This window comes from Perissodus microlepis, chromosome 3 (assembly GCF_051167445.1).
Source record: "Perissodus microlepis isolate ML-2025 ecotype Zambia chromosome 3, ASM5116744v1, whole genome shotgun sequence".
Taxonomy (NCBI): Eukaryota; Metazoa; Chordata; class Actinopteri; order Cichliformes; family Cichlidae; genus Perissodus; species Perissodus microlepis.
The window spans coordinates 4,835,025-4,977,120 of NC_140463.1; the positions used below are offsets into that span (position 1 = coordinate 4,835,025).

The 142,096-nt window shown below is 43.0% G+C and overlaps 8 protein-coding genes across 9 annotated transcripts in view; 4 read left to right on the top strand and 4 right to left on the bottom strand.

Moving 5' to 3' along the window:
• Positions 1-18,260: 18,260 nt before the first annotated feature.
• On the bottom strand, positions 18,261-62,252 carry LOC146389527 (uncharacterized). The gene is made up of 9 exons (XM_084910695.1): positions 61,717-62,252; positions 51,108-51,452; positions 38,778-39,113; positions 38,596-38,694; positions 37,063-37,377; positions 34,932-35,255; positions 26,611-26,937; positions 18,980-19,297; positions 18,261-18,875 (listed from the first exon to the last, which is right to left on the bottom strand). The coding sequence occupies exons 1-9, from the start codon at positions 61,751-61,753 to the stop codon at positions 18,784-18,786; spliced, it is 2,193 nt and encodes a 730-aa protein (XP_084766821.1). The 5' UTR covers positions 61,754-62,252; the 3' UTR covers positions 18,261-18,783.
• LOC146389528 (uncharacterized) lies at positions 57,570-61,155 on the top strand. Its single transcript, XM_084911830.1, has 9 exons — positions 57,570-59,139; positions 59,482-59,523; positions 59,611-59,682; positions 59,837-59,902; positions 60,033-60,121; positions 60,196-60,304; positions 60,383-60,491; positions 60,773-60,804; positions 60,926-61,155. Exons 4-9 carry the CDS (start codon positions 59,837-59,839, stop codon positions 61,025-61,027), a joined length of 507 nt encoding a protein of 168 aa, XP_084767956.1. The 5' UTR covers positions 57,570-59,139; positions 59,482-59,523; positions 59,611-59,682; the 3' UTR covers positions 61,028-61,155.
• Positions 62,253-67,231: 4,979 nt separating the features above from the next.
• LOC146389529 (NACHT, LRR and PYD domains-containing protein 3-like) lies at positions 67,232-85,079 on the top strand. Its single transcript, XM_084910056.1, has 12 exons — positions 67,232-67,358; positions 68,997-69,134; positions 69,219-69,302; positions 70,574-70,812; positions 71,758-73,513; positions 77,024-77,197; positions 77,441-77,527; positions 77,737-77,910; positions 78,071-78,244; positions 79,425-79,598; positions 83,040-83,086; positions 83,258-85,079. The coding sequence occupies exons 2-12, from the start codon at positions 69,046-69,048 to the stop codon at positions 83,785-83,787; spliced, it is 3,528 nt and encodes a 1,175-aa protein (XP_084766182.1). The 5' UTR covers positions 67,232-67,358; positions 68,997-69,045; the 3' UTR covers positions 83,788-85,079.
• Positions 85,080-92,398: 7,319 nt separating this feature from the next.
• On the bottom strand, positions 92,399-104,386 carry LOC146389530 (uncharacterized). Its single transcript, XM_084910749.1, has 8 exons — positions 104,194-104,386; positions 102,875-103,231; positions 102,676-102,771; positions 98,607-98,933; positions 96,675-97,007; positions 94,560-94,886; positions 94,090-94,425; positions 92,399-93,907 (listed from the first exon to the last, which is right to left on the bottom strand). The coding sequence occupies exons 1-8, from the start codon at positions 104,228-104,230 to the stop codon at positions 93,816-93,818; spliced, it is 1,905 nt and encodes a 634-aa protein (XP_084766875.1). The 5' UTR covers positions 104,231-104,386; the 3' UTR covers positions 92,399-93,815.
• A 4,386-nt stretch (positions 104,387-108,772) lies between these two features.
• On the top strand, positions 108,773-118,676 carry LOC146389531 (uncharacterized). The gene is made up of 8 exons (XM_084919143.1): positions 108,773-108,803; positions 110,782-110,910; positions 112,611-112,790; positions 112,931-112,972; positions 113,052-113,318; positions 113,399-113,638; positions 113,728-114,243; positions 116,446-118,676. The coding sequence occupies exons 1-7, from the start codon at positions 108,773-108,775 to the stop codon at positions 114,033-114,035; spliced, it is 1,197 nt and encodes a 398-aa protein (XP_084775269.1). The 3' UTR covers positions 114,036-114,243; positions 116,446-118,676.
• Positions 118,677-119,237: 561 nt separating this feature from the next.
• Positions 119,238-127,995, bottom strand: LOC146389532 (uncharacterized). Its single transcript, XM_084910727.1, has 8 exons — positions 127,827-127,995; positions 126,078-126,434; positions 125,887-125,979; positions 125,181-125,507; positions 124,120-124,452; positions 121,624-121,953; positions 121,120-121,455; positions 119,238-121,054 (listed from the first exon to the last, which is right to left on the bottom strand). Exons 1-8 carry the CDS (start codon positions 127,873-127,875, stop codon positions 120,963-120,965), a joined length of 1,917 nt encoding a protein of 638 aa, XP_084766853.1. The 5' UTR covers positions 127,876-127,995; the 3' UTR covers positions 119,238-120,962.
• Positions 127,996-132,806: 4,811 nt separating this feature from the next.
• On the top strand, positions 132,807-137,523 carry LOC146389533 (E3 ubiquitin-protein ligase TRIM21-like). The gene is made up of 2 exons (XM_084910954.1): positions 132,807-133,049; positions 135,599-137,523. The coding sequence occupies exon 2, from the start codon at positions 135,608-135,610 to the stop codon at positions 137,264-137,266; it is 1,659 nt and encodes a 552-aa protein (XP_084767080.1). The 5' UTR covers positions 132,807-133,049; positions 135,599-135,607; the 3' UTR covers positions 137,267-137,523.
• A 3,240-nt stretch (positions 137,524-140,763) lies between these two features.
• The window catches only part of LOC146389534 (CST complex subunit CTC1-like), a 1,773-nt gene continuing 440 nt past the window's right edge, over positions 140,764-142,096 (bottom strand). Inside the window, exons 3-7 of one of the 2 annotated variants that reach the window (XM_084911958.1) lie at positions 141,978-142,096; positions 141,610-141,697; positions 141,374-141,536; positions 141,142-141,197; positions 140,764-141,035 (exon numbers count right to left, since the gene is read on the bottom strand). The exon at positions 141,978-142,096 is cut by the window's right edge and continues 17 nt beyond it. In XM_084911958.1, coding sequence (XP_084768084.1) covers positions 140,834-141,035; positions 141,142-141,197; positions 141,374-141,505 — 390 coding nt within the window. In that variant the 5' untranslated portion in view covers positions 141,506-141,536; positions 141,610-141,697; positions 141,978-142,096 and the 3' untranslated portion in view covers positions 140,764-140,833. The remainder of the gene's footprint in view (positions 141,036-141,141; positions 141,198-141,373; positions 141,537-141,609; positions 141,698-141,977) is intronic. The other variant, XM_084911950.1, reaches the window with a different exon arrangement.

Below are 142,096 nucleotides of genomic sequence, written 5' to 3' on the forward strand. Positions count from 1 at the left end.
ACAAACTACAGGCCTGTCTCTTTACTACCTCAATTCTCAAAAATTCTTGAAAAACTGTTTAACAGCCGACTGGAAAAATTTATAGATAAACATAAACGACTCACCGAGAGTCAGATTCAGATCAAGCAGATCAACATCACTGACACTATTAGATTCAATAGAATACAACACAATTCCCATAGACAAAAAGCAACATGTGGCTGGGTTATTCCTTGAATTGAGAAAGGCATTTGAAACGATAAATTATTATATATTAATAAGAAACCTGGAACGCTATGGTGTTATGGGGTTTTTGTACTTCCAAAGCTGTGAATTTACGTACCACCAGAAAAAGCTTTTGTGTTTCTGTGTATGGAATGAAGCCGTGGAACAGTTTAAGTATGGAGTTCAAGCAACGTCCAAACATAAAACAGTTCAAAAAGACTTATAAAGATATGATTTTCATGAGTTACAAAGAAGGGGAAAATGTTGAAATTCATTTAAGGTCAATATTTAAGAAATTTTATGATGTGGTGTATATATTGTATCTGTCACGGGCCATGGGTCGATGACCCAGTGTTTTTGTATTATTGCCGTTATCCTATGATTTATTCTTTGTATTTAACTTCTAGTGTTCTGAGTTCTGTTTTGTATTCTAGTTTCGAGGTTTAGTTCTGTGCTCAGTTTGTTTCCTGTTTTGCTTTGAAAGTCTGTTTAATGTCAGTGTTTCTAGTTTTGCATCGTCTGTCTCGTTAGGTCTAATTTCTCCAGGCTGTGTTCCCACCTGTTGTGTTCTCCAGTGTTCAGGGTTGCGTCGTACTCTCATTTATGCCCGTATGTTCTGTTTTCATTATATTATATCAGTAAGGAAGCTGACTAAATATTGACTGTTAAATTATGGTAACGGGGTGGGATCAAATAAGTTGTACTTCTTGATATGTAACCAAATCAGAACAGTTGAAGAAATATTGAAATGTATTAACTTTATTTTTATAGCAGTTTTTTCTCTTTTTTTTCTTTGCTAAAGGGACTTTATATATTGTTTACATGATCAAAAAACAAAAACAAAAAAACCAGAAAGAATCAGCAAACTAATAATCACACAGAAAATATTTAATCATAAACACAAAGTCCGGAAACTCAAAGAGCCAGGACCATGACAGTTTCAGCCTACTGTATTTCCTGTGCTTGTTTCCATGGTGACTGGGGTGACCAGCTATTGGACATCATGTTTGTTCCTCTGATTTCCAAAAGTGAACGTGTGTCAGCAGAAACCTTTGGTTCACAAACACGTCTGCATTTATCTGTATGAAAGCCAAAGAAGAGGCCACGCCCACAAACACTGTGACAGAAGAGCATAAAAACACATTTGCCCACATCTGTGCTCCGACACAGCTGGGAGAATGACGTGTGGATAATAAAGTTTACTTGACTGTCACATGATTCATGCCAAACCTTTAACACTCATTAAAAAGCACATGTTGATATTCTGCTTCGCTGTGAGTAGAAAAGCTTCTCAAACTTGTCCATCTCTGTTTCTTCTTCTTTTTCTCTCACAGCTTGGTCTTCTTTCTTCTTCCATCTCCATCAGGCTGCTCTCTCCACCTCACACTGACTCCACCCACCCCTTCCTCCGTAAGCTGTCAGACAGCAGCAATTATTAGAAGATTGTGGAAATCCATATTGTCACTACAATGCTTTTCTTGTTATGTCAAATCCAGAAATGGATATTTATATTAAAGATGTGAGTGTGAAGGTGGAGTGTGGGAACTTGTCAGCAGGTCTGCTTTCACAACAGGGTCATTCAGATCCACAGAAGAGTCCTCCAGATTTCCTGCGATCTTCACTTCCTGCCTCTTTACTACAGACACACAAAGAGGTGTTGTGTCTGTTCTGATCAATGGTCATGAGAATTTGCAAATTAATGATCAAGGAACTGACCTCCCAGCCCATTGTTCCTTCAGTGGTGCTAGTTTCAGACTGAAGAAGTCACTTGGATGAGTGACGAAACATTTCTCTCACTGAAAACACAACGTCCGGATGAACAGAATCAACTTTTGGGGATTTACTTATCTGGATGATTGAGCATGCATCAAGACATTCCTGATGGAATTCACATGGTGGTGTTTGAGTCCATCCACAGGAGGAGACACCGAATTTAAAGAGCAGATTGATCTGCTCGTTAAATGTATTCCTATATACGTATTTTTATATGGGCAATTTCTGTCAAAATGACAAATGATCAATGTGGAAATATAAAATATTTAGGTATCAATGTCTCTCCTAAACTTTCAGAATTAACTAAATTAAACCACATCCCACTTTTAAAGACAGTAGAAGGCGACCTGGCTAGATGGAAATCTTTACCCATATCACTCATGGGAAGGGTCGCCGCTATAAAAATGATGATCTTGCCAAAAATAAACTATTTATTTTCAATGATCCCAAATAAGCCATCACAAGATTGGTTCAGATCTCTAGACTCGTACATTTCTAAATTCCTTTGGAAAGATAAACCCCCACGTATCAGCTTAAAAACACTACAAAGGACCAAGGATAAAGGAGGATTAGATCTGCCTAACTTTAATCACTATTTTTTAGCCAACAGGCTTCAGTTCATCTCTAGATGGTTTAAACACACCTTCTTAGATGAACCTTGGATAGATGTAGAACAGGCACTATGTAATAACCTAGAAATTTCAGACCTACCATTTATCAGCTCAAACATCAAACGACATGAATGCTTTAAAAGCATCAATATTAGCTCTTCTCTGACAGCATGGTGGGAGTTTCTAAAAATGACAGAGTCTTCATTAATCCCATGCAAACGTACACCTATCTGGAACAACCCGGACATATTACAAAACAATAATATGATAAACTTTTCAGATTGGAGTTGCAAAGGAATTAAATACTTGGAACATATATTGGAAGGAACAGACTTTATTTCGTTTGACAGACTAGTTATACAATATGGGATCAACAAGAAACGATTTTTGGAATATCAACAAATTAAATCCATAGTAAAAAAGAAATTTAATCCCAGTGAAGCTGAATTACAAACACCACCAAGTGTGGTACAATTTCTTAGTCTAAAACCCCCCAAATTATTGTCTAAAATATACAGAACACTTTCTAAAATAGATGAATCAATATCCCTTCCTATTGCAAAATGGGAAGCAGATTTATCAATCAACTTAGACCCAAACCTTTGGTCTCAGATATGCTTAAAAACCTTTCAATGGATCAGAAATCCCAGTTTGCAATTAATACAATACAAAATATTACACAGAGTGCACTATACTGGTCATAGGATGTTCAAGATGGGCTATACGCCTTCCAACAACTGCTCACACTGCACAGCAAATACACCGGACAATTACATCCACGCTCTTTGGTTCTGTCCACCAGTTCAGAAATTTTGGCGTGAGATATGTGAAGACTTATCAAAGTGTCTGAAATGTAACATTCCAGCCTCCCCTTTAGTATGCTTGCTGGGCAACTTGGATGAGGTCACTGCAGAAATAAACACAGCCCACGTTGTTTTTACGGCCCTATGCATTGCCAAGAAAATGGTCCTCATTAACTGGAAAAATAAAAATAATCTTAATTCTAACCAATATAAAAACCATCTAATAGATCACATTAGTCTTGATACAACCTCTGCCATCACATTTGATCAATCCCTTTGGGCTCCTTTGATCGGCTTCATCACCTAGTGGGGGTGGGGGGTCATGGTTTGGTCCTGCCTTCGCTATTGTGGTTGATGTGGGGGTAGGGACGGCCTTAGGGCGTCTGGGGAGTCCCTAGGGACGTTTCCCTGGAGGGCCTAACCTGGGGGCTGTGGCCATGACCTGGTTAGAAGCTCTGGGGCTCTTGGATGGTGTTTTCCTTGTGGCTGCGTACAGCGGAGATGGGGGAGGGTCTGTGCTGGCGGACGTTGGTTACTGGCCTGGTAGCCTGGCTGCCCCTGGGAGGGTCCGGGACGGGCGTGGAGGCTTGGGGGTCTGGGGGTGCTCCGCCCCCCGGTCTGGGGTGCTGGCCGGGCCTTGGGGGCTTGGGTCCTGGCTGTTGTGTCGCCGGAGCAGTGGGCGGGTGGGTGCGGGGGGGCTCAGCCCCAGTGCAGGGGACCTCTGGTGCATCGGCCCAACTAGGGGGCTCTCTAACTGGTGGGGAGGTTGTTACATCTTTGCAGGTGGTCTCCTCACTACAGGAGCTCACTCTGCAGGTGGGGGGAAAGATATAGGAGAGGGGGAGAATGAACTCAACCTGGGTGTCTATTGTCTTGTGTAGTTTGGGAGATGATTGGATGATGGGGTGGGTGCAGTTTTCTCTGGGGTGGAGTCGGGTGGGCTGCCCCGGACTCTGTGGGGCTGGGCAGTGCTGCTGCTGCGGGCCCCGGTCCGGATGGGCCTGGGCCTCCTTGCCCTGGTGTGTTCCAGAGCGTGGGGGTGCCTACTGGGGTCAGCGGGGGAGCTGGCCCCAGGGAGGGGCCGCTTGCCCCTCCCTTTCTTCCCTCCCCATCCTCAGCTGCCTCCCTATTCCCGCTCTACCACACCCACCCACACACGCAGGGCTTGGGGTGCAGGTATGTCACCAGGGTGCAGGGGAGGCACTCCCCCTCTGTCCCCTTCTGGCCGCCTGTGCCTCAATTTTATTCTGCAACCTAGACATCCACATTACTCACACTCTCACATAACACATACATATAGGGCCTTGGGGGTGGGCACGTTTTACAGCATCCAGAGGATGGTCGTTGTACTCCAACCCACCTCTGGCGCTGGTGCCCTACCCTCAATTTTAAATGCATTTAGACACTGAGGGTTTTCGGGAGGAGCCGTGCTGCTCTCTGAGAGGAAGCTAGTACCATGCTCTCCTGAGTTTTAAATGCACTTTAGAACAGCACACAACAACATTACATATGAGCGGGCGTAGGGAGGTTTGAGGTCTTCACTCACCCCGGTTCTGTTAGCCGTCAGGGCTGGGGGGCTGGGAGGAGGTGCTGGCCGTCAGACTGGGGTCTGGGATGCGGGGCCTCCCTGCTACTGCAGATAAGGAGGTGGTCCGCTTGCCTCCACCCCAGAGAGAAGGGTTACATCTCCTGGGTCTAGGTGCGGCTTGCCCCTCTGAGGGCGGGGGTACCTGGACCTGGGATATAGAGTATGTTTGGGGAGTGCGACTGTCTGTGCAGCGTCTATTTGTGTCTGTCTACACGTTGGGTGAGTGCCTAGTATTTGGTTGTGCATATGGGGGTGGGAATGCACGTCTGTGTCCGCGTGTGCCTGTTTGTCTGTGTCTATATGTCAGGTTGGGTCTTAGACTCAACCTCTCTGGGTACATCTCAGGCCCTCTAAAGTACGGAGGCCTATCTCCCCTCACCACACTCCCTGCCGGTGGCTGATGCCCTTAGACGTTGGTGTGTTGGTGGTCCTTGTCATCTGGGGCTGGGCGCTCATGCATGTACCGGCTCACTCCTGGTGGCCGATTGGCGGGGCCGGGCGCCTGTGGCCCGGCTGGGCTCCTTCCGGGGGGTGGGATGCCCTCAGGCCTCTGGCCTCTGGGCCTGAAGCTTGGTCCTCTCTGGCACAGCTGGCTGCCGGCGGAGCCCGCGGGCACGCCACTGCAACCCCCTCTGGCCTCTGCTCCGTAGCTGCGGGGTGACCTCTCGTTTGGGGCTCTACTCAGCTCTTCCCAGGAGGGTGGCACGGTTCCCCCCCCCTTTGGTGGTCCTCCTCGGGTCCTTGTACTCTGGGGCCTCTGGATATCTGGGGCCTGGATCTCCTCCATACCCGCTTCATACCCTGGTGGACGGGGCTATGGCTCCCCACACTCCCTAGCAGATCGTTACATGGAGAAACCTTTGGAATACAAGCATGCTGATCCACACAGGTATGCACACAGGTGTACACACGGGTGTTCACAGACGCGGACTACACCTTTCTTGGCTGCTGCCTCAAAGCACATTGTGCGCTGTCTATCTTGCGTGCTGCACAATATCGTTTATTATTTAGTATCTACTGTTATCTACTGCTAGCTAGTTTATTGTGATGGTGCTGTTTTTATTATGTTGCTCTTTGTTGTTTGCTTTCTCTTCTGTTTTTTTTCTCCATACAGGTGATCCAGGCGTTTGGTTTGTTTGTTTGTTTGTTTTTTCCTTTCTTCCCCCCCTTCTCACCATCTCTTCTCCCCTTTGGTTTTCTTTCTCTCCCTCTCTTTCTTTCATTCTTTCTCCCTGTCCTATCCCCCAGTCACGTCTGTCCCGTTTGTAGCAACCGAAAATAAAATAAATACATAATTATAATAAAGGTCAATCAAATGGACCAATATGGCAAGGCCATGATGATCCACTTGGTAAAATAAATCCGCTTGGCATCTTTCTTGGCCTTAAGACAACAATTCTGATGGCTAAAGATCCAAACGGGACACAAAAAAAAAAAAAAAAAAAAAAAAAAAAGACAAATGATGAAAAGCTGCAGCTTGGACAGACGGGAGGCTCAGCCAAACTGTTCCACAGAAGAAAAAAACCCAGATAATCTCCACTTTGTATATTAATAACAGTAAATATCAGACTCTCCTCTATCAGGCTGTGGGAAAAGGCATAGGTGACCCACTCTGGGGTCCTCGGGATGTCACCTATAGGTGATTTGTAGGTGATCGAAAACAGGGAACCAAGAAAAGGAACCAGGAGGATCAAGGATGTGTAAATCTTACACTAAAGTTTTGGAGGAGGAGGTACCAATTGGACTGTTTCCCCCACTACTGAACTCACAGGTGAGACACCTGCAGCTTTACTGACACCCAGTGGACGCAGCAGGAAACTGCAGCAGCTCAGTAAGTAATTCAAGTTTTTATTCAGGGCTGCTGTGGCTCACTAAAAACTCTGAAATTCAAATAAATGAAGGTCTTCAAATGTCTCATATTTACTCAAAATCATGAAATGAAAGTTTTTTAAGACTGAAAGAAAAAATGAAGCCAAGAAGAATTTTTTTCAGTCAGTTTTTAAAGTTTCACTCGCTCAGCGTCTCTCCTCTTATCACCGCTGATCAGACACATTTATTTATTTGAAGATGCAGTTAGCAGCTGACACGCTGATGATGCTCAGTAGATCTGATCTTTGTATCTGGATTTATTTGACAGGGACAGTGTTCATGTTCATGGACATCAGGATAAAAACAGAAGATGGAACCCTTGCTCGCCATCTACCTGTCTTACCTGTTTTGTTTGGTTTAATTTTGATAACACTGACTTTCTTCCTCTTTTTAGATGGTTCATGATTGTCTAACAGTCTTCAACTTCCAATCTTCTGTGGATAACCTTTCCTGAGGACCATCTCCAGCCTCGCCACGACTCGACTCGGACTGCTTTTCCATTACAATTTAGTATCTTCTGACATAGCAACATGTCCGAGTGTCCTGCAACATATTCGAGGCTGAGACTACTTGAACAGAAGAGAGAGACAGTGCAGAAGAGAGATGGTGGATATACTGGATAAATGAAACTGGGGCTACCAAACATTAAGTGCTTTTATAGAAAACATGAATCACCTTAGGAAATGTGTTCATCAATAATCAATTCTCCTCCATTCATCCCTGTTACAGTCATGGAGGCACTGAAACCTATCCCAGCTACCATGGGGCGAGAGGCAGGGTATAATCTGTACAGCATGCCAGTCTGTCACAGGTATGTGTGTCACATGTATGTCACACTGGAACTGAAGTGGCAACCCCTAACCCTAATCAAGTAAATTTAAGTAAATGTGTTTGGAAAAATGTACTTCTTAAAGTACTTTTATTGCACCATGTTCATTCACTCACTCATGAGCTGCTGTAACATGAATCAAAAGGCTGAATGGCCACCTCAGCATGCAGTCAAGTTCTATAGAGTCTTACTAATGGCCTACTAATTGTATTTAGGTGTGTTGCAAAAGGGACACATCGAAAATTTGCAGGACACCAACCCTCGAGGACTGGAGTTTGAGACCCCTGGGCTACGTCAAGGCTTGGGGCTGCTTTTGGCTGACAGAGCAGGGACCAGTGTTGGTCAAGTTACTTGAAAAAAGTAATCAGTTTACTAATTACTGATTACTTCCCCAAAAAAGTAATCCTGTTACTTTACTGATTACTTATTTTCAAAAGTAATTAATTACTTAGTTACTTAGTTACTTAGTTACTTTTTAAAAACACGATTTACAACCTGAATAGGTGATAAAGCGATAGATCTTTTAGCCCAATTCTACTTTTTCTACATAATCCATCATACAAAATGTAATCAAATGGAAAAGTCTCTTTTTAAAACTTGTTTTATTAGTTTTAATCTTTTAACTTTATGCATCAAGCAAAAATTTAATTATATGCAACATTCTCTGACTGGAAGAAATTTGTTTAATATTTAAACCTATTTTCTGCACATTCCAGCACATAATTTTTTTGTGTGTGTGTTTACACTCAGTCTTTCAAATAGATGCAAGTAAAACACAGCAGAAAATAAATAAAGTCAAAGACTAGCGGTCCTTTTGCTCTATTTTCACATGTAAAGCAGGTGAAAATAGAGCAAACTGGTGCAGGTGTGCCGCAGCGGTCAGTTGAAGAATCCGCGAGTTTCTCTGTGAGTTTCCCATTACGTCGTAGCTACTCGGTGCTTGCTTGGAAGTTTAGGGGTTTTTTCGCTGTAAAAAGAAGTTTTCTTCCCACGCACAACGGACGCTAATGTTTTTGTCACTTTTTATGGAATCAAACTCAAAGTAAGGTCAGTACTTCCACGCTTTAAACGCTGCACGCTCATACTCTCTCCCCACTCGATATATGATCCATTGTTGATCTGCACACAGCTGTTGTCACGCACGTCGCACTCGCTTACGTCACTGTCATGAGACATTCTCGCAAGAAAATCACGGTTTTACTAACGCAGTAACGCAGCGTTCCTACGGGAAAGTAACGGTAATCTAATTACCGTTTTTGCAATAGTAATCCCTTACTTTACTCGTTACTTGAAAAAAGTAATCGGATTACAGTAACGCGTTACAAGTAACGGGTTACTGCCCATCTCTGGCAGGGACACAGCAAAAGGCTGAGAGTTGCACAGACAATAGAGAGAAAGAGACTGCAGTAAGGCTCATGCTGTTGTAGGCGGGTAGAGAGCACAGAGACCATAATGAGGCTGAGAGTTGTCAGGGAGGGAGTAGGAAGGAAGACTTTGATAGCTATATGCTATATGCTGACTTTCCAGGAGTTTAGACTTAAAAACAGTAAGGCAGAACTACAGGTTAAGAAAACATGATTTGAGAATTGAAATAGAAGGAAGAAGAAAAGGTTTTAGATTTTTAGGTTTTAGATGCGTCCTTGATTGATCACAGCTGATTCAAATTGGTAAATTAACACCTCAACATGTCTCGTTGTTCTCCAGAGGCCTGGCAATAAACTAATCATTTGATTCAGGTGTCTTGACCCAGGGTGATGTCTAAAACCTGCAGGACACCGGTCCTGCAGGTGTGGAGTTGCCCACCCCTGCTGGAAGTTGTGTTAGCGCTACTTTAGCATCTAGCTAGCCCTGCTGAAGAGCAGCGAGCATAAAGGGAGGAACGTTTTTGAAGTGTCAGCTAATTTCAAATGCAGCGTTTCTATCAGCTCAACAAACATCAGCAAACACACAAACTGTTTGTGTGCAGTTTGTCTCACAGTGTGTTGCAGCTAAAGGTCCAGCTGCTGTATTTCACAGGGAGAGAAAAGAAAGAAAAGAAAAGCTGCTGTAGGAGAGGAACCCAAGCTTTGGCATCGCTCTGAAAACTATCGCTGATCCTTTTACTCGCTGGCTTTCAAATAAAAGCTGAAATGAAATTTGTGGCGTTTGCAGGATCGAATCAATCACACAGGATCAGGGGATAAGACAGCAGAGCAGCTGATTTTACACCTGAAGATAAAACTGTAATATTAGAAACATATGAAGATATTACACACACAATACAGACTGCAGCTCAGACAGCTGCTGGAGACAGATGTGTGTGTGTGTGTGTGTGTGTGTACTTTAACTCCTTTATTTCACACAGACAGCTTCAGCATTTGTTCTGCTTTCTCTGCTTTTATTTGAATGTAACAGAAAAACACGACTAGAATTTACACAAACGTGTTTACAGGCTGACTTTAATGTGTTTCTGCACATGCTTGTCCTCTGGTCATGTGATCATGTGGTTTGTAGGAACGCTCCTCTTCCTCAGAGGATCCACCTGTGCTTCCTCTCCTCTCTCCTCCACCTGTTACAGTGAGGGAACGTCCTCCATGATGGAGGAGCTGCTGGAAAGTGCTGAGAGTTTCCTCCAGAGTGAGACCTCTGTCACAGTTCAGAGGATCTACGGCAGCAGAGACCTTCATGGACACTAAAAGTCTCAAACACACAACAACAACATCACACTGACTCCACTCTGACATCACTGATCAATAATCAAAGAACACACAGATCAAACTGATTGATCAGCCGTCAGAGGAGTCGGATCAATGGAGCTGCTTCTGTTCCTGATGTCCCCTGTTTGATCCTGGACCTGAACTCTCTTTGCAGAGGAGACACAAGACAGTCAGAGACACACACAGTCCTGGCGTTCCATACAAACGTAGCACAAACGTTTGATACCACTTTTGTTGGATTTGAAGAAGGTGGGGGGACCAACTTCACTCACATGAATAAAAGGCTACGAGGAGGGCTGGTCTTTGAAGGAGTTGGGCTGGAGACAGGTGAGGAGCGTTAAGCTCCAGGAGCCTGGTTCCAACAAGCCTTCCCTCGCTAGCGAGTAAAAGATGTTCTGTCTTGTCTTCGTCCTTCACGAGAATAAGTTTCTAAACTAGTGGGGCCTGCGGAGGCACAGACTCAACAGTTGTGTTTTGCATATAAAGTATGTAACAGGAGTGCATACATTTGGAGGTATGTTTATGAGCTCCTAGTGAATATGTGTATTGTTTGTGTATTTATACACAAACACTCATATATATTTAAATAATTAAAAAACAAAAGTTAATTTACCTGTTACTACCACACACCAAATCCGGTCGTTGGTACTTGCTGGCTTGTGTAGCCACTAGGTAACAAAAGCTCAATACTGCGCCCTAGCATCCTGGAGCACTTCTGTTGTGTTTTGTACGTCCTTCTGAGTTTTTACGTGTTTTGAAGTTTGTACGTGCTTTGTCTGTAGGGGCCACCGTAAATATACTTTTATTTATTCACTCCACATAAAATGTAATAAATAAATCATATAATACAAAAGCCAACTAGTCACAGTTCAACTTTTAACTATTTAAATTTTCAGCTTTTTCCTTTTAAACAAATTTAAAATGAAACAACACAAAACACTGCAAACCACAACACAATTAAATATAAATGAAAATATGAAAACAAAAAGAAGATGCACATTCTCTGTCATATGGACCTGCATGAATAAACTTTCTGAATCTTTTATCATCCACAACTGAAAATCGTTGTGGATGATTACTATACCTTTCTAATGTGACGTTGTTGTCCCTGGCTCTCTTTCTCTCTCTCTCCCTCCCGCTCTGTTCCTGTGCTACTGCCAGTGTAACTACCGCCCCTCCCCCCTCTTCCCCGCGCAAAGCACAAGGCTCGCATGCGGAGTGAAGCAGAAAAAAAGTGCGAGAGAGAGAGAGAGAGAGGGTGAGAGAAGGGAAAAAAAAAACCCACGGCTCGCGATAAGGAGCCGGCTCGCATCGTTCACGTCAAAGATTAGGCTCTAAGAGCCATTTCGTTCGCGACCGACACATCACTACTATTTTCAGCAAAAAAGCTCTACAGGACAAACCGCAGACAGACAAAATAAGAAATTAGCTTGATGTGGAAGCTTACCTACAGAAGCTTACAGGAGGCAAGCTTACAGGAGGCAAGCTTACAGGAGGAAAGGCGGATCTCTTTTTACGAAAATGGGAAGCCGGTATCATTCCGAAACTCAAATCAGTAGCTGCCCTGGAAACAAGAATGTCCTCTTTGTTGAAGGATTTTGAAGAGAAGACTGAAGGTATCCCCCCCCCCCCCAGATGATAAAGGATACAGAAAGTTTATTCATGCAGGCCCATATGACAGAGGATGTGCATCTTCTTTTTGTTTTCATATTTTAATTTATATTTAATTGTGTTGTGGTTTGCAGTGTTTTGTTTCACTTTAAATTTGTTTAAAAGGAAAAAGCTGAAAATTTAAATAATTAAAAGTTGAAATGTAAATAGTTGTTTTTTGTATTATATGATATTTTTTATTACATTTTATGTGGAGTGAATAAATAAAAGTATATTTACGGTGGCCCCTAGAGACAAAGCACGTACAAACTTCAAAACAGTTACGAACCCTGAAGCACGTACAAACTCCAAAACGTGTAAAAACTCCATAGCATGTACAAAAGACAACAGAAGTGCTCCAGAATGCTAGGCCAAAACATCTCATAAAAAAAACAAATGACCAACAAATGGTGCTGTTTTTTTCCCTTCACTCTGTCAAACAATGGTGTATAAAACGTTTCTCGCTTTTTGAATCATGGTTGCTAGGCAACCTGAGCATCGCGACGAAGGCTAGACCGTCCCATTTCACAGCCTCGCACTTCCACCCTTCTCGCTCTTTGGAGTACCTGGCCCACATAGACCGTGAAGGCCTTGTACTCCAAAGTGTGCAGCCCATGAATTGGGACACAGCTTACGTGTGTATGTTGTCACATTCCCAGGTGTGTGTGAGGATGAGGGCAGTGACAGAGAGGAGCTGGTAAATATGAGGAGACATTTATTGCCCAAGTTTGGAATGAAACCATAAATCAGAATCAGAATCATCAGAATCAGAATACTTTATTGATCCCTGGGGGAAATTATTTTTTGTTAGTGCTCCATTATAAACAAACATTAACAAGACAGACAATACACTAACTAAGAATAGTACAATATATACAGGCATATATATACATAAAGTCACTTATTAATAAATAGCTGAAAAAGAAACGTGTAGCTGTAGCAGTAAACAGTGTGTTAAGTGGATGAGTGGATACAGAGAGAAGCCCACAGGCAGGAAAGATTTCCTGTGTCATTCAGTGGTGCTTTTCGGTAATCTCAGTCTTTCACTGAACGTGCTCCTGTGACTGACCAGCATGTCATGGAGTGGGTGGGAGGTGTTATCCAACATTGTCTTTATCTTGGACAACATCCGTCTCTCCGACACCACCTTGAGGGAGTCCAGCTCCATCCCCACAACATTACTGGCCTTACGGATCAGTTTATCGAGTCTGTTGGCATCTGCGACCCTCAGCCTGCTCCCCCAGCATGCAACAGCATAGAGGATCGCACTGGCCACAACAGACTCATAAAAAAAACCTGAGCATTTTCTGGCAGATGTTGAAGGACCTCAGTCGCCTCAAAAAATAGAGACGACTCTGGCCCTTTCTGTAAAGTGCTGTGGTGTTTTTAGCCCAGTCCAGTTTATTGTCAATGTATACTCCAAGGTATTTATAGTCCTCCACAATGTCAACACTGACCCCCTGGATTGAAACAGGGGTCAAGTGTTTCCTGGTCTTCCTGAAGTCCACTATCAATTCCTTGGTCTTTGCCACGTTGAGCTGCAGATGATTCTGCTCACACCACGTGATAAAGGAGTCGACCACAGCCCGGTAGTCTGTCTCATCATCCCTGTGGAGAGAAGATGGGGCGGCCACGTCCAGACGCCTTCCTGATCGCTCCGCTCCGACTATCCACTTTTCTTGTTTTTTACTTATTTTTTGCTCTGGTTTACATTCCAAAATCCTCTAGTCTTATAGTATACGACAGCAGATCACTTGTAAACATCGGTGACAAGGTTGCACATCTAATCTTGGACACTTTTAAACCCGACCCATCCTGGCCGCCAGAGATTCTACGCGGCGCAGAGAACAACAAAGGACGGGCCGCTCATCCGAGGCGCAGAACAAAGAAGCACCGGGGGAAACGCGCTGGCATTAGGAACAGACTGAGACAGCAGGCGCATCGCACACCACTGCCCAGTACCCTACTGGCCAACGTACAATCCATGGAGAACAAGCTCGATGACCTAAGAGCAAGAGTCACCTTCCAACGTGACATGAGGGACTGCAACATTCAGTGCTTCACGGAGACATGGCTGACCCCCACCGTGCTGGACCAGGCCGTAACTCCGTCGGATTCATTCTTTGTGCTCCGCGCGGACAGAATGGCAGAGTCGAACAAAACCAAAGTTGGAGGAGTGTGTTTCATGGTAAACAGAAAGTGGTGTGATGCCAGGAGCATTTCTACTCTTTCCAGCGGCTGCTCGCCACATCTGGAATTCCTGAGCATTAAGTGCCGCCCTTTCTATCTGCCCCGTGAGTTCACCTCGGTCATCGCCACGGTGGTCTACATCCCACCCCAAGCGGACACAGGTATGGCTTTGTCTGAATTACATGATGTGCTGAGTTCGCTTCAAAACAAGGACCCGGGAGCAGCACTCATTGTAGCAGGAGACTTTAATAAAGCGAACCTCAGACAAGTCATGCCAGACTTTTACCAGCATGTCTCGTGTCCAACGAGGGGGGATCGAATTTTGGATCACTGCTACACGCCATACAAGCAGGGCTACAAAGCTGTCTCACACCCGGCTTTTGGGAAGTCTGACCACAACGCCATCTTCCTCATTCCCCAGTATAAACAAAACATACGGAGGGAAGAAGTAACCACGAGGGAGGTAAAACGGTGGTCTGCCCAATCAGAAGCTACGCTACAGGACGCACTCAACGACGTCGACTCGGACATGTTCAGAGCATGCGCAGTCGACATCAACGAGTTTACAGAAGTAGCAGTATGCTTCGTCAATATGCTAGCGGAGGAGATTATCCCCACTGCGAGAGTCACCACATTCCCAAACCAGAAACCGTGGATGGACAGATCGATCCGCACTGCAGTAAACGCCAGGACCAGGACCGCCACCTACAATGCGGGTCTGGCCACTGGTGATATGAGCGCCTACAAAGCGGCCTCATACGGCGTGCGGCGCGCGGTGAGAGATGACAAACGCCGGTACCGGGAGTGTGTGGAGTCCCGCTTCCACCAGGGCGACACACGGAGTATGTGGCACGGACTACGCACCATTACGGACTACAAAGCCAGGGACACTGCGCTGATCAACGCCGACTCTGCATTCACCAACGAGCTGAATCAGTTCTACGCCCATTTCGAGGTTAGCCAGGCGGCTAATGCTATCTACCGCCTGACTACCGAAGACAGTGACGTCATCAGCGAGAGACCGGTGACCTGCATCGCGGAGCATGACGTCCGAGCGGCATTGAGGAGAGTGAACACAAGGAAAGCGGCGGGGCCAGACGGCATCACCGGCCGTCTGCTGTGCTGACCAGCTAGCAGGTGTGTTCACTTACATCTTCAACGAGTCCCTGGCGAAGTCTGTGGTCCCCACATGCTTCAAAAGATCCACCATCATCCCTGTGCCCAAGAACAGCAAACCCTCATCCCTGAATGATTACCGGCCAGTTGCACTGGCCTCGGTAGTAATGAAGGTGTTTGAGAGGCTGCTGAAGAACATCATCTCCTCCTCCATCCCAGACACCACAGATCCGCTGCAGTTCGCCTACTGATCCAACAGATCCACAGAGGATGCCATCGCCCACGTCCTGCACACCACCCTCAGCCACGTGGACAAGAAACAGGGTAACTATGTGAGAATGCTGTTTGTTGATTACAGTTCAGCGTTTAACACAATAGTGCCCTGCAGACTGTTCACAAAGCTCAGGGATCTGGGACTCAACAGCCGTCTCTGTGCATGGGTGTTGGACTTCCTCACTGGCAGAACTCAGGTGGTGAGGGTGGGTAGATGCGTCACCATCAACACAGGAGCACCACAGGGATGTGTCCTCTCGCCACTGCTCTACTCCCTCTACACTTCAGACTGTGTGGCCACCCATGGCTCCAACACCATTGTGAAGTTTGCTGACGACACAGTGGTGTTGGGTGCCATCTCCAACAACGATGAGGCGGCCTACATGGACGAAGTGAAGAATCTGGCATCATGGTGCCAGGACAACCACCTCCAGCTGAACGTCGGCAAGACCAAGGAGCTGGTGGTGGACTTCAGAAGGAGTCAGCACAGAGACTACAAGCCCATTATCATCAGTGGAGCTCCAGTGGAGAGGGTGCAGTCCTTCAAGTATCTTGGTGTCCACATCTCCTCAGACCTGACATGGGCTGCCCACATTCAGGTCCAGACCAAAAAGGCTAGACAGCGCCTGTATCACCTACGACAACTGAGGAAGTTCAGGGTCTCTCCAAAGATCCTCAGGATTTTCTATACAGACGCTGTGGAGAGCATCCTCACACAGAACATGACATCGTGGTTTGGGAACAGCTGTGTGAAGGACCAAAAAGCTCTCCAGAGAGTGATCCGTACAGCAGAACGCTGCTGCAGGATTGCTCTCCCCCCGCTTCAGGACACCTACACCAGGAGATGCCGGACTAGAGCAGCGCAGATACTGAAGGACCCGTCCCATCCTGGCAACAAACTGTTCCAACTTCTGCAATCTGGTAGAAGGTTCCGCATCACCCGGGCAAGGACAGAGAGACTCAAGAGGAGCTTCTATCCCCAAGCCATCCGGGCCCTAAACACACACACCCGCCCTCTCACATCATCTATAACTGACTGAGACAGGACTCTCTTCCAGACACTCTAAACCAAGGCACAATGTACATTCCAAATTCCTTTAATTTTAAATATGTTTATATTGTCTATTCTGTAAAATAGTCAGATGTCTATTCATATTAATGTACAGAATTCACCTGCTTGCTGCTACTACCGCACATTCACCCAATGTATATATATAATGTCCTTCCTCTACCCCCCCCCCCTTCCCCATTTTTGCACATGTCGAGGAGCGTGTCAGGTTACATTTCACTGTGTGTTATACTTGTATAACTATGCATGTGACAAATAAAGAACCTTGAACCTTGAACCTGCTGATGCATCCAACCACCACAGAGTCATCAGAAAACTTCTGAAGATGGCAGGTCTCTGTGCAGTGGCTGAAGTCTGTGGTGTGGAGGGTTAAGAGGAAGGGGGAGAGGACAGTCCCCTGTGGTGCCCCTGTGTTGCTGATTATCTTGTCAGACACACACTGTGGGAGACGTACATATTGTGGTCTTCCTGTCAGGTAATCAACAATCCAGGACACCAGAGAAGCATCCACCTGCATCGCTGCTAACTTATCACCCAGGAGGGTCGGCCTGATGGTATTGAAAGCACTAGAAAAGTCAAAAAACATGACCCTCACAGTGCTTGCCAGCTGGTCCAGATGGGTGTAGACACAATTGAGCAGGTAGATGATGGCGTCCTCAGTTCCGAGACGAGGCTGATAAGCAAACTGAAGGGGATCCAGAGGTGGTCTGACAATGGGTCGCAGCTGGTCCAGGATGAGCCTTTCCAGGGTCTTCATGATGTGGGAGGTCAGTGCCACGGGCCTGTAATCCTGGGGGCCACTGGGACGTGGCGTCTTTGGAATAGGGACGAGGCATGATGTCTTCCACATCACTGGGACCCTCTGCAGACTCAGCATAAAGAGTTTATGAAAGACTCCACACAGCTGGGGGGGGCACAGGTCTTGAGGACGAGGGGACTCACTCCGTCTGGTCCAGCAGACTTGCCTGAGTGGAGTCTCCTCATTTGCATCTCAACCTGGTATTGAGTGAAGGTGATGGGTGGGGGAGGGGTGTCAGGAATCTCACAGGAGGCAACAGTGCCATGTGAAGAGAGAGGCTGGCACAGTGGTGTGGCTCTGGATTCCAGGCTGACTACAGGTGAGGTTGTGGGGGTGTGAAATTCAACTCATTAGCTCTATCCTCGCCTCCCTCAGCTCCCCTGCTGTTGGTTGGCCTGAATCCAGTGATGGTCTTCATGCCCCTCCACACCTCTCTCATGCTGTTCTGCTGGAGTTTCCACTCCAGCTTCCTCCTGTAATTGTCCTTAGCCTCTCTGATCTTGTCCTTTAGTAACACCTGGACCTTCCTCACCTCCTCTTTATTGCCCCCTCTGAAAGCCCTCTTCTTGTCGTTGAGGAGGGCTTTGATGTCCTTAGTCACCCACGGCTTGTTATTTGGGTAACAATGAACAGTCTGAGCTGGAACAATGGAGTGGGTGCAGAAAGTTATGTAGTCTGTGATACACTCAGTAAGCCCTCAGTAAGCACTTAGTAAGTAAATAGGTAATTTTCTCAAAAAAAAAGTATCTGAAGGACCCGAGAGAATTTCCCAATAAACAAATGACAAGAATTGCCTTTAAACACATTTATTTAAATATTTATTGAATATAATCAACAGAAATGTATAGATTTATATTTGTAGAGCAGATTGCAGCATGTTTTTTCACAGTACTGAAGGTTGATTATGAACTTTGAGGACAACACATCACTGCCTAAAACTCAAAACAAACTTCTCTCTCATCATCAGAATGACGATGAATGTGAAGACAAGCTGCATGAAAACAATATATTGCAGATTTGAAAAGTATGTTTTATTTGTACAGCACCTTTCATGCAGGTTAGTGCTGTTCAAAGTGCTTCACAAAAAACTGGCAGAATGACAAGACAAAAGGTTTAAAAAAAACAACTAAAGCGCATTTAATAAATGAATGATTAAATTATTATTTATTAATAATTTAAAGCCATAAAAATAAATAATACCCAGAATAAAGCAGTAGAGACCTTCACGGACACTAAAATTCTCAAACACACAACAACAACATCACACTGACTCCACTCTGACATCACTGATGAATATTCAAAGAACACACAGATCAAACTGATTGATCAGCCATCAGAGGAGTCGGATCAATGGAGCTGCTTCTGTTCCTGATGTCCCCTGTTTGATCCTGGACCTGAACTCTCCCTGCAGAGGAGACACAAGACAGTCAGACACACACACACACACACACACACACACACACGCACACACACACACACACACACACACACATAATTAAACCAACAAACCTTTAAGTAGAACTGTTTTATATCTGATGATGTATCCATGACTCCAGACTCCACATCTGTATTCTCCACTGTCTCTCTCTGTGGGGTATTTCAGGGTCAGACTGAGTTCTCCAGTTTTCAGCAGGTCTTCATTCATCCTCATTCGGTCTTTGTAAACCCGGTCCTGTTCTTCAGGCCAGTCAGTGCCCCTCTGATAAATGTAGACTGTCCTGTATGAATTGTCCCACCACACCACTTTAGTATCTTCAGGCAGGTTCTGTGTGGTTTTGAAGGGCAGCTGGACAGACTCCGCCCCCTCCTCCACCTCCACCTGACAGACTGAGAGGACAACAAACACAACATGAGCTGTACATGGGCTGTGTCCCAATTCAGGGTCTGCACGCTTGAAGTACGCGCACTATGCGTACTACGTACAGTGCGTACTATAAGTACGAGAAGTGCGGAAGTGAGAGGCTTATATATATATATATATATATATATATATATATATATATATATATATATATATATATATATATGTGTGTGTGTGTGTATATATATATACATATATATATATATATATACATATATATTAGGGGTGCAACGATACTCGTATCGATATTGAACCGTTCGATACAGTGCTTTCGGTTCGGTACGCATATGTATCGAACAATACAAAATTTTTAATTTATTTTATCAACTTTCCTTCTGACGATGCTGTCTGTGTTGAGCGCTCAGTGGATCTGCGCTCGACAGCGCAGCCTAGGCGGAGTAGTCGAACGCAGATTCACTGAGTGATAGCACAATTACACTTACACCTTACACTACATTAGAATTACATTACATCGCAACACATAGCCTGGACTCCGGAACCAGTAATCCTAGACAGGGACTGGACTTTGATCCAGGTTTGCTATCCTACCCTGGAACACCACCAAGTCATTGGTTCAGGTATGTGGACGACACCTGGGTGAAAATCAAATCTCAGGACGTACCACATTTCACGGATCACATTAACTCGGTGGAACAAGACATCAAATTCATCAGAGAGGATATGAAAAGTGAAAGGTTAACCTTCTACCTGACACAGCGGCCAGGGAAGAAGAAGAACATCACTTCAAGAAGGCCCTGAGTAAATGTGGTTATCACAGCTGAACATTTGTCAAAGCTGGGTAGGCGCCTAAAGAGAGCTCCAGCCGATCCAGGAGAGAAGGAAAACCGCTGCCCAAGCGAAAACCTGTAGTGATCCCATATGTGTCAGGAGTATCGGAGCAGTTGAGACGCATTTTTTCTAAACACCGTGTCTCTGTGGCTTTTAAACCCCAAAACACGCTGCGCCAAAAATTGGTCCACCCCAAGGATCGGGTCCCCGACACAAACAGAGTAACATAGTGTACGCTGTTAAGTTGCCAGGATTTCTACATCGTGGAAACCAAACAACCTCTGGCGAAGCAGATGGCACAACACAGAAGAGCTACTTTGTCAGGCCAGGACTCTGCAGTCTATTTACACCTACAGGCCAGTGGACACTCTTTCAAGAATGAGGATGTACACATCCTGGACAGGGAGGAACGCTGGTTTGAGCGCGGAGTCAAGGAGGCCATTTACGTGAAAAAGGAAAGACCATCTCTGAATCGAGGAGGGGGCCTAAGGGTACATCTTCCACCATGTTACAATGCTGTGATTGCAGCCATTCCCCAACTCTCTGTGAATGGTACTCATGGCCATTAATCAGTGGTCTTTGATCAGTGGTTGTTGATCAATGGTCATGAGAATTTGCATAATTATGATGAAGGAACTGACCTCCCAGCCCATTGTTCCTTCAGTGGGCCAGTTTCAGTCATTATGCAAATGTAATGTTTTTTAAGATTGGGGAAACCTGCAGTCAGCTGAGACAGAAGAAGTCACTTGAATTAGTGACAAAACATTTCTCCCACTGAAAACGCTATGTCCAGATGAACAGAATCAACCTTTTGGAGAATGGTCCAGGTTGTTGCCCTCTGTGAGAGGCGGCAGGCAACAGTGGTTATTCCTACAGTAGATGGATACTGGCAGGCCACCAGAATGTGTTTTGGACTATAGCCAGAGCAAAAACTCAGATGTGGGAGGAGTTTAGAGAGGCCATGGAACAAGACTTTCGGACTGCCTTGAAGCAATTCTAGCAAACTGTCAGGCAACTCAGGAGGCGAAGGCTGTGCACAGTGTACAGTGGGGATGGGGTACTGCTGACTTTAACTTAGGGTATAGTTGGGCGGTGGAAGGACTGCTTTGAGGACCCCCTTAATCCTACTGACACATCTTACGTAGAGGAACCAAAATCTAGGAACGAGGGGGGTGACTTTCCTCCTAAAGACTCGGGGGTGGTGGTTCCATCACTGGACTGGAGCAGTTCACAGCTGAGTGTGAAGTGGAGGGAATGAGAATAAGTACCTCCAAGTATAAGGCCATGATCCTCTGCTGGAAGAGGGTAGATTGCTCACTCCAGATAGGGGACAAGTTGCTGCCCCAAGTGGAGAAGTTTACGTATCTTGGAGTCTTGTTGACGAGTGAGGAGAGAGAGAAGTAGGAGATTGAGAGAGAGATTGGGGATGTGGCTGCAGCAATGCGGACATTGTACCAGTCTGTCATGGTGAAGAGCATGAGCTCTGGTTAGCAACCGAAAGAACAAGAGTAACGCGTTACTGTAATCTGATTACTTTTCGAGTAACGAGTAAAGTAAGGGATTACTATAGCAAAAAAGGTAATTAGATTACTATTACTTTCCCGTAAGCATGCGGGAAAGTAATAGTGCGTTACTAAAACCGTGATTTTTTTGCGAGTGTCTCATGACAATGACGTAAGCGAGTGCGACGATCGTGGCAACAGCTGTGTGCAGATCAACAATGGATAATATATCGAATGCGGGAGAGAGTATGAGCGTGCAGCATTTAAAGCGTGAATGTACTGACCTTACTTTGAGTTTGATTCCGTAAAAAGTGACAAAAACATTAGCGTCCGCTGTTTACTGTGTGGGAAGAAAACATTATTTTACCTCAAAAAAAACCCTAAACGTCCGAGCAAGCATCAAATACGCTGCCGCTGGAATGTGAAATTCACAGAGAAACTCGTGGATTCTTCCACTGACCGCTGCGGCACACCTGCACCAGGGCAAACATCCGCCTGCCCCACTCCTGCTATACAGGTGAAAATAGAGCAACGGGATCGCTGAGTCTTTGATTTTATTTATTTTCTGCTGTGTTTTACTTGCATCTATTTGAAATAGTGAGTGTAAACACACAAAACTATTTTATTTTATGTGCAGAAAATAGGTTTAAATGTTAAACAAATTTCTTCCAGTCAGAGAATGTTGCATATAATTTAATTTTTGCTTGATGCATAAAGTTAAAACATTAAAACTAATAAAAGAAGTTTTAAAAAGAGACTTTTCCATTTGATTACATTTTATATGATGGATTATGCAGAAAAAGTAGAATTGGGCTGAAAGATCTATTGCTTTATCACCTATTTAGGGGATAAATTATGTTTTAGAAAGTAACTAAGTAACTAAGTAACTAATTACTTTTGAAAATAAGTAATCAGTAAAGTAACAGGATTACATTTTTGGGGAAGTAATCAGTAATTAGTTACTGATTACCTTTTTCAAGTAACTTGACCAACACTGCTGATCAGCAGGAAAGTGTGCTTCTGTTAGTTATTGTGATTGGATGTGGTTGTATTGCTGATCACTTTGTTCAGGGTTTCATTTTAAATACTACTGTTATCATTTTTCATCTCTAGTGATATTGAACTCTTCCTGTGATATTGATCCTGTGTCCTCTCCAGAAGTAGACTCAGAGGTTTGTGTGAAAAAAGCTCTCATAGATGCAACAGTACTGCAAAACATAATCAAATGTGTTCAAAAGCAGTGAAGCACCTGAAGTTCCATTATTGAAAAGAAGACATTTTACTCAGTGACTTTTCATTAGAAAAAAGTGAAATTACTGAAGCTGAACACAGAAGCCTGAGGAAAAGCATTCTCACTTTAAACAAAACATGTTAGATGCCCTAAAAGCCTTTTGAATGTTAACTCTTTATTTAACTTTTAAGTGAAATGAAGAATTTTTTTTATATATATACATATATATTAGGGGTGCAACGATATTCGTATCGATATTGAACCGTTCGATACAGTGCTTTCGGTTCGGTACGCATATGTATCGAACAATACAAAATTTGTAATTTATTTTATCAACTTTCCTTCTGACAACGCTGTCTGTGTTGAGCGCTCAGTGAATCTGCGTTCGACTACTCCGCCTAGGCTGCACTGTCGAGCGCAGATCCACTGAGCGCTCAACACAGACAGCATCGTCAGAAGGAAGAGCGCAGGGCAAGCTAGCGAGACAGAAGTTAAGCTCTCCTTGCAACATGGCAAATTGAACCTCCCCCACCCTCATTCAGATCTGGCGTTTGGAACTATTTTAGTTTTCATGTGACGTATGGCCCTGAAGGTAAGCCCGTCATGGACTAAAGTAAAACAGTATGTTGGATGTGCCACGCAATGCTCAATTACATGGGTGGGAACTAGTGTGTTAGCGCAGTTAGCTCGTTAACGTGTTGGCCATCCAGCCCCACGCATGGGGTGATCCGCGGTAGCTTGTTAACGGAGATTTGCCGTGTTGTGGCGTTAACGTCATTTCAACGAGATTAACGCTGACAGCACTAGTGGGAACACAACGAATATGACTGCACATTTACGCCGACATCATCCGAGTGCAAAGACAAGTGGAAGCAGACAAAAACAACAAGCATGCATGCTACAAACTTTACCCGAGTCATTTAGACAGCCGTTAGCACATGATTCTCCTTATGGGGACCTGATATGTTTAATATGCTGCTGAGAATATAGCCCAGAAGAAGCGTATAGTATAGCTTTTCTTTTGGAAAGAGCCATTTCTCTGTAATAAACTCTCTTTTCCAAAGATGAGTGATTCCTCAATCAGATACAGGGCTCGCAATATCGCTAGCCCGACGTCCCGGGGCTAGCGATTTTTCCAGTCGGGCTACCAAAATCTATCTCTGCCCTGCCCATCGGGCTATTGTAGGAAGGAAAAATATATGTCAATGCTTTTGCATTCTTGTAATGTAGCTGGGTAATTATGTCATTGGCATCGGTGAGCCACTGTCAATATGTGACATATTGAAATCGCGTTTGAATTTGCGCTTGTTTTTTGCTTTCACTTTGCAATCGCGCAAACTGTGTATAGAGAGCGACAGTACTGATTGGTGAGTGACGATAATTTGCGCACCAATTCCTCTGACATCGTCTTATTAATCGTTAGCTTACTATGCAAACATGACAAGTGAAATCTCCCGCAGCTTAAACATGTGAGAGGTTGATCGCGCAGAGAATCGCTGAGCGTTATGTGAGTGCCTGTGTAAGAGCAGCAGGATATATATTTTAGTTCTGCTCAGCCAAATAAAACAGGTCAGGGTGAAGAAGTGACAGCCAAAGAAAAGCTTACCACAAAACGGAAAAGTTATGACAAATCAGACTATAAGGCAAAAAGAAAGTGCAGCTTTATGGTTTCATGGACAAAATAATTTCTATGGCTGCGATATGACGAGCTAAATAACCAGGGCTGCACATAAGTGGTCCGCAGGTGCGCATTCGCTGTCAAAATAAAAAACACGCACAAGGGTTAGGGTTAAATTTAAAAACTGTACTTTTGAGTTAAAATATATATTTATAATTTTAATAAATGACAAATTAAAAAGGCATGAACATTTTTTTTGTATCGAAAAAATATCGAACCGTGACACCAAAGTATCGAACCGAACCGAACCGTGAATTTTGTGTATCGTTGCACCCCTAATATATATATATATATATATATATATATATAAAGTTAATGTTTTCCTAGGGTTTCCATTGGTTGGATCACCTGACATGGAAGGTTTTTTAGTTGACCTACGGGTTGAATTTAGCTGTTTTTATCCATATTTTACAGATAGCTACAAACCTTTTCATCCAGCCACAAAGACCACATGGGCTCCTCTGGATCATAACACATCATTTTCACTCTTATTACTCTTTCACTTCACAATAAAAGCCTCATATTTATGGCTGCTGCACACTGACATTTGACAACAACCAAATGACTTAAAGTGTTTGAATAATCTCAGCAGCTTTAACTATTGATTGATTTATTTATACATCAATATAGGGCTGGGCGATATGGCCTAAAATTCATATCGCGATATAATTTGAAGCATGTGCAGTAACAATATATATCGCGATATATTATTTTCTTCTGTACAACGTATTTTCCACACTATAAGGCACACTTAAAATCCTTTAATTTTCTCAAAAATCGAGAGTGTGCCTTATGTATGAATTCTGGTTGTGCTTACTGACCTTGAACCGATTTTGGCGTGCAGAAATCTGTTAAAAAATGTTTTAGTACAACTTTGGTAAGCCGCACTGCTTGATGGATTGTCAGAACATTACGGCTGCCGTACTGAGGAGCATCGCAGAGTAATCTGGGTCCAGAACTCTGTCCCTTCAGGTCCCAAAGTCAAACGAACACTGAGTGTTAAAAACGGTCTAAATTCTTTCATCTTTAATAAAATCATCAGCGTTGCTGCTTTACCAGGTGTAACAATTAAGTTTAACATCCAGGCATCCATGAAAACAGAAGTTATTAAATTTAACGGAGTTAGAAGTTAACAGGAAGTTAGCTCGCTAGTTTCCACCTAAACATGACATACCATGTTCTGACAGAGAGATTTTTGAAACTAATTAAAACGTACAGCTCTGCTACCACTTCCAACATAAATGAAGACAGAAAACTAAACAGCAGTGGCGTTTGCAGGGTTACTGAAGTTGGACTACCTGGTATATAACGTTGTGCTACGTGATTGCTAGCGACACAGCTATGTTAGCATAACATTAGCACAGTGAAGCTGGAGGATGAACGCCAACTTTTCTTCCACTCGATAAAAGTTAACGTGAGGGATTCTGGTGGTCAGGGACAAATGCAATCGTATAGCAGGATGCTATACACAGAGCAAACGTCAGTCAAGAGAACAAGTGAGATTATTCATCCACAATACGAGGTTAGTTATTAATATACTGCAACAACAGGGGAATAGAGCAGCTGCGAGAGAATTCAGCATTAATGAATCAATGTTACGGAAGTGGAGGAAGCACGGTTTTTGGCTTTCCCCATATTTCAAAAGTGCTTCATCTCTTTGCTATTGCTGTCGCCCGGCATAATTTGCAGATGATAATGGGTGTAGCCACTGTGATGCTTTCGACCAAAACAGGCTATCGCGATAGAGCGGTATTGTCAAAATCTCTATCGTTGGCCAAATTTATATCGTTTTTATCGTATATCGTTTATATCGCCCACCCCTACATCAATATACATATTTATACATTGATTTGGACTAAACTAACAAAACTATTGATTTTTTCCAAATTCAAATCATGACAGAGGCTTTTATTTTGAAGTAAGGATCATTTCAACTCCATTTTTAATCGTCTTCTTAGTCTGTTCGTTTAAAGGCTCAGTTTTTATGTGAATGAACTGAAAATAGATTTTAAAAAAAAACTTTTAGAGAATAAACTCCTACATGACCTCTGTCCTTTGACCTGTATCTGCAGAACTGACCTCTGACTTTCAGCTCCACTTGTTTCTTCAGCAGGATGTTTCCCTCCCTGCTGTAGACGGTGCAGGTGTAGGTGCTGGTGTCCCAGTCTGTGGGGTATTTCAGGGTCAGACTGAGGTCTCCAGTTTTCAGAAGGTCTTCATTGATCATCGTTCGGTCTCCGTAAAACTGATCTTGCTCTTCAGGCTGGTCAGAGCCGTTCTCATACATGTGGACCTTCCTGTGTTGTTTATCATTCCACTCCACTTTAGCGTCTTCAGGCAGGTGAAGGGTGGTTTCGCAGGGCAACTGGACAGACCCCACCCTCGAATCCACCTCCGCCTGGGGGACTGAGAGGACAACAAAGAACATGAGCTGTAGTAAAGGCGACTAATGACCGTAAGGCCTTGACAGAACTTATTTCTGTATTTCTCCACCTCAGTTTAGCATTTGATTACAATATACTTTAAATCATGTCTATTTGATACATTCCAATTTGTTCTGCTTCACTGGGAGCTCACTGTTAGATAGAAAGTGGTCAGTGTGAAGAGGAGACGCAGCAGAAAGATGAAGACTGACAGGAAGAAAGCAGTGAACAGACTGTTGGAGCTGCTGTTAGTGGGACAGGACTTTATTCAGTCTCTGAGGACCAGATTTGACTTGATGAAGCAGAGAAACACAGTCTGAGTGTTTCTGTCACACTCACTTCATCACACAGCTCAGTTTGACAACATTTGGAAGAATTTGATAGAAGCCTTCCTTTAGTAAAAGCACCAAGAAAACACCATGAAAACACTTTGGGAATAAATTAGACTTGTTCCCGGTGCATGTTGGAGTTTGCCACGGTTGCTCTTTGTCACCAGTTCTGTTCATAGTGTTCATGGGTAGGGGTAGCCAGGAGCGGGAAAGCTTCACCTTTCAATTCAATTCAATTCAATTCAATTTTATTTATATAGCGCCAAATCACAACAAAAGTCGCCTCAAGGCGCTTCATAGATACAGAGAAAAACCCAACAATCATATGACCCCCTATGAGCAAGCACTTTGGCGACAGTGGGAAGGAAAAACTCCCTTTTAACAGGAAGAAACCTCCGGCAGAACCAGGCTCAGGGAGGGGCGGCCATCTGCTGCGACCGGTTGGGGTGAGAGAAGGAAGACAGGATAAAGACATGCTGTGGAAGAGAGACAGAGGTTAATAACAGATATGATTCAATGCAGAGAGGTCTATTAATACATAGTGAGTGAGAAAGGTGACTGGAAAGGAAAAACTCAATGCATCATGGGAATCCCCCGGCAGCCTACGTCTATTGCAGCATAACTAAGGGAGGATTCAGGGTCACCTGGTCCAGCCCTAACTATATGCTTTAGCAAAAAGGAAAGTTTGAAGCCTAATCTTAAAAGTAGAGATAGTTTCTGTCTCCCGAATCCAAACTGGAAGCTGGTTCCACAGAAGAGGGGCCTGAAAACTGAAGGCTCTGCCTCCCATTCTACTTTTAAATACTCTAGGAACAACAAGTAGGCCTGCAGAGCGAGAGCGAAGTGCTCTAATAGGGTGATATGGTACTACAAGGTCATTAAGATAAGATGGGGCCTGATTATTTAAGACCTTGTATGTGAGGAGCAGGATTTTGAATTCAATTCTGGACTTAACAGGAAGCCAATGAAGGGAAGCCAAAACAGGAGAAATATGCTCTCTCCTTCTAGTCCCTGTCAGTACTCTTGCTGCAGCATTTTGGATTAGCTGAAGGCTTTTCAGTGAGTTTTTTGGACATCCTGATAATAATGAATTGCAGTAGTCCAGCCTGGAAGTAATAAATGCATGAACTAGTTTTTCAGCGTCACTCTGAGACAGGATATTTCTAATTTTAGAGATGTTGCGCCTTTGGTGGTCTCATCTCTGCATGATATTGTTGGCTCAGTTGATGGCCTCCAACTCACACTGCAGCGGTTCGCAGCCAAGTATAAAGCAGTGTAAATGAGAATTAGCACGTCCAACTTTGAGGCCATGGTCTAAGCAGGAAAAGGGTGGATTGCCCACTCCGGTTGATGGCAGTACTTGGCAGTACAAAGATTACTGTAGTATCAGCTCAGTACTTTGATATTTTTTAGTATTGTCAGTAGTGGTGGGTCGGTCGCGAACGAAATGGCTCTTAGAGACGGATCTTTGAAGTGAACGATGCGAGCCGGCTCCTTATTGGGAGCCGTGGGGGTTTTTTTTTCTTTCTCCTGCCCTCTCTTTCACTTTTTTTCGCTTCACGCTGCAAGTCACCCTTGTGTTTGCGCTGAGCAGAGACGGGAAACAGAGCCTTGCGTTTGCGTCCCTCCCCCCTCTGCTCAGCCCTGAGCTGAGGGGGCAGGGTGGTAGTTACACTCGCAACAGCAGTAGCACACAACAAGAGCAGGAGGGAGAGGGAAAGAAAGAGAGCCAGGAGCAACAACAAGAGACAACACCGTCACATTGGAAAGGTACAGTAAAGAAAATGAGTGACACCAAGAAAAGAAGCAAAGTCTGGAGCCATTTCAATCTTATTGACAAAACAAAGGCAGATTGTAGAGTCTACAAGAAAAGGATATCATATAGAGCCGGCTCCACAAACAACATGCACAGGCACCTAAGAACTGTCCACCCATCAGTGCAATGGGAAGATAAAACGCAGTCAGTTGAGTGTGATATTTTTTTATTTTTTTATTTTTTTATTTTTTTTTATTTTATTTTATTTTTTATTTTTTATTTTTTTTTTGTGTCCCGTTTGGATCTTTAGCCATCAGAATTGTTGTCTTAAGGCCAAGAAAGATGCCAAGCGGATTTATTTTACCAAGTGGATCATCATGGCCTTGCCATATTGGTCCATTTGATTGACCTTTATTATAATTATGTATTTATTTTATTTTCAGTTGCTACAAACGGGACAGACGTGACTGGGGGATAGGACAGGGAGAAAGAATGAAAGAAAGAGAGGGAGAGAAAGAAAACCAAAGGGGAGAAGAGACGGTGAGAAGGGGGGGAAGAAAGGAAAAAACAAACAAACAAACAAACAAAACGCCTGGATCACCTGTATGGAGAAAAAAAACAGAAGAGAAAGCAAACAACAAAGAGCAACATAATAAAAACAGCACCATCACAATAAACTAGCTAGCAGTAGATAACAGTAGATACTAAATAATAAACGATATTGTGCAGCACGCAAGATAGACAGCGCACAATGTGCTTTGAGGCAGCAGCCAAGAAAGGTGTAGTCCGCGTCTGTGAACACCCGTGTGTACACCTGTGTGCATACCTGTGTGGATCAGCATGCTTGTATTCCAAAGGTTTCTCCATGTAACGATCTGCTAGGGAGTGTGGGGAGCCATAGCCCCGTCCACCAGGGTATGAAGCAGGTATGAAGGAGATCCAGGCCCCAGATATCCAGAGGCCCCAGAGTACAAGGACCCGAGGAGGACCACCAAAGGGGGGCGGAACCGTGCCACCCTCCTGGGAAGAGCTGAGTAGAGCCCCAAACGAGAGGTCACCCCGCAGCTACGGAGCAGAGGCCAGAGGGGGTTGCAGTGGCGTGCCCGCGGGCTCCGCCGGCAGCCAGCTGTGCCAGAGAGGACCGAGCTTCAGGCCCAGAGGCCAGAGGACTGAGGGCATCCCACCCCCCGGAAGGAGCCCAGCCGGGCCACAGGCGCCCGGCCCCGCCAATCGGCCACCAGGAGTGAGCCGGTACATGCATGAGCGCCCAGCCCCAGATGACAAGGACCACCAACACACCAACGTCTAAGGGCATCAGCCACCGGCAGGGAGTGTGGTGAGGGGAGATAGGCCTCCGTACTTTAGAGGGCCTGAGATGTACCCAGAGAGGTTGAGTCTAAGACCCAACCTGACATATAGACACAGACAAACAGGCACACGCGGACACAGACGTGCATTCCCACCCCCATATGCACAACCAAATACTCGGCACTCACCCAACGTGTAGACAGACACAAATAGACACTGCACAGACAGTCGCACTCCCCAAACATACTCTATATCCCAGGTCCAGGTACCCCCGCCCCCAGAGGGGTAAGCCGCACCTAGACCCAGGAGATGTAACCCTTCTCTCTGGGGTGGAGGCAAGCGGACCACCTCCTTATCTGCAGTAGCAGGGAGGCCCCGCATCCCAGACCCCAGTCTGACGGCCAGCACCTCCTCCCAGCCCCCCAGCCCTGACGGCTAACAGAACCGGGGTGAGTGAAGACCTCAAACCTCCCTACGCCCGCTCATATGTAATGTTGTTGTGTGCTGTTCTAAAGTGCATTTAAAACTCAGGAGAGCATGGTACTAGCTTCCTCTCAGAGAGCAGCACGGCTCCTCCCGAAAACCCTCAGTGTCTAAATGCATTTAAAATTGAGGGTAGGGCACCAGCGCCAGAGGTGGGTTGGAGTACAACGACCATCCTCTGGATGCTGTAAAACGTGCCCACCCCCAAGGCCCTATATGTATGTGTTATGTGAGAGTGTGAGTAATGTGGATGTCTAGGTTGCAGAATAAAATTGAGGCACAGGCGGCCAGAAGGGGACAAAGGGGGAGTGCCTCCCCTGCACCCTGGTGACATACCTGCACCCCAAGCCCTGCGTGTGTGGGTGGGTGTGGTAGAGCGGGAATAGGGAGGCAGCTGAGGATGGGGAGGGAAGAAAGGGAGGGGCAAGCGGCCCCTCCCTGGGGCCAGCTCCCCCGCTGACCCCAGTAGGCACCCCCACGCTCTGGAACCCACCAGGGCAAGGAGGCCCAGGCCCATCCGGACCGGGGCCCGCAGCAGCAGCACTGCCCAGCCCCACAGAGTCCGGGGCAGCCCACCCGACTCCACCCCAGAGAAAACTGCACCCACCCCATCATCCAATCATCTCCCAAACTACACAAGACAATAGACACCCAGGTTGAGTTCATTCTCCCCCTCTCCTATATCTCTCCCCCCACCTGCAGAGTGAGCTCCTGTAGTGAGGAGACCACCTGCAAAGATGTAACAACCTCCCCACCAGTTAGAGAGCCCCCTAGTTGGGCCGATGCACCAGAGGTCCCCTGCACTGGGGCTGAGCCCCCCTGCACCCACCCGCCCACTGCTCCGGCGACACAACAGCCAGGACCCAAGCCCCCAAGGCCCGGCCAGCACCCCAGACCGGGGGGCGGAGCACCCCCAGACCCCCAAGCCTCCACGCCCGTCCCGGACCCTCCCAGGGGCAGCCAGGCTACCAGGCCAGTAACCAACGTCCGCCAGCACAGACCCTCCCCCATCTCCGCTGTACGCAGCCACAAGGAAAACACCATCCAAGAGCCCCAGAGCTTCTAACCAGGTCATGGCCACAGCCCCCAGGTTAGGCCCTCCAGGGAAACGTCCCTAGGGACTCCCCAGACGGCCTAAGGCCGTCCCTACCCCCACATCAACCACAATAGCGAAGGCAGGACCAAACCATGACCCCCCACCCCCACTAGGTGATGAAGCCGATCAAAGGAGCCCAAAGGGATTGATCAAATGTGATGGCAGAGGTTGTATCAAGACTAATGTGATCTATTAGATGGTTTTTATATTGGTTAGAATTAAGATTATTTTTATTTTTCCAGTTAATGAGGACCATTTTCTTGGCAATGCATAGGGCCGTAAAAACAACGTGGGCTGTGTTTATTTCTGCAGTGACCTCATCCAAGTTGCCCAGCAAGCATACTAAAGGGGAGGCTGGAATGTTACATTTCAGACACTGGTCTCATCTCTGCATGATATTGTTGGCTCAGTTGATGGCCTCCAACTCACACTGCAGCGGTTCGCAGCCAAGTATAAAGCAGTGTAAATGAGAATTAGCACGTCCAACTTTGAGGCCATGGTCTAAGCAGGAAAAGGGTGGATTGCCCACTCCGGTTGATGGCAGTACTTGGCAGTACAAAGATTACTGTAGTATCAGCTCAGTACTTTGATATTTTTTAGTATCGTCAGTAGTGGTGGGTCGGTCGCGAACGAAATGGCTCTTAGAGACGGATCTTTGAAGTGAACGATGCGAGCTGGCTCCTTATTGGGAGCCGTGGGTTTTTTTTTTTCTTTCTCCTGCCCTCTCTTTCACTTTTTTTCGCTTCACGCTGCAAGTCACCCTTGTGTTTGTGCTGAGCAGAGACGGGAAACAGAGCCTTGCGTTTGCGTCCCTCCCCCCTCTGCTCAGCCCTGAGCTGAGGGGGCAGGGCGGTAGTTACACTCGCAACAGCAGTAGCACACAACAAGAGCAGGAGGGAGAGGGAAAGAAAGAGAGCCAGGAGCAACAACAAGAGACAACACCGTCACATTGGAAAGGTACAGTAAAGAAAATGAGTGACACCAAGAAAAGAAGCAAAGTCTGGAGCCATTTCAATCTTATTGACAAAACAAAGGCAGAGTGTAGAGTCTAGAAGAAAAGGATATCATATAGAGCCGGCTCCACAAACAACATGCACAGGCACCTAAGAACTGTCCACCCATCAGTGCAATGGGAAGATAAAACGCAGTCAGTTGAGTGTGATATTAATATTTCTAAATGCCAACCTTTGCCTTAATTAAAGATCTGGGCGTTCTTTTTTTCCCTTTTTTTCCCCTTTTTTTTCCATATTTTAATTTATATTTTATTGTGTTGTGGTTTGCAGTGTTTTGTGTTGTTTCACTTTAAATTTGTTTAAAAGGAAAAACCTGAAAATTTAAGTAGTTAAAAGTTGAAATGTATGAAATGTAAATAGTTGGTTTCTGTATTTTGTAATTTATTTATTACATTTTATGTGGAGTGAATAAATAAAAGTATATTTACAGTGGCCCCTAGAGACAAAGCATGTACAAACTCCAAAACACAACGGAAGTGCTCCAGGATGCTAGGGGCCGTGTTGAGCTTTTGTTACCTAGTGGCTACACAAGCCAGGAAGTACCAACAACCGGATTGGGTGTGTGGTAGTAACAGGTAAATGAAGGGTTTTTTTTTAAATTATTTGAATATATATATATGAGTGTTTGTGTATTAAAAACAATAGACATATGAATTCAATTCAATTGTGTAATTTAAGTGATCTAGGTAGCTCTGTTTTGGAAGTTCAGTTAACGCTAGAAATGTGTTTTGGAGTTTGTACGTGTTTCGTCTCTAGGGGCCCCCATAAATATTTATATATAAACATACATAAAGAAAACCACGTTTTTTTACATTACTAATTCCTTTTGTGCATAATTTTATATTGTTGTTGATAATTAATTAATTAAAGCAACAAAATAACCTGAAGATCCGGTTGGGAGCCGAAAGAGCCGGCTCTTTTTAGTGAGCCGAGCCGAAAGAGCCGGCTCTCTAAAAAGAGCTGGAAATCCCATCACTAATCATCAGTGACTGGCCGATTATTTTTACTTGCTGTAGAGTCTTATTTCTAATTGTTGCATTTCTAGTATAAAAATAACTTCTCTATGGGGCGATCGTGGCTCAAGAGTTGGGAGTTCGCCTTGTAATCGGAAGGTTGCTGGTTCGAACCTTGGCTTGGACAGTCTCGGTCGTTGTGTCCTTGGGCAAGAAACTTCACCCGTTGCCTACTGGTGGTGGTCAGAGGGCCCGGTGGCGCCAGTGTCCGGCAGCCTCGCCTCTGTCAGTGCGCCCCAGGGTGGCTGTGGCTACAATGTAGCTGCCATCACCAGTGTGTGAATGTGTGTGTGAATGGATGGATGACTGGATATGTAAAGTGCTTTGGGGTCCTTAGGGACTATTAAAGCGCTATACAAATACAGGCCATAAGTGCTCTACTAAATGCTCATGCTTTATGCTGATATATCTCCTCCAAACTGCTGCTGATTAATAAGCTCTACCTTTCTAACTCACTAAGGACCTCCACTGGCTTGGAGAAAGTATGGAGAGAAATTAGTGCCAAAATATGTGTGTAATTCTGAGTTTTCACAATCCACACACAACTCTGTTGTCTTAAACTTGACTTAGCTAACACTAGGTGAAGCTCTTCGTTAGCTAAGGTTAACATTCAGACTGCTAATGATGCTAACTGTTAGTAACCTAGCATCACCTGTCAGAGCACTGGGCTCATTAAGTTTTTCATATGTTCTGATCTTCTGGCTGTTTGAACCAATCACAGCCTTTCCTTTACAGCGCTCTGCTTTCACCCCTCCCTAAAAGCCCAAATTCACTCTCATTTTAGTTCAGCTGGAGCCAAGATGACACAGAGAGCCTTTGGTCCATGAGATCTATCTAGGAGAATATAATGAAAATAATAATGATATCTGTGTTCAATTTATGTTATTTAAATGACCAGAAAATAAATTCAAACTAAAAGCTTTTAGAGAATAAACTCCTGCATGACCTCTGACCTTTGACCTGTATCTACAGCACTGACCTCTGACTTTCAGCTCCACTTGTTTCTTCAGCAGGACGTTTCCCTCCCTGCTGTAGACGGTGCAGGTGTAGGTGGAGTTGTCTCCATCTGTGGGGTGTTTCAGGGTCAGACTGAGGTCTCCAGTTTTCAGCAGGTCTTCATTCATCTTCGTTCGGTCTCTGTAAACCTGGTCCTGTTCTTCAGGCTGGTCAGAGCCGTTCTCATACACGTGGACCTTGCTGTTGTTGTCCATCCACTCCACTTTAGCGTCTTCAGGCAGGTGAAGTGTGGTGTTGAAGGGCAGCTGGACAGACTCCACCCCTGAATCCACCTCCACCTGGGGGACTGAGAGGACAACAAAGAACAACATGAGCTTGGATGGAGACATTTGTGTTGACTCTAACAGGCTGAATGCTGCTGCTTCACTGGGAGCTCACTGTTAGATAGAAAGTGGTCAGTGTGAAGAGGAGACGCAGCAGAAAGACGAAGACTGACAGGAAGAAAGCAGTGAACAGACTGTTGGAGCTGCTGTTAGTGGGACAGGACTTTATTCAGTCTCTGAGGACCAGATTTGACTTGATGAAGCAGAGAAACACAGTCTGAGTGTTTCTGTCACACTCACTTCATCACACAGCTCAGTTTGACAACATTTGGAAGAATTTGATAGAAGCCTTCCTTTAGTAAAAGCACCAAGAAAACACCATGAAAACACCTCACTACACACAAAACTGCAGTACTGGCAAATTGTACATAAAGTATGAAAAGTCAAAGTACTTATTGTGCAGAAAAATGTTCCCATCAGTGTCTATGGATCAATATTACTGCTGCACATGTTTAAGGCTGAGCTCATTTCAAATCCTTTCTATTGTGTTGAATCTGCAGTAATGCATCATATTCTATAAAATCATATGTTTGTCTTGGCTGTCCTGTGAGGACCACGTATCTCTAAATAAACAGCTGTTAATGAGCTCACAAACATAGGAATTTGAAAAAGTATATCCATCCATCCATTTTCTTCTGCCCAGACCTCCCTTTCCCCAGCCACTTCCTCCTCGATCTTGTTCTTTCGTGACCGTAGGTGAGGGTAGGGATGTAGATACTTCTGGTAAATCAGGAGCTTCGCTTTTATACTCAGCTCTTTTTTCACAGACCAGTAAAGCATCTGCATCACTGCAGCTGCAGTACCAATCCATCTGTCAATTTCCCGCTCCCTTCCCCCCTCAATTCGGAAAAAGATCCCAAGATACTTAAGCTCGGCCACTTGGGGTAGTAACTCATTGCTGACAAGAATGGGCTCTCCACTCTTTTCCAGCTGAGAAGCATGGCCTTTTTGCAGCACTGATTCTCATTCCCACCACTTCACACTCAGCTGCAAACAGCTCCAGTGTTAGCTGGAGGCCACCTTATGAAGCCAACGGATTCACTTCATCTGTGAAAAGTGAAGACAAGATACTGAAACCTTCCGCCACGGCTAGAAATTTTATCCATAAACATTGTGACCAGGATCCCCGACAATGAGCTCGACTTATTGCCGGCTTTGCACACCAAGCTGCTGCAATACATATACAGAGATTGAATGGCCTGAAATAACAGAACAAACGCCACATCCTCCCAGAGCACCTCCCACAGAATACTCCAAGGGATGTGATTCCTTCTCCAAGTCCACAAAACACATGTTAACTGGTTGGCCAAACTCCAATGCACCCTCAAGTATCCTTGAGAGGATGAAAAGATGGTCAAGTGTTCCACGACCAGGACCTTCCTAAGGAGGCCGAGGAGTGTGATGCCATTGTATTTGGAGCACACCCCCCAGTCCCCCTCTTTAAAGATAGGGACCACCACCCCACTCTCTCAGTCCAAAAGCACTGCCTCAGATCTCCACGCTATGTTGTAGCGGCATGTCAATGAAGTCAGCCCCACAACATCCACATTTGTTTTAGCTACATGCTAAACAAACACATGTTCAGAAACTAGAAGATGTTACCTTTCAGATGAAGTTTCACCCAAAAACTTTGGTTCTATGGTTCATCTGCATATGATTTTACATTTGGGTGAAAAAAATAACAACAAAACTATAACAGCCAGAACCATTTGCTGTAGAATCAATAAATTAAATAAATGGATTAACCTGACCCATATTTACAACACTGACCTCTGACTTTGAGCAGCACTTGTTTCCTCATGAGGATGATTCCATCCTTATTGTAGACAGTGCAGGTATAGATGTCTGTGTCTCTGCCGTATTTCAGAGTCAGGCTGAGGTCTCCCATTTTCAGCGTGTTCATCTGTGTTCGATCTCTGTAAACCTCGTCCTGTTGTCCAGGATGGTCCGAACCGCTCTGATATACGTGGACCTTCCTGTCATATTTGTCCTTCCACTCCACTTTAGCATCTTTAGGCAGGTGAAGCATGGTTTTGCAGGGCAGCTGGACAGACTCTGCGCATAAATCCACCTCCACCTGGTAAACTGTGAGGACAACAAAACCCAATGACATCAGCAGCTGCTGTGATGGTGACATGACCTCCCTGTCCCCTCCTTTGTCTTCTAGTCTCAGTCAGATTCAGATTGTAGCTGAGTCCCCAAACCTAGGTCGCATCCTTTGGAGGACCCAGCCTTCGCGGTCTAGGTGGGCCAGGTCCTTCAAAGATACCGGAAGTGTGAGGCTGTGAAATGAGACAGTCTAGCCTTCAGATTTGCATCATCGCTATCTCGGAGGAGTTGAATAAACTCAGCTGTCTACTCCTTGCTATCTAAAATATAACAGGACACTGCCTTAAATCCATTTCTGTTTGAATAAGTTTTCTGTTTGACATTTATGCAGCTGTGTGAAAACCCCGGAGGAACCAACCCGATGGATTAATAATGTTTTATTTAATCTAATCTAATCTAATAACTTTGATCTCACCCAAACCAATTTACTCTGAAACAAATAAAACACACAAAAAAAACCAAACAATGACTTTTTTAAGTTTTTTGAGTGACATATATATAGTGTTTAACCTGAGTAGCGAAAGACCGTGGGGGTCTGAAAACAATGAAGCCGGGAATCCAGTTTTCTTGCCAGCTCCAGTGACCATTGAACCCCCTGGCTAGCTATCGAGCGGGTGGGTAGCAGACGTCTCCAAAAACGTCGGAGTACTTTTGCAAATATGCAATATCTTGATAAACCAATCATATGTTTGAAGTTTACACAGCTACTAAATATGTTAAACGTTTATTTTGTAATCCAGAAAGATTAATGAGAGCAATATTAAAATTGTTGGAAACTGGAGTTGGCTGAGCCGCGCTATGAATTCTGGGATATGGTGGGCGACGAAGGATACACCCGACCCATCCTTCAAATAATGGAAAAAGGAGGACACATTTGTGGGCCGGATTTGGAGGAGTCTACAAATTGGCTTGTACGCATGCAGCTTCTGTGTCAGATCAATGCAGTGAAGCACACACACTGTTTAGTAAAGTCATGTTGTGGAGCTGTTTCACTGATCAATGACTGAGTCTGAAGGAGGTTTTCTGACTTCTGGAACAAACCTGGAAGTTTCTCTTCAGCTCTCTGTATCAGCTGTTTGTAACTCTCAACTCTTTCAGCTTCTGGAACAAGTTTGTATGAGCCACAGTCAAGGAGCCACCAGAGGACACCTGCTAACCATCGGCATTATGGGTAGTGTAGTAGGAGACACTCACCTGACATGAAATAGTGCCGGAAATGAAATAAAAGACCTCCAGAAACCACAAGGAGAACCAGGAGAACCAGGAGAGCTGTGGCCCAGGGTGGAAACCGTTCTGTGGAGAAACACAGTGTAAAAGGTATAAAGAATAAAAAACAACATGATCTCTGAACCCCGTCCTAAGTCTACAGCACTGACTTCTGATATGGTGCAGCACTACTTTCTGTCTCAGGATGTCTTTGTCCCTGTAGACAGTGCAGATGTATCCTCCACTGTCTCTCTCTTTGGGGTATTTCAGGGTCAGACTGAGGTCTCCAGTTCTCAGCAGGTCTTTGTTCATCTTTGTGCGACCACAGTAAAGGTTGTCCTGGTTCCTAAAGTGGTCACTTCTGTTTGAAAACACATGGACCATCACAAGTTCTTGGTCAGAGTGAGTCCACTCCACTGTGGTGTCCTCAGGCAGGTCAGGTGTTGTTTTGCAGGGCAGGATGACAGACTCTGAGCCTTCCTCCACCTCCACCTCCACCTGTTGGTCTGAAAGAGCAATAACCCACAATATCAACTGTAAAAGCAGCAGCAGTAATACTAATGGTAACTGAAACACAGCTAAGTATCTACAATCCTGAGCTGAAGTGAAAAATACTGATACATCACAATTAACATTTTTGGAGTCAAGTCATTAAAATATCTTGTTAGTATAAAAAGAAGAATTCTGACATACTTCTATTTAAAAAAAAGACTTTGGCAGTTTTGTGTTATTGCTGGCACTAGTGTTCCACCCAAAGCCTATGTGAGCTCTGGTTAAACCAGTCAGCCAGTACCTCCTTAAAAGCTGATCAGCTTGGTCAGCTTGCTTATGAGTGAATGTGTGATTGGCTCAGTTGGATTTCTTTCTGTAGTATACTATTTTTTTTAAACCAACTGTTTGGTGTTTTGTAATGAACCTGATGAAGGCCACAAGCCAAAACTTATTGGTCAAAAAAGTTGTTCCCTAGTGCTTCAAGTGTCACTGAAGTCTTCACGTCACCGGATCTTTGTCCTTTTCCATGCACCTTGGGAGTAGGAGAAGTTGTCCCAGAACTTTTTTGAATATCAGATGTAAAACTTCAGTTAGCAACTGTAAATATATTTTATTGACTGTCATCCCATTCCTCATGTGCAAGACATGTGGAACAGCCTGAGCAGGAACAAATGGTTCTCAGGGTTGGACCAGGGCAAGGCATATTATCAGGGCTTCTTAGAGGAGAGTGGCAGATCAGTTACACAATTACACCCCCTGTTGGTTCAGGGGCCTGTCCATGTACCCAGTGGCGGAAGTGATGAGGTGGGTCCAAGGGTCGACCGCACATCCAGCCATCGCCATGCCCCAATCCTGTGTTTTGGCACCACTGTAAAAGATGCACCACAGACCCGACCACATATTCACACTTTTCAGCACGCCACCGGTCATGCTCTACCACAAGTTCCTTGCAGGTTTGATAGATGAAAGATCTCAGCCAAGTTTGGATGACAATTTGGTCCACAGCATATTTGAGGACTATCTAATACGAGGGAGGTCATGAGCTGCTATCACATGGTGTGAAGCTGAGCTGTTTCAGGACAAGCACTAAAAACTTGCAAGACTGAGATGGTAGGAGACCTGGGGCAAATGCTGTGTTTCCTGACACAGTACTGCCCCATACCCCTATACAGTGGTTCCTCGCTATAACGCGGTTCACCTTTCACAGCCTTGCTGTTTCCCAGATTTTTTTGTGCAGTTTTGCATGCTTCCTTTTTTTTTTTTTTTTTTTTTTTTTTTTACAGCGCATTGTGTGTATCCACGAAACGCTGAACCATCAAAGGCACCTGTGGTAGCACCCAAAACCAGAGGAAGAAACCATTGCACAAAAACTTGGACTTCTAAAGGAAGGTAGAAGTTTTTTTGGACCATAAGCCGCATTAAGTGAAACAAAACAGTTAGATAACTCAATCTTTACTCAACTTATTCTTCTTGCTTCCTCCACTTCCGTACCATTGATTCATTAATGTTGAATTCTCTCGCAGCTGCTCTATTCCCATGTTCTGGACCTGAAAACAGGGTTTGATCTTTGGTTTCATTCTATAATACTGGACTTGTTTTTCTATGGAGGTTTGAACTTTGAGAGTGTTTAAACAAGAGAGACAATGTTCATGTCTGTCTGAGAAAAGTGTGTAATGAGGGGTTTTGCAGCCTTAAAACATCTATAATAATTTTAAAAAATAAAGTTGGCTACTTTGTGGATTTCACCTATTCTATTTTTAGAACGGAATTCACGCAATAAACGAGGGAACCACTGTATTCCAAACTTCTCACGCACAGCCAGGCCACTTTACAATCTGCTCCCTTCTCAAAGACTCAAGTTATTAGGGAAAAAGCATCAAGTGTACACAGGCACAAGGGGAAACACAAGAATCAGACCAACTCCCTTCAAAAAATTCAATCAAATGGACAGATTAACACCAGGCAGTGCTATTCCAGCTTACAGATCACTCGATGTGTCCACCACTCCTGGGCTACCCTGATTTTTTTATTTTTTTTAAATTTAAGAGTTCATTGAAGTTGCGCATAAAATAAAATGTACGTTGACAGCTATCTATTAGTTTTAAGACTCATATAATGTCACGGTCGGACGGTCCTCCCCGGACGACCTGCTTGTTTATTTGTGATGTGTGTGCGCCTTCCTCTCTTTCTCTCTCCCTCCCTATTCTGCGGGTCGGGCTATGCCTAGGAGCGGCGTCTCCGAGAGAGTAAGAAAGGCCGACCTCTGACCCGGAAGTGTAATCTTCAGCTCCAGCTGCCGCTAATCATTCTTCACTAAACGGAGGTATTTAACGGTGTATCCAGACGGCAGTCGACGCTGGATTGTACTCAGAGCTCGGTAGCTAAGTGTGCTCGTGATCTTGTAACCCGCATAGCAAGGCAAGCCTTCTTATCCACTGTTTTGTTTGCTCGTCTCTCAGGTGGAGAAGTACGGGACGGAGGAGTGGAGGAAAGGATTCACTGGTGTTTTCGGGAGAAGGAATTCATACGGAAGGAGTGCACACCGACCTCACGGGGAAACTCACCTTCACCACTTTTGGGAATTGAGAGAAAGGACATTGTTGGATATCTCGCTGTTTAAAGACTATATTTCAAGCACTGTAAATAAACGCACGGTCTGCTTCAACCCAGAGCTCCGCGCCTGAGTCCATACCGTTCATTAGCCCTGACAGAACAATCCAGCCAGCAATGGACTCAGCGGACTCTACCCCCCTCCAGCGCGAGATCGCGCTCCAGGCTGAACGATTGGAGCGACATGAGAAAATGCTGCAGCACGTTGCCGAGGAGCAGTCCGCGTTACTACAGTTGGTATCGGAGCTAAAAGGTATGTTGCTCGCTACCCCCAGGGCACCCACTCAGCCACAGGGGGGCCCTGCACAACCACAACCACCTGTAGCCTTGCTAGACGAAGCAGCCGCGTCTCCCCTTCCGCCATCTCCACCCCCGCCACGACGTGAACACACATTACCGGTGCCTGAGAAATTCGGCGGGGACCTGGATAAATGTCGGGGGTTTTTGACTCAATGCTCCTTGGTGTTTAGGCAGCAGACTCAAGCGTATGCCTCTGACATTGCCAAAATCACCTTTATGGTCGAGCTAATGACTGGACGGGCTCTGCAGTGGGCTCAAGCGGTGCTGAGCGCTCAGCCCTCTATCTCATACAGTAACTTCTTAAGCAAATTTCGATGTGTGTTTGATAAGGGGTCTAACCCAGACAGTGCTGCTCATCGTTTGTTTACATTGAGACAGGGCCGGCAGAGCATGGCTGACTTCTCCATGGATTTTTGGATCCTGTCCGAAGAAGCCGGCTGGGAGGAGAAGGCACTCCGAGGGGCTTTCTTAAACAGCCTAAATGAGAACATCAAACGTGAGTTGGCTACCAAAGAGCTACCTAAATCATTGAGTGTCTTGGTGAACCTGTGTATCAGTCTGGATGACCATATGCGAGAGTTTGGCAGGCGATCTGGAGATGGGCGGCGGTCAGCAGGGGGCGTGGGAGTTCCAACAGGACTCCCCTCGCTGGAACGGAGGGAGGAGGAACCTGACTCTCCGGCTAATGAGGAGCAACCCATGCAACTGGGGCGGACTAGATTCACCCGGAGAGGAAGACGACTGGTGGGTGAGTGCTTTGAGTGCGGGAAGAAGGGGCATTTCGCGGACGCCTGCCCCTCTCGGTCAAAAGAGTCTGCCCATCAGTAAAGGTGGGGATACTGACGGGTGCACCTGCGAGTTCGGTTCTCCACCTCAGCTGTCCCGCGAAGTTACAGTTTCTTTCCTGTATTCACCCATGTAACGTTCTAATTGACTCTGGGGCCGAGCAAAGTTTTGTGGATGAGGCTCTGGCCTTCAAGATGGGTTTGCCAGTCGTTCCTCTCCCTGAAACTCTCGAGGTTTCGGCGCTTAACGGCAGTACACTAGCTTCTGTCTCTCACCGCACCCAAGAAATTACTCTCACACTGTCCGGCAATCATACAGAGAGGATTCGCCTGTTCCTCCTCAAGGCGTCCCACACCCCCTTAGTTTTGGGTTTTCCCTGGCTTCAGCAGCATAACCCACAGATAGACTGGGCTAGGGGGTGTATCACTGAGTGGAGCACGTATTGCCACGGGCAGTGTTTACGCTCTGCAGTGCCTGCCTGCATGACAACTGACCCAGCTGGGCTGCCCGCTCCACCCGATTTGTCTTCTGTGCCTGCGGATTACCACGACCTGAGTCAGGTGTTTAGCAAGGACAGGGCCCAATCGCTGCCGCCCCATCGCCCGTATGACTGCGGGATAGACTTGCTTCCTGGTGCACCCTTGCCCTCAAGCCGCCTCTATAACATCTCTAAGCCCGAGCGTGAGTCTATGGAGCGCTACATAACAGACTCCTTGGCTGCTGGCATCATTCGCCCATCCACTTCCCCTCTGGGCGCTGGGTTTTTCTTTGTCGGAAAGAAAGACAAGACCCTACGCCCCTGCATAGATTTCCGGGGACTGAATAAAATCACAGTCAAAAATAAGTACCCTCTTCCTCTTTTGGCATCAGCTTTTGAGCTCCTCCAGGGAGCCACCGTTTTCACCAAACTCGACCTCCGCAATGCCTATCATCTGGTTCGTATCCGTGAGGGGGACGAGTGGAAGACGGCTTTCAACACCCACCTGGGCCACTTTGAATATCTGGTAATGCCATTTGGGCTTACCAACGCCCCCGCTGTGTTCCAGGCATTGGTGAATGATGTTCTGCGAGATTTTCTTAACCACTTTGTGTTTGTTTATCTTGATGACATCTTGATTTTCTCCAGAACCCAAACAGAGCATGTCAAGCATGTGAGGCTGGTGTTGCGCCGTCTGCTGGAGAATCGCCTGTTTTGCAAAACAGAGAAGTGTGAGTTCCACGTTTCCACTGTCTCTTTCCTGGGCTTTATCGTTGAACAGGGCAGATTGCGAGCAGATCCCGCAAAAATCAAAGCCGTTCTGGAGTGGCCGGTGCCCACGACCCGGAAGAAGTTGCAGAGTTTCCTTGGTTTCGCCAACTTTTACCGGCGATTCATCCGGAACTTCAGTAAGGTAGCCTTGCCTCTCACTCAACTCACCTCACCCAAACAGTTTTTTCTGTGGTCTCCAGCAGCTCAACAGGCCTTCGACCGTCTCAAACACCTGCTCGCGTCGGCTCCCATACTCGCCCAAGCTGATCTCACCTTGCCGTTCGTGGTGGAAGTGGATGCTTCGGATTCAGGGGTTGGGGCCATCCTCTCACAGCGCTTAGAAGGTAAATTACACCCCTGTGCCTTTTTTCTCCCGTCGTCTCACCCAGGCTGAGAGGAACTACGACGTGGGCGACCGGGAACTGCTGGCCATCAAGCTGGCGCTGGAGGAATGGCGGCATTGGCTGGAGGGGAGCGAGCATCCAGTAGTAGTTTGGACCGACCACAAGAATCTCGCCTACCTCCAAGCGGCAAAGCGTCTGAACGGCCGGCAAGCCAGGTGGGCATTGTTTTTCACTCAATTCAACCTGACCATTACGTACAGACCCGGGTCCAGGAACACGAAACCGGACGCTTTGTCACGCCAGTTCGCACCTGTTGTCGACCCGGAGGAGAAAGAGAGGCCCGTTCTGCCCGCCACCTGCATTGTGGGGGTTCTTACCTGGGAGATCGAAAAGGTGATCCGGGATGCTCAGCGACAGGAACCCGACCCCGGAACTGGTCCGGATGGCAGACTGTATGTTCCCTCGGCGGCCAGGAGTAAAGTTATCCATTGGGGCCACGCCGCGAGATTTGCCTGCCATCCGGGTAAGAACCGCACTATCACGTTTTTACGACGGTTGTTCTGGTGGCCATCTCTTTCTCAGGACGTCCGAGAATATGTGGCGGCATGCCCGGTGTGCGCTCGAAATAAGTCGTCGAACTCTCCTCCATCTGGACTCCTCAGACCGCTGCCCGTCCCCGGCCGGCCATGGTCGCACATCGCTCTGGACTTCATCACCGGCCTTCCTCCATCCTCTGGTAACACCGTAATACTCACAATCATTGACCGCTTCTCTAAGGCTGCCCATTTTGTTGCCCTTGCCAAACTCCCCACCGCACTGGAAACCGCCCAGCTCCTAACCCAGCACGTTTTTCGCCTTCACGGCATTCCGCAGGACATTGTCTCAGACCGTGGGCCCCAGTTCACCGCTCGGGTGTGGAAGCAGTTTTGTGCAGAGCTGGGGGCCCAGGTCAGTCTGTCTTCTGGTTTTCATCCGCAGACCAATGGACAGGCGGAGCGTGCTAACCAGGAGCTGGAGGCCATGTTGCGCTGTGTCGTCTCCTCCAACCAGTCCTCCTGGAGTGAACAGTTGGCATGGGCTGAATATGCTCATAACACCAGCACGTCGGCTGCTACGGGGTTCTCGCCTTTCGAAGCTTCTCTGGGGTATCAACCTCCGCTTCTCTCCATCACGGAGGGCGAAGTGGCCGTACCTTCCGTCCAACAACACATGAGGCGCTGTCGACGGATCTGGAGGGCTACCAAGGCGGCTCTTCTGCGGACGTGCGGACGTAATAAGGAGCTCGCTGACCGTCGTCGCGTTCCTACACCGGCCTATCGGGTGGGCCAGCAGGTATGGCTTTCCTCTAGGAATATTCCCCTGCGGACCGAGTCCAAGAAGCTGAGTCCCCGGTTTCTGGGACCGTTTTCAGTGCAAGCTGTCCTGAACCCAGTTACGGTCCGGTTGGCTCTCCCGCGCAACATGAAGGTACACAATGTGTTTCATGTTTCTAAACTTAGGCCGGTCCGGACCAGCCCGTTGTGCCCGCCTCCTGGGCCCCCGCCACCCGCCCGGATTATCGCTGGCGCCCCGGCATATGACATTACTCGCATAATGGATGCCAGGCGCCGCGGTAGGGGTTTTCAGTTTCTGGTGGATTGGGAGGGGTACGGTCCGGAAGAGCATTCCTGGGTGCCACGGTCTGCGATCCTTGATCATGGTATGGTGAGGGAATTCCGCCGCCGGCACCCAGATAAGTTTCGTAGGTCGCCCGGAGGCTCCCATTAGAGGGGGGGTACTGACGGTCCTCCCCGGACGACCTGCTTGTTTATTTGTGATGTGTGTGCGCCTTCCTCTCTTTCTCTCTCCCTCCCTATTCTGCGGGTCGGGCTATGCCTAGGAGCGGCGTCTCCGAGAGAGTAAGAAAGGCCGACCTCTGACCCGGAAGTGTAATCTTCAGCTCCAGCTGCCGCTAATCATTCTTCACTAAACGGAGGTATTTAACGGTGTATCCAGACGGCAGTCGACGCTGGATTGTACTCAGAGCTCGGTAGCTAAGTGTGCTCGTGATCTTGTAACCCGCATAGCAAGGCAAGCCTTCTTATCCGCTGTGGTGTTTGCTCGTCTCTCAGGTGGAGAAGTACGGGACGGAGGAGTGGAGGAAAGGATTCACTGGTGTTTTCGGGAGAAGGAATTCACACGGAAGGAGTGCACACCGACCTCACGGGGAAACTCACCTTCACCACTTTTGGGAATTGAGAGAAAGGACATTGTTGGATATCTCGCTGTTTAAAGACTATATTTCAAGCACTGTAAATAAACGCACTGTCTGCTTCAACCCAGAGCTCCGCGCCTGAGTCCATACCGTTCATTAGCCCTGACATATAAGTGCAGAGGACCATAGTAGTCTAGCTGTCTGCTATCACTTCAGGTACTTTTCCTTCATGCAGGTGTGAGAGAAAGAAAAACAAAAACATATGTACAGATAGATGTAATTTGTAACAATATACATCCAGAAAGAGGACAATCGAAAACCAACACATTCAGTAGCAGATGGTGACATAAGTAGCATTAGTAAATTTTACTTCACAGAGTAAAAAAAACCCCAAACATTTTCATCCCTGTTTTATCATTTCTCATACTCTAAATTTACTTTAAAAAAAAAAAAAAAAAAAAAGTAATCTTTTCCATCTTATAAATCTCTAAAATTGCATCAATCCAGCTCTATAATTTTGGTGGATCCTGTGTAAGCCATCTTTTGGTCAGTGCCTTTTTACTTGCAGCCACCAGCACACCAAGAAAGTATTCATCTATACCCTTTATTCTGAGGGTATGTATCCTAAAAATATGGATTTGAAATCAAAGGGTAAATATGTGTTAAAGATGTTTTGCATCACTTTATGAACTTCTCTCCAGTAGTTCATAATATTCTTGCAATCCCAAAATATATGGTAGTGCTATGCTGTGTCACAGCCACAGTTCCTCCAACATTCAGAGCCTCCATCATCATAGTGCGACTTTAGAGGTGAGGTGACAAAAAAAGGAAACGGGCAAAAGGTTCCCAGCAGAACTCCTTCCATACATGTGATTTTGTGCTTTTCCAATGAAAAGAGCAAATGTTTTGCCATTCTTCTTCTGTAATCACCAGACCTCCCTCTTCCTCCTGTCTGTCTTTTATGTACTTCGTTGAATGATTGCTGAGATCATGAAGACTTTTGTATATTTGTGAGATTACACCTTTCTTAATTTCTGACTTATAAGCAGAGATGGGCAGTAACGCGTTACTGTAATCCAATTACTTTTTTCAAGTAACGAGTAAAGTAAGGGATTACTATTGCAAAAATTGTAATTAGATTACTGTTACTTTCCCGTAAGCACGCTGCGTTACTGCGTTACTACGTTACTAAAACCGTGATTTTTTTGCGAGTGTCTCATGACAATGACATAAGCGAGTGCGACGTTCGTGACAACAGCTGTGTGAAGATCAACAATGGATCATATATCGAGTGCGGGAGAGAGTATGAGCATGCAGCGTTTAAAGCGTGGAAGTATTGACCTTACTTTGAGTTTGATTCCGTAAAGAGTGACAAAAACATTAGCGTCCGCTGTTTACTGTGTGGGAAGAAAACTTCTTTTTACAGCTAAAAAACCCCTTAGCTTCCAAGCAAGTACCGACAGTACGCTGCCACGGGAATGGGAAATTCACAGAGAAACTCACGGATTCTTCCACTGACCGCTGCGGCACACCTGCACCAGGGCAAACATCCGCCTGCTATACAGGTGAAAATAGAGCAACAGGACCGCTGAGTCTTTGAGTTTATTTATTTTCTGCTGTGTTTTACTTGCATTTATTTCAAAAGACTGAGTGTAAACACAAAAAAATATTTTATTTTATGTGCTGGAATGTGCAGAAAATAGGTTTAAATGTTAAACTAATTTCTTCCAGTCAGAGAATGTTGCATATAATTAAATCTTTGCTTGATGCATAAAGTTAAAAGATTTAAACTAATAAAACAAGTTTTAAAAAGAGACTTTTCCATTTGATTACATTTTGTATGATGGATTATGCAGAAAAAGTAGAATTGGGCTTAAAGATCTATCGCTTTATCACCTATTCAGGTTGTAAATCGTGTTTTTAAAAAGTAACTAAGTAACTAAGTAATTAATTACTTTTGAAAATAAGTAATCGGTAAAGTAACGGGATTACTTTTGGGGGGAAGTAATCAGTAATTAGTTACTGATTACTTTTTTCAAGTAACTTGACCAACACTGCATATAAGCATTTATAAAGAGTTTGGATAAATGGCCTCGTTGCAGTGGTTATTTGGTTTTTAATGTTTTGAGTAGAGATGGACCGATCCGATATTAAGTATCGGTATCGGTCCGATACTGACCTAAATTACTGGATCGGATATCTGAGAGAAATAAAAAATGTAATCCGATCCATTAAATATCAAAAAAGCACCTCACAAAACTTGCGACATGGCATAACTCGGCTCATAACCGTAGCGCGTCGGAGCAGTGTGCTCACCTGATAGAGCGGCTGTGGCGTGCGAGACCTGTTGTCTGGTTCAGCATTTGGAGCCTTGCTACCAATCCGGCATTTCATCTCCGAGAAAGTTATCCCAGAGAGAAGTAAAGCAAGTGTGTAAGTTCATCTCTGAATGTTTGTAAAGCATTCCCGCGTTAAGCTTAACAACCGATATATGGAGCGACTGCCTCTCTCTCCCTCTCTCCTGCTGCTACTTCAATCGTGAAACTGATCAATGATCAGCTGATCGGCTTTTCTGTCTCGAGTCCATCTCTCTTGTTTGTTTATCGCCCACTTCGCGCCAGAAAGAGGAAACCAGCGGCTGAACAACAGCAGCACGTTTAAGCTTGATAATCTGTTGTTAGAATTTATTTAATATTACTTTCTACACCAGGATCTTTTTCTACTTAGCTGGCGGCTGGTAACTGTGCAGGGGTGGATCTAGCAAAGTTTAGCCAGGGGGGCCGATAGGGCATGAACAGGGAAAAGGGGGGTACAAAAATGTCTAGTTTTTAATAATTAATTATCTGAATCTTACACCCAAAGTTTTAATCTGATGTAAAAAGTATAGAAGTCCATTACTGTATATAATAACTAATAAGTCTAATATACCCTAGTAAGCTATAGTACTTTTTCCTTTGGGAAGGTACCATCTGTGCAGTCTGCAATTCTGCAGAAGAAAGATGTTGAATCTATTTAATTATTCTTGAAAAATAATTGATTTCTGTGCATTTTTTTTTCACACTGCATCAAATTAAAGCTGATTACGTCGATTAAGCATCATGAGGTGGGGGGTGGCTCCCTATTTATTTATTTTTTTAGCTGGGAGCTTGCAACCCTATTAATTAGGTTGCTTACTCTTTAAAATACCAGAATAGGGAGGATGGAGTAGGTTTAAGTTTATTAGGTTGATCAGTGTTGCTGAACTATGAAATATTTTGGGTGCAGTGTATTTTTTACATACAGGTATAACAGAATAGCTTTAGTGTTTGTTTTGTTTTTTTTAAACTTGAATTTGAACTTATACAAAAAGCAGCAAGATATTAAAAAAACAGTTTTAATTAAAAAACACACTATAGCAGATTCATATCGGTATCGGCCGATATCCAAATTTATGATATCGGTATCGGTATCGGACATAAAAAAGTGGTATCGTGCCATCTCTAGTTTTAAGTATAAACATTTCCTAACTGAAGATATCTATAGTGGTCTTGATTTTCTAAATGAAATGTTTGCTTTAGAGTTTGAAAACTCCTAATTTCATCTTCCTTTATAATGCCACATATCGATGTGATTCCTTTTTCTCTCTAGTTTTTAAAACTAGAGTCTATTTGATTTGGGTACATTTCTAATCATATGCACACCATTTCAATATTTTATATGCTTCTCCAGCTTATTTTCTTTTATCACCCTTTTCCAAACCCCTAGTGTGGCTTTTGCCCAAGGATTGTTTTATTTTAACAATGAAGTCCTGAAGATTTTTATCTGCCAGGACTGCCTGTATATGCATATGGTGATTGTTTTGCATTCAATTACCTTCCACATTGTTACATATGATGGATCACACCAGTGCAACACTGCCCTAATCATTGCTGATTGCTGGAGTGGGAGGGTCTGAAACAGATATAAAAATCTTTGTAAAACATTAATTTTGATGGTTTCTATTCCAGTGCTTCTGCTCAGACATGGGATACAATTCCATTTTGTCAGATTCTCTTTGACTCTTTGATATAAACGGTCAAATAGTCTTTTTGCATCTTTAGTAAGTGTTACCCCCAGGTATTTAATTGAATCTGTGCTCCATTTCAATATGTGTGCTTGTTTAAGCTTTTCAGATGGACTATAACTATTGGGAAGGTCTTCAGTTTTACTTAGATTCAATTTATATCCTTTCATTGGGCCATTGTTTTTAAGACAGTTTATTACCTCCAAAAGGGACAGCCTGCATGGTGCAGCCACACTGAACTAAATTGCTTGTATTTCTGTATTTGCAGGTGAGCACAAATGATGTAAGGTTGTATAAGGAGAGTGTTCATGACATGTACTGTTATAAGCATAAACATCTCTGTTCTGCTGTTTCCACTGAGGTTAGTGCTGAGCTACATGTTGCTGCTTGTTTCTTCAGGTAAGTTACAACAATTAAGGAAACATTCTCCTCAGTTTGACCTCTGACCTTTGCCTACAGCAGATGTTGAGGTTTATTGCTGACCTTTGACCTGCAGCTGTATATCTGTGAGTCTCAGTTCTTCTCGTCCATCACTGATGGAGCAGGTGTAGTTGCTGCTGTCAGTCTTTGTTGGTGTTCTCAGAGTGAGGCTGAAGTTTCCAGAGTTCAGAGCATCAAGATTCATTGATGTGCGCCCGCTGTAACGCTGATTTTGTCCTCTAAGATCATCTTCATCTCGTTGTAGGTGAACAGATTTGGGATCGAGATCAGAGCGAGTCCACATCACTGTGGGGTCCTCAGGAATAAAAATAGAGAACTGACAGGGCAGCAGGACAGATCTTTCTCCTTCATACACCTCCACCACCACAGCCAGGGCATGCTGGGAAACTGAGGACACACAAACAAAAGCACAAATAAATTATATTCTCAATATATCTCTGAGTCCATGTTTACCTGCATGTACAAGAAAAAAAACTGTAACCTGGGCAGCTAATGTAAGCCATTCAAAAAGAGAAAGTACAAACTAACAAATTAGAGTAAAAGACAACATGACGTGTCTCAGTAATGTACTGGGCCTCCACATGACTGAGGATCAGCTTCATAGATACTCTCTTTCTCTCCTGGAGGAAAGAACATGTTATTATAATAACATGTTATTATTAAGAAAGTCTGCCGACATGATGAGCCATGGGCAACACCTTTTATTCCCATGCATGAGAGAGAGAGGGCCTTCAGCTGGTACGCAGTCTCTAAAGATTAATGGGACAGTCCTCTTAAATACAGTCAAACAGAACTGTTAAGTCAAATTGTTGAATGTGTCATTGTGTTTCTTAAATTTGTAAGTCTGAGTTCAATCTATAGGATCAAGACATTCCTTTGTCTTTGACCACCTCTCCAGCCACTCTGTGCTGGGGGAGGTTTTATTGCAGATACATCCTATCTGGAAGGTCTGTTTCTTCTGTTGTAAGCTTCCTGCTTTTATGATCCTTTTGGTGAGCAGGAAGTCATACAAACACACAAACGCACCCCCAGGACACACACACACACACACATTCTTGCACACGTGCTTATACACACACACACATGGACACACACATAGACACATAGACACACATACACACGCGCACACACGTGCACACACATACACACACACAGTGCCTTTTCTTAGAACCATTGGGGGGTTTTACGGTGGAAGGTGCTTGTGTTGTATTGTGTATTGTAACTGTCATGTCAATAAATAGCTGCGAGGGAAGCTGCTCTTTGAAGGATTTGGGCTGGAGACAGGTGAGGAGCGTGAGCTTCGAGAGCTGGTTCTGACCCAAAACTTCCCTCGTTAGCGAGTTGGTTGTTCTGTTATGTCTTGTTTTCTTCATGATGAATAAGTCTCTAAACTAGCGGGGCTTGTGGAAACACAGACCCAACATTTATTTAGTCCTTCCGAGCCAGAACCCAACACATTGCGTCCACCGAGGAGAGGGAGATGACGCCGCCGCAGTCTGCTAGCAGCCAGCGTCTGGGACGCCTGACGAAAGACCTGGTGCTTAACTTTGTGGGGGTTTTTTTGGGTTTTTTTTAAAAAAATTTTTTAATTTATTTAAGGAGGGTTAAGCCAGTTTCTCCACCTGAGGAGGTTTATGCAGATTTCTCCAGGGGTAAAAACGTTTTTCACCGCCGCTGACGTTGAGTGTTGGTTTCTCCACCGAAAGGAGGTCAGAGCTCTTGTATGTGCCTATTTTGTGTGTGTGCGGGCCAGACGTGGTCGGCGTGAGTGTGGCTGATTGTTGTTTTGTAATGGAGAATAAACTGTGTAAGTCTGCCTTGAAAGAGGATGAAATACACTGCAAAGTATTTATTGGGCAGCATGTGGTGTGTAGATTGTTGAAGAATGACGTGAAATTGTGCGCGAAGCAGAAGTGAGTGTGAATGTGTCTGACGTCACGGTGTGTGTGAAAAGGTATCCAGCTGGGGCAGACATGATTCTGCAGGTCACCTGCCCAGTGGACAAAAGAAAAAAATTGTTGTGTGGATGAAATATGACTGATAACATGAAGAGTGTTTGGTGTTTCTCAGCCTGAAACAACTGTAATGCTACTTTCTGTTTTGAAGAAAGGAGGGTTAAAAAAAAAAACAGAGAGAGATGTGTGTTGTTTTACGCAGTGATGAGAATAATGAAAATGTGATGAGAGAGGAACACAAAAACATACAGAAAATGCATTAACTATACTAACCCTACATGCATATACACAATAAGTGATACTCATGAAGACCAGACAGCATCTTAAGCATGAGATTCTGTTTGTCATCTTGTCCAAGTCACTAGTAAGATGAAAGTGATACATAGACTAGTTGACTGAATATTATTAGTAAGGCAGATGTTTGTATCATAGAGGATAAAACAGAATGCTGATGAGGGGTTTTGCATGAGTGAGCTGATTGTGAGTTTCTGGTGTGTGAAGAAGTTTTAACATGGCACACATTTGGTTACATGAGAAGAAACTTATTATGTGCTGAGACAACAGGGTTATGCTGTGTGTTGTGTGTGATTGGATGAATGTTTGACATTAAACTGGCTGATGATTTCGCTTTTGTTACTAAGTTGAGCCTGCCAATTAGGTTTGGTATGATTTACCCCCCTGAATTGAAGAACACATGTCATGATTTAACAAGGCCTTTCCTTTCTTTCCTTTCCTTTCTTTCCTTTCCTTTTGTTACTTCCACAGTGCACTAAAAGTTTTGTTTAATAATTTTTCTGTCATCTAAGCAGATCTGAACGTTGAATAGGAAGAACTACACAACATGTTGTTGCGAACAGTTGCAAAGTGAGTTTCTCTAGAATTAAAATGGGCTCTGGAGAAAGTCACTTATCTGGGACAATTAGAAAGCGAGTCCCTGTCCAAAAAGATTCAGCGAGGTAATCCAGTCTAAATTCTTTTTCTTTTTGAAATGTTGTCGGGTTTTGCTGAGTGTGGAAACGAAATGCGACAATAATTTCCGCTATCAGCAAAAGAAAGAATCACTGAGTGAATGAATGAGTGAAAATAAAAAAAATGGGGAACTGACTGACTGGTTAAAGCTGACAAGACTGACTGACTTAACACCATTATGTAAAGTTAACCCCCACCTGACAAAGGTGTGGATGTATCTCTGTGTGTGTCTCTGTTGCAGGAGCAGAAGGAGACCAGAGGAGGAAACCTGGGTCACATGACTATGTGAACTCTGCAAATTTAACCTTTTTAGTTTTAATTTTTCTGTGTCTGTGAATTTACCATGGGTGTGTTATTCACTACCTTGTGTTGCTTACACCTGCGCAGCGCTAACATTTACATTTCTTTTCTACAGCAGAGGGTTAATCATGTGATTTGATCATGTGATTTACAGCAGGACACAACTTAATGATGTTTTTCTACCACAGGATTACTGAGATTTTGTGTGAAGAAAACTGTGGTTACAGGCTATATGTTGATGATGAAATTACACTGTGTTGTTGAGAAAATGTTGAAATTACAGGGAAGAAATGAACACAGTGTGACACATACTGTGTTTGAAACCAGTGTTGCTTCTTTTTACAGCAGAGTGTTAACTTTATGACCTTTTACAGCACCTCTGGAATCTGGATGGCCGACGCCTGCCCACCAGGATGATCTGTGTGTTTGGCTAATGTTTGTTTTCTTTAAGAGTGCTTGTAAAGGATTCAGCACAGACAGACAAGTGACAATCGAACAGATGTGCAGTGGTTACAGAATAGTTAATATGGAGCTCATTATCTGACCACTATTGGACTCATGGTGAGTGACAAACTTAAGGGAAGTCACTGATTACAATGTGGAATGACATTGAGATGTTCAATGATTTGGAGCAAATTATGGGAAAAAGTAGGAGTTTAATGAGTTTAGAATAAACCTGCAATGATACTTGTCTCTGTGATGCTGAATACTTTATTACACTTATGAGTCACAGATTTGATGCACTGCAGAGAAGCCCCTCTGCGAGGGAGAGATGTAAACAGACGAGCCTTTTGTCTACATTTACATCATGAACACTTCTCTAAGCTGGTTGAAGTTTTGAGCCATGGGTGGACATGACTCAAAAAAAGGGGGGGAGAAGATCATAAACAACTTGATCCAATTTCCTTTTAAAAATCTTTTTCTGCAGGGACAACAGGACAGGAGGAGAGTTGTAAATGCAGATGATTCACCAGTTGACTCTAACCCCCACAGGATGCCTACAGTGAGAAGATTTGAGGGGTTGATAGGAGTCATAAAAAGGGTGTTGACCAGGCTACAGCTTTGAAGTTAGCTAAAAGTCACATGGAAGCAATAAAACCAACTGATATGTTTGAATGCCTATGTCTGTATACATTTGGATTGTAGTGACATATGATTTTTGGGAATGTTGATTCTTTTTGTTTGACTGTTGACATTCATTTGTTTACTTGCAAGTTGTAGTTTACTGTGTATGAGATCAATGAGAAGCAGGTTAACTGCTTACATGAATTAAATGTGAACTTTTGCTGCAATAGGAGTTAAAAGACGTGAGGAGCTGTGTATGAATGAAATCTACACTGACACTGTCAAAAACAAGGGTGCATAAGTTGAAATTTAAGTATACAATGACAAAAAGGGGGGGATGTTAAGTCAAATTGTTGAATGTGTCATTGTGTTTCTTAAATTTGTAAGTCTGAGTTCAATCTATAGGATCAAGACATTCCTTTGTCTTTGACCACCTCTCCAGCCACTCTGTGCTGGGGGAGGTTTTATTGCAGATACATCCTATCTGGAAGGTCTGTTTCTTCTGTTGTAAGCTTCCTGCTTTTATGATCCTTTTGGTGAGCAGGAAGTCATACAAACACACAAACGCACCCCCAGGACACACACACACACACACATTCTTGCACACGTGCTTATACACACACACACATGGACACACACATAGACACACATACACACGCGCACACACGTGCACACACATACACACACACAGTGCCTTTTCTTAGAACCATTGGGGGGTTTTACGGTGGAAGGTGCTTGTGTTGTATTGTGTATTGTAACTGTCATGTCAATAAATAGCTGCGAGGGAAGCTGCTCTTTGAAGGATTTGGGCTGGAGACAGGTGAGGAGCGTGAGCTCCAAGAGCTGGTTCTGACCCAAAACTTCCCTCGTTAGCGAGTTGGTTGTTCTGTTATGTCTTGTTTTCTTCATGAGGAATAAGTCTCTAAACTAGCGGGGCTTGTGGAAACACAGACCCAACAAGAACAAAAGTATTCCACAACTGTTGTCCACACTCTTAACCCCCTGCAAGGCAAAGAGTTTAAAACTCCTTATTTCCTCTTACAGGGTCAACTAAAGATTGCTTTCTGCTTCTCCCACTTCCTGAGATAAAATCACCAGGCCCCACAATCTATTTAACTGTGTGTGCAATATAGTGTAAAACAGATGTATACACCCAAGTGGCACAAAAGCACTGTTACTAAAAAATGTGGCCAATACATAAAATAAAAGAAATTCTTCCAAAATGTTCCCCCATTTGGAAACAAAGTTAGAAAAAGGTTGCCAGTGCAAAAATCTGCAAATAAAGTTAGAAAAGTTGTAGGTGACTGACAATGTGCCAATTTACAAACCACATTAAATTTAGCAATGAAAGCAGCATAATGGGCCAGAAATGAGGGGACCACCATCTGGCTGTTCATGATAACAAATCATCAACACGAATGGCATTCAGTCTGATGTGAAATATTCATTAAGGATCTGCTGATGTGTTTGAACAACTGTCAGCTCAAAATCATACTCAGCTCGGTCGCTGCTTCACCAACGTTTGTTTACACAGAGAGAAATCTGCAGTGAGCTCCAGAAGTTTATTCACACCTGCAGATGAACCGTTGACCCTGATACATGTTTAAATTATACAGCTGAGGGAGGGAGGGCATGGGGGGACCAGACCATATTTATTTCAGGGCTTTGGGAAAAAAATTTAAGATTAAAAGTAAAATATTATTAAATATTCAATTTAATTGAAGTGATATTAAATTAAAACCATTAAATTAAAAACTTTTTTTAAAACAAGCCAATACAAATGTACACTGGCCCATAAAACTCTGAGCCACTGACGTGAGGGTTGGACAATGAGGTATTATTGATATTAATTAATTAATAATAATAGTAAAATAATCGATAGCTGCAGCCCACTACAGATGCAGTAAGAGTTGTGTTTTCCTCTGATGATGTCCTTCAACCTGCTGGAGGACGTTCAAGAAGCTGTGCTGCTGTCCTGGTGCAGAACATGATGCTTCATGTAAACAGAGCAGGTTTCGTGGAAGACTTTACAGTGCCAGAGCTTTTCTACTGGCCTGAAAGAAGAAACCGTGATCAGGTGCAGAGATGGCAAACGCGGGGTGAAGCAATTTGATTGGATGGTGAATCAAACACATTCTCAGTGTTTTCTTTCTGTGGGCTTGGTAGAGACCATAGCTGGACTGGCCATCGGGCATACCGGGCATTTGCCCGGTATGCCCGATGGCAATTTTTTGTTTTTATGGGCCGATCGAAAATGGAGAACAAAAAAAGGAAAGGAGGTGCAGAAAAAATTAGGGCCAAAAAGAAACAAGCCCTTCAGGCAGACGCTGCCAAATGTGTAAAAATAACTGAATTGTTTGGCGGTAGCTATGGCATAGCTTCCACAGATTTAGCAACATCAGCAAGTGGTGGAGGCCAGCAGGTGGATAAGGGAAAGGGGAGGCAAGAGGAGGAGAGACCCGAGGCGGCCGCCGGTCATAGTGGCAGAGGAACTGAACTTCAGGTAAGAAGTTATGACCTGCTGTCTATCTGTGTCAGATATAAACCAAGTTTAGTTGGAGTTTGTTTTCGTTGTGCTGACTTTTTACAGTCACTTAGAATAACTGGTACTGCGTACTAGCTAGCATGACGGAGTTTATATACTGCTGGGCGGGTGCTATGAAGTTACTGATAGTAAATTTTATTTTATGCTTAAGGTTAGTTTCTCAAATTCCTCAAAATCCTAACAAATTGTGCCAATCCTTACATGTTGCACCAGGCTGATTTATCATCAAAAGTGGAGAAGTCTGTGACAGAGGAGACAGAAGAGCAGCAGAGAGAGATGGAGCGAGAGAGAGAAATAAAAGAGCAGGAGATGGAGATGGAGATGGAGAGATAACTTTATGTCATCCATGAGGGATGCATTTGACATATGTTTCACATATTATAGCCCAACAAGTTACTTATAGCAGTTTAAATACGAGCAATCAGTTTTTGGCAGAACACCGGCTATTGCAGTTAATAATACAACAGCTTCTTGCCATTTTTTGTGTTTCTTTTTATCGCTGTGTAACTGAGTTCAATTGAAAGCCTGCATGCGCTAGTACCTCTTGCCACAAGTTCCCAGAATCCTTTGCGGCTTTACCCCTGAATGACGTCACATTTTTGGTGGGCCGGTGTTCTGACAAAACGTCCTACCCATCAAGCGGCCCTACTTGTTGTTACTGCGCATGCGCACAATTCAAAACGGCCATGTTTCCGGTGTAAATAGTACACGCCTATTATTTCATCCTACCCCGAACTTGTGCCGATCTCGTTGCTTTTGAAAAAAGGTTTGTATTATAAGTTTTACTTCTTTATTACAGATGATAATTGTTTACCTTAAGCTGCTCACTCGAAGTCATATTCCAAGTGTTTATTTTGTGCTTTCAAACTTCTGCAAACCTTCTCAATTTATTTTAGTCCTCCTGCAGTTACTGGACACCACGCTCCGTTGTTATGTTGAATAAACGCTCCGTTGTTATGTCGAAGAAAGTACTACTGCACCACATACTTGTTAATTGCGTGATAACGTTGTATAGTCGTTTTATTTACTGTATGGATTCCTGTTGCGGCCCGTTGGCCTTTACCCGGCTTTTCCACTAAAAATCTCATGCATGCCTGAGCTAACTTATCATATTTTTCTTTTAGTAAAGAGGCTATGGCGTGCAAAGGATACTGGGCGCTTGGAGTCAGTTGTTGGACCATACAAGTTATTTGATTCCTCTTTTCGAACACTGCAGGGGTCACGGTGGCTTTCTGATGAGGTAAGAGAACTTATCATTATTGATTCTGATTTTGAAGTGCTGCTCCTTCTGAAGCATCTGCAGTGCAGACACCATTAATAGTTTAAAATGTGTGGGTAGGTGGGGGGGTTTATATAGCAAAACTCTGATAAAGTTTCACCCATTCACTTCAATAGGAAAGATTGTTATCAACAACAACACAGATGTTGTGACATCTGTGACATCATAATACCCAGTTCCAGTATATGCAGAAAGAACCTTTACCAGCAATTATATTCCTTTCCAAGTTTTTGTGTACAGCACTCAAGCAGTTACTTCAGAACTTGTTGCTGCTGGTATATAAACTCTGACTTTTCAAAACAGGTCATTGATGCATACCTGCACCGTGTCATTGAGAGATGAAAGGTAAGTAAGAAATGTCCTTTGCCCACTTATATTGAAATACAAAAAAATGTATTTACTGTTCTGTAACATTTTTGTATACTTCTACAGAATGCTGTACACCTGCTCTGTTCAGTAGTTGCAAGCTCGTTGTTTTCTGGGCAGTTCAGATGCCTCACCAAGGTAAGTTGAAAGTTAAGAAGTGGTCCAAAAAGTTGACTCATTTCTATTTCTGAGGACAGAGTTCAGTTCCTTTAAACAACACTATATTTGAAAACACCCTGAGATGCATGGTACCTAAGTAAATCGAAATTACTCTGCACTTCCAATCCCACAGATGAAGTTCCCAGTTGAAGACATGTGGCTGTGCCCTGTGAACTTTGGTACGCACTGGATTCTTGTGGTATGTGTTCATTTAGTTATTAATTTGCGTAATTTGTTGTGAAGCAGTTTCTTGCTCAAAGTGTTATTCTTAAATAGGTTTTCAGTGGCAAAAACTATAGTAATTTTTAATTTATTAACTTTTTCTTTAGATTGTCAACATTTCTGCACAGAAAATACTGCTCATAGACCCCATGGGGAATGAAGGTGTTTATGACAGGAAAATTCTGCGCAACTGGAGGTATGCATGATACTGAGGTATTATTCTTAGATAAAACATTTCTTCTTTCATTACAAACATTTTTGTTCAACTAGGAATTTTCTGAGGATGAGAGGGCATGAAGACACCCTGGAGTGGCAGTTACAGACTATGCAACACAACAAGCAACAGGATTCCAGCAGTTGCGGAGTTTTGCTGTTAAAGGTAACCCTTATTCAAATGATTCCATTTATTGTTAGCTACAATTAGGACTTTACATTATCATAATGAGAAATCTCACAGTTTGCAGAACACTACCTTGCTTTTGGAGAGGTCAGTGAAGTATTAACCACTACAGAAGCAGTTGTGCTGGAGCGAATGCAGATAGCTTGCACCCTACTTGAACATCGAGGTAAGTCCAGTAAAGTCCTTATCACGTTAGAGTGTGTACTTCCATTTTAAATAGTGCTTTTTAAACAGCACAGTACAAATAGTGCTTTTCAAACACTTTCAGATAAGACCCTTCTTTAAGTCTAATTAAAAAAATTCAGGGGACTAATTTGCCATGAAGTATTTGTGGAACAAATTTACTATTATTTTTTAATTAATCAATAAATAATGTTTGATTAAAACCTAACCATGAATGTGTTTCATGGAACGCTGAGGATTACTGCATTGTTTGCTCTATGTTAGATGCTGACGCTGACCGCAGCATGATTGAAATGGTAAAACAAAACAAAACAAAAGAAACACATAAGTCTTAGTATCATTACTTGCTAATCATGTTTAAAATGTTGACTAATAGTATTCACCAAACATAATGAGCTATTTATTTTTCCTTTCCAGGTGCAGTGTGAATCTTGCCAAAGATGGGCACATTTTGCATGTGCAAAATATAAAGAGAGCAACCAAGAATATAAATGCAAAAAATGTAAGGAAAACACATAACAACTTCAAATAAAAACAGCTGTCTTTTCCCCTCCATGTCTCTTTGCATTCTTTGTCAACATTAGATGATTGTGTGCTGGAGGCACGTTTTAATAGTGTGATTTGGCCATCTGAACATGCTACCTAAATAAAACCATGCATGAAGCGTGTTTTGATAGTGTGATTTGGCCATCTGAACATGCTACCTAAATAAATCCCAGCAGGAAGCATGTTCTTAACGTCCTAGCGAAATAACTCAAAGTTTTTAAGTGTGATTTGGCCATCTGAACGTCCTACCTATACGACGGAGCCATTAACTACGTAAGGTAGCATATTCTGATAAGGTAGCACGGATTGATAGACAAGACCATAAATTTACGCTACGGTAGGATGTTTTGACAAGGTAGGACGTTTTGTCAGAACACCGGTCTCTAGTCAAAATGCCCGGGCCGATTTTTTGTCCCAGTCTAGCCCTGGTAGAGACGCGACGCGCCCCTCCTTTCGCTCCTGTTTCAGCTCCTGCAGTGTGTCTCCGGTGGTTTCCCAAAATAACAACAAGCTGTTACAGCCTCGATACAAACGTCATTTTCACTACACGATCCACGCACTCAGTCCACGCGGAGTCTTTCTGTCCGTCACTCTTTCACTAAAACAGACACTCAACATTAAATCTCCGTGTGATGATGCTCTAAGTTCAGAGAGGTTCTTACCGTTGAGGAGCAGCAGCAGCAGCAGCATCTTCATCATCCTTTATAGATCACGAAGTCCCGTGAAATCCCCACACACTCCGTCTCCTCCTTTACCTGTCGCGCTAACACCAGTGTAGTTACCGTTACCGTTTATTTAGCCATCCACGCTCGAAAAACAAAATGCACACCTACAGCGTCATGCACGGCTATTCATGGTGCCTTTAAGGGCACCTTGTGAATGCATTAATCTATGCTCCCCAAAGACATAATGTTGTTTAAAACACTGTTCTGGGTTAAATTTCCTTTGCTGGGAAAAAACTTAAAGGGAAATACTAAATACTGATATTCCTGATAACACGCACTGCTAAAACGAATAAATTATATTTTAATCTCTTTAACTGTCCTTAACTAAAAGCACGACCATGAATACAGGAGACCAGAAAACAAAGCTCTTTAGAATAGAGCCTCTAAATGTGATCCTATTTCTAAAAATACTATATTATTATTGTATTATTATTAAATATAGGCGTGGCTACTTTAAGGGCTATCATATACACAAACCTTTGGGAGCATCGATTACTGAATTTACGAGGTGAAGCTAAAGGCACCATGAATAGCAAGTATATATTTAACCATACATGACGGTGTGGGTGCGTATCTTTTTTTCAAGCGTTTATTTAGTTTCGGTTTCACCGGAAGTGTCGGTGTGAGTCAGACGGTCAGTGATGCTGATGGTCTGTGTCAGCTGTTAACGTTTGTGGAGCTCACAGAAACATGAAGCTTCAGCTGCTCTGGCCTCCTCTCTGCTTCTGTTATCTACAGTCACCTGCCACTTCATTAGGTACACCTGTTCTACCTGTTGTGCTGTGTCAGTGTTACTTATGGGGCTGTTTGTTACTGGGTCACATGGTCACACTGAATCTGGCAACACACAATAATATATTCTAAATGCTTTTTTAGTTGTTGCTGTTCTACATGACAAATTAACAATGAACAAATAAACAATAAACAAACTGCAAAGCGCAGATACAGTCTGACAACTTCAAGTTCAAAAGTCACAGAAAATAAACAGAGACAGATGATTTTCTTTCATGATTGCTAGTTACAAAGTGAACATTTTGGACTTTATTATCATTGACAGCCAGCTTCACTCAATAATACTTAGCTGATTCTGAAAACACTGATATACTCACATGGTAAATGGTAAATGGTCTGTATTTGTATAGCGCTTTACTTGGTCCTAAGTACCCCAAAGCGCTTTACACTATACACAATCATCCACCCATTCACACAGACATTCACACACATGGCTCACCTGTGTGTTTTACTTGAGCATGAATCAGTAATAACAGACAGATAACTGGCTGGTGATGATGCATGGAGATGACTTCATTGTCCCCCATGAAAGCCAGTGTATACAGTGTGAGGTGTTCTCCCAGATAGCAAATATTCATTGCAGCAAATTTAACTCAATATCAGGCAATTCTGTTGAATCAACATTGAACTCTTACACTGATTTAACTTTAAATTTTCAAACACTGTTAATATTGAAACAATGTTAGAGTCTGATATTGAATCATTTTTGAACTCTGATGTTGATTTTCCATCACTTTTGCACCCTTGGTTAGTATTGAAACAACAATAAAATCATGATTAAAAATCAACAGTACTTAATAGGTATTTGTATCAATACTAAACCACTGCAAATAACCATTAATACTTAAACCTGCGAAAAAAGACAATTGTGTACGATCCACAAACAGGATACCCTTTATCTGCTGGACATTATCTTACAATTTGTCATGTCCATCCAGAACACAAACAAACAAAAAAGAAGAAAAGAAAAATAGGGTCAATTAGAGCTTAAATATGAATAACCTCTTGTCAGTTGAGAAAGTCAGGGAGAAAGTCTCTAAACTACTAGGCCGATTAACATGAAAGTCACAAGACAGAAATCAGCAAACTGAAGTAGAAGACCTGAAACTATCTACAGATTAACAGGAAATAAAAGTCATGCTCCTAAAAAGAGGAACAATAAAATCTAGTAAAGACCTGACATAGGAAATAACAGACGCATCTAGCACTTCAACTGATCCTTTTATTGTTCACTAAAGGCTCATAAAACTACAATAAACAATAAAACTTACCAAAAATGCATCTGCAGAGCACTGTCTGTCTGCCTAAAAAACTGAATTATCGTGACTTGTGTTTTAAATGTGTATGAATATGTTTGCATGTTGACATCATGTAATTGATGAAAGAGAAATAATGATTTTTTTCCTCAAAGGCTAATTTTCTAATGGACCTAATGGAGGTCCCGACTTCTCCGGTCAGCTCTGTAACCATGGTTATAAATTTTTGGAAGGCTGCATCTGTTAAAAAGAACAATAACACAAAGAATACTGGCTTGTGATAAAGTTTGTCTCCCTTCTGTTTGTCTCCCTTGGCTTTTGCACTTTTGTTAGCTCCTCCCAATTTTAGGCTTCTCACTTGTGTTTTTATTTCAAACATTCTCTCTTAGTTTTTGTAAAAAAATTCCTTCCTTTTACTTATGTTTTCTCTGTTTGTCTCACTTCTGTCCTTTATTTTTTCCTTTGTTTTCTCTGTTTCTCTTACTTGTTTTTCTATTTATCTTTACTTTCAACTTATTTTCTTTTATGACTTTGTTTTTCTTTTCATGGCACCCCCTCCTTTTAAGACGTCCCGTCCTTTGTTTGTTATATATGTGTTTATGGCACCCCCTCCCTTCAAGTCCTTTCCATTGTTTCGTGTATGTGTTTCTGTTCTGTCTTTTGTGAATTCCTTGTCTTTTTCCTTTTGTTTGTTATCGGTTTATTTTTTTTTTAATTTTTGTCAGGGATATATACACACACACTCACTAAACATTACATTATTAATGTTTAAACTTTTTTTGGAGGTTGCTCATCCTCAGAATCTGTAATTATATAAGGGATTTGGTCTAAAAGTTAAACAAAAAAAACATAAACAAAAATGGTAATATTGAACTGTGTATTTTTTTGCTTATTTTGCCATAAGTTACAGTAACATAAAGCAGCACACAAAAAAGGTTAAAAACTAACAATAATTTGAAGACACGAGTATCTTACTTGTTCATGGTTGAATTGTGCTGATCTTAAATGAGAAAAAGAAAAAAAGCACAATGTGTGTGTGAGTGCAGAAATGACGGCGGACTCATTAAAATAATGGGTGACTGTACTGAGTTGATGACAAAGAATTAAAACCGTGTTTTACTATGTACATTTAAAATGTTTAAAAACAAATATGAAACTGAGTTTTGCTTACTGTACTTGTTGAATAATTGTTTCCTTTGGTTTCTGTTTTGTGAAATCTAGAACATGCTGCATATAAGAATGGTAGGTGCTTCAAGCTACATCATTGCTACATCATATTTGGTCAATAATAATGTCTTTTTTGTTGTTGCCTCTTTTAATGCTTTGGCCATTTATTCATTCATCATCTATCATAAGAGCTACCTGCTACAGTGACCCCTTGTGATTGAGGGATCAGCCTAACTTATTTACTCTTTGTCAAAACTCATTCACCAGGAGGAACGGAGATAATTTGGCAGTTTCTACAGAAAACAAATAGATCAAGAAAGGAGGAGAAAATTCCTGAAAATCTGAATGAAACATCAGGACATGTCCAAGAACACTGTGGGGATCAGGGAAATTGTTTTACTGCTACTGTTCATAACCATCATCTTTATCATTGCGTTAATCATGGATACAATGGATAAAACATGGATAAAATCCAAAAAGAAAATCAAGGAAAGAGAAAGAAATCCCTGGATAGCTTAAGATAAGATAACCTTTATTAGTCCCACGCTTGGGAAATTTGTTCACACTTGAATGAGCTCAACGATTTGAAAATTAAACAGGAAATGACATTAAACTAATATTAAACTAATATTCAGGCTCTCTTCATCCTTCATCATCCATGCATGTCACACTCCTCAAAGAGTCCAGGGAATTTCAGAAAAATGTTGAGGCTGAAAAAGCTGACTAAAAAATACTTTATCTGAAGAATTTGTTCTCGATCCTTTTACTACAAGAGAAAATAAAAATAATGGTGTTGATGTTTCCACTTGAAAGAGGAGGCTTGTCCATGTTTATGATGAAACAGCTGAAGAACACACACACACACACACACACACACAAAGGACCGTATTTCCACACTCACCTTTGACCTTAAGTAGCACTGTGGTGTCTCTCAGGATGTTTCTTTCTTTGCTGTAGACCTCACAGCCATATTCTCTACTGTCTCCCACAGTCAGACACACACATGTTTCTGAATGTCTGAGTGGCAGCTGGACAGACTCGCCCCCTGTTCCACCTGGGGGGCTGAGAGGACATCATACACATCATGAGCTGCACAGGAAGTCTTTAAGATGCTAATCTTTAGCATGTGTCTGCTCTATGAGTGGAGAAGGGAGTGATTTAAACAGTTACTGTGTATTTTCAGTGTTTGTTGTTCCTTAAAATATTAGTATTATTTTATGATTACAGTATCTCTGTCTGTTGTTTTAGGCTGGAATCATGTTTCTCTCTTCCAAAGTTTCTTCTTTTTCGGTGACAGTCTGTGGGACCCAGGAAGACCGTATACCTGCATCTCTACCAGTGTCTGTGCATTCCAGCCTCTTCTGTTCCATGTGAGATGATTTTCTCTGAGGCAGGAGAAATTATCTCCAAGATAAGAAACAGACTCGGCCATCGCACAGTGAAACAAATTCTATGGAAGCCAAGTTAATATAATTCATATATTTATGTATGTATTTATATTTGTTGTTGTTAAACATGTCACGGATTTATGCAAATGAGTGCATGCGGTGTGGGAGGGTGAGAGAGAGAGAAAAGGGTTTGTACAGCGTAGGCAAGACGCTGCAACCGGGGAGAACAGAGCAGGTTTTTGTGTTGAGGATAAGTTCAACCTGATTACTCCTGTAAGAAGATTTGCAAGCTGTGGAATACATTTTTGTTATATCTTTTCACATCGCAGTCCCATGGAAGGTTTTCTTTTTCCTCTTCAAACTAATGTAGGCTACACGAGTGAAGCACGGGAAAACTGGTCTCAAGGTTATACAGATTCTCTTCTTAAATAAAACCCAAACAGGGTAACCTTAAATACATCATGATTTTACTTTACAAGTTCATAAACGTTTTTTTCTTTCCAGTTAACAACCAATTCTATCCCCAGGTCAAAAATACGTACCCAAAAAATACATGTTCAAAGCAACACGACGGTGGCCCAAAATCAGATTGTGAACTCCACTCTGTGGAGTGGAAATTCATAACGAACCAGTTCATTTTATTTTGTAGATTCAAGCTGTTCTTCATATTTTGGGGCATCTGATGTCATCAGAGGAGACTGTGTTGAACAGCTTCGAATAATGAGCTTCAGAAAGCTTCATTTGGCCATCACTTAATCATTTCCTTACGAACCATTAAATCAGGTACCGAAACAGTTAAGTTCTAAATAATTCTTCGACGTCACTGATCACGTGACTCTGGCCAAACAAATCACACTTTGAAGCAGGGATTCTGAAGCATAGGCGCGGAGCTTTAAGCTTTCAGCAGGCTAACGCTAGCTTTTAGTGTTCGGGTGTGGCGTGGAGCTTGTTGTTCGTGTCTCTGTGCGAAGAAACTGTAAGTTTGCTTTGTTTCCTCCTTTAACAGTTTGTCTTTATGAACTTTACTATTAGTTCAGATCATGTTTGATTTCTTTAAACAACAAACTGTTTTTATTTTCGGTACAAAACCGTCGTTTCCTAAACAGTCAGCCCGTTGTAACTCGGCTGAGTGTGTCCGCCATTTCCTGTTACTGTTTGTGATCCAGGAATCAGACTAAACACGGAGTTCGGCCGCTGTTCCACAGTAACTGCTGGCAGATTAACCCGTGTTCGGGTCTTTGAGACCCGTTCTCAGTTTTTTTCAAAAGAAAAATTAAACAGTTAATATTTTTTCAACCTGAAATTCATTGGCTTTGGCTTATTTTCTGTGACGAACATAAATCCGAACAAATTTTCAGTGACCTCATACTGTACCTCCCCCCACGCATTTACATTACATACAAGGTGTTCGGGTCCACTGGACCCAGGTCTAATAAAAGTGTTGAAAGTGTAGGTCCTGTGTTCCCACACTCTGTCTTCCTCCTTTCTGGTGCTGCTGATAGTGTTTTCTTCCCCTCCTGCTCCGCGCAAAGTTGCCATATTATTGAAAATTCAACTATCAACACCGTCTGCTCTTACATTCCCGCACATTTTACCCTCTTTCTTGAGGGATCCAAATTTTATGTTCTCATACCCTGTCCCACCTGCAAATTAGGGGCATAATACTGTAAATAAGACTTTGCCAGTGTGGTTCCTTATCACAACTGATCAAGATGGCCAAAATATTATCTGCTGCAAGGGCCTTATTGATTTTGGAAGACAGAGGAGCTTCTGATGATGATGTCGGGGAAGAGGTTTCAGAATATGAGGATCACATTTTTTAAAAATTCAGAGTCTGACAGTGACTTTGAAGAAGAGGATGAGGTTGAGCACCATTTAGTAACAAATGAAGATGAGTACCCCATGAGAAGCCAGCTCCAGGACCAGAACAAGCCCACCAGACAACAAATGAAGAAATATGGATGTAAGAAAAAAAAAAAAAAAAAAAAAAAAATTGAGAAATTGAATGATCTTCTTGCCTAAAAAATGTGTTGTCTTTCCACTCCATTTGATTATAACTGATTTTATTTTTTATAACATTTTATAAAAACAAAACAAAAACGAGAAGCAAATTAATTCATAAATGCGATCTAACAAAGGTAAAGGGAAAAAATTAACCATGTTTGCTGTTCATATGGCTTGTAAGTGGGATGAAGTAAACATTGTTGAGTAATTTAACATAAAATCGTTTGATAGTGTTAATTTGGAAAGCCAAAGCTCTTGCGGGTCCACCAGACCCATGAACACTGGCTGAATAACAAAAAATACGAACACCACACAAGGGTTAACTGATACTTAGTTTAGCTAGCAGAGCAGCTAGCAGTTAGAATATGAACTGTCAGCTTGGTCCTGGGCATTGTTACTGAAATAAAGCTGCTCGCTGCCATTTCTACAGCCATGTTTGACCTGCTGCTTTGTAGGACTACAGGAATGGAGGATTTGGAGGCTGAGCTCAGCTCTGTGACACTTTTTGTAGTGAACTGATGAAAGCTGTGTCCCAGAAGGTGTGGATGTTAGTCCAACACATCAAAAGCTCTCAGTTGATGTGCACGTGAATGATTTGTTTCCTCTGCAGGTGAAGGTAGAAAGTGTGTGTGAGCTGATGTGGATTTGAATTCAGAAGCATGGATCAGTGTGAGGACAGAGAGGAGGGAGTCCCTCCCTCTAAAACCACTCTGTGTGGGGAACATGAGAGCCAGACCAAAGCTCAGAGGTGAGATGACCATCTCTAACTGTCCATGACTCTTCTCCATGTCACAGCTCAGCACTCACATCCCTGCTCCATCATTATTCACAGAAACCAGCCTGGACCTCCACTCAGTGACGAGTCAAAGGACATGGATGATGAGTTTAAAGAAAACATCTGTCCTCCTGCAAAGAGGTAATGTGTGTCTAAATGTTGTTGTGTCTCAGTGTTTGTGAATAAATCCTCCATCATGTTTAATGTCAGCTCACATCTTTTTCACACACATTTCTATGTTTATATGTGAAGCGGTGTGTGTTGGAGTGTTTCCACAAATGCATCATGTAAAGAATGGATGTTGTAGGAGGTGTGAAGAGGCTGAGTGTCTGTAGGACTCCAGCTGCTCAGTGTTCTTAATTTTCCTTAAATGTGTATATCAACAGCAGTGTCAAGGCTGAAGTTACATTAAGTGACATATACATAGGGCTGCTCAATTAATTGAATTTTAATCTCGATTACGATCTGGGCTTTCAACGATCATTAAAAATGACCGAGCCGATTATTAGCCCCTCCCTCGCGCTTTACTCTCGCGCTGCTCCGTGTGGCAAATCGAGCGCACCTCTCTGCATTTCGAACACGTGTCACAACAAGAGGACCCGAGGGAAGCTCGGAAAGCTAAGCAGAAGTTATTTGGAGAGGAGAGTGACTGCCGGTGGTTGAAAAGAGAGGTAAAAACAACTTCAGTGGTGTGGAAACATTATGGGTTCGCGGAGTCAGACGTGGATCAAGTAGACATAGTGTGTAAACTTTGCTACGGTGTCGTAGCTGCACCACAGAGCAACACTGCAAAGTTCACTAAACATAGATGTTTACATTTTTCATTTATTTTTTATATTGCAAACATTTGCACTGTTATCAGTATTTTCACACTATTTTACATTATTTTTTGACAATCTTTAAAGTCATTATTCAACACATTGTTATTGTTAAATAAATATCGTCAAATAATCGAGAGCTCAATTTCAGTGAAAATAATCGTGATTATCATTTTTGCCATAATCGAGCAGCCCTACATCTACATGCCTAGTAGATGTCATTGCCAAGATGTAGTACTGCTGAATCTGTCATGTTTTGTAGATGAATCCTTGTTACTGATATTTGTATCTTACTTTTTGCCTCTTGCAGTACAATAACTTTCTTGAACAAATATTGTTTTCCTATAATAAAAATTAGTCACTTTTTTTTATCATTTATAATTTAATAAGCGAGTTGTTACACAAACAAGCCTTATCTCCTCATGCGTTTACTAAAATACCACAAAAATCTAGAAGTAAAATGAACAGTTTAAAAAAACCTCAGTCCTTATAATCCAGTTGAAAAGATTTATTCTGCTGTTTAATGTCCTAAATAAGTATATTCGACATATGATGAGACTTACTGACTATGAATCATGTCCACATGTTTTACAGGCCAAAGACAGAGAAGGCAGTGAAAGTGCAGCTGCTTGAAATGTTGAACAATCTGGGAGACGAGGAGCTGAAACATTTCCAGTTTTACCTGCAGAATGACCCTGGAGATGACTTCCCCAAAGTCTTTAAGCGCCAACTGGAAAATGCAGACAGACTGAAAACAGTTACACTGGTGCTGCAGACGTATGCGGGCAATGAGATGGAGGTGGCGAGCTCGATTTTAAAGAGGATGAATGAAGGTCAGACTACGAGTATGCAGATACAACATTATCACAATTAATTTTGTGATATGTATTAAACTGAGGCTGTTTTAGTCTAAATGAATAGCAATGGTACTGAAACTAGCTGTAGCTAATATTACATCTGTGGGATGATTATGGTAATTTTCTTTTCTCTAATGATTAAAATTTTATTTGTGAAGTTCATGAAGTCATTACTAGTTAACGTTAAAGGGATGGTTGGCTCAACAGAGCTCTGACTTTTGTCAGCCTGGCTACAGTGCTGAAGAGAAACCTGGGGTTGTTCTTATTTTCTTCAATCAGTGACGAATAGTAAGATGTTCTGGCTTTGCGGAGGGCTTTCTTATAAAGCAACCAACTATTTTTCAAGGCTAAATTATGATCTTCTAAATTTCTGACACGCTTTTCCTTTTCTGGCTTATTAGATTTCATCCCGCTTTAAGGTGCAGATGAAATCTACTCTCCACTGCTGTGTAATCCGTTATTGTATTAGGCTTTGTTATAAGGGAATGATCAGACAAGAGTGTTTTCAGTAAACACTGTTAGATGTTCAGTTTCTATTCCATATGTTAAAACTAAATCTGTGAGGGTTCTTTTACACACTGAGAGAAGCCAATTCAGTCTATTAACTAATTAAATGCTGTGTTTAGGCTGTCATTTTTAGCATCTTCATGGATATAAAGGAATGACTTTGTTCAACAAAAATATTTTTAAGTATTTTCTATATCTAGAATTGTATGTTTCCAACCTTTGTAACATGTAATTTTCATGCTAATTGAAGATGGTTCAATGAAAGGTCCAATTTGATTTGTAGTCAAATTACCCAAATATCTCCTGAGACTTTAACAAAAGTTATGAAGATGGAAATGCATGATTATATAAATAATGGTTGACACTGTAAAAACCATAATAGACTAATCATCCTTCTTACTGTTTTTAATTCAGAGGCTCTTCAAAAGTGTCATCGTCATCTTAAATTCAAGTCTAATCTGAAGAAGAAGTTCCAGTGTGTGTTTGAGGGGATCGCTAAAGCAGGAAACCCAACCCTTCTGAATCAGATCTACACAGAGCTCTACATCACAGAGGGAGGGACTGCAGAGGTCAATGATGAACATGAGGTCATACAGATTGAAACGGCATCCAGGAAACCAGACAGACCAGAAACAAGAATCAGACAAGAAGACATCTTTAAAGCCTCACCTGGAAGAGATGAACCAATCAGAGCAGTGCTCACAAAGGGAGTGTCTGGCATTGGGAAAACAGTCTTAACACAGAAATACACCCTGGACTGGGCTGAAGACAAAGCCAACCAGGACATCCAGTTCATATTTCCATTCACTTTCAGAGAGCTGAATGTGCTGAAAGAGGAAAAGTTCAGCTTGGTGGAACTTGTTCATCGCTTCTTTACTGAAACCAAAGAAGCAGGAATCTGCAGGTTTGAAGACTTCCAGGTTGTGCTCATCTTTGATGGTCTGGATGAGTGTCGACTTCCTCTGGACTTCCACAAAGCTACAATCATAACTGACCCCAGAGAGTCCACCTCAGTGGATGTGCTGCTGATAAACCTCATCAGGGGGAAACTGCTTCCCTCTGCTCGCCTCTGGATAACCACACGACCTGCAGCAGCCAATCAAATCCCTCCTGACTGTGTTGGCATGGTGACAGAGGTCAAAGGGTTCACTGACCCACAGAAGGAGGAGTACTTCAGGAAGAGATTCAGAAATAAGAAGCAGGCCAGCAGGATCATCTCCCACATCAAGACATCACGAAGCCTCCACATCATGTGCCACATCCCAGTCTTCTGCTGGATCACTGCTACAGTTCTGGGGGATGAGCTGAAAACCAGAGAGGGAGGACAGCTGCCCAAGACCCTGACTGAGATGTACATCCACTTCCTGGTGGTTCAGGCCAAAGTGAAGAAGGTCAAATATGATGGAGGAGCTGAGACAGATCCACACTGGAGTCCAGAGAGCAGGAAGATGATTGAGTCTCTGGGAAAACTGGCCTTTGATCAGCTGCAGAAAGGAAACCTGATCTTCTATGAATCAGACCTGACAGAGTGTGGCATCGACATCAGAGCAGCCTCAGTGTACTCAGGAGTGTTCACACAGATCTTTAAAGAGGAGAGAGGACTGTACCAGGACAAGGTGTTCTGCTTCATCCATCTGAGTGTTCAGGAGTTTCTGGCTGCTCTTCATGTCCATCTGACCTTCATCAAGTCTGAAGTCAATCTGATGAAAAAACAACATTTCTACCAAAGTGCTGTGGATGAGGCTTTAAGGAGTCCAAATGGACACCTGGACTTGTACCTCCGCTTCCTCCTGGGTCTTTCACTACAGACCAATCAGACTCTCCTACGAGGCCTGCTGATACAGACAGGAAGTTGCTCACAGACCAATCAGGAAACCGTCCAGTACATCAAGAAGAAACTCAATGAGAAGCTGTCTGCAGAGAAAAGCATCAATCTGTTCCACTGTCTGAATGAACTGACTGATTGTTCTCTAGTGGAGCAGGTCCAACAGTCCCTGAGATCAGGAAGTCTCTCCACAGATAAAGTGTCTCCTGCTCAGTGGTCAGCTCTGGTTTTCATGTTACTGTCATCAGAAGAAGATCTGGATGTGTTTGACCTGAAGAAATACTCTGCTTCAGAAGGGGCTCTTGTGGGGCTGCTGCCAGTGATCAAAGTCTCCAACAAAGCTTTGTAAGGAAATTTAAAAAAAAAAAAAAAAAAAAGGAAAAAAAACTTTAAAGTGCAGTGATCATCAGCACTAAATCAAGTATATGATTCTCTTAAAAATTCAAAGCAACAGACAGTATCAGCATTTCTGAGACGTCTGTCGGTGTAACACTTACCAAAATACCATCCAAAACGGTTTACTTTATACCAAAAACTCATGGACTAATCCAGTGTCCTGTTACTAGGGATGGGTATCGTTTAGGTTTTATCCAATACCGGTGCCAAACCAGTACTTTTGAAACTGTGCCGGTTTCTGAAACGGTGCTTGAACCGGTGCTTAAAGAATGGAGAACACAAACTTTGTGGAAAAACCTCTTACGTTTTTATTTTTAGCAGTCTCTATTTTTCTGCAAAATGATAACCAAGTTAGCCTTTTCTGTTGATACAACATGAAGGGAGTATCTGCCATCAAACAAGAAGACAGCCGCATGTAACTACAACAGTGTTTGCTAGTTCACCTTACATGCATTAATGTAATAACGTGGTTAGCCTACTCAACATAAATTAAACACGAACAAAATTAAGCTACTCGCCCAGAGAAGAATGGCTGCTGCTGCCATCATCATCCGTCGCCATTTCTGCTACACTGGCAGGGCTAGGGGCCAGGACTCTACTCTTCAGTTTCTTGGGGGATGTTGCTAACTCTGGGTCCGATAACAGGCACCACACCCGCAGTAGATGTGCACGGTGTGAGGTCTTGCAGCAAGCTGTCAAATACGGCACATTTCGCGGCTTTTAAAAAAACCGCTATGCATCGCCAGGTGTTTCATCAGATTCGAGGTGTTACCTCCTTTGCACAGTATCACCTCCATCACCACCTAGTCAAGACTGGGTTGAGAAATTTCATAAGAAGTGTTCTTGGTGGAACATTATTATTTCTCTTCAACCTGATCTGGTGCATTATATCCAGTTCAGCTGGCAACATCAAGCACATCCAGTATCCATTACCGTATTTTCACGACCATAAGACGCACCGTACTAAAAGGCGCAGTCTCAGTTATGTGTGCCATTACTATATTTAACACACACATAAGGCGCACCTGATTATAGGGCGCATACAAGTATGCATATTTAAAAATAAAGCGGGAGCAAAACTGAGTTTGGTACTCACATTTTTATTACTGGTAATCGTCATCAATCAAACCCATCGAAGTCCTCACCCTCTGTGTCTGAATTGAACAGCTGCGCTAAATCTCCATCAAACATTCCAGGTTCACTTTCTTCACCGTCAGAGTCACTTTCCGTGCCGTGCGGCTCCTTGGAAATGATGCCGGCTTTTGCGAAAGCTCGAACAACAGTGCCAGCAGACATGTGCCCAAGCATCTGCAATCCATTCGCAAATTGTGGCATAACTCACCCGGCGCTGCCTTCCACTCTTAGTGAAACTGTGGTCTCCGTTGGTCATCCATCGCTCCCACGCCGCTCGCAGCCTTTGAACGGCCGGTTCACACCGATGTCCAGTGGTTGGAGTTCCTTTGTCAGGCCTCCCGGAATGACAGCAAGCTCACAGTTCATTTGCTTCACTTGTTTTTTTTTTTTTTTACATCGGCTATGAGATGGGCACACATAGAGTCACAGATCAACAGCGATGGTGATGCGTGGAAAAAACCACCTGGTCTCCTTACATACACTTCCCTCAGCCACTCTTTCCTCATCCATCCAGCCCTTTTCATTTGCCTTAATGATGATTCCTGCTGGAAACTTCTCTTTAGGCAAAGTCTTTCTCTTAAAAATCACCATAGGCGGCAGTTTCTGTCCATTAGCATGGCAGCCAAGCACAACAGTAAAAGAAGACTTTTCGTGCCCCGTTGTGCGTATCGCTACCATGCTGGTCCCCTTCTTCTCCACAGTGTGACTCACCGGGATGTTGAAAGTGAGCGGCACCTCGTCCATGTTAGTGATGTGGCTGGGCTGGATGTGTTTGTTGGTGATGTGTTTGCTGCAGTAGGAGCGGAAGATGGCCAGCTTTTCATTATAATCCGCTGGAAGTTGCTGCGCTACCGTAGTCCTGGTCCGGATGGAAAAATGGCACCGTTTCATGAAACAAAAGCACCAAGACGGACCTCCTTTGAAATGTTCAATTTTCATTTCTTCTGCTAGCGAAACTGCTTTTAGTCGAATGGTGACCGTCGAAACGCTTCACCCACTCGTTCTTTGCTCGATGATCCACTGCTCGAGTCTTTCCTCCAACTCGGGCCACCTCGCCTTATGTCCGCGGAAACTCAGCTGCGTCTTCTTGACCTGTTGGAGCTTGTTTTCCAGCTTCCTCCACTTGCGAACCATCGATTCATTAATCTTAAATTCTCTCGCGGCTGCTCGATTTCCATGTTCCTCCGCGTAGCTGATGGCCTTCAGTTTAAACTGTGCTTCATAAGCGTGTCTCTTTGCCATTTTCAGGGTTGTTAAAACAACGAAGTTCTGCATAACGCACATACCTGTTCTTTTATACAGGTATGTGCGATTGTACCAGTATATACAATTAACGCCCACACTTCACCCTTTAGCGTTCTCATGGTGTTCTCTACTGCGTCCTCCTTACAACACACACAGGGCGCACTGCACTATAGGGCGCACCACACTTTTTAAAGAAAATCTAAGACTTTTATGTGCGCCTTATAGACCTGAAAATACGGTATACCAAAATAAGATCCTTTCAGGCTCCTATGTCAGTCCTGTGCCTGGTAGCTGTGCGGTTCCTTGGTGGGTCCTGGGTGGGCTTGGGGACTTGGACTTCTGGGGGGCTTGGGTCATGGCTGGTGTGTTGCCAGGTTGTGGGTGGGTGAGTGCATGCACAGGGTACCCAATCTAGATGGGCCCGGGCCTGGACACTATGCCATTAGTGGGTTTCGGGGAACGGGGTTCCCTCTTCCGGGGTGTGGAGGGTCCTCTGTTCTCTTGGCCCAGGGCTCAGTCTGCTCTGGCCTGGCCAGCTGCCAGTGGAGCCTGCGGGCTCGTTTCTGCGGCCGCCTGTGACTTGTGCTGCTGGGTGACTTTTCTAGGTGGGTGGTGTGATTGTGGTCCTCCTTGGGTTCTCGAGCTCTGGGGAGGAAGGGCCTCTGGCTCTCTGGTGCCCGAGTCTCCTCCATGCCGGCTTCATGTTCTATGTGGCAGGGCTGTTCCTCGCCACACCCAATATAAGACATTTACATGGAGAAACCCTATGAATACAAGTGCGCTCAGACACAGGTGTGGACAGAGATGTACGAACAAGTAATCCCAGAAACACACTATCTTGGTTGCTGCTCAGTAACATTTATTGTTTACGGTTACTTTTGCACATGTTGGTTGATTCTATGGTTTCTGTGCTATGTCTTGTTCCTTCCTTCCAGCTTACATTTTGAAATTTTTAGTTAACCATGACTTGTAGTGTCCCTGCAGCGCGCGTGTGTGTGTGTGTGGGGGGGGGTTATTTATTTATTTTTCCTCCTTCTCTGTTTAACAAATGTCACAGATTTCATGCTTCTTTATTTTTAGGCTGAGTGTCTGTGAGCTGTCAAAGGCAGGCTGTGAAGCTCTGACTTCAGTACTCAGCTACAAGTCCTCTAGCCTGACAGAGCTGGACCTTAGGATCAACAGCTTGGACGATTCAGGTGTAAAGCTTCTGTCTGCAGCTTTGGGGAGTTCATGTTGTAAACTGAATACTCTAAGGTCAGTATATTCAGTTTTTTTTTGTTGTTTTGTTTTTTTTTTCTCCCTTGTTCAGCTGACAAATGAAACGGTTAAAAATGCCACTCATAAGTGTTTATTAGTATTTCTCATTATCCCTAAGTTAAACTGTCACATTTCTAACCTGTTTAATCCCAGGCATTAAGGATTATTTTAACACACATTGCTAAATGTAGTAGCTTATTAGTAAAACGAGTGTTTCATTGTTCATGTTATAATTTTCAGACTGAGTCTCAGTAACCTCTCGGAGAGCAGCTCTGAAACTCTTTCTGCTGGACTGCAGAATCTAAACTGCAAGCTGATTACTCTGAGGTCAGATCAAGTAACATTTTATTTTTCAGAATTAATCAATAAGTTGATTAAAGTTTATCCAATCATTGTTGCATCTTAAAAAAACAGGATTGAATATTGGCAATAACGCCATGCTGACAACACTTTAACACTAGTGTTTGTTTTCTTGTGGGTGGTTTTATTTTTGTTTGTTTGTTTGTTTTTGTTTTGTTTTTGTTTTTTTTAAATAGGCTAATGGGCTGTAAGTTCTCAGAGGGAAGCTGTGAAGCTCTGTCCTCAGTTCTCAGCTCCCAATCCTCTAGTCTGAGAGAGCTGGACCTGAATAATTCTGAGCTGTGGGATTCAGGAATGAATCTTCGGTCTGTAGGAATAATGGCTTCACAGTGTACACTGGAAACACTAAGGTCAGATCAACAGTATTATTTATTTTTATCAGTTGCCAAAAATAACCAATAATTGTAGCTAATTCAATAAAAGTCATCTATGTGTTGTATCATTTCATAACTTCTCACTTCACTACGATTACACTTTAACACAGGTGTTGTGTTCTCGATAATTTTTCAGACTGAGTAGCTGTTTCCTGTCAGAGGGAAGTTGTGAAGCTCTGTCCCCAGTTCTCAGCTCCCAGTCCTCAAGTCTGAAAGAGCTAAACCTGAGTAACAATAACCTGCAGGATTTGGGTGTGAAGCTTCTGTCTGCTGCACTGCAGAGTCCACAATGTAACCTTGAAACTCTCAGGTCAGGATTCAAATCTTTCCACAGAGGATCGTTTAAAATGTGATTTATATCTTTGCACAAAAAGCATCATAAGGGTGATACTTCAAGAGCCATGAGGTGGTACTCATTGTGAAAAGTTTGAGAACCACTGTGGTAGCTTATAAACATGAATCGGCGCAGTGCACCCGGTAGAAAGGTTTCTGGTTGGGCAGGTGGGGGGATTAATCTCCTAAGACCCGAACTCTGTCATGGCATGCATTTTTAATTTCTCTTTGCTATGAGGGAGATTGGGACCTGATGAATGTAAAAACAAGGAATTACCAGATAATTTGTGTTTTGTTTTTTGTACCTAATTTTTGTTTCTGAGAAAAATAAAATCCACATATGGACATTAGTTTTAAATTTTGATAGAACAGTGGCAGTATGATGTCATAAATTGATATCAGGCCCTTGTAGATAAAAATTAAGGATTGTGGCCACAGCTCAGTGCAGCAGCTTTGGCAATGGAGGTGTTGAGCATCATCCATTCGGACTCAATGCCCCCATTCTCCCTCAGAAGCTCAGCTACAGGTGGGGGTTAAAGAGCTTGCAGACCGGGGCCTCTGCCAAGTGTTCTTAGGGCAAGATCACTATAGGTTTAGGTGTGCCAGGTCTGTGCAGCATCCTTCCCCGCCATCTGATCCAACAGCCTACCAGGTGGTGATCAGTTGACAGCTCAGCCCCTCTCTTTAGGCTGTTCCTCAAAATCACACCCATCCAAGTCTCATTGTCTTTACCCATATGAGTGTTGAAGTCTCTCTCACAGTAGGACAACTTGCTGTGGTACCAGCTCCCAGTTTGAGTTCAGGAGACAGACATCCTCTCTACTTTTAAGATCAGTTTCAAACTTTCCTTTTTGATAAAGCTTATAGTTAGAGCTGGATCAGTTGACCCTGAACCATCCCTTAGTTATGCTGCTACAGTCGCAGGCTGTTGGTGGACTTCCCGTGATTCTCTGCTTTCTTCTCCACTCCCCTATTTTTACTACTGATGCTTTTATATGTCACTACCGCATGTCCTTAACTTTTTTTTTTCTCCTCTCCACTTAGTTTATCTTATAAATAGAGTCATTTTAAATATAATGGATGGAAATGGATGTTGTTGTATCAGCCATCCATAAAATTGTTGTTCACAGATTGCTTGTTATTTTGTGTGTCTGCAGTCTGTCAGGCTGTCTGATCACAGAGGAAGGCTGTACTTCTCTGGTCTCAGCTCTGAACTCCAACCCCTCCCATCTGAGAGAGCTGGACCTGAGCTACAATCATCCAGGAGACTCAGGAAAGGAGCTGTTGTCGGCTGGACAAAAGGATCCACGTTGGAGACTGGACACTCTCAGGTATGGAGAGAATGCCTGACAAAGGAGGAAGAGCTGGAAACATTTCTTGTGTCCTTCACTCACTTCCTATTTTTCTTGATGCATGCTCAATCATCCAGGCAAGGAAATCCCCCAAATATGATTAAATTCATCTGGACGCGGTGTTTTCAGTGGGAGAAACATTTTGTCACTCATCCAAGTGACTTCTTCAGTCTCAGCTGACTGCAGGTTTTCTCAGTATTATAAATAGTACATTTACGCATTGACGGAAACTAGAACCACTGGTGAAAAATGGGCTGTGAGGTCAGTTTCATGATCATTAATATGCAAATATTAATTGTTCTCAGAGCTAACCCACGACCATTGATACATGGTCTTTGATCAGTGGTTGGCAGTGTTGGGTAAGTTACTTTAAATTAGTAACTTAGTTACTTTTGATAGAAGTAACTAGTAATGTAACTCAGTTACTACTTACTAGGGAAAGTAACTTTGGTTTTACTCAGAATTCTCTTGTTAATGTGTTGCTTCTGTAACTGGATGATAATAATGATGATGAGGGATTGCATTTATATAGCGCTTTTCCAGGCACCCGAAGTGCTTACCCAGCAAGATTGCCAGTCTTGTAGCTTGCTTACATGCCTGAAGTGCACTGTGCCACCTACCAATAGAAAGGAAAAAATAATGTGCATATTTCCACGAGAGAAATCCCACGCCTGGACCGTCGTTGACCGCCGCCATGATTCTAGCCTACGTCACAGCGTCATGTGCGCTTTTTACATCCAACACGAAAACTGCAGTCGTGGTGCTTTGATTGTACTCAGAACTCAGAAATTCTGTCTTTGGAATAGGAAGATGTAGGTAACACCAGGCTGCAGATAAGCTGCATACAGGGCTGGACTGGGACAAAAAATCGGCCCGGGCATTTTGACTAGAGACCGGCCCACCATTATAGGAAAAATCATAAAGCCTTTGAATGAAAACAAACGCTGTTGTGACAGTGATGTACACTGTCTTGATGGTATATATGTATTAATAGTTTGTAAATTTCAGATAATTATTTTTTTTAAAAGCTAGATATTTTAAATGAGAATAAGGCTGTTTCCACATGTACCCGGGTATTTTTGAAAACGCAGATTTTTCTATGCGTTTGCACCTTTCGTCCAAACGTAAACGGCGTTTTCGGTCACTAAAAACGCCTGCCAGGGTGGATATTTTCGAAAACTCCGTTTTTGCATTCACGTGTGGACAAGGAAAAGAAAACACAGCGTCAAAGGTGTGCGCCTTTTTTGACGTCACACTGTGCGTCGTGTTATTGTTCTACAATGGCGGACTTGCACAAAATACTGTTACTGTTACTCTCTGCAGTGTTTAAATGCTTACATATACACACAGTTACTGTCCCTCCACACAGTTACTGTCCCTCCACACAGGACTCAGTTCTGCTTCTATGTGCTATCTTTGTTTATTCTTTCCCACCCAGCCTTCTGGACTTCGGCCAACATTTCTATACGGTTAGGAATATATCGCCACCTGTTGCTTTGGCATGTTCCTAGCAGCGTTTTCCCTTTTTTTTTTTTAACGTGTGAACAGGATTTAAAAAACAAAAACGGGAGAACTGTTTTTCAAAAATACCAGTGTACATGTGGACATAGCTTAAGAAAGAAAAGTAATCCCTCTCCCTGTTAATGCCCTTCATGGCCCCCTGGCAAAACTGCTAGACCCGCCCCTGCACATTTAACAGCTGTCAGCTACTTAGAAAAGGATCCTGGTGTTATTTGTCTCTCAGAAACAGTTCATAATTTCCCTTCAACTCATCCATGTCACCTAAAAGCTAAAGCTGTTTCTCCATCACCTGTTCAGCTCTGATGATTCAGTAAGGACATCTCCTGGTTTCATCTTCTTGTTTCCCTCTCACCACATATCCAAACCGATATCATGACCAGCAGCTTTACAGCTGTGGCTCCAGCAAACATCAGCTGATACTAGAAATTAATATTAAATAAATTCTAACAACAGCTGATCAAGCTTTCTGGCACAAAGTGGGCGATTTTATTAAAAAAAAAAAAAAAAACGAGAGAAAAGCAGATCAGCTGATCATTGATCAGTTTCATGATTGATGGAGCAACAAAAGAGGGAGGGGGGAGAATGAGAGAAGAAGAGGCAGCTGTGCAGCAAAGACGCAGAATAACTTGAGCTTTGTCTTTTTTCCATTCTAGCTGAAGTACGGGACAAACTGTTATTAGCACAGACACTTTTAAAAGCAATCATTTAGGACTTGAGCAATAATACAAACAGCAATGTAGTTAAACATCGTACAGTTAGTTTTATTGGGAATTGGCTTTAAAAAAACAAAACAAAAACTCAATATCTGGTGAGAAGGTTTTCATTTTTTTAATTTTTTTTCAACAGGAGTGAGATGTGTGTTATATAAGGCAACGTTTTTGATAGGTTTGTAGCTCGAACATATTCACTGGAACGTTGAAGACAATATAATTACACAGCAAGCAAGACACGAGTAGGCAAATTTCTTCATGTTTCTCGTGCACGGGAGAGAACCGGACAAACGCCGTTCCTTCGCTTGACCCCAGTTGCTCTCGGCCGCTCCCCCGTAACACTGCTCTTTTATTGAGGTTACATGAATATGCATAGGTTCATTAACATATGACGTCTACATACAAACAAAGAGACAAAGAGTACCGTGTGTGTGTGTGTGGGGGGGGTCAGAGTGTGACCCCATAATGACTTCCCTAAACCTGCTGGTCTGGAAGTCCAGCAGTTCATCTAAACAAAAGGCACTTAGCCTAAAACAGATATAGATACGTTTATCCTACCATAAAACAATAAGACAAGGTACGCCCTCTCCCATGCTCCCAGAGTGGAATGCACACAAAGTTTGCAGACTATCAAGGATCAAACCTCTACCAATCTACAACTAATTATAAAACTCTAAGCATATATAAGTAGATATTTCTAAGCATAAATGACGATAAACAATACAAAACCTGACAGTTTTCCTTTTGCATTATTTTTGTGTGGTGCATTTTTCTACATTTTAACAAAAGGGGAACAGTTCACCTAGGATGATTTGTTTTAATTTTCACATGGTCTTGCTGAGGTAATGCAAATCGAAACTGGCATTCTTGTCTTTTTTGGGGGGGGGGGAATATGCTGGAAAAACCTTTAAAATGGACCTTGAAGGTGCTTAAAGTGCTTGAATTTAACCCTGAAAAAGGTCTTTGAACCCCGTCAGTCATATTTCATTCAATACAGTGGTGTACTGACAGATCCAGGATCAGTCCAGTCATCAGCAGTTTGATCCACGTATAGATTGAAGTGTATTTGTAAAAATGTTGTACTGTTCCTTTTGTTAGTGTGTAATAGTATGTGTATGAGAGCCATGTAATGTCCATGTGTGCATGCTAAGACTGTGCTGGTCTGACCCCCCCCCCCCCTTCCTTTCAGGGTGGAGCCTGCTGGAGTCCGATGGTTGACACCAGGTCTGAGGAAGTGTAAGTTTGTTTACAATGTGATTCATGTGATTCATGAAAACAAAGCAGCACACATTCAACCATCTTCAAACTGTCACATCTCTGATGTCAGGAGTCATCATCAAAGTGTCAATCAATGAACAGATGATGGATCAATAACTGCAGCTGGATTGTGTTTGTTCTCTCCATCAGATTCCTGTCAACTCACAGTCGACACAAACACAGTTCACAGATGGCTCAAAGTGTCTGACAACAACACGAAGGTGACACGTGTGTGGGAGACTTTTTCATATCCTGATCATCCAGACAGATTTGATTGGCATCCACAGCTGCTGTGTGAAAATAGTCTGACTGGTCGCTGTTACTGGGAGGTCGAGTGGAGAGGAATAGTTTTTATATCTGTGAGTTACAGAAGAATCAGAAGGAAAGGAAAGGGCATTGACTGTGTGCTTGGATGGAATGATCAGTCCTGGAGTCTGATCTGCTCTGATGATGGTCCTCAATCTGTCAGGCACAATCACAAACAAAGACCCATCTCCTCCTCCTCCTCCTCTGTCTCTAACAAAGTAGCAGTGTATGTGGACTGTCCTGCTGGCACTCTGTCCTTCTACAGAGTCTCCTCTGACACTCTGATCCACCTCCACACCTTCAACACCACATTCACTGAAACTCTTTATCCTGGATTTTCATTTGACTATGATTCCTCAGTGTCCCTGTGCTGAGTGGAGTGTAAAGAGTGTCTCCTGTTAGAGAAACACTGACTGTTGAACAGATAGTTCAGTCTGTACATGTCTGTCTCTTTCACTCAGAAACATGTTCTCAGATTCATGGATTCAATCAGATGATGTTTGAAACGGTTCTAAATGATTGCTTGTACACTTCTTCCTCTTCAGTCCTTAAAGATGGAAGCTCTCATTATTCCAGGATCCACATGTTGTTTTTCTGTCTTTTCCCTCTCAAAGCTTCACAGTGAATATAGTATGTGGTGTTTCTGTGAAGCTCATTTCACAACCAGCTCCTCTGCATTTTCAACAAGTCTGAGCTCATTAAAATGAATCCAAATGTTTGATTTCTTTCTTAATTGGATTGTTCCATCATAACTGAATAAGTGGACATCCAATAGTGTATAAACTATTAAAGACATTCAGCGTCTCATGTTTCTGTCATTGTATAAAAACAGCTGCTTTTAAAAATTGATCCAATAAAACAAACTGCATGTATTGATCAGATCAATACGCACAGCTCTCATGTCACTAACATCTCCATGATCTCTTCATTGATGGTGATTTGTGACCCTCTGCTGGTGAGAAGATGAACTACATGATGTCAGTTCATAAGCACAGATGACATGAAGTTTTTTTTAAATTTTTTAAGGGTGTTGGGTCGCAAATTTTGAAGACAAAATGATGACCACCTGATGATGTAGAGATTCACCTTCTTTTTATTGAAAGATCCAATTAAAATCAAAACCACTCAAATATCCTCTAGAAAAGATAAATTATTGAAACAGTTTATTAAACAGTCATATGAACAGCAAAACAACATTGCAAAGCAAGCAAAACAAGCACCGGGATCTAGAGCCTTGAGCACAGACAGAAAGCGCTGATGGGAACATTTCTGACCCTATTTCTCCAAGATCCTGTACCCCTCCTCTAGCCAGCTTTTAACTTTTGACTCCTTGTCAAGTTAAAGTTTAAACTACAGGTATTTTCTCAATTTTACAAAGACCGATTTTGCAACAATTATGACTAAATGTGTTTGTCAGTGTTTTACATGTTACATGTTAATCCTAATGATTAAATCTCACAAAAAACAGTGGGTTAACAGGAGCTCACATAACATGTGGTGCAGAGTTGTGATATAAGTGAATAATACTAAACCTAAATACATGGTGACAGATAGTTTAAATATGTGGGGTAAATGGTTAATGTGGCTGTTGTACAGAGTGTTCGTGGCGCTGCACCCTGGATCCTTCAGAGGTTTTTCAGAGTTTTCCTTGTTGGAATGTTTCAGGTTTCTGTATGTGTTGTTGTGTTGTGTCTAACTGTTGGCGTCTCAGAAAGTGGTCATTAAATGTCCCGATTAAGGCTCTTAGTTTCCGAGCATCATTTTCCTGAGGTTATAACACCTTTTTGGTGATGAGCGTAAAAGCTAAATGTAGACAGCTTTGAGTTTTTGCTGCGGAATTTGCAGTCAGATCACCAATTTGCATCTATCACTATGATTGGATCACTCATGGAGTTCACAGACGGTGACTGGATTGAATATGATAGGCTGGAACACTTTCTTGGCAAACGACATTGAGGACGAAAAAAAAAGGTCAGTTCTTCTCAGTGCATGTGGATCGAGGATGTAAGAGTTGATATGTAACCTAACAATACTTGGGAAACCTGTGGACTTCAGCTTCAAAGAACTGGTAACGTTGGTGCAAAATCATTACTGCCCGAAACCCTCCGTGACTGTTCAGCGTTTCAAATTCCAGACTCATTCACGCAGGAGTTTCAATGGCTGCATATGTGGTGGAGCTGAGACAGCTTTCAGAGCACTGAGTTGGAGGCATGCTGGATGACATGCTGCGTGGAAGATTTGTGTGTGGCATAAATGATAACATGAAGCGTCTGTTGTTAGGGGAGCCCACACTGGACTTTAAGAAAGCGTTGGAAATTACTAAAGCAAGAGAAACAGCAGCTAATAACACTAAAGACCTACGGAAAGCTGACAACAATATGAATTAAGCCGATGCACATCAAGTATCTAAGAGTGTGGGAGGCACATTTTGGCAAGTACTGTGTTTGTAAAGACAGTATCTGCCATAACTGCAAGAAAATGGGGGCACTAAGCCAAGAAATGAAGGAGAACTAAAGAAGGAATGGGAAAACTTAACCCAAACTAAACATGCGTTTACATGGATTTAATAAGTGCTTTGTGGAGCCCATCTATGCCATTATCCATGTAAATGGGAAAGAGCAGTAAATGGAGGTTGAGCCAGGGGCCTCGGCTTCCGTGATCAGCCAAGCCACCTACCACAGCTTGTGGCACTTGGGCGGGATGCCGGCTTTCCAAGCGACTGAGGCAGCACACCGGTGAATGCATTCACCCGCTTGGCGCTATAGAGGTGCATCAGCATATCAGGGTCAAGAAACTGCAGCGACGCTACTTGTGGTGCAAGGAGAGAGGCCTAGACTGCTGGGTCGTGATCTTCTGCAGAAAATCTGCCTGAATTGGAGAGAAATTGTCATGGCCTGAGGCCAGTGGGAAAAACAGGCAAACAATACTCTGAGGCGCAGGGACCGAGCATGACAAAGCTTTATTTGCAATGGTGCAATTGATGCAAACAGCGTAAACAGTGAGAGGTGCTCAAAGAGCTTAACATTACCTAGAACTGCTCAACGTAATCAAGGAATAACTCAAAAACACTCGAGGAACTGAGGGCTAGCGGCAGCTAATAAACTTACAAAACACACTAGAAACTCTACTCTGGAACATGAACTTGGAACATGATTGGCAATAACATTAGCTTTGAAGCACACTATGATTCGTATTACTCTGCTTGGAGACACACAGGTTTAACTCAGAAATTCATAACCTTTTACTGTGAAACACACATGGCCGACTTGGCATTTCTATGAAACAAAGCTATAAAGAGCACTAGAAATGTCCGCGGTGGAAGCCATGGGGCTGTTGTGGATGGGATGGAGAACCCAACACTGGGTAATCTGCCAGTACAGGAACTCCTGGGGGGATGGTAATCCTGAGCACTGGGCAGGTGGGCACGGAGAAACTGTGAGCAGACCAGCGCTGAAATCTAAACAAATTACAGCAGTGGCTTTGCAATGTCCGGAGGTCCTCTGAGAGTGGAGAAAGCACAAACGTCAGAAAAAACATGAAACAGCTAAGAACAGCTGAAACTGTGGAAGCCCTGACTGACAAAGGTTGGCAGATGATCTGGCGAGGTGTGAGTCTGAGCGCTGGTCTTAACAAGCCGGAAATTCCAATTAAACTCAGGTGCAGCCTCTCAGCATGATGTGGCGGCTCCGCCCAGGGGTGGAAACGCCCTGTGGGAAGACCCAGCACTCACCCGGACCATGACAGAAATCATGTATACAACTGTAATAGCAGAATTACTGGGAAAGTATGCAGATGAAATTAATTGGACACCCTCCGGGGGACCACTGTGAAGCTGTGTGTGGACTTCTGCAAAACATTCCCGGTGTTGCTGTCACAGCTGTTCAGAACCCCACAAAGCTGACTGCCATGATTGAAGCAGTGAGGACAGCCGTGAGTACTCAGACTGTGCACATTGAACGCAATATGAATACGATCTTGGAGAAGCTTACAATGGGAAATTGATAGATCTGGTGATCAATGATGGACATCAGAGCAACTGTAAAATGCATTTTTTTTTTCGCACTAATCCAAACATCCACCACATTCATTCGCTGCCCCCGTGGTGCAACAAAAAAAATTCTTCTCCCTGATAATGAGACTGTGTTTGAACTCTTTCCTGATACTTCAAGGCCACCTATTTGGGCTGGAGGCCTGTTGACTTTCGCTTAACTGGGTGAAAGAACACTCTCTCAAGCTGAACACAGGATACATATACACATGCACACAAACAAATGTACACTGACACAGATACGCACTCACACACCATCACCCATCCCAAACACCTCCAATGCTTTCTACCACACTGTGCAGACGGGGGGCGCTGGAAACACTATTTGATAAGGATGTTATGTGTTTGTATACTTTCTGCCCAGTTTGACCCATTTAGCCGAAGTCAGCCTGTTTAAGGCTCTGATATCTATTCTGTATGACTTAAAGCAGTTATTACATGGTCTGATTTTCTCACCAAATAAAGGAATATTTAATAAATCAGTCTACTCAGACTATTTTACTATTCTACTATTTTAGCAGAAACGGTTATCACAGCTCGTACATTTGCTTTTTACACATATATGTAAGCATTGAGCCAAGTTTAGTAATGCCAACATATTAAAAGAATAATATTTGTCTCTTTTATATCATACATCTATATAAACACTGTCAAAGTGTATATATAGACAAAGGGTAGACTGTCCCATTTAGCAGCCTCACACTTCCGGCTTTCTCGGTCTTCAGACCCGGCCCATGTAGACTGCAAAGGCCAGGTCCTCTGAACGATGCAGCCTATGAATTGGGAAACAGCCTGTGCCTTCCTAAATGAAGCTGAGTTTCTTTGCCTACAAATGGAAAAGATTAAGTGGAATCAGATGACTCCTTATATTTTAATAGACCAAGCAGCAGTGGTCAGCAGCAACCATATCTAACAGTAATATTTATCACAGATCAGTAATCTCGTTTTGCTCAATGACATCTGCAGAGGCTCCAATTCACTATTGGTGATTACTGCATCTCTTTAACAGGAGAAATCATTGATGTTTGGAGGGTGAAGCTTTCAATCCAACAATCACAGAACTCGATCATTGATCTTACAGTAACAACATTCACCAGCAGAGCTCTGATCATACTTCTCTCCACAACCACTAGATGTCTTCACACTCTTTGCTGACTCCAATGAATAATGCTGCTGAGCCTGTTTGCAGACAGAGGTGGGAGCTCCTGCTGATTTGTATGGGACTAAAAAGCTGTGATTACGTCCATCCAGCTTCACACTTTGTGAAAGCACATCTGTGGAATGAATGGAAAAGTCATTCAGACGACCACAGATCACTTCTGAGGAAAGAGGTGGACGTCGGCTTTCCTCGTAGTTTCACACCCGAGTAAACCAAATAAAAGTAAAAAAAAGTCAGAAAAAAATTAATTAAAAATCATATTCTATAAAAGTTATTTCACCTGGAAACAAACCTTTACACAGTACAAAATTAAAAAATAATTAATCAATGAATTACTTAATTTTCTTTTTTTCAGTGTTTTTATAAATTTTAAAAAAAACTCCCATCTTGCAAAACTGTGGCTAACTCTGTCTTCAAGCGCTGTCTTTAATCCATTAGCCAGACTAATAGTATTCCTACTATTTCCTGCCCTGCTTTATATTTCTGAATGACTTTGAAATCTTGCATCATTAGTTTCTTTCTTCCTCATGCTCAGGAGCCTGTTTCCCAGACGCCGTTCCCTCAAAGAATCTTTCCTTCGCCCCTCCTTTTTTCTTTCCCACTGTAGACCACACTACAGCTCGCCGTTCTGATCCACTCTCAATCCAGATTATGCCAAAAACTGCTTTCAAAAATCAAGAAGCCACTTGCTGTACAGCTTCTCACTCTATCATTCGTCCTCTTCCTCCATGCGCTGAGGAGCAGGTGAGTCAGTCTTCAACATGTGAGGGTTTGACAGGAGGGCAGGAAAGACTGGAGGAACCACATCTAAGAGAGGTAAACAGTACATGCCCACACATGCTTACTGAGACAGGAAGAAAAGAGAGAGAGAGAGAAGGCGGGCCAGAACTCAGAGACCATGACAGAAATATGATCTGATAGCCAAGGTTATTAAAAATAGATATGAAAACATTTATCATAAAAACACATATCATTATTTTCAGCATTGTTTTGTTTGGTTGCAACTTGTCTGATGAGACTCTGATGGATTCTGTGAAGTTCTGTGTTTTTATCGTAATTCCTGTACGTACTTTCATAAATCCGGCCTCTGACATATGCTCTCCATAACACAATAATGAATAAAAACGGAAACTGAAACTAACAGAAACTAAGCTCAAATGAAATAGTTTCATATATAAACTAACTTCTCCCAGCTTCATATTTCTGAGAGTGCAGTGAAACACGCTTGATGGTTTCATCATTACAGTTCCCTGTATTAAGCTCTGGAGCAGTAGTTACTGTTATTGTCTGTTCCACGGCGTGTTTTTATCCTCGTCTCCCTCCACTTTCTCTGTAGCATCTACCTTACAATATAAACGCCTCGAGGTGACTGTTGTTGTAAATGAAATTAAATTGAACTCACACCCAACTGAGAGAGAAAACACATAGAGAGAGAAGATGTAAAACCTACATAGAAACACCTCAGCCAGCTAAAGCCACAACCTTCTGCTGTAAAGCAACAGTACTACTCAATTCTCCACATTGTTGCCTTGCTTGTAAATCTTAGTTGTTACATATTTTTTTTATTGGTATTTGGTATTTTCTGTCGTTTTAAAAAGGAATAATAATGTCAACTCATTCATTTTGGCATTCATTCATTGTTTATCTTGCTTTGTGTCATCGTAGTCTAAGGAGCTTGGAAAGAAAAGCGTTGAGTCCAGGTTTATTTTAACTGGATACACCAAATGTTCCTATTTCTTTTTTATAATTTACAATTGTGCTATTTTAACCCTTTGTTATGGTGCCTGAATGATTGCATGCTATTCTGAGTCACGTGTTTTATAAAGCACATTGAAATGTTTGGTTTGATAAAGTTTATACAAATATAACAATGCTATTTGTTTTTATCCCCATAAATAAAAACTTCCCTCATAATAATTCTTTTTTTTTTTTTTTTTGTTTTTTTGTTTTTTGTGTCCCGTTTGGATCTTTAGCCATCAGAATTGTTGTCTTAAGGCCAAGAAAGATGCCAAGCGGATTTATTTTACCAAGTGGATCATCATGGCCTTGCCATATTGGTCCATTTGATTGACCTTTATTATAATTATGAATTTATTTTATTTTCGGTTGCTACAAACGGGACAGACATGACTGGGGGATAGGACAGGGAGAAAGAATGAAAGAAAGAGAAACAAAACACCTGGATCACCTGTATGGAGAAAAAAAAAACAGAAGAGAAAGCAAACAACAAAGAGCAAGATAATAAAAACAGCACCATCACAATAAACTAGCTAGCAGTAGATAACAGTAGATACTAAATAATAAACGATATTGTGCAGCACGCAAGATAGACAGCGCACAATGTGCTTTGAGGCAGCAGCCAAGAAAGGTGTAGTCCGCGTCTGTGAACACCCGTGTGTACACCTGTGTGCATACCTGTGTGGATCAGCATGCTTGTATTCCAAAGGTTTCTCCATGTAACGATCTGCTAGGGAGTGTGGGGAGCCATAGCCCCGTCCACCAGGGTATGAAGCAGGTATGGAGGAGATCCAGGCCCCAGACATCCAGAGGCCCCAGAGTACAAGGACCCGAGGAGGACCACCAAAGGGGGGGGGAACCGTGCCACCCTCCTGGGAAGAGCTGAGTAGAGCCCCAAACAAGAGGTCACCCCGCAGCTACGGAGCAGAGGCCAGAGGGGGTTGCAGTGGCGTGCCCGCGGGCTCCGCCGGCAGCCAGCTGTGCCAGAGAGGACCGAGCTTCAGGCCCAGAGGCCAGAGGCCTGAGGGCATCCCACCCCCCGGAAGGAGCCCAGCCGGGCCGCAGGCGCCAGGCCCCAGGCCCCACCAATCGGCCACCAGGAGTGAGCCGGTACATACATGAGCGCCCAGCCCCAGTCGACAAGGACCACCAACACACCAACGTCTGAGGGCATCAGCCACCGGCAGGGAGTGTGGTGAGGGGAGATAGGCCTCCGTACTTTGGAGGGCCTGAGATGTACCCAGAGAGGTTGAGTCTAAGACCCAACCTGACATAGACACAGACGAACAGGCACACGCGGACACAGACGTGCATTCCCACCCCATACCTCATAATAATTCTAACAATAATGCCAAACGTGAAACGTGTAGTGGTGTCACTGTTATGGATAAACTATGGCATTAAAAATAATGTGTCAGTAAGATAACATGTCCTTTTTTTTTTAAATGATTGAGAAGGTCTATGAAAACTCATCAAGTGACATAGAGAAAAGGTTGTGCCCCTTAGTACCCCTTCATGGCTTCCTGTTAAGTTTCATTTTAATTTTAAAATTCTTCTTTTTTTGTTTTTAAATCTCTTAATGGTGTTGCCCCTTCTTATTTGTCTGAGGTGCTTCACCCTCACATGCCGTCACATCTTCCTAGCTCAGCTAACCAGATGCGTTTGACTGTTCTGAAGACATTTAATAAATCCTGAGGAGACAGAGCCTTTGCAGCTTCGGCTCCTAAAATGTGGAATGAGCTTCCTCTGGAGGTCAGACAGGCTCAATCGCTTCTTTTCTCCTTGACTTTTAACCCAGTGTGAGTTGTTATCTGTCTGAAACTTTTATTCTTTATACGTAGCTGTACTGATTTTTGGCTTAATTCTTTTCTTTTACAGCACTTTGGTCAGCTGTTATGTTGTTTTAAAATGGTTTAGAAATATAGTGAAAGTGGAAGGTAAAAGATGAGTGTGTTTCTGGAAGCCTTGAAGAAAGATTTTTTTTTTATTGATATTTTGTTTATTTTTCATAAAAAAAAAAAAACAGTGTCCAGGTTCTACAAAAGAGACAAAAAATGTTCCCAAAATCACTTTTTTAACCTTTTCCCTGGTTAAATAGAAATAATAAAAGCATAAATAAATAAATGTCGTAAGGCAGTGATTCTCAAACTCCTCACAATGAGTACCACCTCATGAAATATATAGCTCTTGTAGTACCACCCTTATGACCGATATTAAAGTACAGTAGTATAGGCCCATTTACAGTGTTGGGAAGGTTACTTTTAAACTGTATTCCACTACAAATTACACAATGCATGCCCTCGTATGGTTTCAGAGGAAAACACAAACAGAGTGTACAGTCGAGTCTTAACAGCTTACTTACAACTGGGCTCGTCAGGCACTCTTTTTGGCTCCAGTGGTTATTATTATATTTACATGCTTCCAGCTCCTGTTTCTGATGGGTGACAGCTCGTACTTTTCCTTTCTCTCCCTCCTCGCTCACAGACACATAATGGTTATGGCGGTCCATTCTCCCTGCAGCACGGACTACACTGCCTATGGTGCTACATTCTTTAGAGCTATGCCTGTAACACTCTGCCTGTTGCCTTCATATTAAATCATTTTTTGAACAATAATTCAAAAAAAATTTCCTCACGTCATTTTGCGGGCCGCAAATAGAGTTGAGACACAGGCATTAGAGCCTCTTAATGTGTGTTTTGTTTGGGTTTCCACTGGTGTGGAATTACCAAAAATACAGAGGGTATAACACATGAAACAGGAAAAGACCATTTATTTCAGCAAAGTAACTGTATTCCAAATACCACCTTTTTAAACAGTAACTGTAACTGAATACAGTTACTCATATTTTGTATTTTAAATACGCTGGTACATGTACTCCGTTACTCCCCAACACTGTCTATTTAACACCACATAAAGTTTACACGAGACGATTTTATTTCTTATATGAATGTTATTTATTTTAACTGTCATAAACAGGATGTGACATAATGATAATAACAACAACTGTACTGCATTAAAACATTTGCAGCAGGTGGGACTTCCAATCTTTAAGTGATGACCTGATAAACCCTGCTTCTGGGTCCAAACTACTCTGCATTTATCAACGCTGTTGTGTTTTTCACATGTTTTAATTACTGCTCCCAGCGATTATCTCAGTTGTTCTCCTGACTGATGTTTGGTCCGCTTACAGCATCCTGCCATGCGATTGCATTTGTCCCTAACCACCAGGAACCCTCACCTTAACTTTTATTGATAGCACATTATTATATTTTCTCAGTCAGAACATGCTATATTTTTTAATCTTAAAAAAAACTTTGGAGGCTTCCCTTGTACTACTAGAGGACGCCCACATACCACAGTTTGAGAATCACTTTCCTACTGTGTCCTTGTGATAAGCTGAAAGAGGAGGCTTATCCATGTTTATGATCAAACAGCTGATTGTAAACCAAGCCTTCAGATCAAACTGATTGATCAGCCATCAGAGGAGTCTGATCAATGGAGCTGCTTCTGTTCCTGATGTCCCCTGTTTGATCCTGGACCTGAACTCTCCCTGCAGAGGAGACACAAGACAGTCAGAGACACACACATATCTTAGTGGAGCCATCTACTTGACCTAATGTTTTCCCCACATTGTGAGCCTCAAAAATGCCTTCAAACTCGTGGGGTGTTCCCAAAAGAGACTGTTGGTCCCCACAAGTAAGAGAAAGAGAAAACCTATATTTTCATACTGACCTTTGACCTTTAGTAGCACTGTGGTCTCTCTTGAAATGCTTCTTTCTTTGCTGCTGACATTACAGATGTATTCTCCACTGTCTCTCTCTGTGGGGTGTTGCAGGGTCAGACTGAGGTCTCCAGTCACCTGTGAGTTTGCTTCCATCCTCGTTCGGTCTCTGTAATCCTGGTGCTGTTTTTGAGGCCGGTCAGAGCTGTTCTCATACACGTGGACGATCAGTGGTGGATCCAATTCAGTATGTCTCCACACTATTTCAGCATCTTCAGGCAGGTTTTCTGTGGTTCTGAAGGGCAGCCGGACAAATTCGGCCCCCTCCTCCACCTCCACCGGACAGTCTGAAGGAAAACCACATCATGAGCTGCACAGACAGAAGTGAATCTACAAGGCAGGTTTTCAGCTGGTTGATGATAATGGTTGAATTTCAACCACACAAACAGAAATATTTTCTGACATGCACACTCATACTGACTCGTCACTATCAGCAGCACCGTTTTCTTCCTCTTGATCCTCTTGTCCTTGACACTGCAGATGTATTTTCCCGTGTCTCTGTCTGAGGGTTTCTTCAGGGTCAGACTGAGGTCTCCAGTCACCTGTGAGTTTGCTTCCATCCTCGTTCGTTCTCTGTAGACCTGGTGCTGTTTGTCTCGCTGGTCAGAGCCCTGCTCATATTTGTGGACCGTAATTGGTGGTTCAGGTTCATATCGCCACCACTCCACTTCAGCACTGGACAGGTTACCTGTGGTTTTGAAGGACAGCTGGACAGACTCCGCCCCCTCCTCCACCTCCACCCGACACACTGAAAGAAAAAGGTCAGTGAGATCTTTACTGAACCTTACAATATAAAACTCATTGAAGCGACTGTAGTGAACTGACACTACAAACAAAATGTAATTTAAAATATACAGGTGGTAATAATCAGTTTGTCTACTCAGTCTAAGGAGCTCGGAAAGAAAAGCATCTGGACTTCTTTAAGTTGCTTGAAGATGTTTCTTTCACCTCTCATCCGAGAAGCTTCTTCAGTTCTAAGGTCAAATGGTGGAGAGTCCCAGATTTAAACCCTGTGGGAGTTTCCTCCCCAAAGAGGGACAAAGGACCCCCTGATGATCCTCTATCTAATCACATGAGCCAAGGTGTGAAAACGGGTGTGGGTCACAATCAGCCAGGGTTTCGGGTGAGCTCATTGTGAAACCTGGCCCCACCCTATCATGTGATTTCCTGAGGTCAGTTGGCCCAGGATGTGAGTGGGCGTTAAGGCGTCTGGGAAGGGATCTCAAAACTGGATTATAGATGGCAGACAGTTGGTGTCGTAAACCACGCCTCTGTTCAAGAGTTTTGAGACCTTCCCAGACGCCAGCACTATCAGTAGCAGGAGCAGCAGCAACACCAACATTGTACCCATCAGGTAAAGCATATGCTACCTTCAGGCTGTAGAAAAAGCTCTCCTAAATCTAACATGCAATGGTATTTGCTGTAGTGAGTGCTTGTGACAGGAGAACTGAAAGCAGCTGAAACCTATGTTGTGAACCAAATATGTGACTGTGGAGTTAAAAATAAAACAAGTTGGGATCCTTAAAGAATCTGTCAGTCTTTCTTGATAAGCAAAGCTGTTATTTGGTTTCTTACCTTTGACCTGAACCTTTATTTGTTTCTTCATGAGGATGTTTCCCTCCCACTCAAATCATGCCAGAGGCTTTTATTTTGAAGTTAGGATCAAGAGAAATAAACAATAAACAATTGCAACACATTTAGATGAGCTTGCAAAGTCTCTCGACAGATATTTTCCTACAAGAGATTCAGCATGGGTGAGACAGCCGTTCACGTTTGCTGTTGAGACAGCAGATGTCGATGATGAATACCTTGACGAAATCAATGAAGTTCAGCAGAGCCAGGTTCAACAGCAACTCTTCAGAACAACAACGCTCTCAATGTTTTGGTGTCGACAAATGGACAAATATGTAGTTATTGCTAAGAAAGCCCTGGATTTTTTTATACCATTTGTTACAACATATCTTTGCGAGAAATCCCTGTCAAGGATGCTGGACATAAAAACGAAGAAAAGGAACAGACTTTACTGTGAAAATGACATGGCCACTCTCATGTCATTTTCACAGCAAAGTCTGTTCCTTGCCAAGGTGAAGCCACGCATATCTGAACTGATCTCTCAAAGGCAACAGCAGAAGTCACACTGATTTGCAGTATGTACATTTGTGTGTAATTTGCTGTAAGTTCGTGCATTGTGTTGGTTTTGTTCTTTGAACAAGGTGATGTTCACGCACGGGTCATTTTGTGCACCAGTAAAAAACATATCTATGTCTTGAATATGAAAAAGAAATCACATTTTATTTTTCACTAAAGAGGGGTTCGGTGAATGCGCATATGAAACTGGTGGGTTCGGTACCTCCAACAAGGTTAAGAACCAATAATTTAAACACACAGTTGCTCGGCCTGACATTCTTGGCTTTTAGTCAAAACTTAAAAGAATTTATTTTATTTGAATGAACTGAAAATAGATTCAAACTAAAAGCTTTTAGAGAATAAACTCCTACATGACCTCTGACCTTTGACCTGTATCTACAGCACTGACCTCTGACTTTCAGCTCCACTTGTTTCTTCAGCAGGATGTTTCCCTCCCTGCTGTAGACGGTGCAGGTGTAGGTGTAGTGATCCCAGTCTGTGGGGTGTTGCAGGGTCAGACTGAGGTCTCCAGTTCTCAGCAGGTCTTCATTCATCTTTGTTCGGTCTCTGTAAAACTGGTCCTGTTCTTTAAACTGGTCAGAGCTGTTCTCATACACGTGGACCTTCCTGGTTCGAATGTAAATACAAGTCCACTCCACTTTAGCATCTTCAGGCAGGCGATGTCTGGTTTTGCAGGGCAGCTGGACAGACTCCACCCCATCCTTCACCTCTACACAGGGGACTGAGAGGACAACAAAGCACAATGAGTTGTACAGCCAGTGCAGCAGCGTGAAGTTAAACCTTTTCAGTGAAAACACGTTTGACCAATTCGACTCTGAAATATGTTCCTTTGCTCCACAGTACAGAGTACAGTACAGTGGTGTCTGTCCAATCAGCAGCAGAGCTGACTCTTTACCAGAATCCTTTGTGTCAAATGTGCAGAATCAAATCCTTTGTTTGTTTCTGCAGAGTAAAGTTTTTATTTTCATCTTTCAAGGTTTATATTATTTCTTAGAATCTTTCAAAGAAACTGTAGAAGTTACTAGACTATGATTCAACTACACAGACAGCCGGTCACTCGATCTGCTCTCTGAATGCTCAGCTTGTGCTCAAAATGAACTTAAAGAAACGTCTGTTGTGGTTGTTAGGTCTGCACTCGCAGGCCTCGCTAGCTCAGAGACTTATCCCGATGAACAAAGCAAGACAATCAGACCTCAATCGGTTTTTACTTGCGCAAGGGTCGTAATCTCAGAGCTGCAAGCTCTGCACCCAAACTCAGCCAACTTCAACTCCAGCCTCTCCTCGCAGCCTTTTATTAAATGAGTACTTGTAAAATGATGTGTTGTAAGAGCTAAGGCACTGTGTGTGTGTAAATGGTCGTGCGAGTATGTAATTGAATGTGTGTGCGTACGTGTCTCTGCGTGTGTGTCTGTATACGTGACTTCCTGTCGACCATAATATTCTATTAGAGCGATTAGAACATGCTGTAGGTATTACAGGTACTGTGCTGCAGTGGTTTGTATCATATCTATCTAATAGACTAAAGAAAAAAAGCTTTGTAACTATCCCAACTAGTGAAGACTGTGTGATTTCTACAACACTGCTTTCCTCCCCGAGGTCCGCAAAGCCGTTTAAAAGCCCCTTTGAGGTCCCTGTGTAATCACATAAACCCCAGCTGCAGCAAAAACCTTCAGGCCGTGGCACAAACATTAAAAGCAATCAATATTTTAACATTTGTGTTAGCTTGTCCAGAGCCTTAGAAAACTGTTTCCTATTTACACAAATGGCTGTTATTCCTAACCAGTTAAATGCTACATTTCTGTCAAACCCCTTGAATTAACCTCCAGAGTCCCAGTGTCTTTTGATCTCTACATGCTTTATGGGTTTGGCCTGTGTGAGTGAATAAAGGCTGGTGAGTATAAAAACTGATCTTTGTAGTAGTAGAAGTATTTCTCTAATACGAGGACAGGGGCTAGATTCTACAAAATTCAATAAAGTCAGCTTTGCTTATCAAAGTATAAATCCGTATTAATTAGCATAAAGTCAAAGGTGCAGAAAATGTAAAGTTCCCATATGAGGATGCAGGATCTGGGTCGCAGATCTGGTGGATAAAGTTGAAGGTGTGTACTTCAATAACATCTTGATAGTTTCATTTAAAATCACCTTTGGTGGTTTACAGACAAAGTGTCCAAAAACATAGGGACCTTCTGTATCTGCAGCTCACTCATAAAACCCTGTTCACCATAGTAACCACAGTCACATTATTGATGACAGGCTCTTGTTACCGAACTTCACCATTTTCCTATACTGTAAACCTTTGATCTGTATCTACAGCTCTGACCTTTGACTTTCAGCTTCACTTGCTTCTTCAGCAGGATGTTTCCAAGGATGTTGCTGACGGTGCAGGTGTATGTGTCCGTGTCTTTGTCTGTGGGGTACTTCAGAGTCAGACTGAGGTTGGCAACTGTCAGCTGTTTTCTCTTCATCTCGGTTCGGTGTGTATATAACCAGTGTTGTTGTTGAGGCTGGTCAGAGTCACTTTGCTGCACATGGACTATCCTGTTAAAGCTGTCAGTCCACATCACTGTAGCGTCTTCAGGCAGGTGAACTGCTGTTATAAAGGGAAGTTCAACAGACTCCACCCCTGAATCCACCTTCACCTGCGGGACTGAGAGGACAACAAACATCATCATCAGCTGCACAGGAAGTCTTTAAGATGCTAAAACATGACACTGAAAAACTAGTTCATGCATTTATTACTTCCAGGCTGGACGACTGTAATTCATTATTATCAGGATGTCCTAAAAACTCGCTGAAAAGCCTTCAGCTAATCCAAAATGCTGCAGCAAGAGTCCTGACAGGGACTAGAAAGAGAGAGCAGATTTCTCCTGTTTTGGCTTCCCTTCATTGGTTCCCTGTTGAATCCAGAATTCAAAATCCTGCTCCTCACATACAAGGTCTTAAGTAATCAGGCCCCATCTTATCTTAATGACCTTGTAGTACCATATCACCCTATTAGAGCACTTCGCTCTCGCTCTGCAGGCCTACTTGTTGTTCCTAGAGTATTTAAAAGTAGAATGGGAGGCAGAGCCTTCAGTTTTCAGGCCCCTCTTCTGTGGAACCAGCTTCCAGTTTGGATTCAGGAGACAGAAACTATCTCTACTTTTAAGATTAGGCTTCAAACTTTCCTTTTTGCTAAAGCATATAGTTAGGGCTGGAACAGGTGACCCTGAATCCTCCCTTAGTTATGCTGCAATAGACGTAGGCTGCCGGGGGATTCCCATGATGCATTGAGTTTTTCCTTTCCAGTCACCTTTCTCACTCACTATGTGTTAATCAGTGTTGGGTAAGTTACTTTAAAAAAGTAATTAATTACTAATTACTTAGTCAATATTGTATTTAAAATACTTATCTAATTACTGTGTCAGAAAAGTAGCTTAATTACTAAATAAGTAATTTAATTAAATACTTCTTAAAATCCCTATAAACCTTGAGTGGACAAACAATAGAAATTAAACTCTTTAAATAATAATTTTTTTAAAGACGGAGACTCTACAGTACGCAGCGGTAGCATCTCTTCCACAATGTAGCCTGCAATCATTTTTTTTAAGCTCACCTTCAGACGCTTTCTGTGCTGCTGAAGTTGCCACGGTGATGGATGATGAACAAGGATCACTCAGAAGTGTTCGTCTATGCTCTCGTGTCAGGCGCTTCAGTAGATTACTATTAACAGCAGCCGATAGTTTTTACATATTGCTGTAATATTCTTGTCTGCTTGTTTCAGAAAAGTGAAGAGACGGGAATATGTCCATTTCAAAAAACAGCCACACGCTTCAGCCGAGCCCGACATCTTCCGCTTTAGAATACGACTATGCAGCAAACTGGCGCAAGATGACGCGCACCTGCACTACAGCGATGTTAAAGCGGCAGAGTTTAATTTACTTCTACGTTTAGAAGATAAATTATTGAAATTAAATAATGATATTCAGCTAGTTTAATTATTTTACAATGTAACACAAATACATTGTAAGTAACTGTAATTAAAATACCTAAAAATGAACAGTAATTAGTTACTCTACTTTTTCAGTGGAAAAGTAATTTAATTGCAGTAACGCGTTACTTAGTAACGCATTACACCCAACACTGGTGTTACTAGACCTCTCTGCATTGAATCATACTTGTTATTAACCTCTGTCTCTCTTCCACAGCATGTCTTTATCCTGTCTTCCTTCTCTCACCCCAACTGGTTGCAGCAGATGGCCCCGCCCCTCACTGAGCCTGGTTCTACTGGAGGTTTCTTCCTGTTAAAAGGGAGTTTTTCCTTCCCACTGTTGCCAAAGTGCTGCTCATAGGGGGTCATATGATTGTTGGGTTTTTCTCTGTATCTATTATTGTACGATCTACTGTACAATATAAAGCGCCTTGAGGCGACTGTTGTTGTGATTTGGTGCTATATAAATAAAATTGAATTGCATTGAATTGAATTAATTGAGCAGGGAGTGATTTAAATAGTTACTGTGTATTTTTAGTGTTGTTCCTGAAAACATTTGTATTATTTTGTGATTATGGTATCTCTGCCCGTTGGTTTAGGTTGGAATCATATTTTTTCTCTTCTCTGTGGGGTTTTATTCAGCTTGTACTGGTGTAACTGTAATCATAGGTGAAGCTCATTGGACTTTATATGTATTCCATTAATCATTCATCCTAGGTACCGAAGTGACACAGCACTACACAAAAGCCCCTCATGTCTTTATATCTTGGGAAATTGGGAAATCGGTGGAGCGATTTATTGAAATATGTGCAAAGTATTTAAGGCAAAAACAGACGATCTTGAATGTCTTGATCTTGAAGGTCAATATTTGACATTTTTGATATTTTTGTCATTTTTACATGACCACCTTTATTCTTTAGCACAGTCTGAACTGTGTTAGGCAGCTTTTTGCAGTGTTCAGGAGTAGTTCTCCAGGACTTTTGAAGGACATTGTGATTTAAAAAAAAAATAATCCAGAAATGCTTTTTACTGCAGCGAGTTTGGGATTCAGTTCTTCTGTATAAAGAATGGCTACCTGACAGCTGCCCTTCCATTGAGACCATTTCTGATGATGCTTTAATGGACGACTGAAAGAAACAAAAATCATTATTCGGTATTTCTACTTACGTATTACAGCTTCCAAAATCACAGCATTCTTAGATAGCTGGAAACAGGACAGAAGATCAAGTGTTTAAATGTCTTCAAGAGTTTTTTGGGGTTTTTTTGGCAAGTTGTGCTGCTGTGTCTGCCTTTTTATGACAGGGTAAAGCACAACTCCCAGTACCCCCCACTGCCCATGGCCTTGAATAACAACAATAAAAGCAGAATTTCTCTGAAAATACAAACAGTAAACTTAAAATGAGTGATGCTTGTTTCATGATGCTCCAGATGTTCTAAGCTGGTAAAAGCTTTGAACTGCAAGCAGACCAGTTCAGGACCTGAACTCTTCCCTGCTATTTTATCAGACGCTGTCTAGTATGATGTTACTGAAATATGTAAGGCCTTCACTTAAGAAGACATCGTATCAATTGGAGCATTTGTTGTTGTAAAACCTGTAAATACCTTTGAGCACCTTTCCAGATGTGGAAGCAGTATTACATACCATCAGAGATCAGGTTTTGTAAGTGAGCTCTAATAACAAGTCAGATGCCTCCTTTTGAGGATGCAGTGTCCATGTTGTCCCAATAATCCTAAAATTTAATCTGTCTGACCACAGAACAGTTTTCGACTTTTTACTGACATTTGCCCCAAAGAAGAATAGCAGTGTCTCTGGATCATGTTCACATGCGCTGTTTTCTTTGCATGATACAGCTTTAACCTGCATGTGTGCATGGCATAGTCAAGTGTGTTGTAGTAATATCTGTAAACGTTTCAAAGCTCATGAACTGCCTGAGGGCACAAAGATCGCAGGTACCCAGGACTGATTTTCAGCCTTGTTGCTGTGCACAGAGATTGCTCCTGATTCTCTGAAACCTTTGACGATGTTATGTGCCGTAAATGACGAGATATTTATAGTTTTCAGAATTCTGTCCTGAGAAACATTGCAATTATTTTGTAATTGTTTTTGCAAACTCTGAACATCTTTACTTCGGGTAACTCTGCCTCTCTTAATACTCAACAATGTTATTGACCTGTTTCCAATTAGCCTAATTCAGTTAAATGTTAGTTAAATAATTATACGGATGTTTCATTTTTCGCTTTTTGTTGCTGCAACTTTTTGGAAAATTGTTACTGCCATCGAATTCAAACCTTTATTAAAATTGTACATTTTCTTAGTTCCCTTAAGAACATGGCTGGATAAATTTGAGGTCAAGATCACTAACCACCATCATTTAAAATTGGAAATTTGACCACATCACACATGTGACAAATCACTTACCTTTCACAAAATAGTGTCTGAAGTACATGCCTCCTCCCACAATTAAGAAAGCAGCCAAATTCAAGAAAACCAGGAGAACTGTGACCCTGCTGCGACCTAACAACAAAAATGTGAACAAAAACAGGAAAATTGTGTGATGTTAAAATAATGCTGCAGAATCTCTAACGCTGCACATGATTTTTCATTTGTTTGCACTGACCTCCACCTGTGGCCCTCTGGACCTGCAGCTGCACTGTTGCCTGACCCTGTTCATATCCAGACTTGCGGGCGGTGCAGGTGTAGTTGCCACTATCACACAGTTGAAGATTTCTCAGAGTGAGGCTGAGGTTTCCAGTTTCCAGAGCATCAGTATTCATGTATGTTCGCCCGCTGTAATGCTGGTTTTGGTTCTGAAGGTTATCACCTTCCGGTTCACGCAGGTGAACTGTGGGTGGATTGAGGTCGGACCGGCTCCACACAACTGCGCATTCTTTCACATTAACACTGAGAAACTTACATGGCAGCAGGACAAACTCTGCTCCCTCCTGCACCTTCACACTTGAGGCATGCTGGGAAACTGTGAGGACAGGAAGAGTTTAAACCTGAAATCATTCCCACACTTTATTATGACAGCAGGAAACTTACAGGCTGAAGTAGATACCACAGACACAATACAGCAGTTCCAGTGATGCACACCGGCTGATTTCATGAAATCATGTTGATTCAGTGTTTTTTTTTATTTGTTTAGATAAGTAAGGTCATTATTCCTGAGACATGACCAAAGTGGCTGCTGTTTCATAACTGTCACAAAACCTGGGAGACCAGTTAAACTGTCATGGTGGCTAGATGAAAACAGCCAAGTGCATCAGCTTAGAGTGACTCGAGGTGATAACAGAACAGATAGAGACCACATCAGGCTGCATTTTTGTCTCACTGCTTCAGTGAGAGAAGACATTTAAGATAAAGTTACGCTGGCTCGGATAATCTCAGTATGTTTGATAATGATGATAATCTCAAACCTGCCATAGTGAAAGAGGCTACACCCTGGACAGGTTGCTTTTTTATCCCTTTTGGCAAGCATGGCTACCAAGTCTAAAGCACAATTATGCTTAAATGCAGTTTTTAGTTTATTGCTTCTTTTATTGTTTATGTTTTTTTAATTTATTATCCTTTTCTGTCAGACACACAAACACAGCAGAAACTTTAAGTAACTCATTACTTTGCATTGAACAGCAGAGGGCTCTGTAACAGCAGCAACTTCACCACAAAGTTTAAGTGACACATACAACATACCACCTGGATTTGTGTAGCAGTAAGCCCACAAAGGTGCCCCTTCATCAGGATGGAGGGCAGTATCTTCATCCTGTTAGGGTTAGAAGAACCCAGCGGGACCAAGGTGAAGTCTCAACTGCGACAGCATGCGGCAGTTGAGACCTCACCTTGTTTATGAATGCACACAAACCTGTCTGACTGTGTGTGTCTCTGCAAGTGTGATATTAATGGAGCTTGGATCGTGAGAACAGAGGCAGATTTTCTTACCGTGCAGGAGGATCACAAACACCAACAGGGTCTTCATCTTTCTGTAAAAACAGCAAATAGCTAAAACTTTTCCTTCAGTCTTCTTCTGCCTGAGGAAATCAGCAGTAAATCCACAGACATAATCCACCTGCTCCTCACCTTAAACAAACACACCTTCAATTTTTTTCATTCAGGAAGAGGAAACACTTGTTCAGAGGGAGGAAGGGACTGTTCACGTACCTCTAGCCAGTAAAGACGATGACACAAGAAACAGAAGAAGCATTCAGTCAAAAGAAAAGAAACATGACACTAACAGTCAGAAGCGGTTTAGTAAGTCTGTAATCAAAAATTTTAATCATCACGTCAGACTAAAGTGAAATATTATCTCTTTGTTTCCTCGTATACTTCCACATATATTAAATGTGAGTACAGATAATAATAATAATAATAATCATAATCATCATCATCATCATCATCATCATAATCATAATAATAATAATAATAATAATAATAATAATAATAATAATAATAATAATAATAATAATAATAATCATAAATTATGTTTTATTACTGTCTACCAGCAGCAGCTTCACAGCCCACCAGGGGGCCCACACACTGTTATTTGCAGACTACATGAAAGGCTGGTGGTGAAATGTGAGTCTATTCAGTGACAGACAGAAGCTGAGCAGGTAACACTTTCTAATGAAAACATAATAACCAATGCTATTTATATAATATAGCTAATCCAACTTTGTACTGCTGATAAAACCAAGAGTACAGGTTTAAAATACTTACCCCAACAGCAGCCGTCACTATAAAGGTAACTGTGGTTAGTATCTGTGTTGCTGTGAAAATCACTCATTCAGTTCAGCAGCTCAGCCTCACTCTGCAGAAGCAGCGTGCCAAGCTGATGATGTTAAGATGATGATGATGTCGCTCTGCTGTCAGTCATCATCCCGACAACATGAAGACTTCATCTGCTCCTCTGTGAGTCACTGAAATCCTTCACTGATCTTTTTCATCGGTTCATTGATAGCAGCTCTAATAAACACTCTTGGATGCTCTCACTCACTGACTGCTTGTTTTAGGTGAGAGGATCAGTTCACTCTTCTTCTGTTGTATTACAGGTTTCATCTGAGAGCAGTCTGTGACGTTTGATTGGAGCCAGGAAGAGATATTATTGGCTTATAATGAATATCACAAGTTTATTTTATTTTAGCGCTTCCAGACCTTCTGCAGTTTATTCTGGAGTAATGCATTAATAACGTCCACCATGTAATCTGGACTGTCATAATAAATTGAGGCCTCATGCCCAGTTAGTGTCTGTAACATGAAGTCAGATGACCTCTTTTCATCAAACATGCAGGGTCAGGAAACCACAGCTGCTGGCTGCATGTGCCACAGATTCTTCTGCCTGTTTTGTAGTCTTCACTTCCTCTATTAGAAGCACATTTTCCACAATGAGTCAAACCAAAGAAATGGAGACTGTTTTTGGTAAAATCAGGTTTCTTTTTGCATGTTTGGTTATTTTTCTGGTGCTGAGTTCTAAAGAGCAGCAGAGTGTAATTTAGCCCTAAACTTGTAAATAAAAAACACTTTAAGAGATTTTGATGCATGCTCAATCATTCAGGTAAGTCTCCAAAAGTTGATTCTGTTCATCTGGATGTAGCGTTTTCAGTCAGAGAAACGTTTCATCATCCAAGTGACTTCTTCAGTCTCAGCTGACTGCAGGTTTCAATCTTATAAACAGTACGATCACATACTGACTGAAACCAGCCCACTGAAGGAACAATGGGCTGGGAGGTCAGTTCCTTAATCTTAATTATGCACATTCTCATGACCATTGATCAACAACCACTGATCAATGGACATCAGTACAGTTCACAGAGAGTTGGGGAATGGCAACAACATTATTAACTTTCCATCAGACAAGGGTAGGTGCACAGTTCTGCTAAAGCAGAAAGACTATCATGAGAATATTTTGTCCCTGCTCAGTGACGAAAATGCTTATGAGCCCCTGACCTCATACCACAGGCTATACCAAGGGGAACCTACACCAACTCTGTATGGTTTACTGAAGATACATAAACAACCTCATAAACAACCTGACACCAACCTCAGCAACAGGACCACTCTCAGCACCGACCAAGTGTGTTTGAACTGTGTCTTCATTCCACCTACTTCACATACAATGGTCAGTAATACAGGCAGAAACATGGGTGTGCCATGGGCTGCCCAGTTTCACCCATCGTGGCCAATTTGTACATGGAAGAAGTGGAAAAGAGGGCTTTGCTATCCGACCCTGGAACACTACCCTGGTTCAGATATGTGGATGACACCTGGGTGAAAATCCAATCTCAGGACGTTCCAGAATTCACGGATCACATTAACTCAGTGGACCGACACATCAAATTCACCAGGGAGGATATGAAAAGTGGCAGGTTAGCCTTCTTAGACTGTGAGATTTCCATCAGTAATGGGGGACATCTAAAAGCTGACGTGTACAGTGAACCTACACATACGGATCAGTATCTAAGGTTTGACTCTCATCATCCACTGGAGCACAAACTGGGTGTCATCAGGACGCTACGACACAGAACGAACACCATCCCCACTGACACAGCAGCCAGGGAGGCAGAAGAACATCAGTGTGGTTATCCCAGCTGGACTTTTGTCAAAGCTGGGAAGGCACCTAAAGAAAGCTCCAGCCGATCCAGGAGAGAAGGACTATCTAATAGACTCCAATTTGTGCATGTAAATGGAGAGTCCTCTTCACACACTGAGGTTAATTATGGAGTTCCACAGGGTTCAGTGCTAGGACCAATTCTGTTTACATTATACATGCTTCCCTTAGGCAGCATCATTAGAAGACATAGCATACATTTTCACTGCTATGCAGATGACACCCAGCTCTATCTGTCCATGAAGCCAGATAACACACACCAATTAGTTAAACTGCAGGAATGTCTTAAAGACATAAAGACCTGGATGGCCGCTAACTTTCTGCTTCTTAATTCAGATAAAACTGAGGTTATTGTACTCGGCCCTGAAAATCTTAGAAATATGGTATCTAACCAGATTCATACTCTGGATGGCATTACCTTGGCCTCCAGTAACGCTGTGAGGAACCTTGGAGTCATTTTTGACCAGGACATGTCCTTCAACGCACATATTAAACAAATATGTAAGACTGCTTTCTTCCATTTGCGCAACATCTCTAAAATTAGAAATATCCTGTCTCAGAGTGACGCTGAAAAACTAGTTCATGCATTTATTACTTCCAGGCTGGACTACTGTAATTCATTATTATCAGGATGTCCAAAAAACTCACTGAAAAGCCTTCAGCTAATCCAAAATGCTGCAGCAAGAGTCCTGACAGGGACTAGAAGGAGAGAGCATATTTCTCCTGTTTTGGCTTCCCTTCATTGGCTTCCTGTTAAATCCAGAATTGAATTCAAAATCCTGCTCCTCACATACAAGGTCTTAAATAATCAGGCCCCATCTTATCTTAATGACCTTGTAGTACCATATCACCCTATTAGAGCACTTCGCTCTCGCTCTGCAGGCCTACTTGTTGTTCCTAGAGTATTTAAAAGTAGAATGGGAGGCAGAGCCTTCAGTTTTCAGGCCCCTCTTCTGTGGAACCAGCTTCCAGTTTGGATTCGGGAGACAGAAACTATCTCTACTTTTAAGATTAGGCTTAAAACTTTCCTTTTTGCTAAAGCATATAGTAAGGGCTGGACCAGGTGACCCTGAATCCTCCCTTAGTTATGCTGCAATAGACGTAGGCTGCCGGGGGATTCCCATGATGCATTGAGTTTTTCCTTTCCAGTCACCTTTCTCACTCACTATGTATTAATAGACCTCTCTGCATTGAATCATATCTGTTATTAACCTCTGTCTCTCTTCCACAGCATGTCTTTTAGCCTGTCTTCCTTCTCTCACCCCAACCGGTCGCAGCAGATGGCCGCCCCTCCCTGAGCCTGGTTCTGCCGGAGGTTTCTTCCTGTTAAAAGGGAGTTTTTCCTTCCCACTGTCGCCAAAGTGCTTGCTCATAGGGGGTCATATGATTGTTGGGTTTTTCTCTGTATCTATGAAGCGCCTTGAGGCGACTTTTGTTGTGATTTGGCGCTATATAAATAAAATTGAATTGAATTGAATTGAATTGAAGGACAACCACTGCCCAAGCGAAAACCTGTAGTGATCCCCACATGTGTCAGGAGTATCAGAGCAGTTGAGACGCATTTTTTCTAAACACCACATCTCTGTGGCTCTGTTAAAGAGCTCCTCAATACACTACTTGTACTTCAGCTTGGCCTGTTTGATGACCAGAGTCACTGTGCCCCTTTGTAAGCCTGTAAGTCCCCAAATTTGAGACAGTGGTGACAACAGACTGGGACCAGAAAAAGTAGCTGCATATGTCATTCATTAGCTCCCAAACTGTCCAGTTATGGACTGAAATAGTGAACATGACTCATGCAGTTTATTAGGGAAGCGGCTCAGCCTCGCTCTGCAGAAGCAGTGTCACAAGCTGATGGTCTTAACAGGGAAGTGGTGAAGCTGAAGGTGTCACTCTGCTGTCAGTCGTCATTCCGACAACATGAAGACTTCAGGTGTGTCTCTGCTCCTCGGTGAGTCAAACACTGAAAAACTTTTCATGCTTACTTTCAGTCATATATTCATTTATCACTGTTTCATCACACAATAAAGTGGGAAAACACATTTTCAGCAGGAGGAAGCGTTTGCTGAGGGTGGATGGATCCCCAAATGAAGTTTGTTGGATCTGCTTAAAGTTTGTTTCATTTAGGAGAGAGGAAGAGTTCGCTCTTTTTCTGTTGCCTGTTTTCTAGTAGGGCTAAAGTAATTCATTTAAAAGTCATTGAAAATAGACAGTGATGCAGCTCACACTTTAACTCAGAGGCATCTAATGAAATAAATTCTTTCACACAAGCGTGAAGCAGGAAAGTGTGCTTACATCATGACTTTGTCTTATCAACAGATGTGGATACAAATGAGTTCTAAGCAGAAAAACTTACAAAGTTGTGATCCATCATGTAATTTGGACTGACTCAGAGTTAGAGCTTCATGTTAAGTTCACTGTCTGTAACATGATGACTTAAGGAGAAGTCGGGCAACCTCGTTTCTTCGAACATCGAGGTTCATTCAGGAAACCACAGCTGCTAGTTGCACTCACCACATGTTTTTCTAATCTGCCTATTATGTAGCCTTCACTTCCTTTAATAAGAGCAAATTTTCCATTATAAACACAGAGTCTAACAAAAGACTGGAGACTGTTTTGGTCATTTCCCTCAGAGTTTGTATTTTTTGTTGTTTTTCTGATGATGAGCTTCAAACAGCAGCAGATTGAGACTCAAATAGAACCTAATAAAATCAGTGAAGCGGTTTGTCCAGGCTATTCATCCAACTGCTCATGTCATCCATCAGGGAGTTATTACATTGTTTGCGTTTAGTAAATGTGAAAATTGAATATGAATTCATTTTGTTTTTCTTTTCTTTTTTATTTCTTAATACCTAACTGCTGTACCTGTACTGCCCGTATCTCTGTAGATATACTGTATAGCCACTCAAAACTGATGTTCAGATAAGAGTGTGGGAGCCGCCTGTTTTCTCTCTCCACTATAATTCCTGACAATTTTATTAGTTTGGGTGACCTTTACATGTAGGTTGTTGGAATCACAGCAGAGATAGAATAGAGGGGACATGGTGTTTGTTAACAGTCCGAATGGCCCAGGTGGAAGAAGCTTTTAGTGAATCTGGAGATGTGGGACCTGAGGTACCAACATACAACACTGTAAAAAATGACAGATGCCACCAGAGTCACAGAAGGTCTTCAAAAGCGCTCCCTGGACTCCAAATGACCTCAGCCGCCTCGGCAACTGCGTTTTCTAAGGACAGCGCTAGCAAACGCTCTCCGCTTGCGAGTGAAAAAGAAAAAACACCACTTCCCTTCCTTATTCATGTTGAAGTGTACCATGTCCACCAATCAAAAAATGATTGAAAAAAAAGGACAGCATGAGAACAGGAAACAAAAAAACTCCTCTGCACAAAAAAGCACATAAATGTCCACAGCACAACATTGTGAAAGACATGACAAGCCACAGGATTGGGTGGGGGGTGAGGAGTAATCCGAAGCGAACACAGCAGCCGCCCTGCACAGCGCTACCATTCCAGCGCGGCACACAGACCCGCCGTGTTCCCCTGCAGGAAACAAGCATCGAATGGAAAGGGAGGGGGATTAGTGTGTGCTTATCAGTGTAAGTGTGTGTGTGTGCGTGTCCGTAGTTCAGCTGAGACAGTGTCCTTCGCTCTGCCAGGCTAAGTAAACAGTCTTCCAGCCAACCCAGGTGGCCTTGCATGGAATGGGAAGGAACAGACTCAACACAGTCGTTGTCAGGGAGTTTTTGTTCGGCTCCGGCCTTGAGCCCACAGCTGACGCCGAGGGGGTAGCCGCATTATGATGGTGATTTTCTTTTACAACAACTCATGAGAATTTCAAGCTGTTTTTAACACTCCGACACTGGTCTCTCAATCTCCCGTTGGATAGCTGCCAGTTTCTCCATGATGGTCTTGTCACTCTTTTGCTCACAGAGCAGATTCTGAGACCTCACGACCGCAGCCAACTGATCCGTGATGTACTCCAGCTTCCGCCCATAGTTGTTGTTCTTAGCGGATTCTTCCCTGATGTGTCCCAATATCCGCTCAGAGATGTTATTCTGAGTAGCAAGCTCTTAACCATGCTGCCGTCCATGAGCCCTTTCTGAGAGGTCGCGCCTCGTCCCATCGTTTCAATCCCAGCGGGCAGCCTTGGGGGGGTTTGAACAGCCGGTTCCGCTTTCTTAAATAAGCCAGGGCCAAGCCAGCTCCGATCAGCAAGAACCCTGTTATCATAGTTCCGAATAGGTAGATATCTTCAGCGTCCTTGATCGACAGTCCCGCCAGGCACACGATCCTCTGCCACCCGTCCATCGTGTACTCGGCAGGGAAAGTCCCTCCAGGGCACTCAGGCTCTCCCGAGCCCAGACTTCTCGTTGAGAAAAGGGTGTCAATAGCATTCAGAGACCAGTTGATCAAATCCATAATTTGATCAACTGGCAGCAGCAGCCGTTCTTCTCTGCGTGAGTAGCCTCATGTTGTTCGTGTGTAATTTACGTTGAGTAGGCTAACCACGTTATTACATTAGTGCATTTAAGGTGAACTAGCAAACATCATCATAGCTACATGCAGCTGTCTTCTTGTTTGATGGCAGATACTCCCTTCACCCTGGCCAAAAAGGCTAAAATGACCAAAGAAAAAGTGGAAAACAGCTAAACATGAGAGGTTTTTGGACAAAGTTTGTGTTTTTTCCATTGTTTAAGCACTGCTTCCAGCCAAGAGTGATACCATATATGCCCTATAGCTGCAGAAAAGGCTAACATTGTTATCTTTTTACAAAAGAAACAGCTGAACATGAGAGGTTTTTGGACCAATTTTGTGTTCTCCATTCTTTAAGCACCGGTTCGAGCACCGTTTAAGCACCGGCACCGTTTCAAAAGTACCGGTTTGGTACTGGTATCGGATAAAACCTAAACGATACCCATCCCTAGTTATACTAGTAGTGAATGTCACCTGCTGTCAGACCTTGTGGTGTTCTCCTCTGTTTTATAGTGGACAGAACCTATTTTTTGGGAGTTGCATGAATACTTTGTGTGCCTTCTTATTTGATGCAACACACCTGATTGTTCTGTAAATAGTTTGAAATGATTGTGTAAAAAATCTGAGGCCTTGGCTGCATTTTGGGGTAAATAGCAACATTTTACTTTGTTGTTTGCATCATTTTTAAAAATGTATAATTTCTATTTGCATTTCAAGTTATGAAAGGTATTCATTAAACATGTTTATGTTTTTTTTCTTTAAGTGTTTTCTACTCGGATTATACAAGAGGTTGAAGATACTATTACATACGGAGAGAACTCCACACCGGGTGTAGGCTTGCATGACTAAGAAAATATTTGAGGCAATTTTGTGAAGTTTGAGGTTAGACTCGGCTGCACATGTGTGCTTAAGCCGATCGATGGCTGCAGACTCTGTGGGAACTGAAATCAGCCCGTCATCGATGCAGAAGTGTCTCTCGACAAAGTGTCTTGTGTCTGCTCCAAAGTTTGTCTCGCCTTCCCAGGTGGCTCTTCATAGGTAATAGATGGTTACTACTGGTGACGGGCTATTACCAAAAATATACACCCAGGCGTGGTCTTCCTGCACCTTGTCACATGGGTAGTAATCAACAAGTTTTTATTTGTTTTTATTCTTATGAGCACGAGAGAGAGAGGGGGGGGGGGGGGCAGGTACACAGTCACTAAAGATGAATAACACAGCATTTAGTTGAATAGATGTTAAAAGAGAAGGTGTTTCAACAGCTGTTGTCTACACCCTTGACACAGGAGAACAGAAGACTTCACCACCAGTTGACCTCCCCACCAACTGGGTGTCACCAACTTTCTCACAACACCTGACTGTGACCTACATAGATAACCAGTGTGCAGCTTTGAAATATAACATCCAGAGCCTATGTGACAAATGGCTAAACAAGTGCCATGATAGCAGGGTGAAGGGTGAACATGGTAACAAAGAAGATGCTCTCCCAGGCCTATTACTGCCTTCTGGTCATAATGTCCACTCTCTTTCAGTGACCTCTCACCTTTAATATCCTATGACCTTCATTGACCTCTGACCTTCAGTGACCTCTGACCTCCTGTTGCAGGTGTGTGTGTGCTGCTGCTGTCTGCACTGACTGTTTGTGCAGGTGAGTAGATGAAGTGCACCATGGTCCAGGACAAACACTGAGTGTAAACACTGATAGAAACTGTCCGTCTGTCCTCCAGTCTCTCTGACCGTCAGTCCAAACCTTCAGCAGTTCTTCACAGCAGCCTCAGTGTCTCTGACATGTGAAGGTCAGCTGGGCTCTGATGGATGGACGGTGAAGAGGGACACAGGAAGTGGGACTCAGTCATGTGGAGCAGGTGGGCGGGGCTTCGGGAGGATAAATGGTTCATCCTGTTTGTTTGATGAGTTCAAGCCAGTCAGTGGAGTTTACTGGTGTGAAGGTGAAGCTGGAGAGAAGAGTGAAGAAGTCAACATCACTGTATCAGGTAATGAAGTCATTCATTTCATCAGACTAACAGCACACTGTTATACCACCTCTACATCACTCTGTGGGTCTTTTCTTTAGATAAACATGTGATCCTGGAGATCCCTGCACTTCCTGTGAGGACAGGAAGTGATGTCACACTACGCTGTAAGAAGAAAACTGGTGGCACAGCTGCAGCTTATTTCTACTTTAATGGACGTCCTGTTAGACCTAAATCAGAGAAAAACATCACCATTAACATGCAGCAGTCTGATGAAGGTCTCTACTGGTGTTCTACTAATGAGTTTGGATCATCTCCTCAGAGCTTTCTGAGGGTCAGAGGTCAGAACACTGACATCACTTCCTGGTTAAAGCCAATCTGCTGAGCTGATGATAAACTGACTGAACCAGCTTCCTCATCTCCCCTGCAGGTCCTTCAACCACAGCCTTGTTTACAACAACAAAAGAAGCAACAACAACAACCATAACGTCACTGACAAACACTCATATCTCCTGTTCTTCTACCCTTCTTTCTCCTCCCCCTTCTCCCTCTCCCCCCTCCTCCTTCATATCCCCAATTGTATCTGCTATAGGTTCCCTGGTGCTATTGGTTCTGGTTCTGTTTGTACTTCATCTTCTGTGGAAGAAGCGCACAGGTATAGCATCTGTCTCAAATTTTCATCCAAAGTCATCATCTTGGACACATCAACACAGCCTCCATCAGCGTTTCTATTTTTAGAACACCGCTTAGAAAGTAGATTCAGACTAAAACACCACAGACACAAATACTAGAATTCTTTCAGATCACTTCATCTTTGCGGGGAGATACCAGTCAGCTCCAGTAAATGATGTCACCTATGCTGAGGTCACCAGTAGAGCCTGGACCAATAAGACTCCAGCCAGCGAACCTGAAGTACTTTACTCCAGTCTGCGGACAAACACTGCAGGTACACATTCACCTGTGTTCTAGCGAGGGACATCAATGAGAGATAAACCCAAAAGCACTTTTCATTGGGCTTGTAAAATGTGCTCAATGAAACAATGACAATTTTCTTCTCAAATTTATCAAACTAGTGTTTTGAAAGTGGGATTGACAGCAGGTGCAGTTCACTCTTTAGGTTCCTGTTTTCTCAGTAAAACCTGTCACTGGTTTCATAATTAAAGCTGTACTGTGGTTTCGTTGGTCAGCTCAGTGTTTATAAACATGAGGCAGTCAGCAGAGAGAGACGTGGCACTGAGGGAGAGACAGGAAATTCTGCAGCTTAAACAGATATGATTGGTGTTTGATGGGAGTAAATTCAGGTTTGTGTGTATGACACAGTGTAACAGGAGCTGTCAGCCTGAACTGAAGATTGAAAATAATCTGAGCAGATTTGGTTTGTTTTTAATCCAGATGTATCTTTTCAAAGATAAATCGGAGAAGCACTCGTTGGACAGTTTAATAAAATACTGTACAAACCACCAAACCAGCAAAGCAACAAAATTAGGAAAATAACAATCAGTACAAGGTAAGAATGTACTGCTCTCATTCTGACTCTAATCTGAGGAGCAAAAACACATTTTAATACATTATTTAAAGACAGGCAGTGAGTGGGCTGAACTAACGAGGGCAGGGTGATGCTTCCACAGTTTAGGCTACAGCTGAAAAAGCCCAGTCAGCTCTCACTTTGAGTCACGTTTTTGGGACTAGCAGGAGAAGCTAGTTCAGTGACCATATTATTTATTTTATTGCCATGTAAATCTGAGGGTTATATACATAACAATAGTAGACTCGGCCATATTTTAAAAAGCTAACCCCCTGGACAGAGGATAAAGGGAAAAGGTTATAACACCTTTTTGTATTATGAATGAGGAAGATGCAGAGTCACCAATGTGAAAAATAGGACCTGGACCACTCCGTCTTTGATGCCCATGAAGTGCTCTAATGAGACATGAGGGTGGTTATGGTTATCCTGTGGGTCGCAGCATGTAAAAGCACATAAATAGTGAAGTCACCTGAGTCAGTAGTTCATATTTCCCGGAGTCGAGCGTTCATTCACCCACATCAAAACAGGTGCTGCTTGTGTGGTTAACTGCTGAGAGAAGCTGAAGTCTCTGTGACGGAGCTTCTTTGTTGAGATCAGTGGGAAATGATCAAAGGTAAAACACATAAACCATGAAGTGTTTTATGTGTTTAAGATCAGTCTAGCAGCTATTTGAATGTTGTGGACTCTGTAGAGATAAACAGTGTCTGAGAGTAGAGAGAGTGCATGTCAGCAGATAGCGGTGCTGAGATACAGGACTGAACAAAGGAAGAGTAAAGTTACCACATAGCAAAAGATGTTCTTAACTTTGTTTCTTGTCTTCATCTGTTTATGTGTTTAGACTAGTGTTTAAAGTGAAACAAAATGAGTTCTTTTTAAGAGAGATATTCATGAAGCCCCTCACAACGTCTTCATCAGAATTAAGATTTTTCTGCAGGGTTATTATTAAATGAAAACAATATATATTTGAATTCAGTTCAGCAGGCAAACAGGTTTGATGGGAAATCCAAGTTCAGTGAGTTGAAAATAAAACCCGGATATTCTTGTCTTGATGATGTCATCCCAAAAACTTCCTTTAGCACACATGACCAATGCTGACATCATCACTCAGACCCCTGAGAACACAGGTAGGGAGGCTGCACCTGTATGACTCATGTCCCAGTGTTATTACATGCTGAACTGTCGGGGCGACCGTGGTTCAGGGGATTGGGAAGCTCATCTGTAACTGGAAGGTCGCTGGTTCGATCCCTCCTGCTCTCTTTGTCCTGGTCGTTGTGTCCTTGGGCAAGAGAGTTACTGGTGTTGGCCAGAGGGGCCGATGGTGCGATATGGCAGCCTCGCCTCTGTCAGTCTGCCCCAGGGCAGCTGTGGCTACACCTGTAGCTGCCTCCACCAGTGTGTGAATGAATAGTGGAATTGTAAAGCGCTTTGGGTGCCTTGAAAGTGCTTTCCATCATTAACTTTTTTTCTCTTTAAGCTTCAGTTTAAAAATTAGGTTTAAAGTTTCATATATTTGTTACATACATATACATTTTAATTAGGTTTTAAAGTTGGTAGGACAATAAATGCCTCACCCTTCTAGTGACCTGCCCCATGACTGCACACTCAACGGTCCCATTTTTACAGAAGCTAAAGGAACCACAGACACCACAGAAGAAGTGTAAACAGGAAGCTGAGGACAGACCTGCAGACTTCCTGTGGACAGTCTCACTCTGTCAGTCACCGTGGGAACATTTACAGGCAGTCATCAGCTTCCTCCTTTCTTCATTCACTCCCATTCATTCACACAGTGATGTCATTGTGGGAGCAAGTGGGGAAGATGTCCTGTTTCCTGTTCCTCCTGAGGAACCAGGATTGACGGGGAACTAAAGAAATCAACCTGCTGCTGGTTTGAGTCTGTGCAGCTTGAACTCTGACAAAGGTCTACTGCGAGGTGAAGAGTCGTCACTTTCAGGAGCTGCTTCCACCATTTCAAACTGATCAATACTCTGAACTTATGAACACTCATGTTTGACACAGAGTGTCCTGTGATGGTCCTCAGTCTTTGACCTAGTTTTTGTGTTTGTTATGGACTATGTGTTTATTTGTTCCCTTGTTTGTTTTGGTTCTATATTGGTGTCTCTTGAGCTCAGGTTCCCTTATTTGTCAGAGTCGTCATTATTTATATTACTTATTCTCTATTTCATGTTGTTCATGTTTATTTCCTTCGTGTCCAGTCTGTGCCAGCCTCTTCTCTGTGTTTTGTTATTCGTTCAGTCTCTCCGGTCATGTACCTGCGTTTGTCTGTTTTCTCTGTGTTCTGTCTCATTGTGTTTGTAATCCCATCCCCGTGTTTAAGTCCTCAGTCTCCCTCGTGCCTGTTTTGCTGTGTTCTTCTGTGAGTTCTATGTTTCCTTCGTCGTTTCCTGTTTATATTCTTGTATTTTTTTGTATTTCTTTCTGAGTATCTTCTAACATTAATAAAGCTGCCTCTTTTAGCCGACCCCTTTGTTTCCAAGTCCTGCATTTGGGTCTTGCCTCTGCCTGCCACACAGCTGTTCATGACAGGCACAGAAAACGATTTTGAGCCTAGAAGTAATAAATGCATGAACTTGTTTTTCAGCATCAGTCTCAGACAGGATATTTCTAATTTTAGAGATGTTGCTCAAATGGAAGAAAGCAGTCGTACATATTTGTTTAATATGTGCATTAAAGGACATAGCCTGGTTAAAAATGACTGGTTTCATCTCAAAGCTGGCCAGTTGGACAGGAAACAAAACAAGATGTTATTTACATATGAGCATCACACTTTACCTGAAATACACAAAGAATCACCCAATAATAGAAAACAGTTTCAAACCTGCAGGATTAAAGTGATGAAAGTTTGTGATTTAAATTTGTCTCATAAACGTCCAAAACCTGCTGAAGGTTCAGTTCAGTTAGAGTCTGTAACATGACGACTGAACATGAAGGCAGACGACCTCTTTTCATCAAACAGGAAACCACAGCTGCTGTGTTTAGCATCGCTACTTCTGACTGGGTCTGTTATGTAGACGATGTTTCCTCTATTAAGAACAAATTTTCCACTGTGTGGACAGAGTCGATAATCGTCCTGTGTCTCTCAGAGTTTCATTGTTTTGTTTTCAGATCTAAATGTTGCCATCAGTCACTCTGAGTTTGGGCACCGAACCTTAAACACGCATGTCAAAAATGAATCTACATTAGTAATGCATAAACAGCAAACCAGCAGGATCTCTCTGTGCACTGAGAACACTGACTGAGGCTCATGTGATGCAGTGGGTTGTCTTCTAAATGTGTCTTCTTGTCTGCATGCTGAAGTATTCTTGGGCAAGATACTGAACCCCAAATTTCTACTGACGCCGCCTCCATCCAAACGTGAGTGTTTGATAAAGGTGCTTAGAAAGCACTGTGTGAATAGCTGAGTCTTGTAGTAAAAAGTTCTCTGAGTGCTCAGCTGGATTAGAGCAGTAGCAGCAGTTCGTTTACACAGACAACCAGTTTACATCTATAAATGATGATCAGTGAACTGCCATCACTCGTGGTTGAAGCATTTCTTATGTAGAGCCAGAAAATGAACCACAAGCTTGAACACTATTTTTACTGACCTTTATCTGTGTAGCCTTCCTGTATTGAGCTTGGCAAGGACTAAAATGATTTTCCCAGCATTATTTTTCCAACTAATTTTTTTTTTGCTTTAGTTACACTCCAAATAACAGCTGACATGGCATTTCAGACTTTTGCTGTAATCAGATTTGTAAACTTGTATTTAAGTTGGTAGATAAGCTACATGTGTGCGTAATGCACTGAAATAGATTCCTTTGTGATACTAAAGTATTAATATTTACTGATGTTCAATCTTGGTCCCTTTGTGCAAAAGAAAGAAATGTATGTGCATTTTTCCACATGCATTTTGTTAATGTTGTGTCAAAGAGTTACACATTTATAATATTTGATACATAGCTGTGTATTTTTGTAGTTCTGTGCACAAGTTTGGATTGAACCCTCTGATTTAATCTAAAATAATACTCTGTGTTATTTTGTTAGGCCAACATGAAAGACAAATAATTATCTTCAAAAAAACTTGTTGGAGAATTAAAATTGTAAGAAATGGAAATCAGATCTCTCAGCTACATCTGTATGAGGTACTATGGGAACGTGTGATTTCAGGCTGTAGATAACGGATTTCTAAGAGGTTTCTTGCTGGATGAAACCTAAACGAAACCCTGTAACTCTACAGATGTGAGGTGGGCTCATCCAGGATTTGAATCCGGGACCTTTCGCACCCTAAGCAAGAATCATACCCCTAGACCAACGAGCCACATGAACATCTTCACCAACTTCTTTTCTGAAAGTCACACATCAGAGCACGTAGCTGAAGCTGAATATATGAAACATTGTCTTGAAAGCTGCCAGTCAAAAGTCTGAAAACACATCGCCGTGGTTTTTCCACATTGTGGACACAAACAGTTTCAGGACATCAGCTCAGAGCAACGGTCATTTTAAAGATCTTGCCTCATTCAACCAGACAAGCACTGGTTTCTATGGTTTAGTGCTTTCTAGCTAAGATATGCTAACATTCATTCTTTGCATCAGAGAGCAACTTGGGGTGTCAATCTGCCAACTCAGGAGGTAAAGCAGATCATTTCCCAGTTGGAAAATTGATGGGATCATTTCCTGGATGCTCCAGTCTGCATATCCATGGACAAGTCATCTATTCATTTCCAGTCAATTTTATTCATATAGCGACCAATCACAGTAACAACCACCTTTATATTGTAAGGTAGACCCTACAGAGAAAAACCGAGCAATCATTATGATCACCTGACCAGACTATATTTCACTGGCTTCTCTAAATGTTCAGCAAACTTTAAATGCTCTTCATCATGCTTTTTCTTCAGCAGTGGCACCATGGATGGTGACCTACATGCCATGCCTTCTTGAAACAATTGTACCTGCTGATTCCAGGTTTTTCTGTAGCACCTTGGCTCTTCAACAACTCTTCTGATCATTATTATATATGGTGAAATGATGTTCTTTCCACCTCTGGATTAAGAACCCAACAGTGCTCACTAGAACCTTCAGTAGTTTAGAACCAATGCCATCAGTATGTTTTGCAACAATAAGGTTGTGAAGGTTTTGAGACAGCTCACTGGTTTTACCCATCATGAGATGTTTCTTTTGTGACACTTTGGTAATGACACAGATTTTTATAGGTCATCAGTTGGGACTGAACCTGCTAATATTAATTTGTAATAACTGTCAGGATTGCTTTCAATTATTGATAAATTTCAATTGCCATGAATCATGATTTCCTATGTCTCACCTTCCTTTTCTTCCTTTTGTTTTTCTCTGTTATTTCTCATTATTACACGTTAACCCCTGACCTGAACTTTCAAAGTTGAGTGATAAAACATTAATTGAATTACAATATTATACAAAGAACAGAAGTAAATACAAAATGCAGTTTCTAAATAAATGTGTTTATTATTAAGTGGAAAAAACCCAAACCTAGATGAACATGTCAGAAAAAGCTCTAGCCCCCTGAATTTAATAAATAACTGCAACCAAGTATTTGTAACAACCTGCAATAAATCTTTAACAGCACTGTGGAGGATTTTCAGCCCACCCACTGTTGCAGAATTGTTGTAATTTAGCCACATTGCTGGGTTTTCAAGCATGAACCACCTTTTTAAGGTCATGTCACAGCATATAAATCAGATTCAGGTAAGAACTTTGACTTATTTGGGTGTTTTGCATAATTCTCCTGCTGCAGAAACCAAGTGCGCTTCAGCTTCAGGTCAGGTGAGAACGGATGGCCAGATAGTCTCCTAAAGAATTGTTTCTTTAAGAGGGCCGAATTCATGGTTCCATTTAGGGAGGCAAGTCTTGCAGGTCCTGAGGCAGCAAAACAGCCTCAGACTATCACACTATCACCACCATATTTTACTGTTGGTATGAGCTTCCTTTTCTGAAATGCAGTGTGTAATGACACACACTCATCAGTCCAGAGTTTTTTTTCCCCAAAAGTCTTGGAACTCTGCCATGCAGGCTGGTGTGCTCCAGTCCCTTTCTTAAAGTGTAGTAATGAGAAAGGGACTTTGATTTTAACTTGAACTAAAAGCTGATCCTAAACTAAGCACAGATCAAACTGATTGATCAGCCATCAGAGGAGTCGGATCAATGGAGCTGCTTCTGTTCCTGATGTCCCCTGTTTGATCCTGGACCTGAACTCTCCCTGCAGAGACAAGACAGTCAGACAGGGACAGACAACAAGGGACAAACTTATTTTTTTATACTGACCTTTGACCTTTAGTAGCACTGTGGTCTCTCTTGAAATGCTTTTTTCTTTGCTGCTGACATTACAGATGTATTCTCCACTGTCTCCATCTGTGGGGTGTTTCAGGGTCAGACTGAGGTCTCCAGTTTTCAGCAGGTCTTCATTCATCTTTGTTCGGTCTCTGTAAACCTGGTGCTGTTCTTCAGGCTGGTCAGAGCCGTTCTTATACATGTGAACCAGCACTGATGGTACAGGGTCAATGCGTTTCCACTCCACTTCAGCATCTTCAGGCAGGTTTTGTGTGGTTGTGAAGGGCAGCTGGATAGACTCCGCCCCCTCCTCCACCTCCACCACACAGTCTGAGACAACAAACACAACATGAGCTGTACAGACAGCAGTGAATCTAGAAAACACCTTATTAAGGTTCTTTATAGATGCTGCAGTCTGATATTTACATTTAATTATTATTATTGTTATTTTATAAACAAATACACTGTAACAAATATTTCATAGGTATTTGCACTGACTCATCACTCTCAGCAGAACTGTTTTCTTTCTCTTGATCCTTTTCCCCTCAACTCTGCAGATGTACTTTCCAGTGTCTCTGTCTGTGGGGTGTTTCAGGGTCAGACTGAGGTCTCCAGTTTTCAGTGAGTCGTCTCTCATTTCGCTTCGGTCTCTGTAAAGCTGGTCTCGTGCATCAGGCTGGTCAGAGCCGGCGTGATATTTGTGAACAGTCATCGGTGGTTCGGGTTCATAGCGCCACCACTCCACTTCAGCATCTCCCGGCAGGTTTTCTGTGGTTGTGAAGGGCAGCTGGACAGACTCCGCCCCCTCCTCCACCTCCACCTGACAGACTGAGAGGACAACAAACACAACATGACACAGCAGCAGTTTTATTCAATGGTTCCAAAGAGAACCTTAATATTCAATTTTAGGCTCAAACTATGATGTTTGTCTTTGCTTGTGTTGATTTCCTAAAGATGAAATATACTACACTAATTTAATTCAGAATTAATGTATTTTATTGGTTGTGCTTCATTTCTTTTGAATTGTTGCCTTCAGTCCACTTTAGTAGGATTTGAGTGGGACTGCTCACAAAGAAAGAATGAGTCTCTAATTTTTTATGGTAGTTTAATTTTAATAAAGGGAGACAAATTATCACCTCGCCTCTGTCAGTGCGCCCCAGGGCAGCTGTGGCTACACTGTAGCTGCCATCACCAGTGTGTGAATGTGTGTGTGAATGGGTGGATGACTGAATGTAGTGCAAAGCGCTTTGGGGTCCTTAGGGACTGAGTAAAGCACTATACAAACACAGGCCATTTACCATTTATTAACAAAAAATGCAGAAAAACAAAGAATACATAAAAAGTGTAAATTCATCTGTATATCATTGAATGAAACACATATTTGGACCCTTAAACTTACCCAAAACTACAATCTGTGTGTTCATGTAACACACAGATTGCAATCTATTTTGGTAACTAGTTGCAAGAAAGTGGAGCATATAATGACAAGATGAAAGTAATGACTTTATTGGATCTTACACCAGTTTGCCTAGAGCACTTCGCTCTCGCTCTGCAGGCCTACTTGTTGTTCCTAGAGTATTTAAAAGTAGAATGGGAGGCAGAGCCTTCAGTTTTCAGGCCCCTCTTCTGTGGAACCAGCTTCCAGTTTGGATTCGGGAGACAGAAACTATCTCTACTTTTAAGATTAGGCTTCAAACTTTCCTTTTTGCTAAAGCATATAGTTAGGGCTGGACCAGGTGACCCTGAATCCTCCCTTAGTTATGCTGCAATAGATGTAGTCTGCCGGGGGATTCCCTAGAGTGTGACCAATTTGGTCCTAGAACTGAAGAAGCTTCTCGGATTAGAGGTGAAACGTCTTCAAGCAACTTAAAGAAGTCCAGACGTTTTTCCTTTCCAACTCCTTAGACTACGATGACCTGGATCACTGAGAACCTTCACAGACAAGATCCAAACTACAACTCACATTTGATAAATGTCATCATTAATTCCACTTTTGAAAAGAACCTCTGTAACTTTGCTCTGCTTCACTTCAGCAGCATCAGGTAATGTTCATATGTCGATTCATGGTTTTCTACAGTTTTTGTTCTCCTGCAGAATATTTTTAAGGTTATCTGCTATAAAAAGCCGGGCCAGGAAAATCTCCTTCATGTTTTTCTGTGTTTTATCCTCAGTTACTTTCACACAAAGACATCAGCTGTGATGCTCACAATTCTGATGAAGTCTCACATGTATCAGTACTGATAAATGATCAGAATTATAATATTTCTGACTGTCTGAGGCTAAATTGAAACGAATTGGGACTTGGAATCAAATGGATTGTAGAAATCAGTGATGATGCCCAGCCCTAGTGAGCAGCCTACGCCCGACAGAAGTGGATGTAGCTGTGGGTAATAAGGAAAGATGAAAAGAACTATTGATAACTTTTTTGTTAAGTTAAGGCCTGATCCGTCTGAAATTCATAGCCAGCTCTGACACGGAGCCATCGATCCCTGAATGCTGTAAAAGCAGCAGTGTATCCAGGAAACACATTATACGTGATAAATGCACTGCCCAAGTGTCCCCTCTCCTCACTGCCTTTCAGCAGCATGCAACAGCAAACAGGTTGTCAGAGGCCGAGATGATGATTGTGTTGATTGCGATGATGTGTTAATACACCTCTCTGAATGTAATAATTAGTCATTAATAACCTCTGCCTCTCTACCACAGCATGTCTGTCTATCAGCCATCGTTTTGTTGGAATGGGTCAGAAATGGCCGCCCCAGTCCTGGTTCTGACGGAGGTTTCTCCCTGTTAAAACGGAGTTTTTCCTCCCACTATCACCAAAGCACTTACCCATAGTGGGCTCATATGATTGTTGGGTTTTTCTCTGTTTTCTCTGTATTAATGAAGGGGCTACCTTATAATATAAAGTGCCTTGATGCAATTGTTGTTGTGATTTGGTGCTGTATAAATAACTGACTTCAACTGACTTAACTGACTGAATTCAACTCTGACCTTTGACTCGAAGCCTCACTTCTCTCTTCAGCAGGATGTTTCCCTCCCTGCTGTAGGCGGTGCAGGTGTAGACGTCGTTGTCTCTGTCAGTGGGGTGTTTCAGGGTCAGACTGAGGTCTCCAGTTTTCAGCAGGTCTTCATTCATCTTCGTTCGGTCTCTGTAAAAGTGGTCTTGCTCTTCAGGCTGGTCAGAGCTGTTCTCATTCACGTGGACCTTTGTGGTCCGGATGTAAATGCAGGTCCACTCCACTTTATTGTCTTTAGGCAGGTGAAGTTTGGTTTTGCAGGGCAGCTGTACAGACTCGACCCCCTGCTCCACCTCCACCAGGGGGACTGAGAGGAGAAAAAATACCACAATGAGCTGAACACAGCATCATCAGCACTCAGCACATTTTGTTTGGATGAAGTGAAACATCTGCACTGAAAACATGTTTGACTGGCTCCAGTCTGACATTTGTCCCGTTGCTCCTCTGTGTTATCTTTGGTGTCCTAAATCAATTATGGGAAGAAATTTATCATCGGTGCCATCTGTCTTCATCTTCACTTCCTACACCCTGAACTGGAAACGTTAATAGACCTTCATGGGAGCTTGCTTACTTAATATTTCCTTTGAATTTTCTCTCTACGTGTAGATTAATATGAACTTTTGTTAAATAAGCTATTATTCTGGGCTATGCAGGCCCAGACAAAGCGTGCAGCATTTTAATGTGGTTGTTTTAATGTGGAATAGAAGAAATAGAAGAAGCTCGTGTGAGTTTCCCACAAAAACATCTGATTGTCAAAATCCTGGTGCTTTCAGGCTGACATTGACTCAAAAACATAATCATTATAATATTTTCATTCTAAATTATTTTATAAATTTCTCTTAAACTCCTCAATTTCTCGGACTTGTGTCACATCTTTAGTTTGAGCTGATAAAAAAGTAATGGTTGAAAAACCTAAACTAATAGATCTTACTGTACTCATCAAGTCCTGTTCACCTCAGGGACAGATTATCAGCGTGGTCACCAAGCTCTTTAATTCATGACTCACCATCTTCATCTTCTGTCTACAGCACTCACCTCTGACATAGAGCTTCACTTGTTTCTTCTTTAGGATGTTTTCCCCCCTGTCGTAGGCGGTGCAGGTGTAGGTGAGTGCGTCTCTGTTTGTCGGGTATTTCAGAGTCAGACTGAGGTCCACAGCTATCAGCAGGTTTTTCCTCATCATTGTTCGATTTCTGTAAAACCAGTGCTGTTTTTCAAGCTGGTCAGAACCGTTTTTATACACGTGGACTATCCTGTTGGAGCTGTCAGTCCACTCTACAGTTACATCTTCACGTCGGTGACCTGTGGTTATAAAGGGCAGCTGAACAGACTCCACCCCCGAATCCACATCCACCTGTGAGACTGTGAAGTAAGAAAAACAAAGAATGATTTGTGCGCGCCGTCTGTCAAAGCCCCCATGTTTGACATGTAAAATACATGAGGGGAGCAAAGAGTAATTCAATTAGTATTCTAGACAAATAGCTGCCACTTGTCCTCAGGAAGGCTCCTAAATGAGAGAGAGGAGCCAGTTTTGCAAACTTCGCTGGAGGATTCCTTAAGACATGGAACATGGGGATACACTGGTTCGTGTTTTATTGAAAGAAAGGAGACAATTAAAACAACCTATTAACATAACTAATAGATTAAGAAGAAGAAAAAAACACTGCAAGTCAAGTAAAATAAATCTGAGGTTTAGGGATGATTCAGATTATTCACAATGCACATCACACACACAACATACCTTTCTTAAAATAGCTTCTGAAGTAAACTCCAACACTCACGATGACTGCAACTACAGCCAGGACACCCAGAGCCACTGGGACACTGATGGGAACTTATAACACAATGAAAACATGAACATTACATGATGTTAACATAAAATGATTAACACTCTGTGACACTCCATGTGATTTTGAATCTCTTTGCACTGACCTCCACCTTTGACCCGCTGAACCTGCAGTTGCACTCTTGACTGACCCAGTTCTACTCCAAACTTACGGACGGTGCAGTTGTAGCTGCCGCTGTCAGACAGCTGAAGCTTTTTCAGAGTGAGAGTGAGGTCTCCAGTTTCCAGAGCGTCAGGATTCATGGATGTTCGGCCGCTGAACTGCTCATTTTGGTTCTGAAGGTCGTCGCCTTCTCGTCGACGCAGGTGCACTGTGGAGGGATTGAGGTCATAGCGACTCCACACAGCTGTGGATTCTTTTTCTTCAAAAGTGGGAAACTCACAGGGCAGGAGAACAAACTCCGCCCCCTCTAGTACCTTCACACCTGAGGCACACTGGGAAACTGAGGAGCCAGACATAGACAAAGACCTTATTAATCCCACACAGGGGAAACTCAGCATAAGCAACAGGAAGAACATGTGAATTCAAAATGTATTTGAAAACCATAAAAATAGAAAAAGTAAATAATAAAAAGATTCTGTGTAACTATATGCAGAAAAATACAACAAGATGTTTTATGTGCACATAAAGTGCAGGCAGTGATAGTTATACACACATATTTCTAAACAGTGTTTATCCTGTTTATAATGTTACAGCCTGGCTTCTGTCGGGATGAAGGACCTGTGATAGCGCTCCATCCACAGTCTCCATCCACAGTGTCCATCCACAGTCTCCATCCACAGTGTCCATCCACAGTCTCCATCCACAGTCTCCATCCACAGTCTCCATCCACAGTGTCCATCCACAGTCTCCATCCACAGTCTCCATCCACAGTCTCCATCCACAGTCTCATGCAGGGATGAGAGATGTTGTGCATAATAGCCCACCCACCTCCTTTATGGGGACTGTCCAGGACAGAGCTGGCCCTCTTCACCAGGCTATTTAGCCGTTACCTGCCCCTCTCTCTGCTGCCGCCTCCACAGCAGAGCTTTGGATAAAAGATTGCAGACATCCTCAGTAATGTCCTGCAGACTTCAGCCTGTCAGCACAGTCGACTTTGGTCCTGGTGCCGAGTTTGAGTGTTTTCTGAGCAGTCCAGGTTATCGTTAAGGTGAACACCCAGTAGCTTGTACGTGGTGACCACCTCCATGCCCAAACTTTGGATGAGGTGTGGTTTGCTCGGGAGGTTGACCAGCACCTGCTCCGTCTGATCATTTGCCTCAGATACACATCCGAGGATGGCTGTATCAACGGATTCAGTTTATCTGCCCACCAGTGACAGATGTGGATTCTTCATGCTCAAAGACTATTTCCAAGACGTTTCTCCTGTCTATAATAATGCCGTGTGTGTGTGTGTGTGTACCTTTGCTGTTTTTATATTTTGTCTGTCATCTCTCCCCCTTGCCTGTGATATTTTACCCACTGACTGTCTTACTGTTCAGAACTCAGGCCTGGATTACAGCTGGACTTTAGATTTTACTCAGTTTCAGTGTGTTTGTGTTTGAGTCCCGTCATTGTTTGAAAAAATGAGAGGACTAGAGTTCAGTTTTGTCCCATTTACATACTTCTTATGGTAAAAGTCTGGTGCAAACATACACTTGGTCCTAAAACAAAAAACAATTCTCTCTTTTGGCTTTAACATGCGAGAATAACCTGCAGCATTTGAGAACTTATCTTCCTGATCAACATGCACAAACCTGTCTGACTGTTTCTGTAAGCAAAACCTGTGTGTGTGTGTGTGCTTGTGTAAATATGTGTGTGTGTGTGTCATAAGTTTAAAAGAAACTTTTCTTACCGTACAGGAGGATCACAAACAAATCCAAAATCTTCATGTTGCTATACATAGAGTAAACATCTACAAAGTTAATCTTCAGCCTGAACCGACTAAGAGATTAAATAATCCTGCCAAGAAGCCAAAGGTGTTTTCTGGCAGCTCTCCATGTTACACAGCACACCTCTGGATTGCTTTCATTCAGGAAGAGGAAACGATTTTTTAAAAGCAGGAGGAGGAGGAGTGTTCACAAAAGCCTCAGCCAGTAAAGAAGAAACTGTTTGAATGAAAGAAGCATTCATTAGAGTAAAAACCTAAATAACCTATTTGCACATTTAACACTTCCTGCTTTAAATCTGTGATTTTAATCTGTTATGCATAACTTTAATCATGACACTTTTTCAACATGAAACACTAAAATTAAATCTTTCCAGTTTTGGATCTGTTGATTCCCACTCTCTTTTAACTATTTTCCCACCAATGAAAAAATGTAGTGCATCTAAGCACAGCTGGGATTGATCTTTATTTTCACTTCTCTTTAAATGTAGCTTTTAATCATAAATATTATAGGATAGATTTAAATTCTAGTTACAAAACTGAAGAAAACAGCAAAAACAACAACAAAAAAATCTACTGCCATTCACATGTAATACCTGTACAGCCCACCAGAGGGAGTGATACTCAAATCAAACACAGTAAAGGCTGATGGTGACAAGTGGGAGTTCATTCAGTAACAGAAAGGAACTGAGTGGGTAACACTTCGTAATGGCCACTGTTATTTAACTGTGAATTATAGGTGTTAATTTAACTTTACCATACTGCATGATACCATCTTTATTTATAAAGCGCTTTAAAATAAAACCAGGGTTCACAAACTGCTGTACACGCCAGCAAAAAAAAGTGTTTTAAGAAGAGTTTAAAACTCAGAAAGAGAAGAAGCCTGCCTAATGTGCAAGGGCAGATTCCACAACTGCTACAGCCAAAGCAAATTAATGCTTACTAAGGGAGTGGGAAGGTGTATATGGCTGTTGCATCTCAGAGAGGTGGGGGCAGGCTATAAGAGATTTAAAAACAAATAAGAGAACTTTAAGAAGGACCCTAAAATATACAGGTAGTGTCATGGTCTCCGTGCCTGCCCGGCCGGCCCCACAAGGAAGCATGTGGTGTTTGGTTTTCTCTCTCTCTGCCTGGGCGGAGCTCACTGTGGGTTCCCGCCCTTGGCCCACACACCTGACAACAATCAGCTGTCATCACCTGGAGCACTATTTGAGGCTGGAACACAGATCCTCTCGTCGCTGGATGATTGTACTACAGACGTTAGTGATTCTCCCAGTTCCTGTGAACCTGTGCTTTAGTATACCTGTGATTTGTGAGTGACTTCCCTTTCCTCTGCTACAGACTTTCCTCCCCGGACCTGTGACCTCCCTGTCGTGTGAGCGTGTGTGAGTTTGGGAAGAAGATGCACTGAGTGAAATTAAAATGGGGTAATGTGCTCAGACCTTTTTGTTCCAGTTAAAAGACGCGCTGCAGCATTTTTCATAACCTGCAGACGCCTAATAGATGCATCACTAACCCCACTATAAAGTGCGTTACAATAATCTAGAAAATTCCCACATGTGGGACTAATAAAGGTATATCTTATGTCATCTCTTATCTTAGATGTAACAAAGACATGGATTACTGTCTCAAAAAGCTGCTCTGATAAGATGGGCTTTATTTTCGCCAGTTGTCTCAAATGAAAAAAGACAGATTTTACAACAGCTCTGACCTGGCTTTCAACTTTATCATCTGCCTCCATTTAAACTCCCAGATTAGTGATAATTGGTTTAACAAACTGTGCCAGCAAACCAAGATCCATAGTAGTGGTCTCAGAAGTGCCACCAAAAACCATCACTTCTGTTTTCTGCTCATTAAAATGTAAAAAGTTCAAAGCCACCCAGGCCCTTATTTCATCAAGACATGAGCAGAGGGTTTACTGAGAAACCATTTATCTTTTAAGAGGGAAATAAATGTGGGAGTCATCGGCATAACAGTGGAAAGAAATCCCATGTTTCCTGAAAATATACTCAGGGAGTATCAGATATAAGGAGAAAAGAAGCGGGCCTAAAACTGAACCCTGTGGAACCCCACATTGAAAAGAAGCAGCAGAGGATACAAACTCACCAAGTTTCACAGAGAAAGTTTGGTCTGCCAATTAGGATCTGAACCACTGCAGTGCAGTTCTCCTAACACCCACCACCTGCTCTAAACTGCAAATTAAAATCTTATGATCCACTGTATCAAAGGCAGCTGTTACATCTAAAAGCACGATAATAACACAGTCATGTGATTCAGTTCCTAAAAGAAATTATTAAAAACTCTTAAAAGGGCAGATTCTGTACTATGCAAAGCTTTAAAACCAGATTGAAAAACTTCCGAAATACAACATTCTTCTAAAAATGGATATTCATGGCTTGTAAACTACCTTTTCAAGAATTTTTGAGATAAAACTCAATTTGGAAATAGGCCTGTAATTTGCAGTCATTTCAGGATGTGAATTCCAGTAATACTGTAATATTTGCTGACACCTGAAGTTCATCCTTCTTCTGTTTACGTTCAGCTCTCTACACTTTCTTCTGGCTTCACAGGTGCCTTCATTCAGCCTGGGTTCAGATAAGGCTTTTACTTATCTAAGATTAAGGAATCCCAACAGCCACTTCATAAACGTATGGCACAGCATAGAAGAGCCAGCTCCACAGGACAAGACTCAGCAGTCCATCTGCATCTAAAGGACAAAGGTCACTCTTTTGAGGATACCAATGTTCACAAGCCATCTATGTCCACTGTGAGCGACCATCTTTGAACAGAGGCGGTGGTTTACGACACCAACTGTCTGCCATCTATAATCCAGTTTTGAGATCCTTCCCAGACGCCTTAACGCCCACTCACATCCTGGGCCATCTGACCTCAGGAAATCACATGATAGGGTGGGGTTAGGTTTCACAATGAACTCACCCAAAAACCTTGGCTGATTGTGACCTACACCCCTTTTCATGCCATTGTCCCTCTTGGGGGGACACTCCCACAGGGCTTAAATCTGGGATTTTCGACGGTTCGACCCTAGAACTAAAGAAGCTTCTTGGATGAGACGTCTTCAAGAAACAGCTGTGAGGACAGAGCTACTCCTTGGTAAATAATGCACTTGATGGTGACTTATGAAGGTCCTTGCAGTCCAGTTGATCTTGCACACTTCCAGGATCCCTGTGTGAGGCACAGAGTCATCGGCTTTCTTGTAGTAAATGCAGGTGGTGCATATGTTGGTCAGTGTAGTCTTCCTTTGTGTGCCCCACTCACATATTAATCCTTATTCCTCTTTGTTGCTGTGCCTAACAGGAACTTATATGAGGTACCGAGGTATTCGGGTGAGACCACTTGCTTCTTGGGATCCTTTGGCATCAGGGCTGTCCGGCCTTCAATTGAGCTTTTCAGGTCTATCTTTTTCTTTTTCTTTTGTGTGTGTGTGTGTGTGTGTGTGTGTGTATGTGTGTGTGTGTGTGTCCTGTCTGGCACTGTAGCAATCAGAATTATGTCTGAAGGCCAAGACAAATGCCCAACAGATTTACTTTCCCAAGTGGGCCTTTCGCTATACTGGTCCACTTGATTGTCATAGTTTATTTGATCTTTATTAGTTATTTTTATAAGTTATTGTAATCAGGCCAGACTGGACTCGGGGACGGGAAAGAAAAACAAGAAGAACAGTTCAGAAGAAAGTTAACAGAAGGAGAGGGAAAGAAAAAGGAGAAGAGAGAGAGAGAAAAGACAATGAAAATCTGCTTCATCACCTTTTTTTTCTCTTTTTCCTTTCCCTGGATCACCTGTTGAGAAAGAAAAAAGAAAACAAGCAGAGGAAGACTAGAGCAACAGCATAAACAACATCACAATGATATATGGGAATATGACAGTAAATACTAAATGTTAAACATTATTGTGCAGCACGTAAGATCGACAGCGCACAGTGTGCTTTGAGGTAGGAGCCAAAAAGGGTGTAGTTTGTGTGTGTGAGCACCCGTGTGTACACCTGTGAGCATGGACGCGCTTGTTTTTAAAAGGTTCCTTCATGTAATGATCTGCTAGAGGGTGTGGGGGGGCCACAGCCCCGTCCTCCAGGGCATGAAGCAGGTATGGAGGAGATCAAGACTCCAGACATCCAGAGGCCCCCAAAACACAGGAGACCAAGGAAGACCAACAGAGGGGCAGCCGCGCCACTATCCCAGAAAGAGCTGAGGAGAGTCCCAGATGAGGGGTCACTCAGCAGCCGCGGAGCAGACGCCAGGGGGGGTTGCAGTGACGTGCCCGTGACCTCCGCCGGCAGCCAGCTGCGCCCGAGTGACCGAGTCCCAGGCCGAGAGGCCGAGGGCACCCCAACCCCGAAGTGGCCCGAGCGAGCCCCAGGCTCCAGGCCCCGATAAGCAGCCACCAAGGACTGAGCCGGTGTGTACCTGGACGCCCATCCCCGGACACAAAGAACCACCAACGCACCGATGTCTGAGGGCGTCTCCCACTGGATATGAACTTTTTTTCAAGACAGTGAATCTTGAAACCAGAGAAAAAATAGAGAATTTTAACTTGTTCCATTGGCAGATTTTTTTTCACTTATTTCAAGCTAAAATATTTATTAGAAATAAAGTGAATAATATTATTTTATTATCACGTTGATGCAGCACATGGTTCAGTTAGCTTTGTATAAACACATGTGTTAGAAATGTTCTTCAATCAGCTCTTTTTACTCTCATTTCACAGCCAGGACTTTTTTACTTTTTTACTTTTTTACTTTTACTTGAGTAAAGAAGTTGAATTAGTACTTGGAGTATTTTTAACAGCAGTACTTCTACTTCAGTACAGACTGTGTGTACTTTTACCACCTGTGTCTGAGACCTCCTTCAGGGCCCACCTGAAGCTCTCAGTCTGCTGTGGAAAAAGGAAATCCAGGTGAGTTTCTCCTGATCACCTGAGGCCGTCATTACTGTGTGAACCCACACACCACTCCTCACTCCTCCCACCCGCTGCACACAGTCACTGAGTACAGACCGGCTGATTCCTGTAAAGGGAGAGGCAGGAAGAGGCGGAGCAACAGCTGAAAAACAAGAAGCTCAACGTCATTTTGCAGAAGTGAAAGTGTGAGAGAGCAGCAGCAGAGCTGCAGTCGAGTCCTGTTTGTCTCTGAAAGAAGATTCACTGGAGTCCATCAGGTTCCTCTCAGCAACAGTGGTGAGTGCAGCTGATCACACTTCCTGCTTCTACACAAATCTTCACTCTGTTCACTCCATCAGGGCTCTAGAGCGCCACCTCATTTCTCCATGGTGCCACTTAGGCTACGTCCACACTCGCCCGGATAGATTTGAAAACAGCGCTCCGCGTCCACACTAGTGTTTTCAGTCGTTTTCACAGAGTTGTGCGTCCACATTAAGACGGCTGAAAACGCTGACGTTCCAGTCCTGCGCATGCGTGAAACGCAAGACGATTCGACCGGTCTCATTTCTGTCTGCTGCTTATTCACTTTCCGGCTGTTTGAAACGTCGCGGCAAAAGGTGGAGGAAAAGCACCGAGTTTTAAAATGGACTAACAGTGAGGTGGAGTTGTTGCTGCGAGTAACACAAAAGTACAAAGTTGCAAAAGCGAGAGAGAAATAAAGAATTTGAAGAAAAGCTCTGTGGAGCAGGTACAGACTGATATTAATCTTTAATAGGGCTCAAAACTGCAGCTGTATAATGCTCTCCACTATCTTTGTTTAATTGGTCACATGACTGCATCACATGACTAACATGCATCATCGTTTTAGAAAGTCTCTGTTTTCACTGTTCACACTGTGACACAAACGCACCGTCTCCAAATTATTTACTTTCCGGCTGTTTGAATCGTCGCAGCAGAGGTGAGCAGCCTGATAGGAGTGGACGTAGCTGTGGGTAATGAGAAAAGATGAAAAGAACCATTGATAACTTTTTCGTTAAGGCCGGTGCTCTGACACGGAGCCATCAACCTCTCAGTGTCTAACACTGGTCTGCAGACGGCATCAGATAATGAGCCGCATTAGATGGACTCTGAGCCCACTGACAGTAAAAGGGTGAAGTGTAGACATTTGGAAGAGAGCGGCCTGACCAGTTTCTCTGACTGTGATACTGTAAAGCTGACAACATGATGCATTTCCTGTGGTGAGTGTGCAAAGACCATGGCAGGTGTTGTGCCAAGGTAGGGATCCCCAACAGGATCTGTTTCCCTGCGTCAGGAACATCGGCTGGGCAGGGAAAGCGGACCCAACGCACTCCGCCTCCATCACGACCAACTAGACGTGGAAGGAGTGATGTTTTAGTGACAACATGAAAGATGAGTGACCGTTCAGTTTGTGGGTTACAACAGAAAATTATACATTTATTGTTCTCGTGTGTTATCGGACGGGATCATTTTAATAAACCGAGGACATTTTCCTGATAATTATCTGTATCCTCCTGTAACTTTACTGTTTAAAGAGCTAAAACCTCCAACATTTCAGGATCAATAAGTCCTTATAAGACGTGTTTGTGAGCTAAAAATCAAGAATGTGGGATACTGTTTGTCTGTGTCAGCCAAACAACTTCACATCTTTGTAACGACTGTTAAAAAGATGTTCATCCTGTTGATCCTGTTCGTCTGGACGCTGCACTGTACAGCAGACACGACGTTGTTCAGTTTGTGTTTGAGATGAACCAGTTTGTGTCTGAGTGTGTTGCTGGGTCTCCACCAGTTACTCTGACAACTGAAGATTCAAGATTTTTATTTTGACATTTGCACACAGGACCAACAGTCCATGCACAGTGGGATACTTGTGCAGAGCTTTCCAAGTCAAATCACACTTTAACAATATAAAGACAGAAAAAGCAGGAGGATAGAAATAAAGTCCGGAGTAGGGTAGTCGTACTATTTTCTATATACAAAGAAAAAGAAGCAAAAGTACAGAGAGTTTGTAGTTGTCTACCTCTTATCGCACTCACAGTATTGCACATTTGTTCCACAGATCTGTTTCACAAGTCTGTTGTGAGTGTATTGCCCGATGGTCAGTGAACCGATGATACATTCAAAATGAGGTTAAGTAGTGCTGTGTTATTTTAAGTGTTCAGTGTTTTGTGTTTGCCATCAGTCTGACAGTTGTGGGGAAGAAGCTGTTGAAGAATCGTGTTCTGTGTGTGATGCTGCTGTCCGCTCTGTTGTGTCTGAGATTGTATGTGCAGCTTTGTATGTGCAGGTCCATGGATGCAAGTGTTGTTCCTATAATCCTCTCTGCAGACTTTCTGACTCTTTGCAGAGCCTTCCTCTCTGTCTGTGTAGTGTTTCCATACCAGACAGTGATGCCTGCGGTGAGGATGCTCTCTATCAGTCCTCTGCAGGCCTGGGTGAGAGGGTGGTGGTTCATGCCAGCTTTCCTGAGCAGCCTAATGAAATAAAGCCTTTGCTGGGCTTTTTTCACAGTTGCTGTAGTGTTGAGAGTCCAGCTCAGGTCTGATGTAACCTGCAGTCCCAGGAATCTGTGGCTGTTTGCCCTCTCCACCTCCGTCCCTTTGACGATAAGAGGCTGCAGGGGAGGGAGTTCTTCCAAAAGTGCAGTATTCATTCCTTGGTCCGTGTTGAGGATGAGGTGAAGAAGCTTCTGTGATGAAAAGAAACTCAAAGAAGTCCAGACGCTTTTCTCTCCAAGCTCCTCAGACTACTGACGCTTGTTTCTCTCTTTTTAAAAATGAAATTTAAAGTGAATTTTGAATCAAATGTTTCTTTTCTTTCTCCCTCAGAGTGCAGACATGTCTGCTGCCAGCAATCTGCCATCTGAAGATCAGTTTCTGTGCTCCATCTGTCTGGATGTGTTCACTGATCCAGTCTCTACACCATGTGGACACAACTTCTGCAAAACCTGCATCAGTCAGCACTGGGACCTGAATCAGAGCTGTCAGTGTCTCATGTGTAAAGAGACTTTCTACACTCGACCTCAGCTGAGGGTCAACACCTTCATCTCTGAGATGGTTGCTCAGTTCAGACGTGAAGCTCAGCAGAAAGCCAGCAGCAGCAGCTCAGAGCAACAAGCTGCCAAACCAGGAGAAGTTCCCTGTGACGTCTGCACTGGAACCAGACTGAAGGCCCTGAAGTCCTGCCTGGTGTGTCAGACCTCCTACTGTCAGACTCACCTGGAGCCTCATCTGACAAAGGAAGCTCTGAAAAGACATCAGCTGATTGATGCTGTGGAGAACCTGGAAGGCAGGATGTGCACGAAGCACGATAAACTCCTGGAGCTGTTCTGTAAGACCGACCAGACATGTGTCTGCATGCTCTGCTCTGTTTTAGACCACAAGAACCACGAGTTTGTTCCTCTGAGAGAAGAATATGAAGGAAAGAAGGCAGAGCTGGAGAAGACAGAGGCTGAGATTCAGCAGATGATCCAGAAGAGACGACTGAAGATTCAGGAGATCACAGAGTCGGTGAAGATGAGTAAAGATGCTGCAGACAGACAGAAAGCAGAAGGTGTTCAGGTCTTCACGGCTCTGATGGAGTCTGTTGAGAGACGCCTGAAGGAGCTCATGAAGGAGATCGAAGACAAACAGGAAGCTACAGAGAAACAGGCTGAAGGTCTCATCAAAGATCTGGAACAGGAAATCTCTGAGCTGATGGAGAGAAGCTCTGAGGTGGAGCAGCTCTCACGCTCTGAAGACCACCTCCACCTCCTCCAAAGCTTCTCCTCCCTGAAAGCTGCTCCACCCAGCAAGGACTGGACAGAGGTCAGAGTTCACCCACCATCATATGAGGGGACTGTGGGGAGAGCTGTGGCTCAGCTGGAGGAGACAGTCTGGAAACCCATGAAGAAGAAGCTGTTTGAGGCTGAGCTGCAGAGGGTCCAGCAGCATGAGGTGGATGTGACTCTGGATCCTGATACAGCTCATCCTGCTCTCATCCTGTCTGATGATGGAAAACAAGTTTATCATAGTGATGTGAGGAAGAAACTTCCAGACAACCCAGAGAGATTTTCTCAGTGTGTTGATGTTTTAGGAGAGCAGAGTTTCTCTTCAGGCAGATTTTACTTTGAGGTTCAGGTTAAAGGAAAGACTGAGTGGACTTTAGGAGTGGCCACAGAGTCGATCAACAGGAAGGGAAAAATCACAGCGAGTCCTCGAAATGGTTTCTGGACTGTAGCGCTGAGAAATGGAAATGAGTACAAAGCTCTTGCTCGTCCTCCAGTCCGTCTCTGTCTTCATCCTGGTCCTGAGAAGGTGGGGGTGTTTGTGGATTATGAGGAGGGTCTGGTCTCCTTTTATGATGTAGGTGCTGCAGCTCTGATCTACTCCTTTACTGGCTGCTCCTTCACTCACAAACTCCACCCATACTTCAGTCCCAATCCTAATTATGGAGGTAAAAACTCTGCACCTCTGATCATCTGTCCTGTCAATCAAACTGATCAACGACTGATTTAATTTGATGATTGATTTTTCTTGAAGGGAACAAATGAACATATTGAGTGTAAATCCTCTACAGTCTCCATGTTTCTATAGAATCTGATCATCAGGACTCTGATTCACACTTTGATTCTCATGGAGTTTGATTTGAACAGAAGAAAAGTTGAATCAGGAAATGTTCCCACTGATGGAGACTCGAGCTGAAGAGCAAATATCAGAGAATAAATGTCCAAAAGCTTCATTTACAATAAAGTTTGTTCAATGCTTTGAGTGAATCCAGACTCATGTGTGGCTGTTATACGGAGCATCAGAGTCCAGCTGAGTTATGTTGGATACAAACTGCTTATTTTGGCTCTGTGAGGAGTTTTGTTCACTGAAAACTGATGAGACGGATAATATTCAAAGAACTCTGTAGAGATTCATGCATCCATGTTCTCCACCTGCAGGTGTGGAGGAGAAAGGTGGAGCACAGACTGCTGCATCCTTCCAGTCACATCATTTTGATGATTATATTTCCATGTTGTGATGATTTGGGTTAAAGACAAACAGAGTTGAACGGCTGCAGTCACAGCATGAAGACGATGCTGAAGCTGAGCTGTCAGTGAACATGTTTCACTGTGATTTGATTTGAAGAATAGAAAGTGTGTGTGGCTGCTGACAGCTGCAGTCTGTTAGTCTGCATGTTCAACACACACACACACACACACACACACACACACACACACACACACACACACACACACACACACACACACACACACACACACACACACACACACTCACACTCTCTCTCTGTTAAAGAACACTTTACTGTTTAAGGCAGACTTCCTCAGTAACAATGATCTGAGGTCTCTACCAGTGTCTACTGTGGTTTTAGCTCAACATACTGAAACATGTTTTTCTTTGTGCCGTACAAACTATTTTAAAAGAGCTTTGATCACAACATCTTTGCTTTTTTCCTCCAATCGTTTATTCTGATTATTTTATTTAGTTTAACTAACAAAAGCTTAAAATTTAACTCTTAACCTGATTTAAACGTTTAATTTCTCATTAACTCAGACTTTTCATTTATTTCCTTGTTTAATGTATTATTTCTTTATCCTTAAGTTTTGCCGATCCTTTCTGTGTAACCTGTTTAATCTGACCTTTGACCTTTTAATTTTAACTTAACAGTACTCTTGTTTTGACCTTTGACCTCTTTATTCCTTATAACCAAAAAACCCTTTTATCTGATATTTTCACCTTATTTATTGATTATATATATCTGTTATATTTTCTCACCTTACCTTATTTTGACCTTTGACCTATGTCCTTGTTCGCCTTGATCTTCCTTCATCTAACGTGAAATTTCTTTCACCTTTGAACTTAAAGCTTAAATCAAACCTTTGTTAAAAACCTTCTTACCAACTTGTAATTCCAACTTTCTGCATTAAACATGTATCTTATCATATAAACACTCGATCACTGAGAGAACTGTAACTTTAGGCAGAACCAAATGAAGCAGCTAACCTCATCAAACTCACAGCGACAGTAACTGACAGTGAATTATTTTAATGTTCTTCATTGTGTTTGTTAGAAACATTTTATTTTCCTTTAATTGCGGGACTTTGGTTAAGTTCAATCCGATGTATTAACCGACCTTTGAGGTGAAGTGCAGCTGTGAAGAACGCTACGGCAGGCAATGAGGTGCGTTTAATGTCACTCTGTTAATTTGAGCGTCCATAAATTGAAGGTCTTATTTTTTCTTACTTTGTTATTGCTAATTTATTGGAGAATTAGGCCATTTAATTAAGATAGATTTTATGTTGTTGGTTGTAAAGATCTGGATGGATGTTTTATTTTATTCTGTGTTTCTATTTTTCAGTTTGACTTTTCAAGACTTGGTGAATTGCCTTTTTCTACTTTTTGTTTGGTTTTGTTAAAATTAGCAGCAGTGAGAAGTGTTACTGTCGGTCTTGAATATATTTGATGTAGCCCATACAATTAAGGTCAGTGTCATGTTTTTAGTTGTTAGAGTCTGATGAAGAATCTTTTACTTTTCTCCAAAAGTTGATTCTGTTTATCTGGACATAGTGTTTTTCAGTTCCAGCTGAATGCAGGTTTCCCCAGTCTTATACGTGTCAGGAGCATCAGCACAGCTGAAATGCATTTTTCCTAAGCACCGCGTCTCTGTGGCTTTTAAACCCCAAAACACGCTAAAACAAAAATCGGTCCACCCAAGGATCGGGTCCCCCGGTGTAGTTTCCACTGTGGCAGACTGTGGGCTTCCTCAGAGTGAGGCTGAGAGCGGCAGGACCAGGTGGAGTTCTTCTGTGCCACAAACACCAGATTAACCAGTTTCACTCATCATCCTTCAACTGTCAGATTTTACTGGTGCAGGTTTCATGAATCACCATCTGAGAACGTCTCTGATGTGGGCGCCACTCACAGGGATCACTTCCTGTAGAAGGGTCACATGACCTGTTATAGGCCCCTTTATGATGATGACAGCAACGCCCCTTTGGTGTGAGGTTAAACCCAGAGAGCTTCGTGTGACCTCTGACCCTGATCACCAGCGTTAGGGTCAGTGAAGGTGAGATACCGTGTGACAGGAGGAACAATAAAGTTTTATTTGTACAAACACGTAGAACAGATGAAGTCAGAACGAAGCAGGTGGAGCTCAGCCAGGGTGGAGGTGCAGACAGGTGAGCTGAAGGGGAGGAGCCAGTCTGGTCAGGAACTCTGTCTCCTCGAGTGAACCTCCTCACCTCTGAAACACACACACACACACACACACACACGACTCTGAAGGTTGCAGTCAGGGTGGTGAGGGTGGGGTTACCTTCTGGTCTCTGGTTGGTGTGTTTCCTGCAGGTGAGGCTGAGCGGCCGAATCATGACATCGCTGCTGCACAGACACAACAGGAAGTGGAGGAGGAAGTCGTCAGCGTCCCCGTCACACACCTGAGACAGACACAGAGGTTATGTCTCTGCAGACTCACGGCTCGGCCCTGTGGAAACGTCCTGCAGGACGCCTGTTTCTCTCTGTGGTGGCCCCCCCACAGCGTCCCCACCGTGCTTCACTGTGTGGACGCTGTTCTTTGGGTTGTAGCTGCATCTTCTTCTCGTTTCAGCTCCTCTGACCACAGGACGTTTCAGTCTGCAGGTCTTTGTCCCGGTCGTCCTCAGCAGTGTGGCTGAAGGTGTCTGCAGACGTGGAGCTCTGTGAGCTCACAGCGCGTCCCTGTGCAGCCTGTAGAGTCTTTGAAGTCTTTGCTCTGACAGGCTTGTTCTGTGCTGGGCGGCTCTTTGACTTTCTTCAGGTTTCCCTTCCTGACACTCTGATAACCTCAGATATCCACAACGTGAATCCTCACAAACATCTGTTTCTCTCTTTTCACTCAAACCTTCTGACGTTTTCACACCGACTGTAAATATGAAGAAAACCCTCAGTTTGACGCCACGCCCCCAAACCAGTTCAGCAGTAAAGTGTGAGCAGACGGAGCTGTTACCAGGATGTAAACAGGATGTGCCCTTTCACAGTAAAGCCTCAGGAATAAAAACATGACCCGATCTTAAAGTTTAAAGACGACGATGAGCACGTGACTCACCTGTGACAGGTAAACATATACACCTGACAGGTGCTACTGACCTGGCTCTGCCCACGAGGGAAGACTCTGATGTGACCTTTGACCCTGAGAGCTCTCTGAAGCCCCTCCCACTGAGCATCAGCCAATCCCAGCAGAGCACGAACCAGAGCAGCTGAGAACCAGACGTGAGCCTCACCTGTCCCGTCATCGATCACCAGCCTGATCGAAGAGCAGAGCCACACGGTTTGATCATGTGACTGTCACCTGACTGATCCAGGTGATTAACATGTATCAGCAGGTGAGCTCAACAGGAAGCTGCTCTCACTTTGCTTTGGACTGAAACACTGACGAGGTCGAGTGACACTGAGAGCTGCTGCAGCCCTGAGAGAGAGAGAGCAACAGGTAAACACACACACACCTGAAATCGTGAGCAGTTTCCTCCAAAACGACACTTTACTTACGTGCACCAACACTAACACACCACCAACACGCTCACTGCACCCGAGAAACTACAACTAAACACATCCTGTACACACTGTGTGTATTTTATGCAGTACCTGTGTGTACACGCTGCCACACAGCGAGCAGCTCCACTGCAGTTGCAGGAACAGGAAACACACCACGTGACCTTTGACCTGTCCCACAGTGCACCTCTGCTTGCTGCTCAGAGCCCACTCACCCAGGTGCATGATGGGAGCAGGAGGAGGAGGCTGGGCCGAGCTGATAGAAACCAAACAAACAAATAAACAACAGCACGACAAACACGGGAACCAGACTTTACCTGTAAACTTACCTGGTGTCTCCCAGGGAGACCACAGTTATGGAGCTGACAGGTAAGTACGTGCAGTACACACTTCCTGTCCTGGTACACACTTCCTGTCCTGAAACACACACACAGGTAAACCGCACAGGTACGTAACCATCGGCGTAACTTTGTATTGAACATTGGGGGGGTCAAGATCTCTGTCTAAATAAATAAATCTGGGTACATCCCAGATGATTAAGCAACTATTTTGCTGGTAACACCTGAAACGAGTAAAGAAAATCAGCAGCCTATTAATGCAAGATAATCCATAACTTTATTGGGACGTTGTGACATTGTTGGAAATGAGTCCAAATAAAGAGTCCAAACATTTATAAGCCTGTCTATGTGTGTCTCACCTGGACAGCCTCCTCTGGAAACCAGACAACAGCAGAGTGTTACCAGGCAACAGGCCAGGTGGGTAGGGGGTGTGGCTTAAGTCCAGGTACACCTGCAGACTCCTCCCAGCTTAGTCACA

What these genes read in the sequence shown, in the direction of transcription:
- LOC146389528 (XM_084911830.1), top strand. Translation starts at nt 59,837, where the DNA reads ATGAAGTTCCCAGTTGAAGACATGTGGCTGTGCCCTGTGAACTTTGGT. An exon ending in GTACGCACTGGATTCTTGTG is followed by an intron (nt 59,903 to 60,032) that starts GTATGTGTTCAT and finishes CTTTTTCTTTAG; the next exon opens with ATTGTCAACATTTCTGCACA. An exon ending in GCGGAGTTTTGCTGTTAAAG is followed by an intron (nt 60,305 to 60,382) that starts GTAACCCTTATT and finishes GAAATCTCACAG; the next exon opens with TTTGCAGAACACTACCTTGC.
- LOC146389527 (XM_084910695.1), bottom strand. Translation starts at nt 61,753, where the DNA reads ATGATGAAGATGCTGCTGCTGCTGCTGCTCCTCAACG. An exon ending in TATACAGCTGCAGGTCAAAG is followed by an intron (nt 39,114 to 51,107) that starts GTCAGCAATAAA and finishes TTGCTCTTTCAG; the next exon opens with ACCAACAGGTGGAGGTGGAG. An exon ending in AGTGCTGCTCAAAGTCAGAG is followed by an intron (nt 35,256 to 37,062) that starts GTCAGTGTTGTA and finishes TTGTCCTCTCAG; the next exon opens with TCCCCCAGGTGGAGGTGGAT.
- LOC146389529 (XM_084910056.1), top strand. Translation starts at nt 69,046, where the DNA reads ATGGATCAGTGTGAGGACAGAGAGGAGGGAGTCCCTCCCTCTAAAACC. An exon ending in TGCAAGCTGATTACTCTGAG is followed by an intron (nt 77,528 to 77,736) that starts GTCAGATCAAGT and finishes TTTTTTAAATAG; the next exon opens with GCTAATGGGCTGTAAGTTCT. An exon ending in TGGAGACTGGACACTCTCAG is followed by an intron (nt 79,599 to 83,039) that starts GTATGGAGAGAA and finishes CCTTCCTTTCAG; the next exon opens with GGTGGAGCCTGCTGGAGTCC.
- LOC146389530 (XM_084910749.1), bottom strand. Translation starts at nt 104,230, where the DNA reads ATGAAGACCCTGTTGGTGTTTGTGATCCTCCTGCACG. An exon ending in CCAGAGGGCCACAGGTGGAG is followed by an intron (nt 102,772 to 102,874) that starts GTCAGTGCAAAC and finishes TTTTGTTGTTAG; the next exon opens with GTCGCAGCAGGGTCACAGTT. An exon ending in AGTGCTACTAAAGGTCAAAG is followed by an intron (nt 93,908 to 94,089) that starts GTCAGTATGAAA and finishes TCTCCTCTGCAG; the next exon opens with GGAGAGTTCAGGTCCAGGAT.
- LOC146389531 (XM_084919143.1), top strand. Translation starts at nt 108,773, where the DNA reads ATGAAGACTTCAGGTGTGTCTCTGCTCCTCG. An exon ending in AGGTGTGTCTCTGCTCCTCG is followed by an intron (nt 108,804 to 110,781) that starts GTGAGTCAAACA and finishes TTTTGCTCACAG; the next exon opens with AGCAGATTCTGAGACCTCAC. An exon ending in TGCACTGACTGTTTGTGCAG is followed by an intron (nt 112,973 to 113,051) that starts GTGAGTAGATGA and finishes TCTGTCCTCCAG; the next exon opens with TCTCTCTGACCGTCAGTCCA.
- LOC146389532 (XM_084910727.1), bottom strand. Translation starts at nt 127,875, where the DNA reads ATGTATAGCAACATGAAGATTTTGGATTTGTTTGTGATCCTCCTGTAC. An exon ending in AGTGAAGCTCTATGTCAGAG is followed by an intron (nt 124,453 to 125,180) that starts GTGAGTGCTGTA and finishes TTCTCCTCTCAG; the next exon opens with TCCCCCTGGTGGAGGTGGAG. An exon ending in AGTGCTACTAAAGGTCAAAG is followed by an intron (nt 121,055 to 121,119) that starts GTCAGTATAAAA and finishes TTGTCTCTGCAG; the next exon opens with GGAGAGTTCAGGTCCAGGAT.
- LOC146389533 (XM_084910954.1), top strand. Translation starts at nt 135,608, where the DNA reads ATGTCTGCTGCCAGCAATCTGCCATCTGAAGATCAGTTTCTGTGCTCC.